This window comes from Colias croceus, chromosome 16, assembly GCF_905220415.1.
Source record: "Colias croceus chromosome 16, ilColCroc2.1".
In the NCBI taxonomy this organism is placed as follows: Eukaryota; Metazoa; Arthropoda; class Insecta; order Lepidoptera; family Pieridae; genus Colias; species Colias croceus.
The window spans coordinates 4,990,159-5,134,337 of NC_059552.1; the positions used below are offsets into that span (position 1 = coordinate 4,990,159).

Consider the following 144,179-nt stretch of genomic DNA (forward strand, 5'->3'; position numbering starts at 1 on the left):
CGAAATTAAATCGTGAAAGTAAGTTCATGTTTATTTATTTACTTCAATGTTTTAATTAGGTTGATGTAAGAAAAAATGGAGAAAATAGATAACATAAGCAAACACTTGAATGAAGTGAAATCCAAATAGTTTGACCAAACTTTTCAAATTTTATTATAGCCATGTCAGGTCATTTTATGCGATGAACGTATGTAGAATCATTGTTCTTTGAACTTAAGTATCACTAAAACCGAAGAGCCCAACAGTTTTCCTCAACAACCGATTACTAGTCGCCTCCAGGGAAGATGCGGAATACTTATCCAAGAATAGTGTCCAACGCCGACTCAAACAATGTAATGTATTTCATTCATGTACACACACTGCTACGTCACTACGCTGTGTGAGTGTAGCACCCAAAATCGCATGCGCGCAGCATCTGTGCTTCTTCCCCTATCTCTGGCCTACAGTTGTGAAACGACGTAAGCGCCAACTTTAGTAGTCGACTTACAAGCGTTCACAACAGAGTTGTAAGTCGTGTAATGCTCCTAGTTGAAGCTTTAACATGAAACGGCATGGCAATAAGCTTCCAGGACTCAGATTTTTTAGATCTCTCTGGTTCGCGCGGTAGCGGAGACGTATCTTCGCGCGCTTGTTTGTTGTTACGTGACGAAAACTAAAACTGTTTGACGGCGGCTGAATTTTAGAAGTGTTGACGGAAATATCGAAATTAGCGTGTGTTAAGTTTTGTGTTTAGTGAGTGAACATTGGTTTGAACGATTTGGAAAGTGATTTTAAAACAAGTAAGTTTACCCATTATTTAAACAAAGAAAGTTGCTCGAAATATAATTAATGAAGTTAAAAAAATCTCTGTTTCTAAGCACGTTACTATTTAAATCTACACACTTGCTTTTCGTTTAAATGAGATGTTACCTAACGTGTAAAAGAATATTATGTACGTATAATATGTATTCAAAATAATCTATTCCACAGCATCAATCTCCAATATATCTAGTAATAAAATAAAATAAAAATATTCTATTAATAAAATGAAAATAACAACATGAATAATTTGTCAAACATTTGGATTATGAGTATATAAATATATTTACAGCGTTTTTGGGAAAGTAATAAAACATTAAAGAAAGTTCATAGCTCTTTTATTATTAACGGATACTATAAAGTTTTAACAACTTTATTCTGTGTTCATAACTTGAATAATGTTTATTAATTTCTTGATAATAAAGATGTTTTATAATTAATGAAACAGACGATTTTTCTTAGCCCGAAACATTTATGAAGATATTGTTATGTACGCTCTACGTTGATAAGTAATGAATTAAGTTTTGTATGCTTTTTAATTATAATTGGGCTTGCATTTTCTATCTATCGTATTTGATCAAAGGCATGTAGTATACTAAATATTAATATGAAGTGTTCATTGGTAGAGACAATTTTAGGGGATCTTTCTTTAGATTGCAATTATTCTTATTTAAGTGTAAAGTGTTTGTTTAATTTGGTAATAACTATTAATATAAAAGTTATCTATATGAAGAACATAATCAATAAACACTGGTGAGGGGATCTGTCTATCTGTGTCTGTTATATTACGATGAACTCTACAACAACATACTTTTATTATTTAGACTGAACTAAGTACTTTCTAGGTATTCTTACTGGTAGTTGGAATTCCTGAAAAGTTCCTTTACGTTGTAAAAATAATTTGTTTATTAATTAACATAGTATGTAGGTAAGTATATAATAAATGTAGATACTTCAATTCCGCCTTTTTATATTCATACTTTTTTATTCTTTTCTGTTATATTACTGAACGTCTGAACTGGTAATTTGGGCTTGGGTTAATTTTCATAAATTATTGAAAAATAACATTTTTATTCGGAGAATGAGGATTTTTTATCAAAAGCACGTGCATATGTCACAAGAAAAAACGTTAAAGAAAAATGAATTCAGAGAAAATTCTATCCTACTAATACTATAAAAGCATCTAGGTATGGACTATGGATGCATCTACGGATTTACGTTTGTTACTCTTTCACGAAAAAATAGCTAATGGGATGTGTCTAAAATTTGGTGCGGATATACTTATATAATATTGTCTTGTTTAGTATATAGGCTAATTATTATCTGGGTTCCAGTTAGTAGGTAGGTATTATACCGGTTTAATAGTTTATGGATGTGTTCTGCTAAGCTTATCTGTCAGTTAAAATGAATGATAATGTATGGAAAGATAATAAAATAGGATATCACAAAGTGGGTTTATCACGCGACAATGTGAAATTCGTGCGAGTAAAACTTTTGATGGAATACCAGTATTACCCTAGTGTAGTGAAATAGTCTTTCCTTAGGTGATCACTTTTATTGCTTACAGTTGTAATAGTTTATCCATATAGATAAAATGTATAATGTACTTATGTGTATCCGTAAAACTTTTATTTTCACCCTTTACGGATAGTATATCCAATAGTCACCCAATGTTTGAATGTTTTTTTTAAGCAGAAATAAGTGCATATAAAACCAACATTGTTACATAATTCCATGTTCCAAGAATGCAAGCCTGGCAAGTGGTATTACAATTTGAGTCCAGATTTTTTTACACGTAATGCACATTGACGAAATCACTCTTTACTAATAGAGAAAAAGAAGTTTATAATGCGTAATCCATACTAATATTATAAATGCGAAAGTTGTCTGTCTGTCTGTTACTCAATCACGCCTAAACTACTGAACCAATTTTCATGAAATTTGGTATGGAGATATTTTGATACTACTTTTTATCCCGGAAAAATGACGCAATCCCGGAAATCCTACGGGATCGGGAAATATGCGGGTTTTTCTTTGACTGCGCGGGCGAAGCCGCGGGCGGAAACCTAGTAGCATATAAATATAATAAAAATAGCATTTTTAATTTTGCCTTGTTACCCCAGAAATAAATACCACGACAAATTGCAACTTGTCATAAAATGCAAGAAAAATTATTTGAACAACATTTAAAAATTATATTATGGAGAAAAGTATGAGAAATTAGTTTTGAAGTTAAAACTTAGAAAAAATAACTGGAACTCTCTGGGAATTTTTCAATGTTCAATTTATGATTTGAATGCTGAAACCGTATTTTTTCATCGGCAATGTGGTTAATATATGGGTCACATGTTATCATTCTTAATTAATACTGCATATTGAAATGAAGTATTATAGTGTTTGGATTTAATTAAATATATTATTTCAGTTTACAATATTATCATTACATATTCAACGTATCCTGTTTCATTGTAATTATAATATTGTTAGACGTAACTTTTGATTTAATATTTTTGTGGATGAATAGTTGTCAACATAGTTGTCATTATTTCAATTCTGAACATGCTTAGCTGTCGAATACTATAAAAAGCCGCTTTCCTTTGTCTCGTGGCGCATTCGTACGAATCGTGCCTAGGGGCTCGGACGTTGTTTATACGACGTTCGACCCAACTACCCACACTTTACTAATAGTCGTTGACTCGCTGCGATTTGTTATCAACTACCTACATCAATTAGGTAGCTGTGTAGAATCGCAGTACATTCTTATTACATTCAAATTAATATTTAACCCGGCCTCGCGTGTTATTTCTTAGATCAGAAGCGGGATAGAATTCAAGCCTACACTTATTTAAATGTGTTTGAGTTTACGTAGTTTTGTAACGGCATACTGGCGTTTGTGTTTTTTCGTGCGTAGTGTAAAGTAAAAGTTTGTTACGTGGATTATTGTAACGGGAATGTAGTTCATCGAAGGAGTTGTGTGTGCTATCCGAACTGCGCCCTGCGGTTCGGGGTAGTTGAGCCTTCATTTGTGTTAAGCGAACGTCGTGCCTATGTCACAAATGAGTAGGTGTTGTTCCCATGATACGCGAACGTAGTGCCTATGTCATGTGGATGTGATTGTTGTTCTGTAAGGTCAGTGTGGCCGAGGCAGGATGATTGTGTAATCCCGAGATGAACTACCGTTGTACTGTAATACGAGAAAAGGCGTACGAGGACGTACGATTGTCAGTATGGCCGTGTTAGACGTAACTTTTGATTTAATATTTTTGTGGATGAATAGTTGTCAACATAGTTGTCATTATTTCAATTCTGAACATGCTTAGCTGTCGAATACTATAAAAAGCCGCTTTCCTTTGTCTCGTGGCGCATTCGTACGAATCGTGCCTAGGGGCTCGGACGTTGTTTATACGACGTTCGACCCAACTACCCACACTTTACTAATAGTCGTTGACTCGCTGCGATTTGTTATCAACTACCTACATCAATTAGGTAGCTGTGTAGAATCGCAGTACATTCTTATTACATTCAAATTAATATTTAACCCGGCCTCGCGTGTTATTTCTTAGAATATGGTTATCGAAAATATTTGATATTCCACAAACCCTTAAGAAGTAAACTCATATTTTTATAACTGCAAATAACTAGATAAATATTTAAGCAGCTGACTTAACGATTTATATTTTGAATCGATACGTGTGAAACTATTTAAATGTTTTACTAAACGCTTATTTTATTTTGTGACATAGCTATAAAAGTATTTATTACCCCAGCCCTATTTAAAAACACGTTAATTCAGGGTTTCTCACTTCAAAGAGATCCTCAAGATTATAAATATAAGTGCCATCTCAAAATTCATTAGGTGCGGGTGCTTACATCTCAAGCGGAGCCCCATTCACTCTACTCTTCCTTACGATGTTTTAATTTAATTTTAATGTATGATAAAACGAATAAAAGATAAGAAACCTATTTAATTTGAAAATTTCTGATTCATTTGAAAAGAAAGACGTTGCGATAGTTTTTTAAAATTAATTTTCTAAAGATCTATTTAAAATGATTATTTTTTGCGGGCAACCCTAATTTGGTGAAATAGGCCGGGGCCAAAGCCATTCATTTTTGTACAATACAAATAGCCTAATTTACACGCCCTATATCAACAGTAATTCAACAGTATTTCATTTTACTTGTAATTCTCGTTTGGCGATTCAGCTAGTTAGGAAATTGGCCGGAAAACATTGAAAAAACAACCAAACCGACAAAGAAATAGCCATTTTATATTTTTTATAGGTATCGAATGATTATTTCATAAAAATTATTAAAAATACTGAAGTCGTTGCAAAAAGACTAAATACGCGTAAAAATGTATCATTTTGAGCTATCGTTAATGTGTAAACACGAAATAAATTTATTATTTTGTTGTTAATGTTTCATTGATGATGAAATTCTATCCTTCATCAATTTACAGAAGGTTAACAGGGTGTATTTAATGCTTGGGGTGTCATTAGAAGTCACTGCACACTCAGTATAATGATCGTATCGTGTAAAGGGAACTAAGTAATTAGTACGATGAATACTATGTTACATTAAAATTAACGTTATGATCAAGGTTATGATGCGCAAGTCTTACAACAAAGTTTCACATAATCTAATATATATTATAAAGGCGAAAGTATGTATGGATGTATGGATGTTTGTTACTCTTTCACGTAAAAACTACAGAACCGATTACAATAAAATTTAGCACACATATAGAGGGTAACTTGGATTAACACATAGGATATTTTTTATCCCGGAAATCCCACGGAAACGGGAACTATGCGGGTTTTCCTTTGCAAACGCGGGCGAAGCCGCGGGCGGAAATCTAGTGTCTATAAAAATTGCACGGAATAAACACGCTTCATTAACAACTGGGAAGATAAACACTAATTTCGTTAAATAATATTTTCAATAATTAATATTAGTATCAAAGTTTTATAACTCGGAAATTGATATTCTAATATTCTTATATCGAGCTGAGAGCTTATGAATTATTGTTTGGATATTTAGTTATACGTCAGTCGAAACTTTTAAACGCGTTATTATTTATAAACCAAATGTAATAGATTGCTCGTGGTATTTAGTAATAACGTTGAGGTATTTATAAAATTTGCTATTTAATAGCAATATTTTCAATTCTAAGGATATAAATTTGTGCTATTTGGTCAAAAATTCACAATTCGTTTTACAGCAACTTGAACATAAAATGAATAATATGCGATAAATGATGATGAATATTTTAACTAAATCCTGTTTGCAATCGATTGAAGCTTATAATATGAAATTTTTACGATAAAATAATGATTACAATTTGAGAGTTGATGATTTTATTTGAAACATCACGTAACAATATAAAATTAAATATACTACATCGTATAAATAATCATAAGAGGAGTAGGTGGACAGTGACAATTATATGTAATAATTCCCTGTTTTGTGCGGCTATAAGGAATCAAAGTCCCTCTTAACAACAAGCACCTTTATAACAAGCTCCCATCCTTTTCGAAATATAAAACATAATAGCATCACATAAATACTTCACCCATGACATTGTGCGATATAAAATAGCACAATTTACGCCTAGCTAGTGGCACGAGTGTTTCAAGAGACCAGTTAACCCTTGTCAGAACTTTTTCAATTACGTTAGCGCGATAACATACGCCTAATACAAACATATTTATTACAACAAAGTTCGTAAGGCAGGGGAAGTTCTGAGAGTGGTTTGCCATCGAGATATTGACGACTCCGAGATGAAAGCTCATTTGAGTTTTGGATGCCTTAACATAATTGTTTGTGTAATTGAATTGTTGTTTACTTTGATGGATCGATGTAAGGGATTTATAAGTTTGGAAGACATAAAAATCTTAATTAATATATTTTTTGGGTTTTTAATGCAAACATTCAATTTTAATCATACAAATAAATGTTTTTGACATACTAATTAAAAGTATATTTTATTCAAGTAGGTAAGCAAGTATGCCAAAGCTATGGGTAATAATTGTTGTTAGCGAATATATTATATTAACCATAACTGTATCTATAGGTAACTACAGCTACTAGTAATCAGTAATGTACCTACTAATAATACTGATGTTTAATTTATGAATTTCTATATAATAGTTTCACAATATAATTATATCCATTATTGAAATGCTTTAAACAAACAATTACTTATATAGACTAATTATAATGATACCCACGGGGCTTTTATTTGAATCCGTGCTTTAATTAAACAGTATTTCTAACACAAATAAATACAAACAAAATATTAAAACAGTTCTGAAAATCGTGAAACGTTTCGAGCAAAATAATCGTAGGTACATAATATATCGTTATATGTGTACTGTAAAGCTTGCCTAACCATTACCGAATTGAATACAGAGTGGAGCATAATTTATGTGTTTTAGTTTTAAAGTTACATTAAATAATCCCTCCAAATGTAACGTTCACTTAATATGGACTACACTCTTGAATGGATTATACGCATTAACGTTTCGAAAGCAGAAGCCTAATGGTAAATAAAGTTTGAGAGCGGAGTAAATTTTCAGTTATTTAAAAGGCCTGATTATCTCAGTTCGTCATAACAGAAAATCGGACCGTCCCACTAATTAACAATCTCATTTCAGATAATTTGACTACCAAATGAATTATTCGTACTTGTAAATAATCAGCGTCAGTTCATTATCGTATTGCATAAGTTAATTTTGCACTTTGGTCCCGTGCGTGTAGTATTTGTGTATTGCTTAATTATAGTAATTGAAATATGATGTTGTTGTGCTACAAATCATAATGATGTCATCTATTTTGAAATAGCTATGTATTTGGATGTATGTATACGAATTGTGAAGCGTTTGGATGTGTGCGTTGGAAAATAAAACGAGAAAAATAACTCTACATTTTTGTTTGATGTTAGTTATTTCTGCGCTATATTTGAATTATGCTTGCAATTATGTTTACAAGGTGGAAGGAGTAATTTTAAGAATGAATTTCCAGAATAAACGTAATTTATTGTGCATAAAGGTACAATAAATTTTATATTTTTATACAGGATGCCTGTATACTGAGCTCAAAGGAGGTTATAGATTTGCATACGCTGAGTACGTAAAAAATACTTATAAAATTCCAGATGCATTCTTTTTCAAATAGATGAATTCTTAAAACTCTATGTGTACACTGTACAACTATTACAAGCAACCCGCCCAACTTTGCCACCAGCACGTGAGCTATCGTTAAAGATTATGTTTTAATAGACGAAATGCTCATATTAGAGAAGCGGTATATGCCGACTGCGCGAAGTTAGAAAAGAAAACATGGATTTTCAGGCAAAATTTAGCAAAAAATATTTGATGTAATTTTGTTGTTTACGTGATCAGTGTATGTAAAACTACAAGTCCCTTCGCGCTTAGTATACCAATAGTGGGATACCCTGTATATTATGTTAACGGAAATGTATGTAATCCATCATTGTAGGTATACAATTTATAATTACATACTTAATTATCAGACTGATTACTTGCCAAATGAAAATTTGATTTTATAAGAATAATTAATATAAGTTGATTTTGTGATACGTTAAAAGTTAATAGATTGTTGATTTTAGAAATGTTATAAACATATTATTTTACGGTATGACTGTAACCCGATTGTCTCAATAAGTGCTATCTACACATATAATAAATCTGTAGAAGGGTAAATTATGTACATTGAAAATATTGAAAATATAAATAGCAAGGGGTGTTACTGGATCGATACCAAGCCCAAAATTAACAACGTGTTTTATTACAGACAGCATTTACTTTATACATTTCCTAATACGATATTGGAATTATATACAATTCCGAGGAAAATTAAACATTTCCTAGGATATCTATTAGATATCCTAGATATAATTCATAAACTTTCTTATGAATAGAAGTAAAACACTGCAGTTAATATAGCCTGTGGAGAAAAATAATCAATAAGGGTTTTTTTGCGTTGAAAATCAAACTATTTCAACTATTTCACGTTGTTATTCAAAAATATCGTTGGTTATTAAGTATAGTGCATTTGGGGGAATTTCGGATGAGGGGTAATTTCAGAAAATTGTGAATACCACTATTAGAGCATCGCTTTATCGTATCGCGAAGGAAGGGCATGAAGATATATATAGGTTTGATATTAAGTATTAGCATACATATTTGCTTAATCTATCGATAGTTACGTATTAATTTAATATATTATATATCTACGTATTTACCCCGTGGCCGGAATTACCCCAATGCATATATTATAAAACTAAAAAAGTTTATTTTTAATGTTTTAAGAAATATAGGTATCGTGACTATACAGTCGTTACTTCGTTAGTGGAACCCAATGTTTAGTTTTAAGGCATTATAATATAACCTTTTTACAAATAGACGAGTAAGCTTACAATAATTGTTCACAATAAAATATCTAAAGATCCCTTCAATTCCACAAAGTTACTAAACAAGCCGACAATACTAAACAAAAGTTAAAAGGTCCAAAACGTTTAAAAAATGACAAAACGCGACCAAACTTCGATGTCCTAAGGATGTTTCCAATTTCGTACAGACCCAAAAGTTTGTTTTGAGTTAGGTTCAAACTAAATAGAAGTTCAAATTCCTTACAAATCCCTTAGAAATACATTCCAAGATAGCTTATATTAATTTTATTAAGGTAGTCGATACACAGGAACTCTAAGCGGTTACAAAAATTATCTTCAAAACATTTTTCTTCAATAAATTGGCCAAATATATATTTCAATTATGGTAATTAGAGGATGAACGTCAACTTAATTTAACTTAAAACCCTTGGAGGCCGCTGTAATATCAACCATTTTCGAAAAATCTGTTCTCATTTATTGACACGTCTCCCACAGGATTCTGAATGAATAATTCATGAATAAAAAGTAAAAACGGAGAAACGAATTCAGGTTTCATCCTATTAAAAAGGATATGGAACACTTGCGTACTAACATTAAATACTACCGGAGTAGTATCTTGAAAGCGCTAGAACAGTTTTAAATTCTCCTGTAAATTTTTATCTTAAATTCGGATAGAATGAAAACGTTAAAGTACATCCTATTTATAATAAAATATATCTTTTATTATTGAAAGTCAGTATTCTGACTTATCATTGTAAGTTATGTAATAGAGATAAACTTAAACATATCGTGATGATACTTACATAGAAATTTGTAATAAACGGCTTTGAATTGATTGTGTTTGAATATTAGGCTTAGAAATTCATTTTCATACATTGACACCATGGAATCGTAATTATACGATTTTGTGAAAAAACGATAATGAATAATATATTAACTTATTTATTAAATTAATTAAATCATACGTCGGTTAATCAGTTCGTTAATTAATTAAATGAGGTCATGTAATTAATAATTAACGTAACATTATAGTAATTACTTTACTAACAGGAAAAATTAAATATTATTTAAAATCATCCGTTTCAAATTAACATAATGTACCTATTCTGCATTCTTGAATGGATGCTAAACTATACGCTTTGGGCATTTTCTTTTCACAGCCATAAAAAAAAGCTTTTTGTTTAATTTCATGAATTTAGTATTTTTGGTGACCATGACCATTCTAGTTGTTATTGCATCTTACTTAATATTATAATGTTCACAAGTTCAATCGTAGCTGGTATGTAGGTACAAAAATACACCTAAGTGTCTACCTATAGATAATTATTAATTATCGCATAGTTATAAATACAAGATACTCTATAGTTCACCGTGTACCCTGACAGTATCACTTCACTGTAAACAGAGCATAAAATTTAATGCATGTTTAATTAAAAATATGTCACAACTCCCTCTCGGATAGCGAAGCCAGATCCCCTCGTATAAAAGATTACGATAGAGACAATAGTCTTCCGTGTCTATTCTCGCATCATTAGCTCGCCAACATCAAAGCCAATTTCAATGGCTTAGGGAGATATTTCTGTGGGTTAGACACTGGAGATATTTTCTAAATATTCCATTTAACTTTCGGGCCGCAGTAAAAGTTGCTCAATGTTGTGTTTTATCATTGGCTATTCTCGGTTACTGCAGTTTGATGTGTGTTCGCTAAAACACAGAAGATAAATTGATAAAGATCTATCTATCATCATAAATAATCATATAAATGGATCGAGTAAGTTTTAAATTATTTGTTTTCGTAATGAAAATGTAATTACATTCATCAATTTGTTGTCATTTTTTTACATTTATATACGATCAGCATAAAAAGTCTGTAAATATTTCTACATCTCTTTTTTTACTTAATCACTTAACTTTATTGGCTTAGGTAATTGGCTAATAAGTACCACCTTCCTACTTACCTACTTCTTTTCAAATACTTCAATGTTAGAAAGTTTATTTATTTATTTATTTATTTATGTACAGGTACCTTACAGCTAATCTTACACTAGATATAACATTAATATTTCAATACGCCAATTAAAAGGTACACCAATAACAATCATAATACTGTGAGTGAGCAAAGTAAAGAAAGATATATTAACAATTACAAACCCTATATTATATCAGCTATAATTATAGCTAAATAAAAAGGTAACAATATATGAGTACAAGTGTGAGTGAAAGTGTGTGTGTGTGAGTGTGTGCGTGTTGTTTATGATTTTCTTTACAATTTTTGGTTAATAAGCTGCAGTATTACTTTTTTAAACTTAGAGCGAGATAATTGAAAGGGATCTGCAAAGGAGAATTTATTATTATAATTATTCGGAATTCTCAGAAAGGGTGAATGTTTGAGATAATTGGTAGAGGTTGCTGGCACACTAAAGAGAGGCGTATGACGAGTACGTTGTGATGGCACACGATATTGTAAGTATTCTAAAGCAACAGGAAAATCAAAGTTATTATTGACAATATCATACAATAACATAAGGTCGATTACGTCTCTACGATCCTCCAAGGTATTGATTTTATAGTAAGAGCAAGCTTGCGAATAGGTTAAATCATATTGTTTATTTTTATATTTCATTCTATTCACAAATAATTTTTGAAGCTTTTCCAATTTAGTTATATGACATTTATAACTTGGACGCCAAATGACGCTGGCGAACTCTAGAATACTACGTACATACGCGTAGTACAAAACTTTCAAACATGCCGAATCATCAAAGGGTTCCGCCTGCCTCAAAACAAATCCTAAATTTTTATAGGCTTTTTGAGATATTAATTCAATGTGCATGCGGTAACTAAGCTTGTCATCGAGGATCACACCTAGGTCCCTTACTGACGTAACGGATGGAATAATTTCGTTGCTAATTTTATATTCAAAACATATAATTTTATTAGCCTTATTTCGAGAAAAAGTTATTTTTTGGCATTTATTTGTGTTTACTGATATTTTGTTTAATTTATAATAATTGGTAAGCCTATTAAGATCGTCCTGAAGCAAGAGGCAGTCCTGAGGGGTTGAGATTTTTCTAAAAATTTTCTTGTCATCTGCATAAAGCAGAAAATTTGAATTTTTAAAACAAGTATCGATATCAAATAAATAAATATTGTACAATAAGGGACCGAGGTGCGAGCCTTGGGGGACTACGGAAGTAACATCAACAAAGTCAGATCTATAGCCTCTCAAGATAACAGACTGACTACGATTTCGAATGTACGACTCTAACCACCTAAGGAGATTCCCTCTGATGCCAACCGCGTATAGCTTGCGAATTAATATATTATAACTGACTCTATCAAACGCCTTCTCAAAATCCGTATAAAGCATGTCCACCTGCACACCTTCATTCATGCTACGATTCACAAATTGTGTTAACTCTAATAAATTCGTTATGACATTACGTGACTTAACAAAACCATGTTGGTTGGAAGGGATGCAATTAATCGTTGAGCTATATAGGTGTTTATGTACAATTTTTTCTAACATTTTCGCAAATATTATAAAGTAACAGTAAAGATATACCTCTATAATTCGTTATTTCATTTTTAGATTCTTTTTTGTGTATAGGTTCATACCTATACACAAAAAAGAATCTCTAATCATTTAGAGCTTCCTTCCAGCATTTAGGAAAGACTCCTTCGTTTAAAGAACGCTGGAAGAGTAAACGTAAGGGTATAACTAAACTAGACTGACATTTTTTGACAAAAATTGCAGGTATTCCATCAGACCCGGCACCCTTCTGACCATCAAGCTCTCTAAATAATGCTTTTATTTCCTTGTCAGTAATCAAGATAGAACATATACAGTCGGCCAGGTTTGACTCAACAATAGGATTCACAAGATCAGAAGAAACGTCTGATCGAAAAACAGATTGAAAGAAATCGCTAAATGCCGAGCACATATCTTTTCCCGAAGTTAACATATGTCCACGATAAGACATACAACATGGATAGCTAGAATTCATACGTTTGTTATTGATATAAGTCCAAAATTCCTTAGGAGAAGATTTAATAGAATTTTGACATCGTAAGAGATAATTTGAGTGTGCTTCTACTTTTAATTCTTTTTTTATTTATTTTAATTTTTAATTCTTTTACTCTAGCTCTGAGTAGTGAAAAGGTAGAATAATCGATAGGATTCTTGTATTTTTTCCATTTAGAGTGAAATTTAAAATTTTCTTTTATGATATTTATCAAAGCCGGAGTGTACCATTTAGGATAACGCCGACGCGAAGAAATACGAACTGAAGGCACATATCTATCTATTAATGAGCTTATAATAGCATAAAAACTACTGGTAGCATCATCAACTGAGCCAGAATTTAAAATTAATTAAGTGATATATTTATGAGAGACTCTCTCATAAATATATCTGAGAGAGGGCATACACTATTTAAAACACAAGAGACAAAGAGAATAGTAAATTGGACAGTGCTTGGAAGCGCTAAAATATAGCGGTAATCTTTTACCTTTCCTTATGATCGGGCTACACGGGGCTAGAAAGCGAGGTATAGCATTTTGTGCAGAAGTTCGTGCATTCGTTAAAATCTTGTATTATTTAGTACGTCGAATGTGCTGTAACTGAAACGCATCATTCACACTAGGATCGTCATTTACGAGTTATCGTGCTGACTGAAATACGATATGAAAGCGGTCGCATGATGCGTCGACGTTCTGTCAGACTGATCGTATGCAATCATTGCTAGATGCCATTTTCAAAATAAGTGACACGTTTAGTATTGTATACGGACTCGACAACGCTACCATGACTGCTCTCAAAAGATTTTCCAACATAGTAACATTTTTCATTGATGCCCCGCTGCGTAAAAATTAAAAGTAAAAGGTCGTACGTGATGTTATATAAAATATCCTTCATAGATATACTTAAATGTACAAATCAAAAACTGTATTTCAACTAAAATAATATACTTAGTACCTGTGATATTTGATAAGCACGTTCAACCATACAAACAAATAAAAGTCTTCGGGTTTATTAGTTATGTCCTTATTACCTTTTGTCGCGTGTGGACGAACTTGAATACGAAAAATACATGTTCAAGGCAAACACCTTTACAATTTTTCATTTTAAATTCTTGGAACAACCTTGAGTAAATGCATTATACTTACCGTGGAAAAAAACCTTAATTATACTCCTTCATTCTTAGTTAATTGTAAGCATGTAATTTGTGCTTTCTTTACACTTTTGTTCCTTGGCAACAATGAGAATAGAATGTTAATTAAGAGCGAAATTTTGTAATATTATTCTTGTGAGTTGTGTTATGTTTCTATATCCTTAATTTCCTTAAAATGTTTCACATGTTTTTATAAGTCTTCTAACGTTTATTTGAAAACAAAGCCGGCGTCGAGACAACTATTTATATTCAAAGAAGTTTGGCAATATAATGTGTATACGTGAAAAGGTTTCACACAATTCTTAACCTCAATAAATACCGTTTAGGGAGGCGCTTTGAACGTATTACCGGGGACATGAATCACTATAGGTGAGCGCGTGTAATAAGGTATATCCCGCATTTCTAGCGGAGTCGGTTGATAAACATGTCCCGAGACATTCGAGAGTTAATTATGTATCTAAAAATATAAACCGCTCGGAAGAAATAGCTCCCTTGGGAATCGCCGGCTGTTCACTCAACCCCTTTTTTATTTTGGAAGTGTTACATGCTAGAGATATGATAGATGTGTCACATTAATGCCGTATGTCAAAAATTACATTTCACAAATTGTTCTATGTTTAACAGATGAGTGATGCACATTAAGACATTCATATGTGTCGCTTTAGATGAAATAAAAATGCGTTGGCCAAAATTTATTACTACAATAAACTTTTTAATGTCTGCGATTATTTTACATTTTGATTTTAGGACGCATTTTGTTATTTAGTACTTGTAGTTATTTCTCCTAGTTTGGTTATTATTAAAACAAATAAAAGTGAATCTTCAAACTGCATATTCATTCAAGCGATAAAGGAAGGAGATTGTGAAACGATGTTAACAATAAACCCGACGAAAAATGTACCTAGTTATCTTGCTATATCGTGGCCATATCGTAGATTTGCTCATTTCATGAAATGGCCAACATAGTTTGATCAGATCGTTAAATCGTCAACGTTTCACGATTTGATCATCGACATTTGGCCAGATCGTATAAAATATAGGTTAGGTTAGGTTAGGTTAGACTTTAATAAACAACGCACGAGCCGAGCGAGCAAAGCGAACGTGCCGCGGCAACGGCCGGCGAGTGCCAGAAGCGAATCGCTTTTTAAAAAAGAAACAAAAATGGTGGCATTTCGTGAAATGTGGATGACCAAATCGTGGAACGTTGACGATTTAACGATCTGGCCAAACTAAATTGGCCATTTCATGAAATGAGAAAATCTACGATATGCCCACGACATATACATAAATAATGAGCACGTACGTAATATTATTCTTGATTAAAATATTTTTTAAACAGTATTTCGGAAAAATTTCATCTCATATTTTAAAAGTTTAAGGAGGAATTACCTGCTTGCATAAAATGCATAATAATTAAGAGATAGGTTATAGATTTTATCTGAATCATATAGGCAATTCCCAGAGAAACTATAGTTATTAGGTACTATTGTTTTAAGACTGTTTTATATTATTTTCCATTAAAAAACAAGTAATTCAGAATAATGCGGAAACTGGAGACTAAATGCGTAATTTAAAAATTATATTACAAACAAAATATTTACCTTTTATTTGACCTATTTTCTGAGAAAAATAAATTCCTCCAGAGCTTTCGTTTAAATTCAAGTGGAAATAACATCATAAAACATTTTTAAACCGTTTGAAAACTGATTATTTCTTTTATAGCAAAAAGTGCTGTCGAAGAGAGTTGTCGTTTTCCCTTGAGAGCGATGCTATCGGAACGGCTGCAGTCGTTACGTCACGTTGCCATGGCAACGATGACGTATGTTATGCTCGTTTTATTATATACGATGGGCTTTGCTTCCGTTTGTGCTTTACGACTTTTTTATTTGTACGTATAGACAGACTAATTGTGTATTCTCTAAGCATATGCAGCAAAAAGTGAAGTTTAAACTGAAGCATTTAGATAATACATCCAAGTTTAACAGACTTGTAGGTATTGATATAATTTCTAAAATAAAAAAATAACAATAGCAAGCAGCAAAACTTTCAAAAGTAGATACGGTAGTGAACATTCTTATGACTTTCACCTAAATACGAGTACCTTTACGTTCGACTGATCTGCATTATAGCACAGATTATAGCAATAATACATAATAATATATTGGATCATCGAGAAAAGATGAAAAAAAAAATCGCTAAAATACGAATGATGCCTCAATGTCGATACTAACAATGGCAATGTTTACCTAGTTACTACATCCGAATGTTCAATGGTTAATTATTTAAGCTTCTAATTACGGTTTAAGTTTGTCTGTGGTTTAAATACGCTACTAAACTTTCTTCAGATATTTTTTTATACATAGAAGTGCATTCTTTGATAACTTTCGAAAAATACAAAGTAATATCATCAAAGTGTTTAATACAAAAAAGGAAGAGAAAAACTAATAACCTGACCAATTCTGAAAATCATTTCTTCTCTACCTGTAAATGTAACAAAGCATTCCAATAATAAATCTTAATCAACACATTTCTTAGAAATATAATCCAATAACATTAACACCAATACACTTCACTTAATAACAAGCAACGAATTATTACCTCCAAGAAAATTTCAGCTATAAAATGTGGTATCATCTTAATAATTTCCAATTACTCGTATAATGAAACAGCCGAAATAGCCTTTTTAGCGTAGTAGATATTTATTTAATACTAGCTTCCGCCCGCGACTCCGTCCGCGCGGATGTCGGTCTTCGCGTGGATGGTTTATATTTTCTCCATTTTGAGTAACTCTGAAAATGATATCTTATAAATATCTATTGGACCCAAATACGGCTAGGCCTATAATAATACGCAACGTGTGTTCGCGGTTCTACGGAACAACGTCTATGGATAAAACTGAAAACTTAAGATTATTTTTTTTTCTACGTATTTTTCCAGGATAAAAAGTATCCTATTTTACGCCCAGGATAATAAGGTATAATTATACCAAGTTTCATCGAAATCGAACCGGTAGTTTTCACGTGATGTCTTCACATACAGACAGACAGACAGACAGACAGACAGACAGACAGACAGACAGACAAAAATTTTTTTAATCACATATTTGGGTTTGGTATCGATCCAGTAACATATTTATTTAATATTTTTTTCAATGTACAGCCCTGCTATTATTTTTTTAATATTTTCAATGTACAGAATTGACCCTTCTACAGATTTATTATATGTATAGATAACGAGGACATAAAATTTGTTATCTCAGCACCTAGAACTTAATAACAAGCAACGAATAACTAAGTACTGCTCTTACAAAGGATATAGATTACCTACCTACGGTCCTACATTCTAAATATATTGTACAGATAAGATTATTCTGCTAAGTAAATACGACTTTTCGAATATATTCTAATTTCTAGGTATGGAATCATAAAAAGTTTATTTGACGCGTTTATTTTAATAATTGCACATACCCAATAAATACTCAAGTTCTTGGTTACAGTCCGTTTGGGGATATATTTCTGACAATATTGTGTTGACCATAATCTTACTATTATGCTCGGTGTGAATGTATGAAATTATTTGATTATTTCATTTATTACCCCGTTACCATTTATTTAAATTAAAAATTTCACGAGGAAATATAAATTGCATATTTATAAAAAAAATATTCATATTTAAATGTATAAAAATCGATTCTCTTCTCATAATCCTATCAAGATAAGTCATAAACCAAAGTCGCTTTCCGGAATCTGCCTATATTGTATGAGTAGATCTATAAAACTTATTATCATATTGCACCCATGCAAAGCCCGGGGTAGTAGTGGCTAGTTTAAAATAAAACAAAAACATCCCCAAACAATTAAACTTACATAGAGTTAAGCTATAAAATAGAATATTCAATTATTTTAACATGCTCTGGACTGGACATTTAAAACTTTTTAAACATTTACCTTTAATATTAAACTTTCGCAACCAACTATTTTATTGCGATTTACCCGACCCGCTTAATTTCAAGGGTCCGCTAACAAGTTTATTACTCTAATTAAGTTCATTTAAACTAAATCCAGTAAACTAAACGGCGCGATCTATTTTAACATGTAAAAACAAATAGGGTATAAAATAAAAGAGCTTCACTTGAGGCTATTCCGGTAATGGAATTCTGCAGGAAGCGACGTCAGAAGCTGAAAATTGTGTAACGCGTTCGCCGGTGTAAGAAAATGTTTTTACGGTTACAATGAGCCTTCTAAAATCTGAATACGGAATCCTTTTAACCTCGTGTCTCTTGGGCCGTTCAATGCGTATAGACATCCTTATACAGTTTCGAAATATATTGTAATATTTTTATTTCGGTGAAATAGATATTTTTCCTGTTATGATATTACGTCAAGGAAATAAAACTAAGAACTATCAAGATTCAATACTTTTGATAAACTAAGAATGAAAATAATCTCTTGTTTTCTTTTATAAAAGCAGGGTTGAAATCAAATTTGTTGGAGGAGCTATCAAAAGCTTTTTGTATTAAATAAGATTATGTCGCGAATATTTTAAATTTATGTTATTTTATCTACGCATAAGTGATTAGCATAGTAAGTATTTGTATACTTAATTATAATTTGATCTAATGTATATTGTATGTGCTTTATTAAATTTTCTTTATTTTAATTCCATTAGTAGCGTTATAGCTCTGGAAACAGATGTTATAAGTTTTAATTTTAAATACTTTCTCAAACAGATGCTCAGATATGAATTTAATATCATTTTATTCATTTATGCATCCTTTACTTTGTGCTGGAAATAACCATTTTTTAATATTTTTCTTGGAGTTAAAAATAAATAGATACCTTTTAAGTTATTGTTCGTAGCTGTTAATAAATAAAAAGCAAATACATATCCAATTTAAAACAATCATACATCAATCTACAATCTAGGTACATCGTTACTTATACTTTATTCTTATATAAATTGTTATTGAAAATACTAATACTTGTTTTTTTTATTGTTTCAGATACGGTCCACGTTTAGAAGTCTCCGTTAAAATAAACAATGATTGCCTCCTCTCTATACATAAAAATAATAAGTTACAATAGATTATCATTATACTAGTATTTGTTGATAAATAATTATATTTAATTTTAAGGAATTAATAAATAGTTAATATTCTCAGTCTATAGATAGGTATTCTGTAATGTTGGTAGCATTAAAATACAAAAACGTAAAAGGCAAAATTGCCAGAAACTTAGTAAGAGATGAGGCGGTTCCGTAAAACAAAGTTTCACTCTCTCGACAAAATGCTGCGGAATTTCTACGTGGCACTTCTTCTCTGGAGAATCGATTGTCTCGTCGAAAGCACTAAAGGTAAAATCAAACTTGATTCTCAATATATATTTCAGGTAATTCAAGAAAATTCTATTGTGTAACTGTGATGAAGAATAAATTATTTTGTTTATAATTGACCAGATACAATACTAATCAAAACAATCCTTTACTCGAATGCTGATTTTGATACCACTATATCATTACTATTTTTACATTTTGTTTTGTTTGTGTTTTTTGTTATTATTTTGTTACTGGTGCAAATAAAGTATTCATTCATTCATTCATTCATTTTCATTCATTCATCCATCCATTCATTCATTCATTCATTCATACTATTTTTACATTAAAGAGATACTAGCTAAGTGTGAATAAATAATGTTGCAAAATTAGGTGTGATACAAAAATAGGTACAATTTTACGAGAAAATATTTTCTAACACAAGAAAAGTTATCTACTGAAATAAACTACAACAAATAAGCAATATGCATTTCCAAATGAAAATAACAATCAACCCGCGAAAAATATAGAGCACTTTAATGGAAAAATAATAATACTATCTTCAATTCTTGAACTTTGAATTTTTTATGACATATTCACGAGTTGAAAATATTGTGACTCTACATTTCAAAGAAAGCAACGATATGTTTGCGTTTCTTGCGACTTGTAATCTGCATAATGCAGAGAAATGTAAACCACTGCAGACCTGAGATCACTGTCTTTTGTTTTTCTTTTCAATACCGCTGCTTATTTTGATCTTTGAATAGTTAATGAAAGAAATGCGTCTTTGCATTAACTTAATTCCTTTTGAAATAAAAGTGTTTTATCAAGATAAGATGTAGATGAATGCGTGTGAATATTTAATATTTGAAGTATATTGACCACTCCTTTATTAGTTTAATTTAAATTGAAGTGTTGATCAGTATTAATAAAATAACGTTTATCATTAGTTAGAAATGTTAACGTATAGCCTTATATAATTCCTTTATTTGATAAAATTAAATTGAAGTGATGATAACTATCTAGTCTAGACATTTCAATGACGTTACATAATGTTTGTCCAATAATAGCAAACCGTTATCATAAATAGCTTTCAGACCACATCGCACATGTTCTTAATCAGCTATCATTTTCATATATCTAGTACATATTGATCTGTACATTGTATGTGTAATAAATACATGTAGAGTCTAAATAAAAATTATTTCAAACACTTAACTAAATAAAAATTAAGAATGAAACGTACCTTTATTCTGTGTTGAGGTAAATACACAAGCAAAACATTAGTTGTTCTTAACACTAGCAATTCCAAAAACGTGCCAGTTTTATGAAGCGGCAGCGTAACTTGTACCTTTACAAAAAGCACCCGGATTCCGGAAAACAATAAAGGTGAGTTTATCGCGAAATGTGTATAAGCACGAGCTATAAACTTTGTTGACTAGTGGTTACAAATCAGAATTGTGACGTGGGTGTAAAAGATTCATGTTGTAGGAGCTTGCTGAGGTGTTCCCCAGAGGGTGACAAAATGTAACGAACCGCGGCCTCATCCTTTATGTCGTTGATACATTTTTCCAACAGCGAGCAAACGAATCTTGTCTTCGTATAGATTATTTATATTGTACCTACTACACCCTTTGTTGCGGGAAGGTATGCTGATTGCTAGTGGCGACCCCTGTCAGACGGAAAAATTGCAATTACAATGAAAAAATGTGGGCTTTACTCGAGATTAATGTTCGACCGGCTCGTATATTTTATTGCAGAGTATATTGTAGTGATTTTTGATTGATTTCTTCGGTTTTTGTATAGGTATATTAAATTAAAGATTAACATTCGACTACTTTTTAGTAGTTCAATAAGCTAAGCTTATGTTATTTACCCTTTACTTTGATTTTGTATCCAATCACAAAATACGAATTTGTGTTCAAATAAAGTTTGACGCTATCGTATTAAGGAAAAGGTCGTAAAGAGAGAAGGTGGGCCGGAAATACGTAGGGCTCAAGAGACTTCAAAGGGCAACACTAACAAAGACCAAATAACATTAACTTTTGTATTTAGACAATACCTTAGAAGTGAGAAAAATCGCCCTTTTGCCGTTATTTATATTTATTGGAATACTTCGAAATAATGAACAAAAAGGCGTATTTAATAAATGTTGTATTATTTAATGCATAATTACTAATGTTTCAGTAACTACCAATAAAAATTTAATTATTTAGTTAAAATGGTAACCGCCTGATTTACCGTCCTAATAACATAGTCAACAAGTTGTTACACAAGTTTTTAATCAACCACGCTGTCCAAAGCAAAATTCAAGTGATATTATATGATGCTTCAGCAAATGCATGCGTCGCTTCCCAGTCGCATCCATACTTAAAGGCTGCTATGTAATTTAGGAAGCCAAATATTGACGTGGTCTGTTTGCAACCCAATCACGTTGTAATAGCAGTACGTACAAGTATTTGTAAATATGCGGAGTATCCGTATGATGTGATTCATCTATCCGATTCGAATTTAGTTTTATTAACGTGTGTATTGAATTTGAGTGTTAAATAAATTTTGTATGTAATTTAGAGTAGCATTTAAAATTCTTCTATAATATATAAGAAACAAAGAAATAACATAATCAACATTTGTTACTCAGGTGAGCATTATATATTATTCTTATGACATTGCAAAGTAGAAACTAGACTCGGGAAACATCTTATGATATTATGTAGATGTAGGTATGTATTGCCTTTCATAATAATATGTCAATAAAAAAATACTCCTGAATATTCAGTAGTGCCATCATTCACCGCTGAAACGTTATGAAAACATTATAAATGATGGGATTTAGTAAAGTGGAAGTCGTTTGTATATTAATCAATAACTACCATTTCTAGATATAAAATATAATAGTGAATATTATATCTAACGCGATGTGAAATATTCCAACAAATTCAATTATTGCAGTCTTACAATCACTTCTATTTTTGGACATAATTCAATTCAACAGGCTTCCAATCTGTTAAATTTACTCATAGTAAAATTACTCTCTTTTGTCAAAATATAGCCAACAAAGCCACCCAATAAAATTATTTTCTGGAAAAATGCCTCCAATAAAATATTACGTATATTTCTTATTACGTTCCGATATTATATTAGATTGCTTTTTTGTGACTAAATTAAATTCAGTCTCGCCACTTTTGAGAATACCTTTGAAGACTCTATTAGAGCAGACGTCTCGATCGCCGTTTTAACGAACTCTAATAAAATCTATCACGTTTTCAATAAAGCCTGGCATTACTTAGAAATTTAAAGGAAGCATTTGTTTACCTTAAAGAGTCTGCGGGAAAAAGCTTCTCACTAATTCTGAATTTAAATGCATGAGATCGAATTGGTTCACGCAGTGTGTAGATCCACAGTTTTTCGATTGGTACTGCTTAGTCTGCATTTAAGGCAAAAAGTGGTATTTTTTCCAATACATACAATACTAGCGTATCTTCGATCTACATACATGATTAAATAATATGGATATCATTTGATGATATTTCATTTTTTGGACAATAACGAAGAAGTTTTAATACGCGTCTAAATTATTTAAAAAATATTTTTTATATTAGGATTTCAATTAGAATTAAAATATTCACTATCTATAATTGTTTATGTTTAACATTAATCTACAATCGTGAACTGTGTTTTTTGATATGATTTATGGTTTATTAGCAGTGTGAAAGTAACAGATGTCTAGTGCACGCGCTATAATAGGTATCGCAGTTTTGAATAGAGGAGAGCTGTCGTTACCATAAAGTGCCATTGTGGAACCCCACGAGGCACACAAAAAAGAGCTCTTTCTAATTGTTTGCACATTTCACGTCTCTCTTGGGCACGGAAACAACCCCTGAGTATAATAGTGCACGGGATGAAGTTTGTTTTGTGTAAATGTTGATCGATGCTGTTCTCATTATGCATAAATTATAATACATATTGATTCGGCAGTGTGTAGAGGATGTGCGTGGCATAATTCACGTGCGCAATTATGAAGATAATTTCAGTACAGGTGTCAGTGATCACGTATAGAGGGATATCAGAAAAATAGTAACGTATTCGTGCTAACCTTGAATAATAATTGAGGAGAAAATGTATTTCTGGAAATATGTTTCTTCTTGGTAGTCCTATCTTGGAACTATAATATGAGAGACTCATACAATTTTATACATTCATACAATTTTACAGCGCTATAGGATGTTCTTATTAATTTATTTTAATAGGTACGTTGCGTATATTCGTTTTTGTAGCGATCCTTTAAAGATTCAAGAATTTCATCGCCTATATTTAGACGGGATTCTGTATGTATATCTATTATGTTCGGAAAGGGGTTAGTATCAATAGTTTATATGGAATATATTGCTCACTACTAAGATGAATGCTCTTATCCTCATTGTTGGAACAAACTATTGTGTTTTCAGATCGTATTGTAGTCCTAAATAGCTGTTTCTGAACCATTTTTTCACCCTCAGTCACTCCCTTTGAGGATTAAGTTGGCAGCGGGGAAGTTACTTTTTAAGAGGCTTGCCCTACCCCATTCCTTTTAATTATAAATGACTGTCCATTTCCCTTGACTTCATTTGGATACAATTTCGTTATATTTTTTTTAGATTGGCTTGGGTGTTGCGTCCCAGCTACACCTTTCTCGACCCGAAATTCCAGCGGGAGCGATCTTCAAATACCAGCTTTTTTTGTTATTATAATATTTATGTTTCGCATAATTCAATTTTATACATTTTACAATACAATGGGCCTGAAATTTGTAATTTGTAACAAATTTACATAAATATTGTAAAATTTTCATTTCAACGCGCCTTTAATTTTATCTGTATTAAAATCAGGGAGGCAACGAGACAATTTAACTATTTTAACAAGGTAATCTCATTGCAATCAGGCTGATACTTTATCGGTTGAAATTTTGTCGAGATTCATTAAGGTATATTGAATGTTAATATAAATTATACTGTAATTCATGTTATGCCAATTTCTAGGATATAAATAACAAAAATACCGCTGCTGTCCCGAATTTCCATATGAAATATTTTACGTAAAAAAGTTTATCTTACTTTCACATTTATTAAACTGAGTAGGTAGCTACAACACAAACAAACATTGAATCGAGTCTATTTCCTACACATCAAAAATATACATTCCGTTATAAAAGAGTTGTTTCGTCGGTAAACATCAGAACACCTTCGACCTTTTCAATCATATCTCCGTCGTTTCATATCGCGATCGCGTAGGGAACTTCAAAACAAAAACTAGACAGTGCAAATAAGGTCACAATCGGTTTAATGTGTAATAAATCAGCAGGTTTCCCCTCAGTATCGAGACTATTACCGGGGGTATTGATGCGTATTCCACATGGACAAGCCCCTTTGGAACACGCAGATGTGCAGGCACAATTTGATTATGTCATTGCGTTCACCCTCTATAACAGGGTGTATTATTTCGTCTGCTTTAAGCTATGATGAAAGTATATGTTGCTTGATTGAAGGTTACGTCATCGTTTTGAATTAATAACTGTAGAGGGGTTGTGAAATAAGAAATTTATACTCATACGTATTATGCCACATATGACATGGAATATATTGTGATCGATGATAAGAATGCATATAACCTACCTATTTTTCAGCAGTAACTCAATTAATTCTTCTTCAATTTAATAAGTTCTTAAATTTTTTTGATAATTTGACCCATCGAAATTTAAAATATTTTATTTTGCTTCATTGCTTCCTAGAAAAGCATAACTAGCTGAGCTGATTGAAGATAAATTCATATTTTCCAACCCGAGTATTAGATTAAATTTAGATACACCCACCCGCATTAGTACTTTTAAAGCACGCATTTCCCGTAACGCGGAGTCTGAAAACATAAAAGAAGCCGTATTTATCACCAGGCCGTACTATTATGTTGATGAGCCTATTACCATCGGATCACGCGTTGTCGTGCCGCTCGCTGATAAATCGCGCTCATTGTCGCGATCTAACAGTACTCCATTTTGGCTAACTGCCGCTTTACTGACCTCACGCGTCCATATAGAAACGTTATCTTAGTGAACGCTAATGCGCGAGGACAATAGGAAACCAAGAGGGTAATAAGATAAAAAGCTAGCTCTCGTGCGTATGTATGGAAACGAGTTTCTTATCGCTCCAGACCGTCTTAGTCGGTATGTTTGTGATACGAAAGGGTTATTATCATAGAATGTCTTATTTTGTGTTAAGATAATACAGATGTGTGACAAGATCAACATTTAGATTTTCCCCTACCTATACTAGAACAAGTTAAGATTATCATTGTTAGACTCGAAATAAAATAAAACACTCTAACAAACGATAAACATATTTTTCTTATTTCTTAGAATCTAAAAATAACTTTGGTAATCCCAAAGACACGGCGCGATAATCCTTTGAAACAAGAACCGTGTTTTTATAAAATAATACGTTGGATATAAGGGAGATTGATTCTTGCTCGGAACTTAAGTTCAATTAGTAGATCAATTAGTTCTGTCTAAAGAGAATCATATTTATTGGAGGGGAAGGTTTAATTACATGTGTATCATATTTTACCAACTTCGCCACCTCTATTTAGTATCTAAATACTGTGAAAAAAATGACAATATTTGAATAATTCAAATTAATTATATTATATGTTCCTACTAGCTTTCCGCCCGCGGCTTGGCCCGCGCAGTCAAAGAAAAACCCGCATAGTTCCCGTTCCCGTGGGATTTCCGAGATTGCGTCATTTTCCCGGGATAAAAAGTAGCCTATGTCCTTTCTCGGGTATCAAAATATCTCCATTCCAAATTTCATGAAAATTGTTTCAGTAGTTTAGGCGTGATTGAGTAACAGACAGACAGACAGAGTTACTTTCGCATTTATAATATTAGTAGATATGGATTAAACAGTGTACATTGCATCTAAATGAGAATTCATTTAAAGATTACGAAGTAAATCGTGTGACATACACGTGTGATAGTTTATCATTAATCCGCGTAAGATGTGAAAACAAGCACTATTTTTCTTTCCAAGAATCGAAGTTTCCCATTCTCTCAAAAACCGTGACAACCGTGCGAGAAAACATGAAAAATGAGAGGACGAAGGAAAAACTTTATTTGTTTTGAAGCTCCCAAGTTTCAAGTATGTTTTTGGACATTCGCGTTGCAAGGATTACAAAGAGCTTGGGCATAAGCCAGCATGTTACCGAGTACTTAGCGTTAAAGTTTATCAAAACTTTACATCGGAATACCGCAGACCTTGACAACGGTATTGTGAAACGTAGCTAACTTTCTTCTTCGTTATTTTGACGTTTTCACGATATTTTCGAGGACGTTCTCGAGATAGTTGAAGCTTTGCATTATTAATGTTATGAAAAAATAATTCTCATGTCTAGTCGTTATTGCAACAGAAAATATAAGGAAACTAAAACGATCAACTAGTATTGATGTGAAATCATGTCATGGACTAAAAATGTTCAATTAATTAACGCGCCAGAGTTCCACGTCAAATTTCTTTTTGATTAAAATATATTTTTAGCCACCGAAAATACACCGCAAAATCCACACAAACTAACAACCAGGGAGTTGATACAGTCGGCATTAACACGGACGAACGTCTAATTTAAAAATTTTAACTAGGCACGGGCACAGTGAACCACGCTCGCAAAGTTCTGTAGTTTGTAATACCTGGGATGCAGGGAATGCGAGTTGCGAATTTAAAAACCTTAGTCTGGTTTGAACAATTGTTTAGAGGTGAAATGCAATCCGAGTGAATAACGACTCGAGCGGCTTTTGTCATAGAATTACATACCATCCACAATCCACATAGCACTTGTAGATTGCACAATATAAAACTCGACGAAGGAACTGCATGAGTGCTATTACTCTTTTTCAGTTTTACTCTATGGTACGTATGAATAAGATTGAGTATGATTCAATGATTATCTAGGTCTTATGCATTTAAATCATCAACAATATATTCATAGTGTGTAATATAGAAGCATGAAATTACCGCTTTGTAGCTCATGACGGAGAAACGATTAATTTGTTCGCGCAATTTTGTCTGCGTTTATAAATCAATTTCGAAATTCATTTTTTTATATGAAAGGTTGCATTTTCCGATTGGTTAAATTATGAAAAAGTGTATAGTTTGATGAAACTCATAAAACTTCATTCAGTAGACGCCTTGTTCAAAAATACCAAAGAAACAAAAAACAACACATGAAATGGGGTAAACAAATTACAAATTATGTTGCTTCAACATATTCTTCATGAAATTAAAGTAAAAATAAATTTCCTAGAAATTTTCTTTCAAATTATTCACTCAGAAATTAATTTGTTATTGTTTAACGTTTTTACCTTAATTGGAACTTCCGAAATTAACGTGTATTTTAATCCTATGTTTATTTTTGAGATCATTTCTATTCGTCGAATTGATTCGCAATCTAGGTATTTCCAACCCTCTAAGATAAATAATAATAATAATAACTTACTCTAATTAACTACAAGTTTCTTAGAAAAAATCTCATTCCTCAAATCCTCTGGCTTTTATTTATTACCTGCCCAGTTTGCCTGCCAATTTTGAAAGCTCAACGCAGATTTTTTTATTAAACTAGACGTTCACCCCGGCTTCATTCGGGTAGACTTTTTTTTAAGTATTAAGAAATAAATACTTTTCTTGTTTCATATTATAAAAAAAGATTTATCCAGTTTGTTCCAGTCGTATGGAAGTTATACGCGGAGATACAAACATTTCGGTAATTCATTTTTAATCGACTTCTTTATTTATAAAGAGATTCTTTAACTTCAAGATTAACGAGATCCAAACCTTGCAATTTATGTAAGCCACTGTGTTATAGAAGAGAATGAGTCAGGACTTTCAACGAATTTAAGCGGTGAACTGAAAATCAGTTACGAGCCAACTCAATAATTGCACCTTGAAAGTTTAATAACTTTAATTTACATTAATTCTCGGTGAATGCGGCGAATTAACTCTGAGGTCGGCAGACAGGACTGCATAATATTCCAATTTCACTAATCGTCTGTGGTTATTTACTCTTTTGGAAATATATGTGAGATATTTAAAGGTACGCTTAATTTTGTATATATTCATTCGAAAATGCATTACATGTGAATAATAATGATTATTATCGAAATTGGACAATTAACAATATTTTAGTCCGTGTTGTGATTTAATGTCGCTGTTGGATAATTTCGGGTCAACGATTGTCTATTCTTACTACAATATCCAAGTATTAAGTTATACCTAATTATTTATCATAATGAAATAATGAAACAGAGAAGTTAATGTAGAGATTTACTCAACTTATTAACAGTCAATTTTTTTTAAGAATGTGCTGCAAATCATCAATGGAAGTAAAAACAATGTGTACAAGATGATATTATATTATTATATCTATGCTCTACTACTGACAATTCGTTTATAAAATATAATAACAATATAACAAGATGACATACTTACATAAATTACGACCTCATTTTTGGCTTCACAAAACTGTACAATGATTACCACAAATACAAAGCAAACAATGTAGCGCCCTATTAATTTACCCCAAGAATTTGTAAATTGAACAAGGCATTCGCGAGTTACCACCGACTCTTCATTACGTCCGATGAAAACGGTGTCACCTCGCTCGTTCGTCGCAAATAATAGCCCATTCTTGCAACTTCCAAATTATTTACCCTGTTCATTAGTGTTCTATATCCTGAATACATTTTACCTGTTGTAATTTCAATACGCTCTTTATCATGCGAAATGCGAGTGCTCCTGACAGCTATTTTATTTCGGCTGTATTGTAAATATTGTGAAATTGAATCTGTCTACGCTTGTTGTGATTGTTTTACGAAAACAATTTGCGTGCAATTTAGTAATTGTTTCAATTTAGGAGTTGTGTGTCGCTGAACTAAATCGGGTTTTGCATTTCCGCTTCTTTTAATTGGATCAAATTAATTTGTTTGTACTGAAAATTTAGTTTCTAATTTGATGTGACATGTGTTTTACTGTCTTATTAATTATTTAACTTAACCAATGTAAGATATGAATGAGAATAAATAAAAAGTAATATAACGTATAAAAAAGTTTTTTATGACAAAAAGCATTTCCATCTTAGTTATAACTTACAAGTTTACGGATCTCAGAATTATAACAGTTATTTTTTACGTAGGCCAAACATATGTGATCAATTATCAATTTCACTAAAAGAACTTGCAATTAAGTAAACATGTCTAATAATTTCCTGACTTCTAAATCTTTCGATAAGACGAAAACATACAATCGATAGTATACAAAAAGCAATTTACCCAAGTACATACAAGCACATAGCATTCTTAATTTTAAAATCGTTTATATTAGATACTAAATACTTGGTAATTAAAAATTAAAATTCGACTTGAATGACCGTCAGAACAGCTTTTGATGTTTGTGTAAACAATTTCAAAAGGTTAAACAATCACTCGGAATTACTTGGAACTCTTAAGTATTAAATTTAAAACAAACACCAAACTTCATTCATTAACAAAGCTTAAAATACCGTTTATAACAATAAATAAAACAATTTCGAGAAGAGGCATATAACAGGAATGAAAAATTATTAAGATTTTTCAGTGTAATTTTTGAATGGAATTATATGGAAATTCTTTATTGCGGTAAAAAATGTATTGTATTGGTGTAAATTAAAAATGTATTGGAAAACAATACATTTAAAAATTATGAGCAGCCGGACTTATAGCTAAGTAGCGTTAGGTATTATCTTCTATATAATATAAAAATGAATCCCAAAATGTGTTGGTAAGCGCATAACTTGAGAACGGCTTAACCGATTTCGTTAATCCTTTTTTTATAATATTCCTTGAAGTTCGAGGATGGTTCTTATGTAGAGAAAACGTGAAGAAACACGGGCGAAGCCGGGGCGGACCGCTAGTTAGATATAATTATAATATGTATAAGGAGATATTTCCAAATCAATGTCGCCTAGTCCTAAACTTAGAGTACGAATAATCAAAAACTACTAAATAGTTGTTGGTATTGGCTTGGATAACATTTTAAACCATTTTGAAATTGGCTTGGAACTCGAACTGAGATCAAGCCAATTTCTAATTTAAGGCATTATGAAAAAAACAATTTTATCATTTTTAATCTTGGTTTATAGGATAACTATAATATCTTACATATAATAATAATATTATGTAGTGAAATCAGGAGCTAATGTTCGCAGTGCCTTGAGCGATGGCAGGCTATGTAGCCAACAGTAACTAATGTAGGTAAAGCTCGCACTAAAACCAATTTATGCTCGTACTCAAACTACATTGTATATTATCTTAGGTGTGTAATAAACTACGCATAAATCTAGGACCTATGTATATTGCACAAATATGCGCTTAATTATACATTTAACGATACGTTCATTTAAGCCTAATATGAATATGTTTGAGAAGATAATGTTTTTAACACAGAGAGCTACAAAATATTTTACTCTCCAAAAATGGAATGAAATAACAAATAATCTTCTTCTCACAAAAATAATATCACATTTGCCTGGAAGAAGCATATAAGTAATTTTTTATTTTATTTTTCTAACCAACAATATTATCCACAGTTTGGATATACATATACATTTTTATACGTGCAACAAATGCGAATAAGAAAAAATAAATATAAATGTGCACTTAGCCATGGCAATAAAAATAAAATAAATCAAAAATTAGAGATAAAGGTAGAGGGACGCAAAATAAGATACCTAGGTTATTGCATGTTTAAGAGCAGATCAACTAAACTTCTTCGAAACTTAAATTTTGAATTCGAAAAAATTTCAATGTCAGAATTTTTTTTATTAAAATTGTCAACAACATGACGTAAAGGGGAGCGCAAGCCAGCATTCGAACGACATGCCTCAGTAGCGAATAGATGATAAGTGCGCAGCTTTCGCCGGTATGCAGTTCGTGGCACCACAATTGACAGATATGTACTACGTACATAAAATAATTTACTCACAAGATACTGACAGTCAAATTTGTTATTACAAATAAAAGTCCGTACACGAACATGGTCTGAAGGAGCAAATTAATTATCAATGCAATAATATGTGCAATTTTTTATTCGTAGTAAAAAAGTAACAAAAATAGTTAATATTATTTGATAGAAACATTTTAGGCGTAATATGTTCACTACGCTCAAATGGCCAGCTCCAAAATAACAAAAATTTATGGTAGGGCAGTTCATAAAAAGTTGATCACCTACTTACCCTTAATGATCTGTAAAAAGGTTCCTCAAGGTAATGGGAAAATTCCTCATACATTGACCATAGTGTATAAAATGTACCTACAGTCTGTCGATAAGTCGTCTACTGAAGAAAAGGAAAGTTTAACGATTAGGGTGCTTTTCCACCACAAATGTGCGAGGATTCTGGAATGAATGACTTTGTAAAGAACCAATAGTAACGCTTCCACCAGAGCTGTGCTGACCAATGCGAAGTAAATAGAGGATTGGTTCTTTAAAAACACATCACTACGCATCCTCGCACATCTTTGGTGAAAACGCAGCCTTAGTCAGATTTATCCAGTTACATTCCCTACACCAATGGGTAGAGTTCCCACGGTAGAGGTGTTTATTTGACAAACACACAGAATTCGCTATTGTCTAAGGGTATCCATTACACGTGTTTATTTACTAAACTGATGAAAGGAAGTACGCTCAGGTTTTAACACCCACGAAATATAATTCTCTGTTTTACTTCTATTATCGTAATTTTCCGCGAATTTTTAAACAAAGATATTTTTGCGGCTAGATACGTTTTTAATAAGAAATATTGGCTATTTATAGTATTTTTTAGTAAAAGTATTACTTACTGTAAAAATATTTTGCAATATTAATAATTAATAAAATGAAACATAATATTAAGTTCCTAGAAATATGTAAGCTGTACTCTGAATGAAACATTACACCTTTAAAAATAATATGTACCTATATCATAAAATTTAAAAATAACCTACGTCCAATGTTTTCAGAGTGTACTAAAAAACGCCTTCCCCCATTTCCATTCATCCATTAAAATTGTTATGCCTCCATTTCTATAGGATTTAGACCCTGCTAAAAAGCAGATAAAAATATAGCCCTTTTGTATGGATTTACGAGTTGTCTTAAAATTTTGTGAGGCGAGCCGTTCCTGATATAATAATAAGCATAAATTTTAGAATATGATAGAGTGTTACCAAAATGTTTATCCCTGTCTTGTTTTTGCTTATAATGCTATGCTTTGTTTTAATTCAATCTAACCACGCCACGCCCACGTGGTAATATTAAAATGTGCTCATTTATTAGAAAACTAGCTTTCCGCCCGCGGCTTCACCCGCGTTTTGAAAGAAAAACCCGCATAGTTCCCGTTCCCGTGGGATTTCCGGGATTGCGTCCTTTTTCCGGGATAAAATAAAAAGTAGCCTATGTCCTTTCTCGGGTATCAAAATATCTCCATACCAAATTTCATGAAAATTGGTTCAGTAGTTTAGGCGTGATTGAGTAACAGACAGACAGAGTTACCTACTTTCGCATTTTTAATATTAGTATGGATGTAAACACAAAATGGTTTCATTTTGACCATACTTGGTAAACCTTAAACGAAACTATATCATAATTTTTTTTAAAGTGAAACTTTTATTACATCGTCTCAAACTTGTTGGTCTGTGTAGCGCATGTCGCGTGACGCACGATACGTACGATAATTATCGTACAAATACGATAATTTTTACCGTGGTTTCATAAAACCACACAACATTTATTTGTATATATAGAAAATATAACTATTTGAGATTTTAATGCAATTTGAAATCTTTTTAATAGACTTTTAATTCTTTAAAATATTTGTGACACAAAATACGTATGAACAAAGCCGAAGCAAACCGTAAAAAATATTTATCTACTAAAACCTAAATCGCCTAATTGTTAAAACCAAAGGAACAAATCGGAATTTTTTCTGTCAAATATTTTAGTTCAGGATACATCGCCCATTTTTGCAAGTGACTACTATCAAGCTAATTTTCCGTTTGTAGCTTTATTTTGATGAGACGCCCAATAATTTCGTGTACGAAAGTCTCGATTGTGGTAGCTAACAGAGATAACAAGGATAAAAATTTTTGATTTGATGGTTCTCAAATATTTATTACTAACGATTACTAACAAGCTGATTTTTTTGTTTTCACTTAGTTAATGTTTATATAATTCAACAGACATATTGTCCTACAAATTGTGTAATAAATATTTGAGAACCATCAAATCAAAAAATTTTATCCTTGTTATCTCTGTTAGCTACCACAATCGAGAGTTTCGTACACGAAATTATTCGGTGTCTCATCAAAATAAAGCTACAAACGGAAAATCAGCTTGATAGTAGTCACTTGCAAAAATGGGCGATGTATCCTGTACTATTTGTTGAAGTCCGTAGAAGGTTCTTCTTGAAGGGCAGAATTCACATTTGTAGAAAAAACATTGAAAACTCCTTTTGTGCTTCTGACGTTACTTAAGGACGTTACGGAGTAGTTTAACTTGATAGGTACTTTAAGTTAAATACAATGCAAGATCTTACATTATTAATACCCACATCTATTACAGACTAATATTTACATACCTTCATAATATATAATTTATCACGGTAAATAGCAAACGTAAGCTTATAGAATGAGGTTAAAGTTTGTAAATGCCCTATTTTCTGACGTGTAAGCCGTTTTCAGTGTTCGGCTCAGGTCTGATAGTGGGAAAATTCGCTGAATCATTGACTTTCCAATCACCTATTCAACATTACGTTGGATTTTTCGTCTACTGTAAGGACGCGTTTGCTAAAAACCCATCCCAAACTATACTCTATTATGAAGTACTCTAGTATAATCGAAAACGGGAAGTTTTTCAGTTTTTATAGAGAGCATATCATTAAATTATAACCCCAAGGTAAGCGATAAATATACTGTTTATTGCAAAATGATTCAAGTTAGAGTGTGTACAGATCTTCATATGATAAATTATATCACTGAAAATATAATACACTTATAAGCTAGAAAATATTAAGAACATAATTGCTGAAATAATCACAAAAGTATACATTTGTTCGGGTTCGATGACAGCGAGATAACTTAAAGGTACTTTTACGACTTTTACAATTAAGACCAGTCTCGCAATTAAGGCTTATCACGTATTTTGGGAATCTTTATCTCTCTCGACTACATACTTCATGATTATGGCCCTAGTCTAGGCTATAAGCATCTGAATTGCTGTCTTATTAATACTGTATTTCATTTATCTCATTAAACTAGATAAGAAATAAGTATTTCTTTAGTTAGTCGACAAAATATAGGGCAACAAAGAAATATTTATGAGTTCTTACGTGTCTTGTAATGTGACCTATATAATTGTGTGTTGGTGTAGATTCGATACCTGTAATCGGATAATCGTTTCTTTGTTCCTTTTGTAGCACTAAAAGTATCTATAAAACGTGAATAGTAACAAAATATAGGTGACAGGCACATATTGTAATAAATAAAAATAATATATCTGCACGTTAAATACAATAAATCTGAAGTAACATTGAGAATGAACTATACAATGAACACATTCCACTAACAATACTTTGAACTAAAAACATTCATATTATTTCGTGGACTTTTAAAACATTAAAACTCCGAATAATCTCTCCAGTGAAAATAATTGAACGTTAATTTTCCCTAGAAACAAAATCCTCTTAGCCAATACGTAATTAATACATTTGCATGCAACATCATATTTGTGTTTCCGACCTCAAATGGGATTGACAACATCAGCTTTGTTGGATCAGACAAAGGGTTGAAATATAAGCAGCTAACGCTATTATTGCTTGAGATAAACGAGTTATAAATAACTATTTACAAAATAGGGATAGAGGAAAGTTGATTATCAGGAAATATTAATAAAAGTAATAGGACCGACCGCCTCCTTAGCATGATGGTCCCAGGGATGCTTTAGCTAGGCGCTTCGTACAATTGGTTAAATCATATTTAACCATTTTTCCTAGGGGTGTAACTAAATAGCATTTTACTTTATTAGAAATAATCAGTATGAGATGAAGTTATCTAAACCATCATCATCATCTGGCCACATACTTTTCCCCTGCTGGGACATGGACCTCGTATCAGGGTATCGGCCATAATCCACCAATATCCACCATAATCCGGCCAAGTGCCGGTTGGCAGATATCACAATATCGTCGAACTTCTAATACATATTTAAAATAATTATTTTTTTCCTTTTGTTCCAGTTGTAAAAAGCAACATGAGGTACCAAACAACATCGCCGCTAAGCCGGGTTGGCCCCACGGCCTCTCTTCGGGACGCAGAGCCGAACTTTGTGGGGCCAATCGAAAACGTGACCGTGGCCCTTGGTAGAGAAGCTGTTCTTACTTGTTCCGTGTCTGATATAGGTGATTATAAGGTAATTGTAAACATATCACATTCTTCACAATAATAATTCGATTATAATTTTTTTTTAATATAATACTCATATACGTTAAATATTATATTATCTGTTTGTATATTCGCGTATTACCATACTTTGTACAAAATTGTCGATATTATCTAAATATGTATAATATAAAAATTCGAACGTTTATTATTCTTAAATATAAAATGTGAATGCTTTGTGTTGAAATGAAATAAAAAAAATTGTAGGTATTAAATAACCTCCTCCTTTTTTAAGTCTGTTAATTAATTAAGAGTTAACTTATTAAAAAAACGAGATAATTTACGATACCCTTTTACAAAGAAAATCTTGTTAGATTTTCTTTATTCGTTGTAATCGTTTCAATCCTAATTTAGAAAGGACTAACGAAATTCAAGATGTAGGTAAAGCAGAATAGTTCCCAACAGAATTGAATTAAGCCTCGCTACGTTTCATGGAAATAATAAATTGCAACATAAAATATTTCAATGTGTAAAAGATGTGTTAATATTTCGTATCTACTAACAACGGCGTTTTCCCGCTAATAAGATAATATAAGAGTATGTAAATAAAATTGTTCCTGTCTTTATATTTATGGTCAACTCTAGCTAATTGAGCTATTGTTATTTAATATATATTATTACACATTTAAATATAATATTTATTTCTTGGTACAAGAAAACCAGATTATAATATTCATCCTCAACATCGGTATTCTGAATTAGATCCAAAGGAATTTGGAAACAACATTATTAAAGAAATACGTTATGAGTTACCGAATAACAAGTTAGCGTATACATAATGATCGCAATTTTGAGAATAATATGTTCCCGCTCCTGTAAACTTCCTCGTATATTGAAATACCGTAAATAACAAACAACTTCGCGGCTGCGAACGGAAGGCGCAGGAGGCTCTTGGTAACGAATATTAAAGCATGGATGAAGAATGGAGGTAACCGGCAAGATGATATAGCACCTAGAATCAAATTCTTAATTAAGACGGAGTGAAGTTTCAAATTGGCTGCACAGTATTAAAATGTATAGGGATTCGATTGAGGCGATTGATGATAAATCACAGTTATTCAATGGGACTATTCACGTAGTGAGTCGATAGGTAGATTAGGCAGAGCTTCAAGGGACAATTGCTATGAATTGGCCCCGATATAGGATTATTTCATAGGCCTTTGATTGATTGATAAGTAACAAGAGCTGTTTGAATTGGAATTAACAGAATCTAAAGAGACAGAATAATATAATTTTTATAAAACATATCAACAATTATAATTTGGTATTATATTGTGTTGTACCAAATTATAATACCAAATTATAATCAACAATTATAACACACAAAATAGTTCATATTATTGAAATAGAAGAGTAAGAAAGGTAATCAAAATTGTATAAATGGCAAACCTGGTATGGATCAGTCATACTTTTTATCCAATCTCCATAATGGGCTTTAACTTACATTATTTCGCTCCCAGAAAATTGAATCCGACGGTGCCGTTTCAAATCTAACTCGAAACAAACTGGATTAGAAAAAGTCCTATTCCGAGTTTACACGCGTCCCATAACTTGAACAAACTCGTTAAACTATTGAACCTGACTCTACACCTACTCCTTATACATTTTATATCTGCAGAGGTTATAGGACGCTTAAGAGCCTCTTAGAGTAGTTTGTCTTTCTTACAAGTACGACTCGGAGACTTTATCAAGCGCAACTTGGCAACTGGAACGACTCATAAAACGTTCAACTTTAAGGTCACCGATTATGTAGTTTTAAGCGGTTAGGTAATGCTTAAATAACTTTTGCTTAAAACTTTTGTAAAATATGTTCGTGTGCTCGCGCTCGTAATTCCGCTAAGATTAAATTTTAATTTAATTACACGCTCTTAGATGTATGACGTAGCCTTGAATTAAGCATGTTACGCGAACTTGTGTTAGAAGTTTGAAATGGAGCAAGCAGAGTAAATTAATTTACATTTCTATTATGGCTTTATTTAATAGAGTTGTGATGCTCAGACTCCTCGTTACAAAGTCAAGAAATAAAAGTCTATTTATCATTAACGTTCAGAAACAGTTGCACTAAGGCGTTCTGATGAGATTCGCGAAAAGCGGCGACGCGGCCGGCGAACAAAATAAAATTAATGATCTTTCAATGCGAAACTCCTGCAAACATTTTATCTACTGGATTCATTCACTTCACGTGTTTTTTGCTGGAAGTGGTCCGTAAATAACCGCCATTTATGGAGGATCCATTTAGTGTCCTTCTCCATGACAAACGAGCTGCCCTTCTTTAAGAAACGATCGATCACGTTAATGATATTTAAGCAGTGTTTCACCAATGATCCCGATGACTTGCAAATAACATATAATCCCGTGGTTTTCGCTTTGAAAAGGACTTATCTATCTTTATTACGGAAAAGGTATAATGATGACGACGTTGTTTATAATTTAGCTTTTATTTCTACAGGGACATAAAGGATTTTCATAATACAAAGCAAGAAGAAATAGGGTGGATGTGATCTGTCAAAGTAGGATTAAGGAAGATGACAAGCAGTAGCGATTTCTTTTGGGATATTGTATTTTTCCTATGAGAAATGGAATGTTTTTGCGTCGCCGGTGATGTAACATTTCCTTGTAGATCTCGTTGCTTTTTAATCTCAATAATTTTAGCTGACGTTTATAATATATAGCTCGCATTTCGCTCCTTATTCAAGAACCCACGTTTATTACGGAAGTTGGATAAAAAATGAAACGTAAACATTAATAAAATGTCCACTTAGATTTATTTCAAATGTTTGTATTCCTTGGACACCTTTGAATACCTAATAATTTCCCTTTGTTTTTGTTTAATGGTAATGTCAGTTTGCTTAAATTAAAATATCATTTTCATGACAAATTAGCCGTATTTTCCCAGACTTTAATTAATTACTTATTTTTCAAACAAAGTATAAAAGAATAATTTTTCCAATTTGGTGCAGTGCATGAAGATTTTTGTATAAACTACACAAAAATATAAATTTCATATTAATACATCATAATATAATTCATATCGTATCCGATTCATTAAAAATTCTCGCATTCTGAATCCGAAAACTGCTTTAGCCAGGAAAAATTTCGTGGAATTTCGTATAAAAAATTAGAAATTACCGCAATCGTAATATTTTTCACGGTCTGAGCGCAGCGATGAATCAAATGCATCTTATTAAGCCGGGATAAAAGGAAAAGCAAACATTGTAAGACGAAGTGCTTAAACTGCAAACTATCAGGAGGAATTTTATTTGGTTTTTGGTGAAGTTTTTGCGCATACCGTAAGTAGGTTAGTAGGTATTCTGGCTTATTATGTGGAAACTGTTTGATAGCAGTATTATAGAGTGAACGGAATTGTTTTAAGATTTTCTTATTTTAAATTTATAGTTGTTTTTAAATGCTTTGTTAGAGCATAGCTTTCGAGTATGTTTTTACAGTAAAGTATCAATTTAATAGTGAAGGTGGAATTGCTCGTAACAAGAAAATATGAAGTTAAATTATTTTCTTTTTAACCTGATATTTTGTATAATGAATGATGATACATCAAACACGGCCAGGGTTACATAAATGAAATATTTCAAACAAGTTAATATAAATAGTTTTTATTGAATGCAATTAAATCAAGCTAGACGTAGCGATTCGACCGTCTGATCTGGCAGATTTAGAGTTTTTAATTGTCTTCGAATCGAATCGTGGCATACCGTTGTTATACTTAAGTATTTAGGGGAATAAAGGAAGTCTAAGTAAAAACGAAGATATAATATAATCCATGAAATAAAGCAAATATAACTTCGTTTCATGGCGGCCTTCCCAAATATAATATGAACTTATTGGACCTTTTAGCTTCTGATCCAATATTTCTGAGAATTTATTACTTTTTAACTTTGTGAGTTACATGAATTATGTCAGAACTTTGAAAACTTTCTTTGCATTATTATATCACCTTTTGAATTACAATTCTAATAATAATTACTTATGAGTCCGATATTTTGAATATTGTTTGTAATGTTAAATTAATTTGGACTCTTTTAATACTGTTATGTCTTTTTTTAAGAATATTTCAAAGGTTAGGTAGATTCTCCGTATATATTATACAATCTTCATATTATATTATGATTGTGTTTTTGTTTAATGTGTGTGTGTAAGTGTAAAGGTATGTCTAAGAACACAGATTCTAGTTTCACAATGGTAAAGCATGTATACAAGTACATTTTAGGTAAATAAAGTTTGATTACGGAAAATATCAAGGTAACTATATGATTATACATTCAATTTAAAACGTATTTACTGAAAACTAATATCAAAAACTATGTATCTCTAGCAGATAAATACCGTTGTGTAAGCGTTAAAAAAACACTTATTCTCTCGACATTTTATAAAACATAAGGAAAATTACAAGCAAAGATTATAAATACAAACAGAAATAATAAAAGAAATGGACTAACAAATAATCAATTACCGCTGAAAGCGAATAGCCGTAATACAAAACAAGGGAATGTTCTTTTGTAGCATCAAAGAGGCGATTAATTCATTCATTTGAATAGAAACAGGAAATATTAGCACGCGTTGAATTTATGGCGTAAAAGAACTTGAAGTGTTTATACATAGACGTTCATATTGAGCTTCGCTATTGTCGTTGATTCTATTTTGATGTTTTTATGGATAAGACTTTTATGAGCTTGTATTATTTATGTATTCTAATATTTCTACAATGAAGAGATTAATTCATAATATGAATTTAAAATTGTATAATGTAACAAATCATCATCGTGATGCATTTCTTTACTTTGACATTAATTTGTGTATTAAATCTTTTACTTTGACAAAGAATACAGTGTATCTGCCATCTAGATATAAGCGAGAACTTGCTATGTTAATAGCATATAATATTAACCAGTCTGGTACATGTTTGTTATCAGACCCTGGATCTACTATAATTTTATGTAGTAGTAATAATAATTATATACACCAACCTTGTGTTGACAGAAAATCTAGCCCTAAGCTAGATTTAAACTAGTATATAAGACAACAGCTAAGCAGACTTTTTCTATTGTACATCAAAACATTCAAGGCTTGGCTAGCAAATTATTAGAAATATAATTATTTTTAAATCATAATAGAATTAAGGTTTTTTGTGTAACAGAACATTGGCTTAAACAATGTCAGTTGGTAATAAATATTGATAATTATACATTAAAAAGTATATACTTCAGGACATATGCTATTCATGGAGGTTCTCTTATTTTTGTACACAATAGTGTAAAATGTAAAGAACGAACTGACATTGTTAGTCTTTCTGTAGAACGGACCATTGAACTGTCCTGTGTTGAACTGGAGCGTTACATTATTGTTTGCGTTTATAGACCCCCTTCCAGTGACTATAATATGTTTGAGACAGTCATGGAAGAAATATTAAAGCGTTTAAGTAGGAGTAAGAAAAAAGTTATAGTATGTGGTGATTTTAATATTGATATACTTTTACAAACACAAACGGCTACACGAATTGTTAATTTGTTTCAGTCATTTAATCTGTATAAACTTTTTAATGAACCCACACGAATTACACCTACTTCTGCAACCTGTATTGATAATATATACTGCGACTGCTTCTGTTTAGAGAAAAATATTCTCAATACACTCACTTCGGATCACTGTGGCCAGAAAGTAGTTTTTGAATGGGATTGCTTACCTGAATTTAAAAGAATTAATGTTAGGCCTATAAGTAAAAAAGGCATTAATAAATTTAGAGATAATATTAATAAAAACCTGCCCGTACTGAATGATCAATCCTGTAATAATAATCCTTGTGAAATGTTTAAAAATCTTTTCAATTTAGTTCATAATGAATTTGAAAAAATATTTAAAGTTAAATCTTTAAATATTACCAAGGATTTACCATTTAGTAAATGGGCGACACCTAGCATACATAGGTGTAGGATCGTTCTTTATGAGTTATATGGTATGAAGCAATATAATAAAGACCCATCTTTTCTTAGTTATGTTAGAAATTACTCAAAAACTTTTAAAATTGTTTGTTTTACTGCGAAGCGATTGTATATAAGAGATAAAATACGCGAATCGGATAATAAAGTTAAAACAGTTTGGTCTATTATTAATGGTGAAATGGGTAAAAGCAAATCAAGTAATACTATAAAACTTGTAAATAATGACAGGGTTATTGACAAAAGTGCTGATGTTGCGCTTGCTTTTGAAGAATTCTTCAGTAGTGTCCCTGTTACTATTACTAATAGTTTAAATTCGTCTTCAGCACTTGCAGAAACCTCTTTGAGGGACCATGTTGCGGGGTGCAGTACATTATTTGAATTACGACACGTAACTGCTAGTGATATTGTTACTGCCTTTAAGACGCTTAATCTAAAAAATACTTGTGATCTTTGGGGAATGTCCGTAAATTTAGTTAATAATATCATAGAAAATATTGCGAAAAATTTAGCTTTTATATTTAATAAGTGTTGTGACTATGGTACATTTCCTAATTTACTAAAGCTTAGTAAAGTTATACCTCTATTTAAGAAGGGCGATCAAGAAGACTGTAACAATTATAGACCTATCTCTATTTTACCAACATTAAGTAAGGTATTCGAGAAGTTAATATTAAACCAACTGAGTAGTCATTTTGCATCTAATGATTTACTGCACACCAAACAGTTTGGTTTCACAAAGGGGCGCTCAACCACAGATGCTGGGGTTGCACTTCTAACACATATATATAAAGCATGGGAAAACTCAAAAAATGCTCTGGGGATATTTTGTGACCTCTCCAAGGCATTTGACTGCGTTGAACATTGTACTTTGTTACGTAAACTTAATCACTATGGAATTAAAGGAAAAGCACAGAACCTCATAGCGTCATACCTGCATGATAGGATACAGACTGTAGTTGTTAATGGAGAACGTTCTAGCGGTGCGTCAATTAACATTGGTGTTCCACAGGGGTCAATTTTAGGTCCCTTCTTGTTCTTGGTATATATCAATGATCTTCCCTATTATTTGCAGGATAGGTGTGAAATAGTTCTGTTTGCAGATGATACCTCATTAATTTTTAATGTGGATAGGCATGACCCAAATGTTGACGAAGTGAACAGTGCTCTTTTACACATATCTGAATGGTTTAATGCCAATAATTTATTATTAAATGCCAAAAAAACCACTTGTGTTGAATTTTTACTTCCTAACGTAAAAAAGTTGAACAGAGATATTACCTTGAACGGGGAGGTATTGCATCCTACTGAGTCTACTGTATTTCTAGGGTTAACATTGGACGAGAAACTACAGTGGGGAGCCCATGTCAACACCGCTGCAGGTAAGCTCAGTTCAGCTGCATATGCAGTCCGAAAAATAAGGCAACTCACCGATGAAGATACGGCTAGACTGGTTTATTTCAGCTACTTTCATAGCATTATGTCCTATGGAATTCTACTGTGGGGCAGGGCTGCAGATATAGAAACTATATTTATCTTACAGAAAAGAGCCATTCGCTCTATATACAATTTACGTGCTCGGGATTCACTAAGAGATCATTTTAAGAATACTGGTATCCTTACTGTACCATCACAGTATATATTTAATAATATTTTGCATGTACACAAAAGCTCCGACTTACACAAAAGAGTAGGAGATAGACACGATTATGGCACAAGGAACAGGAATAGAATTGAAATGCCATTTTTCCGATTAGCTAAAGTTAAAAATTCATTTATGGGTCAAGGTATACGCTTTTACAATAGAATTCCTCACAATATTAAAGAGTTTAGTAGTTCTAAATTTAAAACTTATATAAAAAATGTATTAGTTCAGAGAGCGTACTACAATATTCAGGAATATATGGACGATAAAAACCCATGGAGGGTTGTCGCGTAAAAACCACAAGACAGTTCATTGGCATATTATGATATATTATGTAGTTAGATATAAGTTTCATATATTGTAATATTTACATGATTTTAAAAGAGCAACTATGGAGTTTCTTGCCGATTCTTCTCCATAGATCACTGCTTTCCGAATCGGTGGTAAATGTTAAAATAATTATGTAATGACGATTCGAAAGTGCTACTAAATAGTAGTCTAATTGAATAAATGAATGTTTGAGTTTGAGTTTGTTTGAGTTTGAAGTTATCAAAAATGATACTTTCATTTGAGTTATTTCTTCGGAATTCCATTTAATAGTAAGAAAGGTATGTAAATTATGAATGTTTAACTTAGACAAGAAACTAATTGCAGGTTGTCAGCAAAGTCTCGGGCATCCGAGATTTTGCTGACAACCCACAATTATGTTAAGGACACCAAGAAGTGATTATTACACGGTTATACTCGTGTAGTAATTCCAGGCAAAGAAAGGAAAATTCCCGTCTAAATTTTTCCATCCCTCTATCTTGATTTAGAAAAATAATTGTGGTTTGTCAGCAAAATCTCGGGCATCTGCTAATTATATTACATACATACCTTTTTTTTAAGTGGGGAAATCTTGCATAGATACCCACGGCCTCCGGGGAAAGGGCCGTGGGTTATATCGGATTCCTACCCACCAAAACCCCACTGTGTTCCGTCAAGCCACATCAACGACGGGGCCACGGGTATAAGTAGAATTCGTCCGTGACCCCATCAGCAGCTGCCCGTCTCCAGGCCAACACCAACTATGAGCCCGCCAGCTCTGACCTCATGGGGCGGCGTGAGCGGAACACGTCTCGCGCCGCCTCATCTCACCGGACGATGGACTAAATCCCCGCTCCATCGCCCGGATATTACATACATACCTAAAGCTAATAAATAATACCTTCCTTTCTTCCCCTTCAAAGTAGGTCCAATGTACCTACATACATGTGTAATAATGTCCTATAATATTTATTTATTTATTTATATTTATTTATACAGTTAAAATTCAAATTCGCTATAAATTTGTTTCCAATTTTACGGAAATCGTTGTCCGGCCAACCATCTAATCCATTTGCATTTCATCGGGATGTTGTCTCATTAAACGGGGGTTCCTTTCTCTCATTAGTCTCTGTCGTTAGGTACATTTTCAGAGGGATAGTTTTATACATATTTCTTAAAAGTGTTATTTATTCTTTTGCTTGAAGTACCATCCGTGAACGTTGCTCACTTAATGAAATAGGTATGTTTGCAGAACGAGTAAAATTTAACTTTTTCCCATACCTAGTAAAAATTGTCTTATCATCATAATATCGTAATATGCATGTGTTTAAATTTAGTATTTCAAAACACTCTGTCATTATTCTACTATTATATTATGGGTAAAGTTTAATTAATAATATGATATTCAAGAACGGTTAAAATATCTAATAATTGCATTTGAGAGAAAATAATATTTCCGTTTTAGTTTGATTTTATCTTAAGAAGAACAAATTGGCACAAGTATAAAATTTCTCGAATATCCTAAATGTGTATGGAAGTAAAATAATAACAGACTTTTTGACTATTGGTATGGTTTTCATTCATCTTTACATATTACAGCCTTTCTTATAAGTTATAATGAAACAGAATTATTATTTAAGATAACATCTGTTCTCCTAAAACGCGGATTCAATTGAACTGTTTCGAAACGTAATAGAATAAGCAATTTTCCTTTTCTCCGGCTTCTTTTTTTATGTCTACAAAGATTAATATAATGCGATTTCACTTGATTTCTGACCTGTCGTGGAACAAAAATCGGATTGTACAGATAGTCTCAGAAGACTGTGACAAAAATATTTTATGTGCTTAATATATATCTAAGTATAAAATATTCTTGACCGCTTTCCTTATAAGAATCTGAATCGAAAGGGAGGAAGTAATCCCATTTATTCAATACCCGTCAAAATCAGTTCAGCATTTTATAGACTTATCCCAATCAAGAACATTTTCTATTATTGGCTTTTTTTAATACGTCATTTTGAGCATATTTATCACATACATTTATTATAGGTTTTAATTAATATTTTTATAAAAAAGTATGAAACTAAAAACACGATTTTAACTCATTTAATTGTATAATTCGATGGAATATTTTATTTTTATTGAACAACTCATAGAAGATTACTAATTACGACAACATCACCCATTTTTAATATAAAGATAATTTAATATCTGAAATTTAATTAAGATTCGGTTATTATACATTAGATAGATTGTAAAGTGAAGAAAGTAAATGTAGTTTAAAAAATTATTAAAATCCTTTTTCGAAAAGGTTAAAATTTTCGAATAAATCTTTAAAAACTCTCGTTTGGTTCGTTTAAAAACTGCCCCGAGCCTTTCCGAACCTATTTGGACTTTTCTCTATAGGCGTAAAAAGTAAAATACTTTCTGAACTATTTTACTGACGTAAATTTTTATAATTTGAAGTTCTTTTAGTTTCGTATATTTTGTTCTGTTATAAAATAAAATTCACATTCCCAATATACAAATGCCACAGCCACTTTTGCCGTTTGAGATTCAAAACATTCATGATGTCATTTAATTCAATATTTTTTTAAACGAATTTTTTTTTTAACTGAAGTACATATTACGATTTACATTTGAATAATAATATTAGAACCAATGGAACCTTTGATTTTAAAATTTAATATAGAAAATAGGCGTCAATCAAATTGGAGCCAATTCTGTAGAATTTGTAAATGTCAGGTTTTTTACAATTCCAAATTACATTGTTTCGTGTTATGCTAAAAATATCATTCTTATCAATAATCATATTATTTTTCTCATGACAAGGATATTTCTTCGTAAGATAAAGAAAGAATGAAAGAAGATTATTTTAGTGCAATCGTTGATTTTTTCAATTTATTCATTTTAAACTTCCTTTGACATCGCCACGGAGAATTTTTCGGTGTGATTTTTGTAACTGCAGATAGGTGGCTAGAGACAGTAGAGGGTAATAGGTTACTGATTTCCGACGGTGAAACATCTCATTTTCATCTGAATTACATGTAAAAACATAGTCGCGGGCGGAAAATGCTACCTATGTCCGCACTATGAGGCCGCTGACATTTCATTTGTTAACTCAAACTTAACTAGCTTAATTAATGACCTATCAGCTCATGATGTTGTAAATACAACAATTTTAAAATTAAAAGCATGAGCCTGTAAGTTAACTGTACCTATTATTTAAAAGCATCGCATTGTTCACAGGTAGCATGGATCAGAGCTGATGACCAAACCATTCTGACTCTTCATACGCGTCTGGTGACCCACAGTTCCCGATATGCTGTCACCAACGACTCTCCTGGCTCTTGGCAACTTCATATACGACCTCTGAAGGTGGAAGACAGGGGCTGCTATATGTGCCAGATAAACACTAGCACTATGAAGAAGAAAATTGGCTGTGTAGATGTTTTGGGTAAGATTAATGTATCATAATAATTAGGTCTAAATTTCACGCTAACAATCAAACGTTCAACATATTTGTACGGGCTGTTGTATAATTTCTACTACATTTGATGTTAAAGCGTATAGTACCTATAATGTTGAATATAAACTTTATGATATTATGCCATAAAGATAATAGATTATAATTTTTCACTCCAATCGCTTTATGCACAGCTTTATGCGACACAGGACTGCGTTCGAATTACCTTTTGAATAACTCTTTAAAATAATAATTGATAATTAAAAAATCGCATATATTATATTTCATATACCGACCTATTCGTACAGTTACATGGAAAATTCTTCAAAAATTCAAACCTCAGTTAAAAATCTAGTTCCTATTTAATTTTACACTTGCAACATGTTCAAAAAGGCTCTAATCTATTTTATGCTAAAATCAAATTTGTCCAGAATATTGCGCTCAAAATATCTGCAACGTACGAATTCCACACAAATCGCCACTAAAATAAATTACTTGATTTTCGATCGATACAGTTCAGTGTAGCGTATGAAACTTTTAGAGATTGATATAGAAGATTGCTTTTAAACGCCTCGTAAATTAATCACCGCTCTAGTAGAAGCTCAAGCTCAGGTAAGATTCATATGGCCAAAGGTTATGAGATTTTGTTGGACCACCCGAATTCTTTGTAAAATAACTCACTTTGACGGAAATTCTTAATAAAATATTTATGAAAAGTTGTTTAGAATAATAATAGAGCTCAAAAGAATTTTTGAAGTTTACCCTCTCTTACTCATTTGGTCTTGAACAAGTCCGTAATCCACAAAATTCAAGCAGAAAGCAACATTTCCATTAACATTACTAACAGAGATTATACTAGTTAGTAGGTTAAACTACGTTATTATGAAGTAAATGGAATAGTAGGTACACATAATTCCAGTAGCACTATTTGAGAGCCAATTAGAAGGAAATCAGTCCATTTACAGCTAATATGCAAGTTTTAGTCTAAACCACACAGCGGACGATTTGTTCAGACCTCATGATTTATTACTTTAACTCAAGCGTGTACCTACGTAATAAGCTCGTATCTATTTAGAAATTAGCTCGTGTTCTATCAAAAGCTGTTTCTATTCATTAAAATGGCCGTTACGCATCTATATATTTAGTATGATATGTTATGTTTAATAGCAGGACGGTGAAATCACGGAAGTTCTTATGTAGGATGCAAATTTGAAAACATAATAATATGATGATGAATCCCTATTACCTTCGATTAAAGAGATGTTTGCGGATTGACTTTCATTTTTTACGTTATTTAAAGCTAACTTTAGTCAGAAAATTGTGGCTAACCCTGTATAGTGCGTACGTGGCTACGTACGCGCTATACAGGGTTAGTTTTCAATGACCGGCCAAATTTTCAGAAATGGTTCAGAATCGATAACATTTTAGATCTAATGAAAAAAAAAGTTTTTCTTTAATTAAATTTCATTCCTGTCCGCCACTAAAAAGCGAACGTGTGGACATTACACAAGCACAATTCAGTTCAACAACCTAGATAGGTAGGTAGAACTTAGAAGTAGTCGAAGGTAGGTAGAAGTAGTAGTACACATAAATTTGGCAATGCGCGCACGCACACAAGTGCATTGATTCTGGCGGTGTTTACGATTTAGGAAATTTTTAAGACATTTTCAAATGAATGCTATTATTTTTATTTTATTTTATTCGACAATAATGTTTCAAAAAATGTACCTTTGGTTTAATATATAATTCTTAATTTTAAATTTTGGCTGGTCATTGAAATCTAACCCTGTAGATAGTTATTTTATTTAAACGCCTTTTCATATTTCCATTTTTAACGAAACCAACTAACTAAAAAAATCCTTTCAATCCTAACATAAAAATACAGGGCCATAAATATTTCAAGATCGATAACTCAGATTTATACGATTATAATTCCGTCGAATGAACGTAGGGTTGAAATGAATAAAAAACGCCGTAAAAATTTATTCCTTTAACCGAGAATAACTCATGATATATAAATTACTGGTGTTCACGTCGGTTCCCATTGTTTTTCATAATACCCACAGTTCCAATGGTAATAACCCAAAGCTACCAAGTATTCAGCCGTGAAATGCGAGAGCATTCGGCTAGGTACACTCTGATTTATTATCTGGTAATATTGTATAGATTGAATTTGTCAGTATTCAGAGATTTACGACTCCAACTTAATTAAGAATAGCGTTAGTTTTCCAAGTTATCGTAGTTTTATAGTGATCTTGAATTTCTATAAAGAAAGAAGAACTGATTTATTTAGCAAAAGTAGGGCTTGTCAGTATGGACTGTTGTTTATATAGCCGTTTAGATATACTTAGATGTTTATTCAAACATGCTGCTATGACCGAAGCATTCACACATTCACAAACAAATCTCATATAGCGCTACGTGAATAAAATATAATATCAGCGAGTAACTCGTAGTTTTCTTCTGCACAGATGCCATACAACTTCTATTTTATAGACTAGCTAATATTAACACTTCCTGGAAGTTGTGTCATGAAACGAAACCTCTCATATACTTAAGTAAACGATTCACCTCTACGTCGTTTAATTCGGCTTGTTGAGTCGGGCTCTTTATCCACATCTACATTTCCATACCACGGCACTAAAAGCTCTTTAGAGATGAAATTTATTACGCAATAATACATACATTCATACGTAATATTTGCTTCAATGAATTATTTACTGTTTATTGAACGCTGATTGAAATTTGAAGCAAATTTTAAAACAGCCTTCACAATTTTGTTTGTTTCCACATTTATTTAAATTATGTTATTTATGAGCGGTTCGAATAATCACAATCAGGCTGTGTAGCGTACAATTAATACTTGTTTTGGCTATTAGTAATATCGGGTAAAATATTATAAATCTTTTATTTATTAATATGTAAGTTTTTGAATGGTATCGTGTAAATTTATAATTATAAATTTATAAAGAATAGAAAAAATTCGATCACGAGGCGGGACTTGAACCCGCATCCTTCGCGCCATTCCGGGGCGGATGCCTAACCAACTCAGCCACTCGTGACCCGCCTGAGCAATCGAATTTATTCTATTCTTTCAGTTTTATGTGTCTTAAGGGACACACCGCGCGCCATCTATTGAGATGATTTAACAACCATTTCAACCAATATGAAGCACTTTTCAGTGAATACAATATTGTAACGATGGAACACGACCTTTTCTTGAATTTATATTTTTTTGGTTTTTATGGTATCGTGTATTTAATAATTGTATAAATTTTTGTAGATTTGGATTTGAACTCGATTAAAATACATCATGTTTTACACTAATATACCTAGATTGTAGTGGGAAAAAATGAGTGTGTGATATCTGTTAGTTGTATTGTTTCCATTGAACAAATACAGTAGTTATGAGACTGGGATTAGATGGTATTGAGAAATATGTTGGGAATATTTATGTTTCCTTTATTTCTATGCAAAATATCTTTCACATTATCCTAAATAAATCTCACTAAGCTCATATTTCAAATGGAAAGAGCCGTGTCACGATATCGCTTTCGAGTATATAGAAAAGCTAGTCTAAAAGTTAACACGCTCGATAAAACATGGATTTCTATGAGCCCACTTACATATTATGAAGCGTTCTAAGCCCTACATTTACGCTTTTTATATGAAACGTATTATACGACAATAAGGTAACTCGTTGAATTTTATATGCAGTTTCAGTTTTCAGATACATAAATATTTTTATGAGTAAATGAATTAAGTCGTAAAATTCTAGTACCTATTTAATTCATAGGCAACCAATCCGATGATATTGATACGTTTAATTCTAATGTGTTGTAAGATCAGAAATAATTCTAAATCATGGAATAGATAGTGTGAATGCTTCTCGATTCTTGTCCAGTTGGCTGGTAAAACCATTAATATATGTTGAGTAAAGGTTGAGTAATTGTAAATATTCTCTACAGTTCCTCCAAACATAGTGGACGAAGGCACAAGTGGAGACCTCGTGGCTCGAGAGGGAACAAACGTCAGTATAACATGCAAGGCTGATGGCAGACCCCTGCCACGGATACTCTGGAGGAGAGAAGATGGCACCAACATTCTACTGAGGAACGAAACTGGAGACTTACATAAAGGTACTATACAATTCAGTTATATTTTTGTGAATAAGTAATTTTGTTTATATATATTGCTCATAGCATTCCATCAAATATTTTACTAATACATAGAGGTATAGATAAGAAATTTAGGTAATTTGTCAACGTGAAAATATACTTATTAATGTTTTACAATACACTGTTGGCGGGGGTTGGGGTTAATTATAAGATATGAGATTGAGATAAAGAGATATTTATTATTAATTCACTATAATGGGATGAGATGAGATGATCTAGGATGGAGCTCCGCCCGGTGCGGGATCCGAATGTGAACTAACATTTTGTGGTAAAATAATAATTAATACATTATAATAAAATATGCAACATCGACGCATTGCATTCCGGGAACATGTATTGTCTGTACGATTAGGTAATCGTACATGTTCCCGGGGGAGAAAAGGGTGAAGGTTAGTAACTTGATGAAAGATGAACTTAAAACTAACAAGGTGATATTACAATTTAGTGTCTATTTACTAAATGATTTGGTTAGTTATGATTACAAGATGAAGATACAATAAGTATAAGATTTGTTCTTTACAATAGGGTTACAAGATTAAGTTAGTTACAATTGTATTTTATAATAGCGTTACAGAGATTCACTTAAGTTTGGAAGCGAAAACACTCGAAAAATTGGCGACGAGGCTTGGTCATGTTTATTTACGCGCACATCACACTCACTAACACTTATCACACAATCACTTGTCACCGGGGTTGGAGGTGGCCGGGCGGGGACCGCGACGTTGGTCGCAGCCTCCACCGCCGGCTCTGCTGAAGCTCGTCGACGACGCAGCTGTCTCCAATACGTTATTATTGCCACAACAACCAGAATTCCAATTAACACATATATTATGAAGTAATGATGAATGTCGTGATACGACAACTTCGTGTCCAATGGTTCACTCAGTTTTAGGAGGTCAATTTTTCTTTTTATTTCGTCAAATTGCTTAATATCTTCCGAACTGTTTGTATTGAGATCCTGATCTGTTAATTTGGAGATCGATATGTTTATAAGATGATTTATTGGAGCAATTTCTATTGCTACAAACTCGGAAGTGGTATTTATATTGCTCGACAGCTTTTTATGAGAAAATACTTGAAAATCTTTAGTTTTAATAGTACAACCCTCCATAACGCTTAACAAACCCGCTTTTGTTACCTTTGTAGAGGTTATTTTATCAGCACAGATAAATTTTATGTTGCATTCATTACAACAAAAATAATAATATACATTAGAGGTCGATAATTCTTGCCAACGATTCGTACAAGGTAATAAATAATGTTGTTTGACAAATTCTCGTATTAGGAATTCTCTTACATAAATCATGACAAAACATAGTAGTAGGATTCTGGCTCAAACATGATTTAAAATCGCTTTCCGAGATCGTTATATAAGAGTCCTTTTGTATGTTGATAGCCGCTAAATTAAAGGTCGGTATCACGTTCACCATGCTGCCGTTTGATATACGTGGGATAGAAGTGAGATTAAAATATATTCCATACATATTTCTTTCCACCAAACCTCTGGTCCAAATAAACTATTAGCATTGTAGTCTACTCTGTCGATTAAACCACGACGCGGGCGCTTAGCTCCCATAACAAATGAATCACTCATAAATAAAATGTTATTATAATGAATGAATGAATGAATGAAAATACTTTATTTGCACCAACACAAGGAGACAATATGAAAAAAACACATGCAAACAAACACGTACAAAAAGGCGGCCTTATCGCTAAAGCAGCGATCTCTTCCAGGCAACCTTTAGTCGAGGATCATGAGAATTACGTTTTATGATGAGGTTGATGGTGCAGAACACAAAAATCATTAAATAAATAAGTATAAGACTACATATATTATACATATACATACATACGGATATTATAAAGATAAATAGTAAATATTTAGCTGCTTTTTAAACTCATTTAATGTCCCTGCCCTTCTGATTTTGTCGGGCAAACTGTTCCACAGCCTGATAGCACGGACCGTAAAGGAACAGTCATAGAAATTAGATCTGTGAATAGGAACATGTAATAATAATATTCCAATTCGCCGAACTCGTGCTCAAGCTGTAACATTATAGCGTCGCATTGTGTTTAAATGTTTTAATGTAAACAGTGATAGCTTAAAAATAGATTATAGCGTTTCATTGTAAGGTAATTATAATCATCACATTATTTTATTATGTAATCTCAGCTTGTAAAGGGATCAAAGATTTTCGATATTTCGGACAAAAATTGTCGCTTTGTAGGATTTGAGATCAATTCCGCCGTGAACCCGTACTTAAATTGGCGCCATCTAAAAATTAGGATTTGAAGGTCATGTTGCAGATAAGGCACTTTAAACATAAGATCATTAAGGGTTAATTCATTTAAAGTTTTCGAGGATGCGTCGAACACAACTCGCAAGGCTGTAGTTGATGACTCTGCGCGTAAGGTGCGCGGTAGGTGGCCACTGGGCCTTAAGTCGGCGTGCGACACACAGGGTATCATATGTCTGAGTTCTTTGTATTCTGATATGAATAGCTTATTATCGCGTGCTAATTGACGTTGTTTTATTAATTTGTTTTCTAATTGCATAAATTAGGCGATACATTTAAGATTTTGACGCACCTAATTTTTCTTCGAAATTTTCTTTAAAGGTCTTCCTGAGATAGATTTAAAGTAAGATTTAGAGTAAGGTCATTTCCCATAACTACTGGATATTGCTATTTAAATTAAGATTACATTGATATATTCATTTTTACGGGGTATTTTTTAAAGTTGAGATTTGTGAGCCCTGATCTAGAAGCGCTCTCGTGTTAAGGTGAGATCCATCTGCTGCTTGAACCTTGATAATTGCAGTAGCTAGTAATAGGTATTTCCCTGGGGTCACCTGGAGTGGATACTAATGTGTTCATATTTTCTTGTTGTGGGCGTAAAGGTTTCGAACGAGGCACGTGGAACCTCGAACGTGACGCTTCCGGTGTCATATTTTGTGACGTGAAACATTCATGTAAAAGGGTATTATGATGTTTATTACATTGCTTACACAATATCCGTGAAAAGCATTTCATTCCTTCATGGTAATGTAGGCAGTTGAGGCAAAGTTTCATGTTTTCGACCGTTTTTCTTCGCTCATAAGGATGCATTTGTAATAACGTCGGACATGTATAAAGGCGATGTTCACTAGAATTGCACATCGGACACCGCTTGCGTTTTACATTTGTTGTAACATTACTGGAATACGTTCGTTGCGAAATAGCATGATTTGTAGAATATGGATTATTGAAACTCTGTTTAAATTTATAATTATAACTTTTAGAAAAGGATGATTGATTATTATAGTTTCTTAAATGTGTATGCTGATTGGATGGTTGATCAAATGCTTTTATTGTGTAGCTTTCATGCTTTTTTCGTGAGGTCTCTAGCGTCATAAACTTAGTTTCTAAATACCGTAAAAAGTCTTGCAATACAGGTATCTCTCTGGGCGACTTTAAGGATTGCATATAATCATTGTATGTCTCTGGGTCTAACTTCTGGGATAATATACAAACAAGAAAAGGGTCCCAAGATGACACGTTAATTCCAAGGTTTTCAATTGCATTAATGCTCTCATATGTAATATCATGAATCTGTTTAATATGTTGATACGACTGATATTGAAGATTAGGGATATTTAAGAGGTTATTAAGATGAGATGTAAAGATTAATCGTTTATTATCATAACGATGACTGAGAATATTCCAAGATATGAGATAATTGTCGGAGCTAATTTGGAGATGTTGAATCATTTTTTCAGGCTCGCCCTTAACTTTACTCTTGAGAAACTGTAACTTTTGTGCATTCGACAGTGACGGATTATTGTGGATAGTTTCTGTAAATAGATCTTTAAACGAAACCCATTGCATGTAATTTCCTTCGAATGTAGGCAGCTCTACTTTTGGGGTTGATTTCTCTATATGAGATAGAGAATACATCTTTTTATTGATATCTGTTTTTAACTTATAGTAATGTTTTTCATAATTAGTAAATTGTTCTTCATATTCAGCGTTCGTTCCGCTCAATTCATTTTCTAATTCCCAATGCAAGGTATCAATTACCGACCAGCGGATTTGCAAGGACTTTAGGATATCCTCAAATTCCCACTTTTCCGATATAAGATCAAGATTTATGTTTGAAACAGTTCGCAGAAAAGCCTTAAAATTAGTTGTTTGTTTTTTCATAAGCTCTTCCGTTTTATTTATATTGGAGATATTGTTAGGAGGTTTTTCTTGATATTCATTAGAGATTGACGGGGTTTGAAAGGTTGGAGGTTGTAATTCAGGGTTTTCTAAAGATTTATAATTCTGTAAGGCTGTCTTTATATTATTGTATTTTTTCTTAATTTGATCATATCTATTGAATGCAAAATACTCATGAGAGTGATCGTTGAAAGATAGAAGTATCATATGGTTGTTGTGGAAGTCTACAAAATATTGTTCTAACGTTTCTAATCGTCGTCGTATATAATCGGGAGTCTTTCGCTCCGCTCCATCTTTTTTAAAGTTTATATGTAGCTTATCCAATGCATCTATTAATTGCTCTTGGGTAGCTAAAATATCCTCCATCGACATGTTTGAAAATAAGAGATAAAATATAAGAAACCTTACTTGGTTAGCTTCAAGTTACGCTTACGCCGCGCCGAGATGTGAATTATTCCGTCGATGTGTAGAGATGCGATGCCTTTCCAGGGCACCAAGGTTGAGATATGAAGATGTGTGGTGCCTTCCTAAAGCACCGAGGTTGAGGTGTGGTGTCCCCCCAAGACACCAGGGTAGAGATGTGAAGATATGTGTGGTGCCTTTCCAAAGCACCGAGGTCGCGATGTGATCACGGAAACCAGAACCACGCACACAAACACAGCACAAACTTTATGCACACTTTTTGTCCCGGTCCCGCAATTCACCGTTTGCTCGAAGGACCAATGTTGGCGGGGGTTGGGGTTAATTATAAGATATGAGATTGAGATAAAGAGATATTTATTATTAATTCACTATAATGGGATGAGATGAGATGATCTAGGATGGAGCTCCGCCCGGTGCGGGATCCGAATGTGAACTAACATTTTGTGGTAAAATAATAATTAATACATTATAATAAAATATGCAACATCGACGCATTGCATTCCGGGAACATGTATTGTCTGTACGATTAGGTAATCGTACATACACTATCTTCTGTCTGAAAACCATTCTAATTACTAAGTGTAGAATTGAATTCCTTAATCCGATAAGATATAGCCGCATTTAGATATCCCAACTTAAGTGCAATTAATTTAATCACAGGAATAATTATTATATGTTACGATAATACTATATTGTAATTGGTATCGCTTGTGTATTTAATATAAAAGTAGGTACTTGCTAAATATTTCCTACGAAATAAAGTCTATAATGCTCATCTAATCGACACACAGTAAGTTTGATATATAGATCATACACAAAGAGGATTCGGGAGTTAATTACAAAATTATACATGGAAACTCATGCGTGCCGTTTCTATGAAAATGCCATTAATATTTTATTATTCGCTAATGAAATACGAGTATCGTTCTAATGAATTTAAGTGTTAATAGAAGCTCTTTGGTATAAGTATACGATACGAGTGATGTTCAACAATTATCGCATGTTTCCCTATAATTGCCTTTCAGAGTTCTTGATTTACGAGCGTAATTGATTTTCCTTTGAACAAAGAAATAAATTAGATTCCAAATATACATTTAATATAAAATAGCTTAGTATTTTGATATATTAAAAACAATGTACGTAGGTATACTTTGTCATGTAGGAGTAGGTTTTGGGACAAGTGTTGGCGTTATTTTTGGAATTTATTTAGACTCGTTTCTCAAAAATCACTGTGTCATGTATAATTTGTTTATTAGTTATTTTTTTAAGCTATTGCATAGCTTCTATCGCGGGCCTTGAGCGCGGGGACAGAATCGAGAAATTCCGTAACGAAAAAACCTCACGTTCTCCACTCCGACGGGCGGAGCTGTGGCTTGAAGGCATAGCATGCAATTGCTTTACCGCGGCAGTCCCCGAGTGCCACACGTAGTTTTTTTTGTTTCCGTCTGCGTTATTGATCATATGATACGTATATTTAATGAAGTATAAAAATAAGTTTCGGCTACAATATTCATAAATAGTAGATAAATATCATGAACGTAAAAATTTGTAGAATAGCAGTTGAAGAAGACTGAAATAGTCTTTTAGCATCGTGCAAATGAAACTGTGACTGTTGAGGAAAATGTTGGTGATGCATAAAATAAAAACACTTTATTCGTACAAGATTTATATTACACATAAATCATACCAAGATATATTAATATTGTAACATTAGGCAGCTTAGCCGTTTTATAGTATTTCCTCAATGATTTATCGACGTATTAGCAGATGGGTATGACAGCATTTTATACAACACAAGTTTCTCATAAGGCTTTAAAATCATGTGACTCCGCTTTGTCATATTACAGCCATAGAAGTAATCTTAAAACTAAAGATTTTTATTTATTTATTTTATTTATAAGATATTTTTTTTCCAATTGCTTAAAAGTATAATGGTGTTCGCGGTCGAAAAATAATATTACAATGAATAAATTATAGTTGTAATCCGTGTTGTGTAATGATTTTATGGAAGATAATGCCGTGATTTTATTTCCACTTATTTATAATTTAGAGGCACTTAGGACTTTTACAACTCACATCATAATGTAATATTTCAATCAGAATCGCTATGTTACACTTTATGACGTTAAAGAGAGATTCTTTTCATAATAAAGCATTAAATGACTTAAATATTATCATGACGCAAAAGATTTATGATGCCGTGTAGATTCTCGATTCTGGAGCACTACGGTACTAGACTGTCGCATAATTTATTATTTTTTTGCAGCTACTATAAATGTAAGAAGCATTTTATACACTCGTACCTTTTTCTAGTTTTCTGTGGTTAAGCCATGAGCGGCTATTTATTTCTAGAACTTGATAAAAATACACGTTTTAAATTACATTTAATATCTTACATAGAGTATAAGAGAAAAAAAAAATAGATTATAATATAATCTTATTTTTTATTAGCCCCGTTTATATTAGCTTCACCTGTATGTTTAATTAAGGACCAATTTTTCAATCCTTAGTTAAAATTTATTCGTCCAATAAAGTATTACACGAACATTTTAAAATGTCACCTGTAAACTGTCATATACTGACAATTATAATACATTTTGAAATGGTAGTTTAATACGTTATTTGATGAATAAGTTTTAACCAAGGATTGAAAAATCAGCCCTTAGTATGTTCGAATGTAACTGACTCTGTTAGAATCGATTTTGACCCACCATAAACGGACAGATTTAATAGTAGCAAAGATTAGTGATTGTACAATTATATATATATTTTTAGATGTATAATAATTATTTAATTAAAATATAAATATTTTTTATATTTGGCTTATTTTTCGTTGTTTCGTTTCGTATGAATCCCACCAAGATTTGTCTCATTACGAAGCTTAGCAAGTAGTAGGCAGGTATTAAATAACGAACTCCGTAGTTAGAAAAATAGAAACGAAACAAGTATAAATTTTATGTAAAAACTATACAGGTAGACTAGCTTTCCGCCCGCGGCTTCGCCCGCGTTTTAAAACAAAAACCCGCATAGTTCCCGTTCCCGAGGGATTTCCGGGATAAAACCTATCCTATCTCTCAAGTTGGATCGAACTGCACATGGTGTGCGAATTTTATTATAATCGGTTAAGTGGTTTAGGAGTCCATTGAGGACAAACATTGTGACACGAGATTTATATATATTAAGACACGAGATTTATATATATTAAGATATTAGCTCTATATCTCTAATTCTCTACCTCTAACTCTAATAATTTATCTCATTCAAAATGGATTCAAAGTGTAAATAATTTTTACCGCTTAAATAAAATTAAAATTATACAGAGCAAGAGATCAACCAAACTCTTTAACATTTAAAAAGTATTAAAAGGCAAAGCATACTTAACTAAACTTTAAATATTTTTCTAAAAGTGTGTTTCAACAATTCTTTGTTCCTCAAAGAGCGTCTGTCTTTCTATTTCCATTAAATATACCCAAGAATTTAATTACAGCTGTTGAGTATTTACCTAATTTTTTTAATTTCTTTCTCTACAATCTCCTAAGTGTGAAGCTTAACAAGATGTAAAAGCCTCTACTTAAATTAATTAAAGTTTTCAAACATCAACATTCAACTTGCACAAAAAAGACTTTTTTATTTTTTATTAGAATACATTTTTAAAAGATTTATCAAATCGAAAGTATTTAATTAAGCTGTTATTAGAGCTCTTATTATTGGAAATATAAAAAGTAAAAGTTTCAGATAAACATTAAGTTCATTTTATGTTTAGAAACATTTAGATTCTCTATACCTACATATTGTTTTCAATTTTACAATTATGTATTTTTCAAAGTCCCGGTTGTATACATTATTAATATTTCTGTATTATAAACAAGCTTGAATTAATTAATACACACAAATTAATACTGTTTTGTCTGTCCCCCAGGACAATGAATTATAGGGTCAAACTTCAAATTACGCGATTAGAATCATAAATTAATGAACCGGGTATCACAGCGGTCGTAAACAGGAGCTTGGACATATTTTAATTGACTGAATTTGTTCCTTAATTCCTGTACTATTTCGAGTGCAGATATAACTTTGATAGCAATTATAGTATTTTCTCATGTTAGATAGAATTTAAACTAGTGGAGTAATAGTGCCTATATTCGAGGCAAGCGGTGCAAAAATCCAATATTTTATATATTATATATATTTCTAGTTAGGACTAATGATTTATGATGTTACGCCTTTACCAAATTTATAATTTTATTCGGTATATAATTATGTATATTTCATTCATGATCGAATTTATAATCCGACTCGCACTTGAATTTCAATTGCTTGTGACCACATTCTTTTACGATTTGATCTGCACTTCATCGTGAGTGACGACTTAATCTCTCAAGTATAATATACAAAGAGATATTTCCTTTATAATAATATGATGTATTCTGCCACAGTTGATATGTACACGGGGCCGTCTTTGAACCTCACCAAGGTGGAGCGAAGACAGATGGGTGCTTATCTCTGTATAGCTTCCAATGACGTGCCGCCATCTGTTAGTAAGAGAATTATGTTAAGCGTTAATTGTAAGTATAAACATTATATTTTCTACTAGATTTATTAGTAAATATTCGTTAAAAGATAAGAATAAAGCCTCATGTTAACCTATAATAGAGCTTTCTCTATTCATATTTTTATTATTTGCTAATCCAATACTCAGTTCAGAATTTATAAAGATATTTTAGTATTTTATGAATAAAAAAAATGTTAAATAAATCAGTCTATTTGCATAAGTAAAGTGTACCTAATATTTTTCCATAAATTCGAGTTTTCTGAGACAGAATCCTATTTCTCGTGTAGGTTATATGACTTGCATTTTCGTGGATTTTACGATCGCTTTTATACTGGTAGAAAGTTTCGAGGGTTGGTAAAGAGCAAATAATTTTCTGAGAAGGTATCGTGACAAAACTTTAAAACATTTATTCTGTCCTTTACGACTCTTTTTCTTTGGGTTTTTATTTACGCAACTCTTGAAAAACTAAATTCAAATATCATTAGGTTCTTTTAACACGACTTAACAGAATTTCGAAAGAATGCTTAGATAAAAGTAGGAGAATATTTTCAATGGACGGAAATAATTCGTTCGTGTCAGCCGTGGGACGTCCACTGCTGGACAAAGGCCTCCCTCAGGGTTTTCCACCACGCCCGGTCACCGGCGGCCTGAATCCAGCGGCTCCCTGCCACTCGGACGAGGTCGTCTGTCCATCTTGTGGGTGGTCGTCCCACGCTTCGTCGTCCAGTACGTGGCCTCCATTCGAGAACCTTTCTGCCCCAACGGCCATCGGTTCTGCGGGCTATGTGCCCAGCCCATTGCCACTTCAGCGTGCTAATCCGGCGAGCTATGTCGGTGACACCGGTTCTCCTACGGATCTCCTCATTTCTGATTCGATCTCGTAGGGAAACTCCGAGCATAGCCCTTTCCATAGCACGTTGAGCGACGCTGAGTTTGTGCACAAGGCCCAGGGTTAGAGACCACGTTTCTGTACCGTATGTCATCACCGGCAACACACATTGCTCGAAGACTTTTGTCTTCAGGCACTGAGGGATTTTGGATGAAAAGATGTTATGTAACTTCCCGAACGCTGCCCATCCGAGTCGGATTCGACGAGTGACCTCTTTCTCGAAGTTGGACCTGCCTAATTGGACGGTTTGTCCGAGGTAGACATATTCGTCAACAACTTCGAGAATAGAGTTTCCAACAGAGACCGGAGTGGGCACTACATGGACATTTGACATGATTTTCGTCTTGTCCATGTTCATGCTAAGGCCCACTTGTTGTGAAACTCTGTAGAGGTCATCGAGCATTGCATTAAGGTCTTCCAGGGATTCTGCCATGACTACGATGTCGTCGGCAAATCGAAGATGAGAGATGTACTCGCCATTGATATTGATGCCAAGTCCTTTCCATTCTAGGAGTTTAAAGGCATCTTCCAGTGCAGCGGTAAAAAGTTTTGGTGATATCACGTCTCCTTGTCTGACACCGCGCTGCAAAGGAATCGCCCCTGTACACTGTTCTTGTACTCGGACTGACATGGTGGCGTGTTCGTACAAATTTCTCAATACTTCGATATACCGATAGTCAATGCGGCACCGCTGAAGAGACCTTAATACGGCCCAGGTCTCGATCGAATCGAAGGCTTTTTCATAGTCCACAAACGCTAAGCATAATGGCAAATTATACTCCTCGGTTTTCTGTATAATTTGCCGCAGCGTATGGATGTGGTCTATGGTGCTAAAGCCTTTACGGAAACCGGCTTGTTCGGGAGGCTGGAAGTCATCTAACCTGCGTTCGAGACGATTCGTGATAACCCTTGAAAACAGCTTATAAACATGACTCAGAAGTGATATCGGTCTGTAGTTCTTCAGTAGGGTCTTGTCTCCCTTCTTGAAGAATAGAACGACCACACTCCTGCTCCATGCTTCAGGCGTTGTGCCCTCGAGTAGGACGGAATTAAATAGCCTCTGGAGCATTCTGAGGATTGGTTTTCCACCCGCTCTCAGAAGCTCAGAGGTGATTCCATCCTCACCCGGCGCCTTGTTGTTCTTAAGCTGTTTCAGAGCCATCCTAATCTCGTACAGGCTGATGTCCGGGATATCTTCGGTGAAATGTCGGGTTAGTCGGGCTCTTGGGTCTTTCGCCGGACTAGAAACAGGCTTGGCAACTGAGGTGTAAAGCTGCCGGTAGAATCTCTCGACCTCTCCCAATACCTCTGACTTGGCCGACACCACTACACCACGGTCTGTTTTCAGCTTTGTCAGCTGGCTCTGCCCAATAGACATATCTCTTGCAAACACTTTCGAGCCTTGGTTTCGCTTAATCGCTTCCTCAATACTTGCAGTATTAAAGGAGCGTATGTCGTGTCGCAGAGATTTCGATATCTGTCTATTGAGCTGCCTATATGACTTAGCATCTTCAGATGTGTGCAGTGGCATAGAGCGCCGGTCTGCCATAAGTTTGAGAGTTTGGTCTGAGAGTTTTTGCGGTCTTATTTTACGCTGAGTCTTAAAGTGTGACCCAACCGCGCGGATAGTATCTACCAGCCTGTTATTTAGTTCGTCCACAGAAACGCTACTGTCGAGGCAAGCGAAGCGATTTTGGAGTTCGAGTTGAAAGCTCTCGGGGTTTTGGATTTGCGCATGAGAAGGACGGAGCGTAGACTTCATCAGACGTGATCTTTCACGTTTGACATTAATATTCAAGATGCCTCGTACCATTCGGTGATCGCTTCCGGTTTTCACTCTATGGATCACGGAGACATCTTTAAATATTTGTCTTTTCGTGGTCATAATGAAGTCTATCTCATTTTTTGTCTTCCCGTCGGGGCTGAGCCAGGTCCACTTCCTGTGGGTCGGTTTCTGGAAGAAGGAGTTCATCATAAAAAGGCCTTCCTTCTCCAGAAAGTCAGCTAGTCTCTGGCCCCTCGGGTTGCGCTGTCCAAATCCAAATTGCCCCACTCTCAACTCATCATCGCCTCTCTTACCCAACTTTGCGTTGAAATCTCCCATCACAACATTGAAGTGGGTTTTCGAGGTATGTATGGCTCTACTTACGTCCTCATACATAACTTCCACTTCTTCATCGGAGTGAGAAGAGGTCGGTGCGTAAACCTGTATGACCTTCAACGAATATTTTTTAGATATTCTGAGTATAAGGCACGCTACCCTGCTCGACACACTCTCGATGCTTACGATGTTGTTGACGAGAGATTTGTGAACGATAAACCCGATTCCACCTTGAGACTGTTGGTCGCCCTCCCGGTAGAAGAACAAATTTCCGGACGTCAAGGTTACCGTGTCCTCCCCCTGTCTTCGGACTTCAGATAACCCTATGACATCCCATCGTAATTTGCTCAATTCCTCTTCCAGCTCAACAATCTTTTCATCCGTCCTCAAAGTGCGTGCATTATATGTTACCAGGGCCAGGGGTCGTCGGGAGTGGTAGCCGGATCTCATCCGGTGATTCTTAGCACCCCTTGCCCCGCCGTTACCATGGCCGCTACCGTAGCCAGGAATAGCGGGGCTGCCGGGTACTAGGGGCCTGGTTGAGGGTGTACTCATCATGAGGGGTATGATGCCATACTCGCCACGCTTGGCAGGCGGGTTGGCGAGCGCAGTGGATGTTAATGTCGAGTTAAGTCTCGGAACGCTGCTGCCCGTCCCGGTTAGGTATCCCTTAGTCGCCTCTTACGACACCCACGGGAAGAGATGGGGAGGTGCTATTCTTAAACCGGCACCACACGGCACTTAAACCGGCACCACACGGCACTTAAACCGGCACCACACGGCACGTGGAAATAATTATGATCACTTAAAATGTTCGTTATTTACCTATTTTTCTTTTATTAATAATAAAATTTCGTTCACAGTCGAGCCATCAATAGCAATTTCCACAAAGGTCATGGGAGTACCTACGGGTTCGCAAGCCAAGCTAGAATGTATTGTCGAAGCGTACCCACATGCAATAAACTATTGGCTCAAGAGTGGAAAAGAGATGATTTTATCGGGGTAAGTGCTAATGGTCCGTATTTTATACGAATTTGTAGGTCATAAGCTCCGTATAACTTATTTACTGGCAATGTCTTGTTTATTATGAAGGATAAAAATGATGTGAATTTTGTAGGTGAACGTCATACCGAATTACGATTTTTTTATCAATATTCCAAGTAAAAATATGTAAAAATAATAAATGTTTTGACTGATCCGACTTACTACCTATGCTTGGAAACACTAAACCTAATTTCACTAATATACTTTTATACAAATATAAGATTATTTTCTATCTATAAAACACTAATGTCGAAAAATGTATTAGGAAATGCTAGAAGAAAGCGCAAGAACATAAGTTTCGACCGCACCATAATCGCGTCCACTAACTGGGAAACTACAAATTCGAGCAAAGAATCAGTTGACCAACGACCATTAAGAATGTACGATCGTTACACACCGGATTTTATTTTACACTTTGGAAACTTGTCGAAGCTGAATTTTCCGGCGTTTTACTGTGAAATACAAGTGGAGATTGACAGCCGTTCCGAACGCTATTTGCTGAACGTACTCCAAATCTACAATCACAACTAACGATAAGTCACTGAAAATCTCTTCCGCTATCGGTTACTTGCTACTGTGAAAGAGCATTTTATTTCCGATATCTTTGTTTGTAGGAAACATTCAACGCTGATAGGGAGGAAATTCTTGAAAATGAGATTGAGTTTCGCCCGGAGAGATTTATTATTAGGTGGTTTTATAAATCTTAGTGAGGTTATTTAGGAGAGTGGTTTTACTATAACACGTAGTACCTACGTTTGTCAATCGCACTGAATACGAGATTGGAATTTATCGATTCCCGTTTTATGTATTCGAAATGGTTATTTGTTTGAATCAATTCTTTCCGCGCCGCGGCCGATTCCGATTTCGTATTTTCATGTTAAACATGCGTAGCACTTTCGTTCCAATATGTTAAAGGATGCTAACACAGTCAAAGTATGTGTAATCGAGTGACAGCGTGAAAACGGAAACTTATACATGTGAATGAATCTTCTTAACTCAAGAGTACAAGCGCATTGTGAAATGATGTCTTTTTATATTTCTTTTCACGTTTGAGGATAAAAATACTATCACATTTGCATCATAAATCTTTCACGGATGGTTGACCTTCTAAATGTATTTATTAACGGTTCAGATACAACTCTACACATATCTAATAATTCTTCATAAATTGACCCCATTTAATTAACTTTTAACCAGTAGAATATTGCACGCCTCATAAGCGAAGCGTTGAGGTGGGTACTACTGTCACTTCGCGCAAAACATCTGATTTTTCAAACTTAAAATGTCTTTATGTATCATACATTGCACTTGTAAGATAATACATACACACACATATTAAGAAAAAACACTATTTTTAACATTCATGATATTTTTGATGTCATTTTTGTTAATTAAACTAGTTAAAAAACAGTTTAAAAAAGTTCTGTCTTGGACGTCCGTGTGTCGGTATGTGCGGAGGATTTTCTTGTTAACACGATAGCGACCGAAATACTTTACTAATCGAGTCTTTTTTTTCTCTTACGCTTGAGTATGCTCAGGAATAGAACCCTTTCATTTTTCAGGGTCTGATTCGATGTGGTTTAATTGTTATTAAATAAACAAAAAAAAATATCGACTGTTCTCTATAATTTTAGTATATCTATATATATTCTTTATTTTTTTTTTATATTTATAGTGTACTCAAAATTCACCATTATAAACTCGATTATTTATACTATAAGCCAAGGTTTAAAAAAATAAGTTGGTAGTCAGTCCCTTAAACCTGCGCAGTTTCACATCTAGGTGGGGCCACAAGAAAAATAGCTCAATTATTACGGTACCGCTTTCTTTACTTTTCCAACTGTTTTATTTTATTTCTTTTTTATATTTATAGTGTACTCTTTATAAATAATCAATTTTATTGTAAAGGATGACATTATGAGGCGTGCACTTTTGGATTTTCCAAACTATTTTTCTTATTTTGTGATAACATATATTATTTTTATAGAGGTAAACATGAAATCAACGAAATAAGAATGTCGACGTATCAAGTGAAGACAATATTGACAATCGCAAACTTCTATACAGAAGATACGGGTACATATACTTGTGTTTCAACGAATACGATTGGAAAAGCAGATGGGACTCTGAGACTTTATGGTAAGTGACTACACCTAGAACTGATTGTGTAAGCTGGAATTTTATTTAAACTGTCGCGTGTATTGTAATTTGTAAAAAGGCTAGATTCGTATAAATCAAAGAAATGTATTTTGTGAACAATTGTCAAAATTATCATATAATATTATGATGTTTAAAGATTTGTAAAAAGATTTTAAATGACTAAATAAAATATTTTTATAACGATTATGAAAACGAACCATGTCTAGGTTGGTATTAAAATGTAAAATTTCACATAAGAGAGTAAAATAAAAGTCTTTTAAGAAAAAAAATATATTTTACTGTTTTCTTTATAATAATAATTAGATCTGATTAAACAGTAACTTATCTTCAGAATCTACACACTTTATACCATTCTATATTATCGTATTATTCCATTCCAAGCCCATCAATTATGGCTCTTCAAAATGTCATCATATTAACAAAGGCTATAATTTTAATCATATGTTTTAGAAATAAAAATCACCACCACAACGACGACGACAACGACGACAACAACCACTACAACCACCACTACTACTCCGCCCCCGACAACAACTGAGTTGACAACTCAACCACGTAAGTGCATTTACTTTATTTCATGGAGGAACTCAGTTTCAATTTTAGCTGGTTTCCCTTCACCTCCCTCTCTCACGCAAAATAGGCGCTTGACGTCGAGTTGCGGAGAAATGTCCCGTATATAATTATTTTACATTTACTTCAGGCGTCATACTAGCCATTATCCTATTTCTTATCTAGTCCTTTCCTTTATTCCCTATCATAAAATCCTTTTTTTATCCCATACCTTATGAAATCGATCCATTTGCAGAGGCGAAAGGCAAAATCAGCAAATGTATGCACCCATGCGGGTGTTAGCAGCGCTAACCATCAGGCGACCCGCCAGCTCATTTGCCGACTGTGATATAAAAAATATAATATAAGAAATTCCTCCTCACAATAAAACCGAAAAACTCAGCAATCGATTTTGCCACGATACAGCAAAAAACGCGGCTTCAAATCCAGCCAAGTGATCGTTTTTTTTTCTATTATTTGAAAATGTCTTATTTATTCTGTTTATATATTATGCTATAAAAGTATAAATTAAAAATAATTTATTCAATAATCTAATCATTTTTATGGGTCTACACAAGGTCTACGCCACAGTCTACGCAATGAGAAACAATGACACTCGTAGGTTTTTTTTTATTATTTTGTTCACAGTAATTCACCGTTACTGTATAGTCTTCTCTATATCTTGGCTCAATATTGTATATAAACATAATATATAATTATAAATAACTGTAATCCTCTTTCAATTAAAATAAAATGTTAGCAAATAGCACATATCAAGGCAGTAACTTTTAATCGTAAAAATATTAAATCGAGCAAGTAGCTAGAATTAATATTTTATTTTTACATGTAAATTCTCAACCTTGACCTGTAACGACCCTAGAGCGAATCTCAAAATTAAAAAAAAAATCAGTTTTAAGTTTTAAATATGTAAAACTACGTGTAACATTTTTACATTCAGGTCATATTTAATTAATTAATCAGGCAGTTTTTACATATGTATATATTATTCTTATATGAAGACAACTTTGCATACTTATATGGTCGCCTACTTATGGGTACATACAATGTAATTTGTCACTGATATTATTCCCAAGATAAACAACGTGGATTGAAAACTACCAATCTTAATCCATAACATGAAATTGTGAACAGCACTATTAGTACTGTCTATATTATAACCCCATATAAAATACTTCAAATACCCTTTCGAGAACAAAATCATATTTCGAAACATATGTTGCCCCCAGGCATGACGTCACAAACGCGTATTTACACAACTGTTCGTATTTACACAGAAACATTCGCAAAGAGATCCTCGCACCGATCGTTCTTTGCAGAAATCTTATCTTTTATACAGTATACGTCTTAGCTGGAACATTTTATAAGGCTGGACGTGATCTCATATTCGTGTTTCAAAAAACTTTATATTTCCACATTAATAATTAATTTTACAAACATTAATCCTTGATAATTGGACTAGGTACTCGTGATTATCTAAAACAGAGATCGGTGCTTAAATTATTGTAGGTCAAACTATTTCATACAAAATTTAGAAACTAAGTTGAAAATCAAGTTGTAATACAACTTGTTGTAATATAAATAACTGTTGTTGTTTTGAATTGTTTAACCAACTTATATTATTAGACGAGATAGAGGCTTTTAATTTACTAAATACCTAAACATTTTTATACCTATTTGAATAGAGTAATTAGTCGGCAGAGAAACAGATGCTGCGAATGTTACATACATTCTATTGTATAAATTCACTACACAACAATTCACGAGAAGCTAATTCAATAGGACAACTTAGTCTGAACTTCAGTTTAGCGAACATCATACAGTTTCTCACAACGCTCATTGCTCATCGAACATGGTAGTTTCATCGACATTCTTAGATAATTGAATTCTCTAAGCCAGTATAACCTTTGTTACTATAAAATACAATCACCGATTGTTAATGTAAATCAAATATTATAATACTACACCTAAATCTCGAATATAAACACTAGATATGCTCGGAATTCTTTATCCGTAAAACTCTTCTATAAGACGTTGAAATTATTATTCGAGACACGTGTCTTTCTTAATACTGAGCGCAGAATCCTGGAAGTTGAATGCATTTTAATGCACACAAATTATGTGGAAGCCACTAAAAGTTAAGCGTCTAAAAGACATTTAACTGAAATGAATAACGAAATTTATGTATCTATAAGAAAGTAATATTGAAATCCCTTAATTTTATTTTTTAGTATATTACTCTTCATTTCTTATAGGACATAAAAATATCGTAAAAGCTTTAATATTTTGTTATGCAATTAAATTAAAAACCAACTTTCTGAAATACACACATTCCTTTGAACATTAAAATTTGATCCAACTTTAATAACTGCATTTCTTTTTAGATTACGTGGTAGCTTTACAACCCGCTGAGCAAAAGTTTTATACGCCAGATGTTACTACTTATGGTAAGTGATTGTAGTTTTATTTAATCTTGTATGAGTATTTAATACTTGGTTATAAAGTAAAAGCCTTTCCTTTCTCTATACATCGTTTCATGTACATTCTTGATGCAAACGTAACATTTTAAATATGGCAATTTTTATGGTTGTAGTATGGGCAATAAATATTTTTGTATCGTTGAAATAAAACAATTTGTTCACGGTTTTCAATTTTATTTATTATTTTAAATTACATTTATTTTTATAGATACGATGCAAAACGTAATAGAGCAGTCCGTCCGTGACAACAACTGGCTACCGACTGTCGAATCGCGTGGTGCCCCCGCCGTTCAAGCCTCGCTTTCCATCCTTATACTACCCACTTTAATACATATTTTAAATAATTTTAGCCCACTAGTACTTCATAAACATTATATCCAAGATTCAAGATGATAAGTTTAGTCGAGTAGTTAATTCTATGTCAATTTAATGTGTACATTGTTAATTTGCGACAATAGTAAATTGTGTTTAATTTTGTACATTATGTAGTTCATTAAACTACCCTCTATAATGGATACTGAAATAATAAATAACCAAATTTCTCACAACTTTTTCTTACATTGATTTTAATCTAAGAAACTCAACCCCATTTAAGCTTACTTAATTAATTTAACGACGTCAGCCACTCTACTGAATAAACGATGACTTAACTGAAATTCGATTGAGCTATATTGTGCCAAAGAAAGAACATTTCTAACAATGCTTAAATTTTCGTTAATTATAGGAAGACCATTTTGTTATTTAAGGGTAAGTACACGTTACATTTCAGACCAGTCGTTTATAACGCGCTAAATAATGAAAACTGATTTCTAACTTCCACGTGGCCTATTATCCCGTACCGTGTGCACTTACCCTTAAAAATTAAAGTTTTTATAAAAGCACTCAATCGTATTTACCTGCCAATTATCATATTACATAAAAAATTATTGTATTTATAAAAAAATCGAATTCTACAATAAGATATGATAAGTACCTACAATCAATACAATTTTATCTGTAGATTATGACGAGTATCCATACGTACAAAACATCGTGTAATCTTAACAAAGCATATCAATAATTTGTATAAAATAATAATTGTAAATAATAGTTATAAACAGCTGTATTATTGTGTATGTATTTAATTTCCTGAATCAAATTATAATTTCAATACATACGTCCGAATCTTATAATTATTGAGAAATGTACACATGATGCACGTATTTTATAATACAAACATTTAAAGGCTTTTCTGATACAGCATTCGATTTTCAAACAAAATACATAAAATACAAACCACATGTACACATTGGAACATGAAAATTTATTAACCCTACTAACGTAACGCCAAACTACGCGCTTAACGAGAATGTTGCCACTAAAATAAATTCACACGACATGTGAATTCAACTGCTAAATCTATTGAGTATTATAAATAATTATTAGTCGTGTTTGATTGAGACCGTTCGAAATTAATACAGTTAAAATATGTTTTATCCCTCACTTTTGTGTGCTTTAATTAATGTGTTGCTTTAGTTAATTATTGTATATAATTCAAATTAATACTAAGATTTTAGTTTGTTTAGACCTTCCACTTATACTCCGTAGATTATAAAAAATTATTTTCTATATTAACTAATTAGTTTAAAATTATTTTTATTAGTGACAGCCAAAAAAGTATTAGTTGTTGTCGACAAGAAGTACAATATTATGTGTCTTTTATGTATGTTCTTATGGAAATGACATCTAGCAGAACACTATGCTCACTGTGTACCTATTATATTTTCCAGATACCATTCAATGAAATAATGTGAACCTATCAATAGTTTACTGCGCCTAAATTCGTTTAAATTAAGCGTTATTTAGTTATAGAGAATGTTATGTACATAATGAAGGTGAAATTTATAACTAAGCAATTTTATTACCCTGTTCTTTGTAGAATTAGTGTAAGTACTAGTCAAACAGAATGTAAATAATAATGATATCAATAAAATTGTTTAATAATAACCGTCTTTCAATTTCCTTGAAACAAACTGTGGGCATTAATTTAAATTCTATTTTTTTTTGACATAAAGAAGTGTAATATTATTTTATTTTATGAGTTTTCGTAACATAATTTACAAATACTATACTTACATATTGTTAGTAAGTATCCATACTAATATTATAATTAATGCGAAAGTAACTCTGTCTGTCTGTCTGTTACTCAATCACGCCTAAACTACTGAACAAATTTACATGAAATTTGGTATGGAGATATGTTGATACCCGAGAAAGGGAAAATGACGCAATCCCGGAAATCCCACGGGATCGGAAACTATGCGGGTTTTTTCTTTGATAGCGCGGGCGAAGCAGTGGGCGGAAACCTAGTACATTATAAAATATACATTTTTTCTTTTCATACCATTACCATTTCATATTATAGTACATAGTCACTACCTACAGGACAAAGAATGTTATAATAGAAAGTATGGTGAGTTACTATTGAATATTCGGCCAATTGAAGCCGTGGACATTGCTCATCTATACATATAATAAATCTGTAGAAGGGTCAATTCTGTACATTGAAAATATTGAAAAAATAAATAACAGGGGGTGTTACTGGATCGATACTAAACCCAAATATGTGATTAAAAAATTTTTTGTCTGTCTGTCTGTCTGTCTGTCTGTATGTGAAGGCATCACGTGAAAACTACCGGTTCGATTTCGATGAAACTTGGTATAATTATTATACCTTATTATCCTGGGCGTAAAATAGGATACTTTTTAACCTGGAAAAATACGTAGAAAAAAATTAATCTTAATTTTTCAGTTATCCATAGACGTTGTTCTGTAGAACCGCGAACACACGTTGCGTATTATTATAGGTCTAGCCGTATTTGGGTCCAATAGATATTTATAAGTTGTCAGTGTTACTCAAAATGGAGAAATAAACCATCCACGCGAAGACCGACATCCACGCGGACGGAGTCGCGGGCGGAAGCTAGTATAACATATAAATAAGTTCTACTTCGCCCTACAACAGATTTACAGAAAGTAGTAATGATTACCAACGATGAAACGTCGAATTACTAAGAAAATATCAAACCTCTAAATCTGTTTTGCGTTATTGTAACTCTTTGACTTCTACTTTCACCTCTAGATACTATTTAACCGACGTTCCAAGAACTACGTATACAGTATGTCTATCTCATATTAAGCTAACGTCAATAGAGCTTTCTTAATATTTAATAATTCTTCAAAAAATACACGTTTACCAATCGTTATCTTGTTACAAGTAAAACATGAACCGGCCAAGTGCGCGTCGGACTCGCGCACGAAGAGTTCCGTATTATCTATAATATAAAATCATTTATTGATTGTCTTAATATTTTTTAAATTTTAGTACATATTTGTTGTTAAAGCCGCAACAAAAATACATTATTTGTGAAAATTTCAGCTTGCTAGCTATCACGGTTTATGAGGTATCTACATCCTGGAGACAGACAGACAGACAGTGGAGGCTTAATAATAGGGTTCCGTTTTACCCTTTGGGTACGGAACCCTAAAAACAATGTAATCTCCCTAACAATAACATCATTAGAAAAATCATGTATCATTATTTCCATCGGAGCCCAAAATACAACCATTGCTACACGAATCACGTTATTTTAATATACATCGAGACCGTAATAAACAGTAAAAACAAATCCCATTAACGATTGTTTTTGTGCGCGCAACGGTATTTTCTGATTATATCAATTTAATTTGTACATTATCCGAACGAAAATCGGTTCAATTATTCTATTTGTATGAGTAGGTAGGTACTTACAGATATTGCTTGCGACGATACGTATTGTTATTTCTGACTGAGTTTACTTGATACCTGAACAAATTATTTTGTGATTGCTCTGTCTGGTAACGCTTAAATAAGTATATGGAGGAAAAAAAATGGTAATTAAAGTGTTTAGTGTTGAAATTTTAAGTTTTCTGAAGTAATTATAAACATAGTTATGAAAAACTATTTGGTTTTTAAGGTTTTTAAGGTATTTAGTTTTTAAGGCATTGTTTTCATTATATTTTCAATTTAATTGTAGAATCCTTTTTTGTATAAAACAAACATTTTCCCATAGTGATTGCTAATTACGTAAAAATTATCAACATTATAAATGAACCATTTAGCAATTACCAATTTAACTATTAAATACTAATTAAATCGGAATAAGAGTTTCATAGGTATTTATTATATAGTAAAAATATATTTTTGTGTTCTTGGTATTTATCATCAATTGGATATTGGAATAGAAGCCGCAAAATACAAAATTTGTATCCTATAAAATCAATAGTCTAGGTTTGAACGTCGGTTTGCGGCCGTCAATGTCGAGTCCAGCATGTCAGTTTGATGAATTAGACAACGAATTAAAATATCCATTTTAATTCGTTGTCTAATTCATAATACATTCAGCTAAGGTAACGAATTTAACCTGAAACGATAAAAAAATTCACAACAGAATCCATACTAATATTATAAATGCGAAAGTAACTCTGTCTGTCTGTCTGTTACTCAATCACGCCTAAACTACTGAACCAATTTTCATGAATTTTGGTATGGTGATATTTTGATACCCGAGAAAGGACATAGGCTACTTTTTATCCCGGGAAAATGACGCAATCCCGGAAATCCCTCGGGAACGGGAACTATGCGGGTTTTTCTTTGACTGCGCGGGCGAAGCCGCGGGCGGAAACCTAGAAGTTTATAATAACCTTTGATAATTATTACAATGATTATAAAATTAATTTTAAACTTATTAATTAACATTGTAATTATTAGTTCTAACTATGTGTATTTCATTGCAAATAAATTAAAATGCGTATGTTATTATTTAATCTAATATATTTCCATTTTACCTTTACATTTGATAAATATTTCAATTATATTGAGAGGACCAACTTAGATGATTTGATGAGTTATATCACAAAGAGTAAACCTATCTATTAACTAGTTGTCCAAAGGTATTGCGCACCGTTATTCAATTGAACCTAATAGCTAGCCTGCATTCACAGTAAACAGCAATTGCGTTAACAATACAAATCAAACACGAGTCTGTAAATTGAGTCTAATTATTTTCCAAGCTAATGTACTGTTAATATTTGGTATAAAGGCCACAGCAAAGCCCATATCAAACATCACGTCAAAGCTTATCAAGCGACCGTATGTAGGTTTGTAAATTCTATTTAAACTATGTCACGACCGCTGTCAGCTCTAGTATTAGTTTATGGTTAATCTTAATATATATAAATCTCGTGTCACAATGTTTGTCCTCAATGGACTCCTAAACCACTTAACCGATTATAATAAAATTCGCACACCATGTGCAGTTCGATACAATTTGAGAGATAGGGTAGTTTCAATCTCAAATCGTTTAAGAGAAAGCGGGCGAAGCCGCAGGCGGTAAGCTAGTTATACTATAAATTACGGACGCATTACAATGATAATTCTGTTTTAATTTTTAATGTAAAGCAAATATACCGTGACATGAATTTTAATTAGTTTGGTGTTAACGAATAGAAGAGCTTTCGCGGGAATTACGATATATTCAATATATAATACCTATGTAATGACAAAATATTTGAGTATTTAATGTAATATTCGAATTATTTATTTATTTTTAATTATAAGCTTCTATAAAGCTATTGATAATTAGATATTTAATTTCCATGTAACTATAATATATTAAATATTTATATATTTAAAAAAAAAACAGAATGTTATAGTAGTCGGTGATCAATGAATAGGCTTCAGCTCTTTCAAGTCCGTTCATCACTTAAATTATGAGCATAGGTAAATAAAAGGTATGTTTCTTAAACAAAGAGATAATACACACACCAGCACAATTAGCGGAACAGAAACCTATACGCGAGAACATCGTCTGGGATTTGAACGAATGGCAGCAGGTTCTCTTTACTGATGAGTGCAGAGTTCTTTTAAAACAGCAGTGCATAATCTGTAGCAAGCCCAGACGAATGGAAACCGTAATCAGAGCAAGAGGGGGAAACACTCGTTATTAATTTTACTTTAATTTTATTGTCAAATCATTTAATGTTTACTTTTTTTTATTTTTTTGTGATGGTTCATAATCATCTAAAAATTTCGCTTATTTCAAATTTCTTTATTTTTCAATAAAAAATAACGAAGACTTTTCAAAGTCGTTGTCAAAAGATGTTAATCCACTTGTTATTTTGTGTCTAATTACATTTTCGTCAAATATATGCGTTATTATCTCATAGTCTCACTTTTTTTTCTGTTCCGGTGTGTATATTATAATCAATTCAATTTACTTCGTCATTATTTAAAAATTCAACAGGTCAATAAAACGGGTTATTGTAAAGATAATAAAGCGATTCATTTCATAAAATATCCTCAATCTGTTATCAAATTGAAAATTTGCGAAATCTACATAATGCTCAACAAAAGTTTAATAGAAAACTAAAGTAATTAGAATCAGTTACTTATATAAATGTAAATTTGAGATGTGGGTTTAAGAAGGTGACCCCACGCCTCCTTATTTATTGTCCAGCCCATGCCAATGACACACTCTTTGTAATGCAAATACACGGACAAAACAATTTAAATGTTAATTTATTTACCATGCCCGAAATTGGGCGTTTTCCCTATTTATTTACCCATGTAAATGGATAATTTTAAATCTCTGTCCACTTTACTTTCGCAGCCATTATAATAAACAGAATTTATTTCAAATATTATCGCTGTGTTCCGCGCTATTGGCATATAATATAAGTTACTTTTCTGCATAACTATGTATGTATTGATCAATTTGTAAATCATGAAAATCATCATCATCAATCATCAAAACAAAGTAACATTTGAAGACAAAAGGCTCTGTAAGCAATTTTACTCTACCGGGGCTTGAAATATAAAAAAAATTGCCTCTTTCAGCCCGGATTTGGAGGATTCGGGCTGTAGATTGAACAATCAGTAGCTTTTTTATTTGCATTCATGTAATCAATAATGTATTAGTAAGTAAATAGAACTCTAATAATAAAGTAACGGTGAATAAAAATACAGATTTTAATACATCGCGGGGCTAACATAATTATAAAAAGCAACATTCAAATAACTGTGACCGGTTAAAATCTTAACACAGCAAGCACGGAGCTACGGCAGTTTACGTTTTCCACTTGTTTACCAAGCCAAGTTTATTTTCGTGGTCCGCCATTATTGTAGACTTCAGCCCGCATCAAAACTACGAAACATTTAGAAGTCCTTGCATCAATATTTATAAATAGAACGAATATAGTAAAGTAAAGGAACTACTGTAGTCATGCTTTCAGACGTATCCCACAAGACCTGTTTTTTATTGCTGACACAATAAAAAGTATACACGTGTCAAAATTCACGTTGTTATTTTTTGGGAATCAGCCACCGAAATACTATTTACGTTTTTCAATTGCTATTCAAATAGTACAATATATAATAAAGTCCTAAATATTATTTTGGGACATAAGGTAGATTATACAGCTCATTTTCTTATCCAGCTGTAATCGACCTCACGGATCTACATTTCCACGTTGTTATAGTAGGCAGTAAATAATTGGACGAGTACGAAAATAACGCTTAAGTATCTTTTAATTGTATTCTCCTTGAATGTAAACAAATACCGACGCTAAACAAAAGGTTGCAGAGTTGAATCGGTAAATACAGCGATTATCTAAATTTAAGCGAGCTCGGTACACAAATTGCTTACAGCGGTTAACTAATTTACAATTACGTGGTTCAAACAATTCCTGAATGAATTTATAAAGAAAAATCGATGTTAGTATAATTAAGTAGTTTTGTTCTCGTTAACTACGTGACATGGAACCAGAAGCTTAGATAACAAATGTGTCTAATTTCAGGCCACTACTGTACTGGGGCCTTAGCCAAACGGCAAAACGCCAAGGAATAGAATACGCTATCGATAGAAATTGACATAAGCGGATGATGTTTTGCATAAGGATTCGGTCACCCTACCAACGACAACGACGACCACGAACAAAATTTTCATCCAGTCGCAATTAAATAAAATTGTGCAAAACACAATTAAAAATGAAATTTAAGAATTTCCTGTCGTATTGGTGTTTGGAAAAAAAAATTTTGAGATCAATGGATAAACAAACAGGTTTTTCATAGAAACGGTGGCTCCTAGAAAAAAATGTATTTAACCTTTTTTATAGATAATTAGATTATATACAATTTTGGTTCAGGTGATTGTATGATAAACTTACCGTCTCGGCGAAAATCGCAAAAAACCCTATTTCTTTTTATTAATTGACCTCGAATTTTTTTATTCCTGAGTACCAGAATGACGGGAGATTTTAATATTGATTTTGAACAAATTTCGGCAAGATTGGAACTTTGGTCGTGGTCGTCTGCGTCGTTGGTAGTGTGATCGAACCATTACCAAAATGTCATGAGCTTATGTCAATAATTAGCGTTAGCAGTTTCTATTCCATGGCGTTACGTACGTTTGTCTAAGGCCCCTGGGCAATTACTAGCCCAAGCATTCTTTCTGAACTATGTACATAACATTTTACTTTTCTTTACTTTTTACTGTATGGTTAATTGGTTAGCTATATATTACATTGATTGATTTTTAGTACTTATAAAACAATAAGAACATTACTATAGAATTAACGAGGATAAACGAATAAATAAAAAATGTACTTTACACTTTCTCATAAATGCCTTATTTAGAAAAACAAATAATTTGAATTAGAAAGATATTACATAATATATACTATTTATTACGGATACATACGACTGGGTAATTGTGTCCTAACATTATAATTACATTAAAATAACTACTGCTTCTTGTTATATTCTAAACCAGTATTCTAAACTAAAACTAAATTCACGTAGCAAAAACAGCAAAAACACTGTTTTCAACGTTCACGTATTTCTAGGAAAACATACATTTATTTGTATTGATGTTATTCGAAGTTTTTTTGCCTTTTTTATAACTGTTAATAGATAATAATTAAGGTTTGTTTTAGCTATCATTGAAGAAATAGTAATGAGTGTATGAAATGCTTTTCACGTCAATACTGTTTCCTCAATCACTTACAGGTATTATTTGCTCATAATATACATGGAAAATATTTAAGATATTATAAAATGTTTACAATTTAATTCCATACTTCTAGGAAGAACGCGCGAGTTTTAAGTAAACATTTCAATTAATATTTGATTGCAATTTCTACGAAATAGTGTCGAAAAAAGCTTCAAAGCCTAGCCAACTAGATAACTCTTTATAACTATTTTGATTTTACAACATTTTTTTATTACACAAATATTTGTATTTCAATCATTTATAAACTTCTGTAACAACTTCCGCACACTTCCTTATCAACGTTAGAACGGTTCGAAAGGAGTAATATAAAAGCAATCAGTTCAGTGGGTTACAGCATTATTATGTAAATATGTAGATAAGATATTGTCTTCATTTCACGTGTTACCGCCGTGATATATGAGAGAAGATAAAATCTCTACTAGATAGGGAGGCGAAGAGGGGAATTTTCTGCAATACTCGAGCGTGGCAGTTTAAGATATGAGAGATACCTTAGACCTAATAGAACAACCTTGTTAACTATTTAGCTCTTTAAGTAGTGACGCGCGCCCAGGATAGACGATCAGATTAGTAAAAAAAAATCGATAGTCTGAAATACTCGAGCGCGTCAGATTAAGATATTGGGGGTTGATTTTAGTGTTTTAAGACTAAATTTAACTAATCTGACGATAAGTCCTTGACGCCGCCAAGTTATAGGGTCGCGAACTTGTAAAAAAAAAACGTTAATCCGGCATTCTCTAGCGCGATTGTTTTTATTTTTATTTTGAAGAATATAATCTAAAACTTACTAAAAATACAAAATCTGCCGGTTTCCGCGTGACCGGAAGTCTGGAGGAGCCATTTCGTCTTCCGAAAAACGCGTTGCAGTATATAAGTCGCGAACGATACATTTTACAAAAAAAAAGTTTGAATAAACAAAAAAGGTAATTTTATTTTACACAAAAAAGGTCTCTTTACATTTTTGTCCAAAGTTAAAACTTTTTGACTTGAAGCATCATAAAAACTCAAACTCCCGGTTTTTTGAGTATATCTCGAAAACTGAGGGTGTTATGAAAAATTGATATGAAATAACGATGATTAAAAAAAAGAAACTCTCAAACCTTTTTCGGTCAGATTAAGAGAACCCACCAACATTTTTGTCAGATTAAGAAAATATGCTTTCAGGAGACCGAGATAAACCTCCCCTATGAAAATCTGACGCGCTCGAGTATTTCAAAAGGACTTTTTTTTTCTGCATTTTCAAAAATTCATCGTAACTTATCTTATTATTCATCGTAATTCATTATAACTTTATTTTACATAGTTTTATAACGATATGCCATTTATATTTGTGTTTTCAGAAAGAAAAACTCATCGGAAACAATGTATTAAGGATACAAAAAACATATAAAATACCGTGCATAACTTATATTATGTTGTTTGGGTATGAAAATATATGAATATCAAATAACATGCGTGGACTTTCCCCGACATTTCAGAAGTATTTTTACTCCTGCAAACATATCGCACTCATCAATTCAGGGCTCACTCCATTCAGATTAAAAATGAATACAAGTAAAATCCTGCTGCGTTAAGTCAAATACATTTGTATGTACTTTTTAGAGAGCACTTCATACTATATTCATGGACGCTCCCGATCGACTGGAATGCGAAATGAAATGGTATACTTGACTGACAGTTTGGGCTAAAATACTGTCGAGCCTGATCCCAGCAGAGTGCGGACCTATGCTCACCTTTTTACGTCAATAATAAATACAAGTCCACCGCGAAGGGTTGCATAATTGTTCTATTTGTAGGCCCCTTTTGATAAGGGTCGATACCTGGTCACTGTTGTGTTTATTCGCGGTAACTGGGTTAAAATTGACGACTAATCGAACTCGTTGATTCTGTTGTTACCAGTGTTACAAGCGTTGTGACTTCTTCTTGTTATGTCAATCAATCATCTTATTTTACAATATCCCAATACCCCCCAAGAGAAACATAACTTTTAGTAATCTTTAAGAATCTTTGAAGCGTTTGAACATTGAGAGGATTGTAGTCGACCTAGAATTCATTAATCATCAATTAAAATATCTTATTGAAATTTGTATTGATACTTTGAAAATCTGACGGGAACACGACAGGATATTTTTATTATTTAAGCTTAAAACAAGTCGTTTAATTTCATTAATATATACGTTCTGTAATATATACATATTAGAGTCCAACTTTATACATATTTGGGAGACCGGATTCCATAACTATAAGCGTAGGTAAGAAAGTAACAAATATCTATGTTTATATACTTTTTTATTTATTTTTTATGAATATTAAAACTTACATATTTAATACTAGCTGCTCCGCGCTGTTTTACCCGTGTGGCTCCACTCCCGTGGGTCGTAGCGTGATGATACATAGCCCATAACCTTAATCGATAAATGGGCTATCTAATACCGAAAGAATTTTTGAAATTGGACCGGTAGTTCCCGAGATTAGCGCGTTCAAACAAACTCCTCAGCTATATAATATTTAATATGAGTACTTACAAGAAAACAGAGCTAAATTTGTATTAAAAATACCTATTAATTAAATTGTATGCTAAATTGTGAGATGTACAGAGGCTATTGCTACACAAATTTCGTGTACGCTAGCCTTACAAGGGCCCTCACAGAGTGTTGTCTAAGATGCTTCTGCCAAGCTAAACACGTGCCAAGTGCTCACTTTATTACTTCATTAGTAAATGCAAGCTATAAGAACATTAGTAGAAAATTGTATTACAAGCTTAAAATCACTTTTTTGCAACCATTGGCTGAAATGAGAACGTCTCTGTTCATGTTTTGCTATATTCAAAAGACTCAGTTCTAGCACAGTGGTTAAAAGTATCAGAATATACGCTATATAAGAATATATGCATTTTGAAAAAAGAAAACAATAAGAAGTTTCGTTCCTTCGTTATTCATATAAAGGATCCATCATCAAATTTAAATTGAAAATGAAACTTTACATAATAAAAATTACCTTAAGTATTTCCATTAAAATATTGAACTGACAATTTAACACGACTCAGGATTTCGTGAGAATTTCATCAACTGTAACACCTTGCTCCGATTATACGGTTAACGCTCTTTGGTGCTCCAATACCTACATGAAGCCGTGTAACATGTGGTCAATATATATAGGATTGTGTGTGAATCGACTGTTAAACTTCCATTTATCTCACAACTATTTGTGACGCACAAGCATTACTTTTACAACACATTACAAAACCCATTCACTAGTCAAGGCTTCAAGATTTACGCTCGGAACTCTTAGAAAAAACATTCCCCTTTTAATGTACTTGAAATAGCCTACATTTCTTACCCGAAATAGTTTATTTAAGAGACCCATTTTAAGTTTAATTGAAAGTGAAATTAGGGCACCTTGAAATCTCTTTTAATTAATTTGCCTGTTTTTTTTCCACTTAAAAAGCGTAGTCAAAACAATGAGAAAGCAAATTATACGAATGTTTTTGGGCGTACATATTTTTACTTTGATGTCGAGATTTACTGGTAAATATTTGCCAGTTACCGGATGTTTAACAACAAATAAGTCTTATAAATCTTTGGGACAGGTACATATTCATAATTTACTCAAATTCCATAGAAAAATGCAAATAGTATGGAAACAAAAAGAAATGAATCACGTCAAACCGTGCATAATTTCTTCATTTAACCATCTACACCTAAAACAATTGAAATTTTAAATACCTGCTACGCATATTCCGCTGTCTAGGTAAGTTTGGTAACGATTTTACATTTACAAACAAAGTTTAACAAGTTATCCATTAAAATATTTTGGTAAATTTGGAACAACAATATTTTCGGAAAACAATAACTAATAAATTGGAACATTGTTTAATTAACTCCCGAAACTAATCAAGAGACGGAAATTAATAGACTAACTGTTTGTATAATTTCCCTGTCAAAGTATAGATTACAGGGATTAGTGCGGTATACATACACAGTATTTGCTCTAAAATCATTTTCCAATACCCTTTAACCTAATAGCGTTTGGCGTACGTGACTTGCCTAAATATAACCTGATGTTAGAGACATTTCATACAACAGCAAGCCATTCACTAAGATATCTGATGACAAATTTGCATGTTTGATCGATTAACCACATTAGTATTTTTAGAAATTAAAGACTTTTTAACGGATTTTAAACGCGATTTAATCATTATATTATTTTCCCGACGTTTCGAACACTTTACAGCGAGCGTGGTCACGGGGATAATATAATAATTAAATCGTATAATTAAAAATTATACGATTTAAAATACGCGATTTAATCATTATATTATGTAATAAATTAATATTATTTAATAATGATTAAATCGCGTTTAAAATCCGTTAAAAAGTCTTTAATTTCTAAATGTATAATACTCGCGTAAAATCAAACCCTAGAAAATACCACATTAGTATTTTTGCAATGTAATTTTTGATAATTTTAAAATGCATTTAACTTTTTCATGCAAAAACACATCAGATTCAAAAAAACGTAAAAATCCACCAACGATAGGTGACAGCGTAAGCCATACAAATAAATAAACGTATTGTATTAATTCGGACGAATCATTGTAATTAAAACAAATCTTATTGAAACTGTAGAGCGGAATGTGATACTGGTTAATTTATATCCGCGATACGTGCGCGCTCACTGGCCACCGTTCATTTATCTTATTCGTTTTATACAAGAGCGTAAACTCGGCCCCGTTTACGTTTTAATTTGACGGGTTTAATATGTCAGGTAATTTACGCGCTGATGGAATGCTGATTAAATGCAGGAAGAAGCAATATCAACTTATCTCTTGTTTTTGAAAATACTGAGGCAATTAATTGTATTTGGATATGTGATGGCGTATGACTTTTAAACGATAAATGTTACGTAATTTAAATTAATGTTTTGCTAATATAGATTTATGTTGCCACTATTATAGAATATATGACATTATAAATAACTAGCTCTCTATATTTTATAAAAAAATTATCTGAATAAGATAATTTTTGCATTAGAAAAAGCATAAGCTATGCTAGGCTAGGCTTATAAGTCGGGTGTTTAGCGATTTAATCTCCATACAATAGCTAGTAAATATGCTTTGTAGAATATAGGTTAAAAATTATTATAAATAGTCTCGCCTCCAGCCTACCTCGCGGGTAACGCAAGGTGCGGATTCACTCATGTGAAAATATGCTTTTAAATTTATCTAGTTTCCTTTCAACTTAACATTACATATTGCAGCGATAGAATATTTATAGCTCTTTGTATTTATTTGTTTAGTAAACTAACAAATCATTATGTATTTCTAAAGCAAAAACCATACCGAATGTTCCTATACTTAAATTCTGAATTACATTTATGTAAATTAAGGTTATGATTGGATTATCGATATGCAAGCATTTTTTTCATATCTCACTAAAAGAACCTTCTGTAGTTGTGATTTATAACTTGATTTGTTAACTATTTAATTTTATAGTATTCAAATGCTTTATAAATTGATTTTTTTTACGAATTGAAAGAAAGAATAAAACGTGGGTTCGAATCCCAGTTTTCTAATATGTACTTACATCACATTTTAATTTCATACCCTCGGGCGGAAAATACATTTAATTAATTACACGAGCATCAGTTTTCTTCATATCTATTTCATTTGTAAATATGAAATATACGCGTTTTTGTTTGCTCAACTTTTCTTCAATTATGAATATTGTATTATAAATGTTAAATGCGTCACAATATGAAGTAATTGTATATGATGTATATATTAATGCAATAAAAAAATATAAAATTAAATTATAAAAACACAGGGTAGGTACGACAGCACAATTTCTCTCGCTAATTTAATAAAAAAATATTATAAATCAGTAAATCGTAAATTATATAAGAAATCCATTTATAGTTTATAAGTAAAAACGAAATAAACGCTGTAAAATGTCATATTTAAGGTAGCCAAAATTAATAGTCTCCTTTTCAATATCTATTAAATATCAATGCAAAGTCCAAATGCTGAGTCACTAACAATCACCGTCCAGCATTAATCTGGAAGATTATAACGCTCTAGCTCGACATATTATTTCGATTCCAATATATCCTATAATAAAACTCCATTAAAATCCAATCTAACTCTAAATCAATTTGAAAATGCATCTTTGGAGATGCATTAATCAATAACTCGTTAATTAAAAACTACACTGAGTTAAATTCGCCCGTGATGCAAGCGAACTTTCCGAGACTTTACCGTCTTGCAACAGTTCCGGGTTAATTTCACGTTAGCCTTAAGCGGTTTAGTAGAGGGTTACGGTGCAGGTTGTATTTATAGCCTTGCTCGTTTAATGATGCCAGTATTGCCTAAAGTACCTTGAGAGTTTTCTCGTTTACAGAATAAACAGAATCGATTAAAAAAATACAGCTTTAACGAGTCTATTGATGAAAAGACAGTGGGGCTATAATATATAGATTGTTTATGATGTGGTAAGCTTTGTTCCCGTGTTGATGTTAATAAAAGTAATCCCTCACTTTGGTCAGACGGTATCAGCAAAAGTTAGTTATTGGGCGTTGTGTGCAGTTTCATGGTTTATTTATTCATCACCATTATGTATTCTACTTTTATTTATTAATATATTACCATGTGTGTAAGTAGCATGAGATACAATAAGAATTCTTTGGCAACAAAAACAAAATACTCATAGCGTTATTATTATACAAACAGATATTTTTCTAAGCATACATTTTCCACGTCGACATTATGAAAAAGTTCGTAACTGAACTAAGAAGACTATAATTTATGCAAGGATTTACTTTCATCTTCCTTCCTTTCGCGCAAAAACTAGCGCGATTTATGTCTCAATAAGATAACCTTAATGGCTTAGCGAAACGTATTAAGTTTTATTGAAAATGTATAAATAAATGCACTTTTAAATAAGTTAAACAACATAGATTTTAGGAAGTAAATTTCTTGAAAGGATCCTGTAATGTGGATTTTCCATTTTAACAATTTGTAATTTTAAGTTGTACAACACTTTGACGGTATGAATTTTAGATAAAATCATTATAAAAAGGGAATATATTATCATGATAATGAAATTCGACAAAATTAAAAATGTAAGCTGTAATTCTCAATTGAAACTTCTCAGCAACTCATAAAAAGTTATTAATTAATTGATACTTTGTACCGAACCAAAATAATTACTATCTGCGTTGAAACCGCATTGCGTACGGGCAATAAAGAATCTTGTAAGGGTTCCGTAGCCAAATGAAAGATACCTATGTAATTACATATTGTACGATTCACAACAGCTTATAGTAGGCACATAAAAAACAGTGTGTACACACACGTAATTTAAAGTCATCTTTCACTATAGAAGATGGTGAAAACGTATTTACGCTAAGGCAAACATGGTACTGTTATAATAATTACAATAAAAAAATGAAACCATTGTTTCATTTACGGAACCCTTTCCTCAGCATAATTTTATACGTACCCGGTTAATTAATTTTTCAATTATACAGACAACAAACTTTTCTCTTCATTAAATAGAATTTTAATTACAAAATGCTGAGTGTTTTCATTGGATCACTCTTGCATTGTAACATCCTGATATTGATGTGTCTGGCCTATTGTTAATGTTTTAATTGATTGAAACCATCCTTAAAATTTACATATTAAACAGGACGGAAGAGCGTGGACCTTTTGTTTCATGCATTTCATTGCACATCAATTATTCATGCGTCATTTTTTGAGCCAAATTTTATTTTTACTGGGTTTGATTTTGCTTTTATTGACTGTCTATTTCTTTGAACATATAATTTAAAATTATGCTTTATGGCTTGAATCCTTGATGACATCTGACAGATTTTAGGCAATAGATACAGGAAAATTATACAATCAATGGCCCTGCTATTTTAATGAAATGGTTTTTTTTTCTGTTCAAAGACATGAATAATTCTCGTAGAATCATAGGTAGACAAGACAGATTTTTTAAACGTGACTAAATATATTTCCTACTTTAACGAAGAAGTTTGAATTTCGAATGAGAAAGTCTAGAATATTAAAGTGAAATAATATTTTTAGTTTTTATAAAAGCTTAGTTAATCCCAATGCTTAAGCACTTGCAAGCAATTCAGTTTACAAGTGTGTAAACCTGGAGTTATCTTTTAAACGCTTTGCTTATTAAACTTTAGTGAAATTTCTTGTCATATTAAAATTACTCAGATAAGAGTGGACACCGTCTTGAGTACTCTGAGCTCGTTCCATTAGGACACCCTCTTTCATACCTTTAAGAGTGCTTGATGCTTCAGAAGGCCGGATTTTCACGGGTAGTGAGTTTCTATACAGAGACCCGAATACTTGCACACTTATTGAATTTTAGGGTCTCAGAACTTGAAGACATTCTTAGTGGATAAGTCTCGTTAGGGTAGTTCGCTGATAATTACTGCAACAGTGCTGTAAAACTTTTGCGTCATATTTTAAGTGATATAAATAGGTTTTTGAAACTGTTTTGTAAATTATTACAAATCAATAACTTAGTTTTATTGCGTGCATATTGAAGAGAAAGGTGCATTAATAAGACCATCGGTTATCTTATCTTGGATTTGGCAGTGGAAATAATTTACCAAAGTTATGATTTTGTAGATACATTTACTTACACGTGTCTGTGGAATTAAGCTTGGATTTCATATGAATTGAGCCGTACCTTATCCTCGTATTTATAATTGCACGTGGTTGACTATTATTTATAGAAAGGGTCTAATAGTGATCAATCGCCACCCTATTTTGACCCAAATTTATGATCGATCGTCATATAATAACCAATCGATAAACCTCTGTCCCAAAAATGTGCATGTCAAGATACACAAGTGACTTGCGCCATAGGCGATACGACAGTCATAGCAAAAAGGCATCAAAGAATTGAATTGGAGTTGGAAACTGTCAGTTGTCAGTTTCTACACGCGATCTACATCCACCAAAATACACCGGCTCAGTTTGATTCTTTGATTTACCTGTGTTGCTGTATTCCGTATCGTATTTAGTAAAGTAATGTGTTAGTCTCAGTTAATTCAGTTCTCTCTCGGTTATTCTAGCTTCATAAATCTCTATTCAACATTGCGTGCAACACTCTCAATGTGATCCAAATTAAAACAACATACTTATTACTTTTTTTAGGTTTGCAGCTCACAAAAACGAACGTCATTCAGTTTAAATAAAATACGATTGCGAACATAACTTAGTCAACCAGCTAGTCGTATTCATAAAAATTTAACGGAAGGCTTATAAAAGTCAAGATATAACGTCTGCAAAAAAACGTTTATAACTCCTTTGATGTTAACAGAAATACGAAAATATTTCCTTATATTTCTTCAATATTTAATGATCATCGACATAACTCCTTCCAAAGAAAGATTATTCAAATAACAGAAATTACTATGTAAACGAGAAATATAAGCAATAAGTACCTAAAAGAATTTTCCGCACGATTAATATACTTATAATGCTTGACTTTCATTTTGGTCTCATATGGCATCAAAATTCTTCTCTATTTTGAAACTACTTTGAAAGAAGAATCTGTTGTTACCAATTGGAATTTAATATATTATGATATGAAAAAGAACTCATAAATTACTTAGCCCTTAATTTAAACTCTATCATGTTATTTACAGCCTTTACTCCAAAGCGCCTAAGGCTTATAACAATATGTATAATTGTAGAGCATTAATTAATTAGTATTCAACTAGTTATAGCATTGCTCACGAATGTGTGAATTAACAGGATGCGTATAGGCATAAGGCATATCTCTATTAAATGATAAATCATTAAATTAAAGCAACAAACATAGTAGGTACTCGCCTAATCTATTGTTATCAAATCTCGCTCGAGGGACTCACTTCTTTCTAATTAATGCTTTAAATAGCTATTATGAATAGTTAGCATGTTATAACATTGAGGAAGGATCGTTTTCGCTTGCTTTCGAGATTTTTATTAAAAGTGCGAAATATCTTCGTAATATATTGAATTATTCTTCCTGCATTCTATACTGTAAATCAATCGTATATTAATTATATATAGCATAATTCATTGGAATTTAAAAATAAACGTTTGCTGTATCTATTACTGCAAGAATGTTGTTTTGCAACGCAATAAAAATAAATAAAAGTAAAGTAATATCGCCATGATTAGGGCCGAGGCGCACTGCGTTGGGCATGGGGCCAATTCTTGGAGTTTCTCCACACTGTTATTTGCGTGCAAAATCGTACTCTCTTCGTTTAATAGTTTTTACTAGAACAGCTGTTTCATATTTCCACTTGAATGCGTTTCGTTTCCTTCAAACACGAAGTTTTTTTTTAATTTCCTGAAAAAAAATCCATTGTTATGACCAGCGATCTAGAAAATATTATATACCAAAAATTTGTAACATGTACCCGATTTTACTAGACGATAATAAATTAAAAATAGGATCTGTAAAGAGTAAATTAAAAAAATACATTTTGTCAAATATCTAGTACTAGCTTTCCGCCCGCGGCTTCGCCTGCGTTGGCTGAAACTTAACATAATATAGATTATTTATACTGAAACCTTCATCTTGAATCACTCTAACAGTTGAAGAAAAACAAAACTGCATCAAAATCCGTTGCTTAGTTTTATAGATTTAAGTATACATAGGTACAGAGAAATGTGACTTTGTTTTATACTATGTAGACTTTGTTTTATACTATGTATGTCATTTATAGCGGTATTTAAGTGTTTGTTTATCAACTAATTTGGCACTATAACCCAGGGTAATCTATAATAAGTAGGAGCGCATCGCCAACAAACTGTTTTACAGTTTGGCGAAAATTTGTTAAGGTTATATAGTGTTAAAATATAGTGTAAATTAATAAAATAATAATAATAAAATTAAAAAAATTGAGTAAAATACGCATCCTATCGAAAATGACCATTGTATGTCGTTTATTCCTTAGCACAAAAGTTCTCATTTTCATTCTTATAATATAATATTATGATTTATGATACATAATTATATTAACTCTACAAACTCTACAGACAAACTAAATAAAAGTCCGTGTTAGTTCCCTATGATTATATCACATTTCTATACAGGGTGTCCCACCCTTGGTATACTAAGCTCAAAGGAGGTTATAGTTTTGCATGCGCTGAGTACGTAAAAAATACTTAACCCTTATTTCGAATTTGTCCGTACCACCGGACAAGTACTTTAAAAAAATCCACCGCCCCGTCTATTTCTATTTTTGCAACAAAAAAACTACTAAGCTATTGGGAGGTCGATCAAATTTTAGTAGAAAAATAAATTTTGCGTATGACAACCCAGAGTTTGATAGTTGGCGAAAAAATGTCGGCGAAACTGCGCACTAAGAAAGTCTTTTAGGTAATTTATTAAAAAATATTATTTTTTGCTTATGTTGCGTAGATTTTTTATTTGTGTTTTGTGAATTTAGTCTACTAACGTTCAAATAATACGATTTCACAGCTTTTGCTTACGTTATTCATAATAATTATCGAGTTTTTTACTTGTCCGCCACACCGGACTGCGTCGAAAATCCTGTATTTATTGTGTCTTACAGCTTGTCCGTCACGGCGGACCTTGTCGAAATATGGTATGAAAAGTAAAAGATTTGAGTTGTCGGTATTACCAAAACATTACAACTATTCTCAGTACCTATCACCTTGTTAGATACTTCTTATCTACCTAACCTTTACATAAAACTAAAATGCTAAAAACTAATTACTAAAAGTTAGTCTACCTACTTACTTGACCTACCTACTTACGTGAAAAGAACCCTATACCTATTCTCAACAGGTACTCACTGGTGTATATTATATACCTACTACTTATCTGCTTAGCCTTTACGTTACACTCACATGCTCAAAATTAAGTACCTAACTACTAACTTTTATTCCTAAAGAACTACTTACTTTTGTAAGAACTGGTTACTCACTGTCTAATTTACAAAACTAATATTGACTCTATAATGTACACCACGAGTCTCTGTATTGCCTGTGTGCCCTCTTACTTACCCCATTACTTTTTCGTATTAACTATTTTTTTTATTGGTGGTGGTGTTTGCTTAGCACGTATTTCTTTTATTTTGCTTCAGTCTTCCCTGCATGCACGCTCGAAAAAAGTATTGGCTCTCGTTCCTGCAGAACGTTCACCGTCTATTGCATCTTCGCTAGAGCGCTTGAATATCGCAGACAGCCCTGATGAAAACCCTTCTGAAACAAGTTTTGAACTCAACAACGACTTTCCGACGCCTTTGACTCCAATTATAGAGCAAGTTTTCCCAAACCAGTCGCAGGAACCCAATTTTGCAAACTTACCTTCTATATCGTCTTTACCCTCGTTGCCAACACCTGTGCATAGAAAAAGAAGACTCAGAGAACCATCAGTTGTGACAAAAAAGAGACCCAAGACAATTCAAAAGTTTTCCCTCTCGTACAAATAGAAACAGAGTACTTTTTTGTATAGAGCCCAGATAGAAGATACTGCAGTAGTTGAAGATCCTCCCGTAGTACGTTCACCTTTAGATTACTTTTTGACGTTTTTTTCTGAAGATGTGATTGCTAATGTTGTACAAGAAACAAATGCATATTCCGTGCTAAAAACAGGCCGCTCTATAAATTTGATAAGATGAGTTTCGCGACTTTCTTGCTACCCTTATTTTGATGGGCATTGTGTCGCTACCATCGTATTTAGATTACTGGTCCAAAAAATATCGGTACGACAAAATTTCATGTTAAATAATACAGGCCCTTACAGTTTCTTTGTACTTTTATAAAAAAATAAAGGCTCTTTTACTATTATATTCTTTTACTTTATACTATGCAACTTCTTTCACGTATTCGATTAAGTCCGCTAGGACGGACAAGTCATTTTAATACTTTTTTTACTAAGATTCGATAATGTCCGGTGTGGCGGACATCGCTTTTCTCCATAAGGGTGGGGGGTAGATTTTTTTTTTCTTTTTTTGGAGGTTTAGAAACACCATGGAAACTAGGTTATACAATAAAATTTCAATAAGTTTACTATCACCTTCTCTGTCGAAATAAGGGTTAAAAAAATCCATTCGCATTATTTTTTTTCAAATAGATGAATTCTTAAAACTCTATGTGTAGCCACCTAACAAGCAACCCGCCCAACTTTGCCACCCGCACGTGAGTTTAAGATTATGTTTTCATTGATAAAATGCTCACATTAGCGAAGCGGTATACTTATGCCGGCTACGCGAAGTTGAAGAAAACATGGATTTTAAGGAAAAATTTAGCAAAAATTTTTTTATGTATTTTTTTATTTAAGTATTTTTTACGTGATCAGTGTATGCAAAACTACAAGTCCCTTCGCGCTTAGTAATACCAATAGTGGGACACCTGTATATAGATCTAGATAATATTGTTATGATCTATTGTAACTAGAATTTGAATTTCTGTGACATAAATATTATGCGGGAAGTAGCCTTAGTGAATGAATACAATAGTACACTTTATTAAAAATATCTTGGAGACCCGTCTTCACGTTCGTTGTAGCAAAATATTTAACCATTTTCGGTTGCAACGAATATGTATATTTAGAAACTAGAGTTTATTTTGAAATAATAAATACAAACATTTTGTACATCTTTATTATATCTTGAAGAATGTGAAAGTTTTGTTAAATAATAAAATACTTTAAATACGTGAATGATTCGGTATGCACGGTTAAGTCTAATATCTACTGCTATGTTTAAATCTGACTTCATTGTAACCCAGACGAAAATAAGCTTATGGAAGAATTATTGAAATACCAATACTCTTCTGCGTGACTTTCATACTTGACAAATTATAAGACAAAGATAGGTTATAATTAAATTGGTATATTAAATTCCTTGAAAACATCAGATTTTTTTTATCGATACCAAAAAAAAATTGTAAGTAAATAAAATTTATATCTTAACAGGTTGCAACTTGACCACCTTTGCTACTAGTGTTTGTACGAAGGTATCTACTTAAGATGAAAGTCATATTAAAAATCGTACACAGTTTTGGTGGCCTCGCGAATCATCTTCCGCGCGAGGCTGCAAGCTCTGTGTGGACGTGGCTCGGTCGAGGAAAGCACGTGCGCCGCCTATTCTCGAACCAACCTGAAGACGCAGACACAAGAGTGTATGTTCAAATTATTTCTTCATTTCATAGTGCAATAACACAGACAATCTGACGTGATCATCCGAAAGGTCATAGATCAGGTGCTGAATCGACAACTTTATGTGCATTCTGAAACAGGAAATTATCCCAGCGACGCTATCAAGAACAAGAATATTGTTACTGATATAGCTTAAACAAATATGTAGACTAAAAATTCCACCTGTAACCATTAAATTGTTATTTATATGTGTATTGAAGCAAATAAGCACACGTGTCTACTATAATTGATATCGTAGAGAACTTAATTATCTGGTGATGTTATAGGGTATAATAAAATATGTTTCTGGTAAACAAACATCATTATTTATCCAACAAATATAAATCAGCCTGCTGTAATTTGAATAACTTTCCTCGAGTAGATTATTATGAGATGGGCTGCTCGAATTAAGTTCATTATTTAGAAACAGATTAATCGCGGGCATAACAGGTTATCAGGCAATATATTGTTGCTTTTATCAAGGCTTTGCATTGAGTTTTTGAATGTGCCATGAAAAATAATTTTTTATTCAAGTAAACGTTTTATACTCTACATGTACTTGTCTTTAAATTGAAGTAATATTGTGCTAATTAACCGTAAGATGAGTAAAATTAAATCTTCAAAACGTTCAATTGCTAAGCAGCAATTTTTTTAATATTTTTTAATAAATAAAAAAATTGCTGAACATATACATAAAAAATATTTTTTTTCTCCTTGTAATTTTCCGTTATTGTTAAGTGACATAAGATCTTCGCAGCCGTTTTTTTTTTATGAGAGAGGAGGCAACAGAGCAGACGCAACGCCTGATGGTAAGCGGTCAGCGTCGCCCATGAGCACCCACAACGCCGGGGACATTGTGAGTGTGTTGCCGGCCCGTTTAAACGAAGCATGGAATCAAAATTTACCTTACACTATTTGACAATATTATTATATTCCCTATTTCGGAATAATAAAGGCAAAATTATATTATTCATGTCTATAAACCGCTACTAATACGCTTCATTGATCACATGTTTTCAGTAAAGATTAGAGAGAAAACGTTCATAAAACCCACCTTGGGCATAAAAAGATTGCTACGGCCGTAAAATTTGATTTACAACACGATTCATGGAAACAAAATTACTTCAATAACTTTTCTCATTAAGTGAATAAGGCATGTATTATTTTTATCGCTTTTTATTTCAGTCCATTTTATTCGACGGCGTTAATCATTTACGGCTATTTGCAAATGTTAATGGTTGTCAAAATAATGGTACGTTTTGTAGAATTGTCATAAATAAAAAATCAATGTTTTCTTTAATATTTAAATTCGTATGTGTTTCTACCCATGGGGATTTTTTTTTCTTTTAGAGTTTTTTTTTTCTTGATTATAAAATCCAAGCTTTTGTATCATATTATATTACTTAGCGTTAGCATTGTGTCATAGAAGTGTGGTTACAACTTAAAACGGATTCATGGTCGAAAAGAAGAAAAAGGGTATAATTTCCCTGAAGGTTAAATCATTTTCAGAGAAATGGATTTAATCCCGCTTCAGAAAATTTTGTTAATTATCATAGAATAGCATATAATATCTGTTATGTTGATAATAAGCCTTTCTATTTCAGCTTTTTTTACAAGATCAGGGCTTTTGCTCCACTATGGAAGATATAATTACCTTACAGTTGACAGATCGTTTTTATTACATTCACCTACTTAAACGTGTAGTAAAAAAAATACATGGTAAATGTTTAAAAACATTCCAGAAACTGACGAGAACCTTCCTGCAATTTGGCCTTGCGAGTGGAACGATGGTATAATAGCGTATACATTTAATTACTATTCATTAAGTAAGTGCAAACATTATTATAATAGCTGGCTTTTATTTTCTTACATCCAGCCCGTGGGCTAGAACTCTAGGGGCGCAATTTTAAACGTAAATGTTATAAAGATAATATCAAAACATAGTTCATGTTTTCTTTACAAATAAACGACTACGGAAGCGCTTGTTGCATGAATATTTTGTAGAAAACCCTGGGACCTACATGTTTAAACTATCCTATCTCTCAAGTTGGATCAAACTGCACATGGTTTGCAAATTTTATTATAATCGGTTTAGTGATTTAGGAGTCCATTGAGGACAAACATTGTGACACGAGATTTCTATATATTTAGATAAATTATTTGTAAATGAACCGGAGTCATTAACCTTATCTCTTCTTTTTCAACTTTTCTTCTTTCCCTGCTGCATGTAACGCGGAACCGTTCACGTTATGTTGTTACTAGATTTTCACCCGCGGCTTCGCCCGCGTTTGCAAAGGAAAACCCGCATAGTTCCCGTTCCGGTGGGATTTCTGTGATAAAAACTATCCTATGTGTTAATCCAAGTTACCCTCTATATGTGTGCTAAATTTCATTGTAATCGGTTCAGTAGTTTTTACGTGAAAGAGTAACAAACATCCATACATCCATACATCCATACTTACAAACTTTCGCCTTTATAATATATATTAAGATGTATATGTATATTAAATACTAGCTTTCCACCCGCAGCTTCGCCCGCGCAGTCAAAGAAAAACCCGTATAGTTCCGATTCTCTTGAGATTTCCGGGATAAAACCTATCCTATTTCCCGGGGTAAAAAGTAGCCTACGTCCTTTCTCGGGTATCAAAATATCTCTATACCAAATTTCATGCAAATTGGTTACGGAACTACGGAGTTAAGGCGTGATTGAGTAACAGACAGACAGACAGAGTTACTTTCGCATTTATAATATTGTAGTTTAAATATATTTCTATAAATCATATAAATATTAAATAACCAATATATAGTCACCTTTGTTTAAATCTCTTCTATGCGATTGAATGCATTCATCGGTGCTAAAACGTAATTATCAACGTATGCCGGTGAAGTGAAACACAATAGCCTAATTTATGCGGCCATTTCAGTCGCAAATTATCCTACACGTGTAAACATTCAGAACATTATAAAATCCTTTGAATATTCTGGATAGATTTTTATATGCAACAAACTGCATACTATATATTTGATAGAGATGTTCTTACAGTATTGAATATGCTATTGAAATTTTAAAAGAACTTCTTTAACTTTAAAACGTTCGTGTTTACTTCTAGTCAATTTATCAACCGCTATTAAAAGTTCAAATATTGTGTTGTGTTTAATTTTCATTGTTAAGGAAATCTATCTCATAAAATATCATATTACTTCCCTAATAAAATACAAAAGTTGAAGCAGCACACATTCTAAAATAATCTACTTCGCTTTTAATTCCCTATAATTGGCCCTCTACTCAATGGGCAGCGCTGGGCCAATAAATGACCGCCGATGTTTGCCGCTATTACGGTGATTATGAATAAACATATAGATGTTACAATGATGGCTGATCATAGACATTTAGGCCCTCTACACTATCGTGATTGCCTCTACTTGCCCAACGCTACCCATTGTAGCACAAGAGGGGTAAATGTTTTAATAAACTCCATTAGTGAAATAAATATTTAGCAAATAAATTACAATTTATTTAAATCCGACTTAACCGAGAAAAGTACTGTAAATAACTAACAATACAAGCTTAATCTATGAAAATTATGATAGTTCCAAGATTTAATCCATAAAATGTATTCATGAATATACAATTTACGTATAAATCTAACAGCGGAGTTTTAATAATTCAAATCCATTGTTTATATTCCGACTAATATTTATTTTAATAGTAATAATAATAACCTATACCTATATAACAAAGAATTATAGAAATACAAAAATTGAACATTCTCAGATCTATCTTAATCACTTAATCTGTATGTTGGATCATATCATATGTTTTTAGGATTGATTGAATTTTGATTCGTAGGGGAAATGCTTGAAGCTATTTGTGTTTTTTTTATATTTTAACACCGTGAAAAGCTTTTTGTTAAATATTTTCAATGGATTTCCGAAGAAGTACAGCACATTCTGTCAAGTATAAAATGATTAGGTATAATATCAATTTTCAGGTCCAAGACGTTTAATAAGCATCGTGAAAAAGGGTCTAGATTTTATCGAAGAACGTTCCTGCCTTAAATTCATAGAACGTGACCCAATCGAGCTTACTAAAAAAACAAATTTCACTTACCTTTTCTACAGCTACTCGGATGTTCTGGAAAGTTGCTGTTTGCAATTCTTTACCAACCCATACGGAAGGAGGGTGAGTTTCAAATCATATAACTTAATTATATAACTGACCTTTACTAAATAACAATAATATACTACTACAATGTAGACCTATAATGACCCAAATGTTGAGAAATACGTTTTTTCCCATTATTTATTCAAATTTACGTGATGCTAGGTAAATATTAAATGTATGTAAGTTCATATAATACTACAAAATGTAATTTCCAGCAAGTGTTGATCACACCAATATGTTCGCTGCCCGCTGAGGTCGCCCACACGACGCTCCACGCGCTCGGGCTGAAGCACGCGAAATATGACCGCTTCCCCACGCACCTCGCCAGAGCCGCCTTGTTCCCTACCGCATGTGATAATATGAAAAAGAAACAAAATATAGTGGTGTAAAACCTTAATTGGATGTGTGTGTTTTTTTGTATTACCTACATTTTAGATTTTATTTACTACAAAATGTCATGTCCAGCATGTGTTGATCACGCCAATATGCTCGCTGCCCGCTGAGGTCGCCCACACGACGCTCCACGCGCTCGGGCTGAAGCATGCGAAGTACGACCGCTTCCCCACGCACCTCGCCAGAGCCGCTTTGTTCCCTACCGCATGTGATAATATGAAAAATAAACAAAATATAGTGTTGTAAAACCTTTTTCAATGTGTTATGTACAAAAGTTTGATATGTGTTTGTTTTGTCATAAAATTGAGCATATAATTTTGATATGGCAATATCAAACTATCGTTGTTTACAAAGATAATGCTATACGCCCGTCTATAGGTAACCTAAATATAGAGGTAGATTAAAAAAAACGAATAAAAGCAAAGGTATATTAACAGTTTTAAATAAACACCCATTTAACTAACAATAAACCAGCTATTTAAAAAATACTACCATCTACAATAAAAGGCAATTAAAATTCGTAAGTGGGTGCATGGATTCGAAAACATCCAACAAACAATACAAATAAGAGACATCAGCGCTATAATTAATTCACGAATAATACTTATGAAACCGCTGTAATTTTTACAAAACTTGTTGAAGTTGAATGTAAACAGAAGCCAATTGAAATTGAATTTCAAAGGCTTGTTTGTATGACAACGGCAAACAATATCGAGAACAATTTATTGATTCCTACCGCTTTACTTTATCTCAGGCACTGGCTAGGTCGCTAATGTAACAACCCTTTATGAAATATTATCGAGTTATGGCTTCCACGAGCTTTTAAAACTTGTCCTTGCAAAATTGCTTTGGTTATCAATTACTTTTGTACACACACGCATTTTTAATGATTTCATTTATGCGGTAACTGGTAGTGGTACACATATTAAGAAAGCATGAATAAAAATATGTAACAAACATATTTGACTCATAATTCATCACATCATGTTACATAATTGGTTTAACTCCTACGGTGATCAAAGAACATGGAATTGAAAGATGTAGAACATAAAATTATTTGTCACAAGATTAGCTTCCTGAATCTTAATTCTGTAATAAATTCCTGTGAAACTTCATCACTTTGAAGTCCCTGATTTAAAGACAAACAACTCGGTCAAAGCTCGTGACATGATTTTGGAATAAATTCAACAGAATAGGTACTGAAGTATGATATTTTATGATAAAATCAAAAATGGCTCCTATATTTACACATTTATGAGGATTAATAGATACGCGTTTCCTTTACCATGTAATTGTGATACCAATTTCGCCGATATGACCTTTAAATGTAAAATATTTTAACTTTTTAATAAAAATAGGTAATAATTATTCTTGCAATATCATAAGACGGTAACAAAATAAAAAAAAAAACCTTGCGCGCACAACACAGTTTGCAACTTAAGAAATTTTTGCATAATATTATCTTTAGAATATTCGTATATTATACAAATTGTTGGTTTTACTCGAAGGTCGCGACTGCAGCGGGGAGATAGCGCTGCACAAACAATCTTCAAATGCTAAGTCTAAATAGAACTATAATTCGTTTACATGTTATCGTCACGAGGTTTAATAATTTTTATTACTGAATTGTCTCGTCACAAACTCCTTGGGCATTTTTGTTCTTTATACATCTTCTTCTTCTTTCTTTTTCAGCCTGGTTTAACCCAAAGTTGGGTATAGGCCTCTTCATGTGCACGCCATTCCTTCCTGTTCGTTGCCGCTCGCATCCACTTCCTTCCTAAGATCTTCACTATGTCGTCAGCCCATCTAGTAGGCTGACGGCCAACTTTTCTTTGTCCGGTCCAAGGACGCCATTCTAGGATTTTGTTGGTCCACCTGTTGTCACTTAATCTGCAGATATGTCCCGCCCACCTCCATTTCTGCCGAGACACTTTGAGTGCTATGTCTATAACTCCAGTTTTCTTCCTTATTGTCGTATTTGGAACTCTGTCCATCAATGAAATCCCGAGGATAGCGCGTTCCATCGACCTTTGCGCTACTTGGAGTTTATTCACTAGGTGTTTGGTTAGTGTCCAGGTTTCAGAGGCGTACGTCATTACTGGAAGAATACATTGCTCAAACGTTCGCCTCTTCAGGAAGGTTGGTATTTGTTTGTCTTTGAATACATCTGATAGTTTGCCAAACGCTGCCCAGCCAAGTTGAATGCGGCGGTCTACTTCCCTCGTTTGTGCATTCCTATCCAGCGTAACCATTTGACCTAAATAAACATACTCTTCTACTCTGTCGATGTTCTGACCATGTATTGTGATCGCAGGTGTAATGTTTTTGCTGTTACACATAAATTTAGTTTTGAGCATGTTCATTCTTAATCCAATAGCTAGTGAGGCATCATGTAGTTCTTCGAGCATAACTTTTATATCGTCCGGGGTTTTAGCAAACAGAACGAGGTCGTCAGCAAATCTCAAATGCGACAACATTGACCCGTTGATGCTAACGCCTTTCTCAGACCACTCCAATAGTTTAAAAACGTCTTCTAGAGCAGCTGTAAATAGCTTGGGAGAAATTGTATCGCCTTGTCTTACACCGCGACCAACTGGTATTCGGCGAGATACTTCGTGCAGCTTTACTTGGAGGGTTGCACCTTTATAAATCTCCTTGAGAACTTCCACATATCTTGTGTCTACCATGCATCTTTGTAGTGAATGAAACACAGCCCAGTGTTCTACAGTGTCGAACGCTTTTTCATAATCTACGAAAGCAACACATAGATCCTGATTGTACTCCACACACTTTTCAATCAACTGCCGCACTACAAATATGTGGTCGATAGTGGAGAAACCACGACGGAAACCTGCCTGTTCTATTGGCTGTGCAGTATCAAGTTTGTTGGCTAGACGGTTCGTCAGAACTTTAGTAAATAGCTTGTAGGTATGGAGCAATATGGATATTGGCCTATAATTATTGAGTTGGGTTTTTTCCCCTTTCTTATATATAAGCGTAACCAATGCGTTTTTCCAAGGTTTCGGTGTAATACCTTCCATTAAAACCTGATTGAAAAGCCTTTGAAGTTCCAGCAAAGCCGTTTTGCCTCCTAACTTTAAAAGTTCCACAGGTACACCATCTTCACCTGGAGCTTTTTCATTTTTCATACTTTTAAGCGCCGATTTAATCTCATACAAGCTTATGTCTAGTAGATCTTCTGTAAAGTGACGTATCAGTTTAGCGCGTGGGCATTGAAGCTTCAGTGGCTCCACTATTCTGGAGGTGTACAGTTTTTCGTAGAATTGTTCTACCACATGCATAATTTCATCGAGGTCATTTGTTTCTCTTCCGTTAGCATCTTTGATTCTGTGTATTTGTTTATTACCCTCTACCAATTTCTTCCGAAAAACCTTTGGGCCTCTATACTTTTCAATAGTATTGACAATAGTTTTGTACCGATGCTGCCTTACATCACGCCTTACCGCTTGCTTTGCTTGCTTATTAATATCAGAAAGCACTATATTACTTGCTTCCGGTTTGCTATGAAGAGCACGTCTCGTTTCGAGCAGAACTTTTGTTCGGTCCGACAAAATAGTTTTATTTTGACGTGTTGTCTTGCCAAATTCCTCGGCTGCCTTTTTTATGCTCTGCGTGAGTCGTTCATTCACAGCATCCACAGTAGCAGGTATTTGGCTTGTGGTCAGAAGCTCATTGATGCGTTGCTCGTAATGCTCTTTCTTAACTTCAATAGCTGCATAATCCAGTTTGGCGTTATGTTTCCGAATTAACCTCATTCGTTCTGTTTTGGCGTTTATTCTGAACGTTGCACGTACTATCCTATGGTCGCTTCCGATGTTTATACAATTTAAGACACTAACGTCACTAACAACTTGTTTCTTATTGCTCAGTATGTAGTCGATTTGGTTTTTCGTTGAACCATTTGGGCTTTTCCAGGTCCACTTGCGTTGGTCTTTCTTTTGGTAAAAGGTGTTCATAGCATAGAGATTGTGTTTTGCTAAAAAGTTGACAAGAATCTGGCCTCTCTCATTTCTTGTGCCTAAACCGTGTGTTCCTATATATTCTTCATTAGTACCAGGAAATCTTTGGCCAATTTTCGCATTAAAATCCCCAATTACAGTGGTATAAAAGCATGGATTTTCTTTAAGGGCTCGCTCAACATCGGCATAGAAGTTATTTAATTCATCTTCACTGCTTGCGCTAGTTGGAGCATATACCTGAACCACTTTCATCGTTAACCGCTTATTTATATTAAAGGTAGCATACAGCACTCTTTATACATATAACACATTTAATATTAACACGGTAAATGCTGGAAGAGGAAGACCCGTGATAAAACATAGTACCTATGTAATTAACTTCACAATTCCCATAAATTAGTTACGACAAAACTTCAAGGTAGAAACAGGAAGGAGGCAACGTTTATCGCTACATCAGCAATTAATCCGCTCGATCGTAAAGAAAATTAGTATCTTTATAATAATTTAGGGTTCCATGACAAGATGGGGAAAAATTAACCTTTTATGTCCAATAGCCGATAAAACAGGACTTCTTATGAGATATTAAACCTAATTATGATATATGATAAGAAATATAATTAATAAAATTTCGTTAGGTACTAACTAAACCTTCCTCCACAAAAGTCATGATTCATAAAGGTCTTAAGTTATAATTAAGTACAAAAATTTAATTATTATGATTACAATTCATTCCATTTTTCATTGTTAAAAATCTGTGTACGATTTAATATCGTTACGACATACCGTGAACGAATCAAAGAATAAGTCAGAAAGGTCGCTCAGACAAGAGCGAGTAGGCATAGCAATGTTTCGGCTATAAACGCTAATTTCTGACTCTGCCATGTAATTAACTTAGCGAAAGTTTCAGACTTATTCTCGACTGCTAATGAACAAACTCGTTGCAAGTGCAGGGTTAAGTTAAGACGTGTTTAAAATTACAAGCAATCTCGTTTTCGTGTAACGCCGTTTACATCACCCTTTAATTAAGAGAGGTTTTTAGCGCAATACCATAGCTATTTGTTTTTTTATGACATACCTACCTTTCCGGCCTAATTTTGTAACTACTTCCTCTTATATATTAAGGACTTTCTTGAAATTGTTATAAATCGATTAAGATCAATTAGGACGAAGTTTTGTCTTGGAAGTGTTCAGTTTAAAAAAAAATATATTGAACACATTATACTTTCGGATGCTATTTAATTTATGCCAATGACTTGTATCTAACACGGAACTGACCAGGTTAATACAGACATAATATAATTACGTTAATGTTTTGTGCAAACATAAAAGTCAACGACTCGACCCTGCTATATGAGCTCCGGAACCGTTTTATTTTATTGTTATTAGACTTTTATTATATTTCTGGTGATATAACACTATATGACTTAAATATAATTTGGAACATGCTGTTTTAGTGCCGAATGAAAATTTCGTTTAAGAAATTAATATCTATTTCATAAAATAAAGGTCATTAGTTCTCATTTCTAATATGATAAACTTTAACATTATCCATCACGTCTTTAGTATTTTTGTATAATAACAGTTAGAAGTAGTTTCACAATTTTTTTTTTTTTTTATACATAGAAGGCGGACGTTTGACCCCAGTCCCACCTGATGGAAAGTGGTGACGAGATCTAAGGTGGTAAGTCACGCCCGCCTAGAAAGTGCCTGTTAATTCGTCTCTTGAAAATTCCCATGTTATACTTCTCTGGAAAGACGGACGCCGGCAGAGAATCCACTCTTTGGCAGCTCGCATTAAGAAGGAGGACGCAAAGCGTGCTGAAAAAAAAAATTCAAATTCAAATTGCTATATTATTTTTATGCATTCAAAAAACGCAAAGATTCGAAAGGCCCAACTTATTACTAGAATGTATTCGATTTTTCCCTCCAATAACTTTTTGCTTGCATAAAGAAATACAAATCGAATGAGGTGGGTGAAATTGGATTCATTATCGATTCAAAAGGTCAACCCGATGTTCGATGAAACGGCATTTACCTTCCGATCCAATAACATCGATATTTCCTTAGTGACGCATTTTAGGGCACCTTAAAGTAATTGATATTTTGCTTTGATCTCCACTAGACCCTGGATAACCATTTAACTGAATAATCCTAAAATATTTATTAATTGCCATGTAGTTTTTTTTTTTTTTTTTTTAATAAAATCGTAAAAATCTGAGTTTAAAAATGAAAACGTTGACACGAATTAAATTATGTATTAAAAAAAGGTTTACTAAAAAAATGAGATAAATATAAACAAGTAAGTACAAAAAGTTTAAAAATATTTTCTTAAGCTCTCGAGTGGGTAACTGCTTCATAACTAAAAAACCGGTGAAATATTATTTACACTAAGAATCAATAATATCTATTATTTACCAAGATTGTTTATTATCTATGGTAAAATTTTCAAGCTTCCAACTTATCTTAGAAGACCAGGAAGGTTCAAGCTTCAAACCGTATAAAGCAATACTGTAAAATTAAGAATTTATTACAACCTTTCAACTCAGCACTATTCATAGCATTTTCCACTCACTGATTAAAATGCATATTTTATGTCCATGTTATATTTGAAAAACAATTATACTTTTATAATACGTGTATGTTCATCCACAAAGCGCTACATAAAAACATAAATACAAATATAATATTCTCAACATCAAATCGCCACTATCCTAATAGACGAGCTAGCTATCTTGCCCTCCCGAAGATCCGAACGAATTATGGAAGGCGAACGGCAACATACGAGGGAGCACGTTTCTATAACGGATTGCCAAGCAAATTAAAAAGTGTAAACTCATTCATTGTATTCAAAAAACAATTAGCGAAACACATCCTGGAAGACCACACGCTCAAACTTTGAATGCAATGAATGTGTACCTAACCCAAACTTATGTTTATAGTATGTAACTTACTCTAAATTTTTAACTAACGAATGATATCTATACATATAATAAAATCGTAGGAAAGTCAAAACTGTACAATGAATATTTTTTTAAAAGAATACTTGGGCCGTGATCTATAATCGATATAGAAGCCAAAAACATAGTTTTTAGAATTTTTGTCTGTTTGTCTGTTTGTCTGTTTGTCTGTATGTTTGTCTGGGCTAATCTCGAAAAGTACTGCATAGATTGACTTCAAATTTTGCATGAATATTACTAACAGGTCGGGTGAGGCTATAGGCTACATATTATCAAGCTATCACCTACGGGGGAGGAGCTGTGAACCTTTATTTTTCTTATATATTCCGTGTACTACGACAGCGTACAATCTAAAGACTCATGTTTAAATGTTGTTTTTGAGTAAGCCATGCTATTATCTACCTTTACACTATAAAAACTACGTCATTTATGTAATTTTGGCAGAGAAACAGTTAAATGAATCTTAGCAGTATAAAGACAAATTTGAAACAGCGCCATCTATAGCCAGTGTTATAAAAATCAAACACACATTAACTATTGGAAATTAATAATTAAATGACGCATATATAAATGTTGTTTGACAATATCTAGATTGAAACTATAAAAATTATGCCATTTAAGTAACTTGGGAAGAGAAACATAGTTTAAAGAATGTAAGTTGTATAATGTTAATTTTGTAACAGCGCCATCTATGAGATTTCGTAAAAATCAAATCAATTTACATGTTAACACTACTGAATACACTGTTGAAAATTAATAATTTAAATATAATCATGTTATTTATTTAACTCTTTAACCCATATCTTCCCTTCCCTATAAGGTATATTTCGTGTAAATAATAAATATACTACATTTTTTTAAAGTGAGGGTAGATGTTTATTATTTTAAGTAAAACTAGACACCATTATCTACAGTAATTAATCTAATATTGATTGTGTTCATTAGTTACAATTTTAAAAATCTTCGTGTTTTATAAATTTACTAGCTTACCGCCAGAGGCTTCGCCCGCTTTGTCTAAAACCTAATAAATTATATATCTACCTTGCTCTTGAATTAGTCTATTTATTTAAAAAACCGCATCAAAATCCGTTGCGTAGTTTTAAAGATTTAAGCATACAAAGGGACATAGGGACAGAGAAATCGACTTTTGACTATTGAATGCCATAAAACCAAAAATATCAAATGCAATCTTAGTGTTTTGTGAATTTACACCATCATGCGTTCCCACTAAAGGTAAGTTGTTACATACAGGTATTTATTTTTTTATAATGATAGCAATTCACGTGTTTTGTTGGTATTATATTATTACACTTTTTGAATGAAATAATAAAATGATGAATTGATGAATTCTTTTATATATGACTTTTACAAGATTTTGAGGTGCATTGGGAACAGTAGTTTTTGATAAAATTTTATTTGTAAGTAGCTTTTTTTATAGATTTTTTTATTTACAGATTCAATGCTCATAAAATTATATCGCCTTTGGAAGACGATTTCTGCTGACAATTTTACAACACCACTTGAAAATTGATGATTTGATGATAAAGATAGTGGCAGCGAGGATTATGTGGAAATTAGTAATCATCCGCTTCGTTAATTTTTGACTGAAGTTAATGTCCAACGTCCAATGGTTCAATCATTGATCAATATCAATAATAGTGTTAATCATAATGGTTCAATCATTGGAAGTATCTCGGGAAATTTTGGAGGATATTTTTCAGGAAGGAGAGGAGGGGCAGCCAGCCACATATCAAACTACTACGTTTTAGTACCGAAAAAATGTTATTGCCAAATGAAACGTAAATTTTGCACTCACAACTGTACAAGTAATGTTTTTATTTTGACTTTGCGGTTATCTGATTATAATATTTATCGTTATGGCTATCGAGGTACCGACCGTACCGGGATCAGAGTACATGATATACAGTTCATCATCCAGGATTGCTAAGAGCATTTTCACACTGAAAAAGATGTTTTCTTTGAATCGTAGTTGCTTCATTTATTTATTTTTAATCATTTTACATAACTAATATGTTTTATATTTTATAAATATATAATTTTCATTATTTATAAATAAAATGGATCCAACATAACTTTGTTGTGTATCATTTCTCTATTAATAACCCATAGGCATATTTTCCGAGCGCCCCATTTAAGTTGCGGTCCTGAAATTATAAAAAAATTATGTATACTTTTGCCAAATATGTATAAGCTCATTGCTCAAGCTCATTTTTACATAAAAATAACAAAAACTAAACTACTAAATAAAATAAATTTTATAAGAAAACACAGTATATTTATTAGGAGACGGTGATCTCTTCCAGGCAAAAGATATTCATCAGCTCAATAAAATTGAATAGTATGTTGTTAGTTATTCTTTAGATTCACAATTGTAATGAGCATTTCCGCATGCAAGTTATTTCAAGTAGTATCGTAGTTTAGATATATCATAGTTTTGACACATTAAAGTTCCAACAAAACCCTCAAATTTTTGAGCAGAGTTGAGCAAGATAATTTGAAAAATGTGTCGTGTTAAGTATTATAGAAAAGGTTAGTTCGTTGGTAATTATTATTTCTTCTTCATTTACATGTTGTTAGTAAAAATAAACTTTGACTAACAGTCAAAGTATATTTTAACTAATACTACTTAATACTAACTATTATACTTATGTTCAGTATTTATCTGTATTATTATTGCTTGGTAATTAATATATTTTCATGTCGTATACCTAATTATAAACATAAGTTTGATGTGTTATTAGCTGGATTTATTGAAGTGAAAACTTTTTTAGCGGCGTTGGGTATAAAATCTTAAACTCGCGTCAGGACACGTGACCATCGAAAAAGCGTAAGACGGATGTTAGTTTTTTTAGCCCTTATATTCCATGCGTAAGACAGATACCTACCATTCCAAAATATCAAACATGCTGAACGTTAATAATCAAGTTTTCACTTCTGCCGGCACTCCCGGAGTGCAACCCGTCTTTTTTTTTACACACTCACAGACTTATAATATTTTATGTTAAAATAGTGTTAATCATATTAATATTTTTTCACAATTAAAAATATTTCCTTTTTTCTGATGGTGATGTTATGAGGACCATATTCGGTCATCATTAAAAATCTGTGCGAAAACTATAAACACTTATGAGGCCCTCACGGCAGTCACGGATGAATTCTACACATACCCGTGGCCCTGTCGTTGATGCGGCTCGACGGAACACAGTGGGGTTTTGGTCGGTAGGAATCCGACATAACCCACGGCCTCTTCCCCGGAGGCCGTGGGTATCTATGCAAGATTTCCCCACTAAAAAAAAAAGGCCCTCACGGCAGATCGGGGCGGTCTGACGCGAAGTGGGGACAGCGTTGTCACTGTATCGCTTTTGCCACGCTTTTCAACAGACTTATTCGATAGTTCAGTTTTGTGTTAAGACCGCTGTGACAACCAACCCGTGAGACAAACAAACCCGGTTTCCCCTATTATCCCGTTAGACCGAAACCCTCACTGAGATCGAATTACGTCTCACTACTGATCACGACAGTCATATTTTATCTCGAGAATCTGAAACTTTACTCAATATGAAGACCGTTTGACAAATGATAGGGTGTATCATAATATTATTCGATCTCTTGAAGATGAACATGAGCATAAGCAATGACTAGAGTAGGGACGCGAATATTACAATTATTTGAGACAAGAACGATTAATATTTGTTTAATGAAAGATTAAGAATTGAAATTATTCAGTCTCTGAAAACGGACGAATAGCGAGAGGCCCGTCTTACTGCAGACGATTTCGTCATAGTCTTGATGACTTAGAGGTAAACAATCTACGAATTCGGTGGTGTGGTCCGACAAATATAAAAGTGGGTTTGCTTATATCCTCACAATTTATTACAGATCATCTTCTGTATAGGCGATATTAACGTAGTATGTTCTTTGCATGTTTTACATGCTTTAAAGTGGAGTAAGGAGACGGCTTTCGTTTGAAGATACACCGGAACCTTTGAAATCACTACTTTTAGAGGAACATACTGTGCAACTGTTATTAGACAATATTCGCTCTTATAGTAGTGCGTTTCAAATGATCCTTTGGTGCTCAATAATTATCAGAAGGTCCTTTCATGCTTACTTTTAAGATACAAGGTCAAGTTTACCATTTGATAGGATCCCTTTTGCCTGAAGGCCAACCTAAGTTTGTTTAAATATATTTTGTATTCGACTACAACGAATAGTGGAATACAAGAAATCAATATTTCTCAAATTTAAAACTGAACTCATTTCACAATTATTTTAGAACAGGTTAATTCGTATGTATGCAGTTTTAAATCGACATTAGAAGCTTTTCCTCAAGATGGTGATATCGGCACTCAGGAACTCCCTGGACGTGTTATAACGCCCAGGCCACAGTATTACAATTTTTCCTACAGTAGAGCAACGAATGTATTTTCGCATAGCAACGGAGGGGAACTCGCGGGGGGTCAAGTGACGCGGGCCACGTACCACAAACATGCTTAGTTTGTGGTACCGAGCGCGAAAGAAAGTCATCGTGTTTTTAGTAAAGTTACTATGTATACTGACGTAATTTAATACTTAGGTACATATTCTATAATGGTGCGCTCAAACTGTTAATCTACATTTAATTTAGATTATTATTTGAAATACTAAGTAATGTAGAATTTAAATCACATTCATTCATGTTGTCTTTAGATTTTAAGATTTTCTTATCAGTGTTCAATTTTAATGTAGTTAAATTTTATAAGAGACAATAATTAAGAACATTCAAAAATAAAGTGTCACGTATTTTTTTTTAAACGACGAATGACGAAAAACGACGTAATTGCGGACGAAGTCGCGGGCAACAGCTAGTTTTTTATAAATACCTATGTTTAAAATTTAAGTTTCTCATGTAAGTGACTTAATGTCTTAATGGGAATAAATGTCTTTAAACCTTTATTTGAACAATTGTTTTAATTATTGACAAAAGGTCCAATGGCTTCGGTCTGCTTGTAATTTGTATCAACAATTAAAAACACGAAATATTCATTTAAGCGCATTCAGTTCGCAGCTGAATATTGGCCAACTAAAATTTATTTCCATTGAAAAGAAAATATGATTATTCCCTGATAGCGCATCTATCGCACTCCACGTGTAAAATATGAATACAATATTTTATTTCAACTCTGCTAATGATTTTCAGTACTGCATAGCAATGAAAGCTTACAAAGCATTTATAGTATTTAGCATAATGTATTCAAATCAAGGGTATAGTGAATGGAGTCACCAAAATACCAGCTTTAATCTTTATCAATCTTATTGTAAGTTTCTTTTTTTATTAAATACTATAGCTATTGGCCTCACCCGGTTGTTAATTCATTTATTATTTTTTAGATTTTTTGTTCAAAACTCTATCAGTTATTATTATGAGCAAATTTTGTTCGCTATGTTGCAGGTCGATGTGTTTGTTTTATTTATAACACTCATTGCGATTAAACTTAACTATAACTTTTTCTAATAGTGTACTCAAACTGTAATTGAAACTGTTATCTTATGGAAAAATAAAGCTTTATTTATTTATTTCATTGCGATTTATATTTTACTAATATCATTGAGGTGACATTATTAAAATATAGGTAATTTGTAAGATTTGCATTTAAAATATTAATAGCTAATAGCTTTATTTCGCAGAATAAAACTGCAAAAAGTAAAAGTAAAACTCACGTATTTTCAACTCGAAAAAGAAACCAGAATATTCATAATGAAATTATGTTTGAATATTTGGAAATAAATGCTACTCGCTTACTTTAAAATAAAATTGCTGGGTTACCGTTTTTGGTGAATGCCATCCAATTACTACTGCAATTTGAAGTCAACAGTTTTTAATTAAAAGTAAATAGAGACGACATCATTCATATTCAAAGGGTTTTAATACTTAGTTGAGACTTTAACGAATCGGTGTTATCTCTTTTCGCGATTGCTTTACTGTGACAAAGATTTAAAGCTTCTTATATTTGCAGATGAAAATACTTTAAACAATAAACAAACAAAAACAAAGGTAAACTTTCAAAACAAATTTTGATGAAATGTCTTTGCCCGTACTGACCTTCTAGTTATTTTATTTTACAGGTAAAGTAATAATATACAAAGAGATACTACTAAAAGAAAACCTTGACAATATTAGAGAATTGAATTTGTTTTTAATTTTTTGTGAATTGATATATTTTGTAGGTATTATTTAATAGATATTGAAAAAGTTACATTGATTGACTTACTAATTCTAAGGTAATTTATATTTTACTCTTGAGGTATATTTCTTTTAATGTTATTTTTAAGTTTGTTAAGTAGTTAGTATCGCAATATATTTTATATGTTTGATATTCTGACCAGCCTGAAAGATAGATAAGAGGAAGTTGGGATAAAATATAATCTCTGTACGCTGGTGTTCATGGTCCTTATGCAACTATCTCTTTCTCAATGGATTTATAGTGAAGTATTCTTCTGCAGTAACATCCAGTATTAACTAGTTTCCTTGGCTTAACATTAACAAACTGCAGCACACATCACGAGTAGATAAATCGTACAAATCCTCCAACTTCAAGCAGATTAATTTAGGATCCTTCGAAAACGCTATACATCTTATTCCTGCCCACATTAAAGAAAGCTGAATCGTTAGCCAAGTTTCTAGTACCATAAATTGGTAGTGAAATACAAAGAACTGTTAAATTTACTGGTGTCGTGTTCCCGGCCCGCTCTTAAGTCTTCCCGTCACTTTGGGACCGCCAGCGCAATTGGGTCAAGACATTCTGTAATCCTTCAGCTTATAGAAGGATATTTTGCCAACTTTGTTACAGTTTGCAAACGAAAATTCGGTATGACAATTGCTTCTTATTAATACTTGTGATAACGCTTTCGAGAGTCTTTGAGTGGTTGCCCTTTAATATTATTGGTAATTAATTAATGAATAGACCGCTACGATGTTTTACTTTTATTGTGATTGCGATTCATTAAATAATATTAATAATAATATACATTGAAAAGCATTTTTGTTAGCAGCAATTTCCAAAAGTAAATTGCAACTATACAGAAGATATTGAAGGCCTCCCAGGCACTTTTAATATCTGCAGTGTTTACAAAAAAGTAATATTGTTCAAAAAGTGTGCTTTTTATAGGCATTTCATAATAGTTGAAGCACGGTAGGTATACGGTACTATAATATATTAATTAATTATATACCTCATGAATATCTAAACAATGATACATTGACTAGATAATTTATGATGTTGCATTAAACTACAGTGCGCTGTATACCTACTCGTTTTACTTTATGAAAAATTAAAATCAAAACCTTATTAATCAAAATAGAGAAAAGCATAGCTTTAGTACATATATACTTTTAGTAATAATACATTCAGCTCTCATTTACTTTTATTTTCAGTTTAATTGTATATACATATAGTATAGTATAAAGATGTAACAGGACAAGGCAAATAAAAAGGTGTGCAAAGAGAGAAATTATTGTAAGTATCCAGGCCCCACAATTCAAGCCTTTCTCGAAATTCATCATAAAAAGACACAACACACTATCTTCCGATCCGGAAATTGAGGAGCATCATAATATGAGTACAAGATTTTCTCGTATAAACGACGTTACATAGCTATCTTAATTAGTTTTGATATAGCGCCTCGACGATCCCGAATGCAGTACGATCCCGACTGCAGTACGATCCCGACTGCAGAAACTTAACAATGCCAATAATTAAAAAAAAATATTGGGGATTTATAAAACTTTTGTTATCGTAATTTTGTACAGCAACGAATAAGTAATACTATTTATAACATAACCTCTAGACAATATCACAGACACCAGACAACGGTGAACCAAATATTATTGCCAGTACAAATTATAATTTTCTAAATAAATAATAAGTACACTACACGCATGTATGTGAACAGCTATTGAGGCGTAGTCAATCCAAGAGAAACGTCTAGTCTATATAATCAAATGATATCAATATAACTAGTAGTAACAAGCTTGTTGTTTCCACTATCTAGGACTGCATAATGTAATTACGGAAAGGGCAGTGTTCACATAATTTGCAAATGTGTTATGTGTATTGATAATTAATTGATTTTTGTATTCAGTAACCTCTGTCTTTGGAGTAAGTGACGTAATTAACATTAACATTTTTATTTTATCGAAACTTTTCACATTAGAAATCATTTGAATATAATTGCTTTTAAATTCTATATAAAAGCATTATTAACAAGCCATATTAAGTGCTACTGTAATACGCTTAACTACATCCGATAAATTGTAAATTAACGATATTTGCCACGATGCTGTTCAATAATAATGATGTCCCTCTAAACTACGTTGTAATGCACTAGCACAACAGAACAACAGACGATTACACGATTAACCCACTAAATTATGAATATATAAAGTTTAGGACCAAATACGTTACCAGGGATCAGTATCTATTAACACGGCCATATATTTCCACGTATTATGCAAATTAGCAATCACGTTATAGGCATTACTGGCTGAAACAAAGTATGACGCTGCGACAACGGCAATTTGCCACGAAATACATTGCTCCATTTATAGGAGTCAAATTCTTCGACTTTATAGTGAACATAAGGCCACAGGCAATGTATTGCATATTGAATTATGATCGAAATAAGTTCACTTTTCTTGTATGAAGGCATGAGTGTGGACGGATACTCATTTGTCATGATAATACAGGAAGTTAGTTCTATTCAATTTGCATAGAGGAGCTTGTATTAAAGGGTAACAAATAATCGACACTTTGACTTGATAGTCAAAATCTTACAAACATACTGATACTGCTTTTACTTCCAAGATTTAATATTGCAAAGATAAACCAAAACATTATTTATATATATATGTTTTCCTGAATACATGGTTAATTATATTATAAAACAAATAAAATGATGCAATATAAAAGAGCATTGTTCATCCCAAGTGATCATACCGGAACGAATAGGTATGTACGCTAATAACTAAATATCATTTAATTGATTTATGTGGACCTACCTTTGCGTAAAAATTACATTTTTTCCTTTTCTAAATTATTACAAAAAACGTTTAAAAATAAAAGGACTTTTTTCTAAGAAATCAAAAAGGTCTGCTTAAATAAAACTTTCCATACATTTTTTATACAAAGAGTAGTATTTATGGCTACTTATTATTATTTGATATTTGTACGATGAACATGCCCAACAGGCTGATAATCTAATAATAAAATATGTAGAAATTATTTTTCGCCACATTGTTTTTTCTTATTGGCCAGTACTTTATTTCAACATTTCATAAAGTATTTCTTTCATTTTTAAGTATAGTATGCCACCCACTCTTGATGATATCCTGCAATTGACAGGAAGAGACTGGATGAAGGCAGCTGGCAACAGGAAGAAATGGGGACAGTTGGAGGAGGCCTATACCCAAAAGGGGCCAGGACATTTATCAGAATTACACTATTAATATTATCTGCTTAAGTGTACTTTATTGTAATTTGTGTTGAAATGTCATGGAATAATAAGGGCTAAATAAATAAATAAATAAATAAATGCCACCCACTTTGTTGATCTATAATAACCTAACCTAACCTTTTATATTACCTATGACGAATTTGGCAAATTGATCGTAGGTACCTTAGATACAGAAACATATTTTATTCCGCTTATCCATACTAACAACAACGAATGATTTGTAACTTATGGTGAGAAAAATACGGCTGTCCTGTGGCGCTAAGATTATTAATCAAATGCGTTTGATGTAAGAAAAATATAATTTTTCGTCCGGAATATCGTCCGAAAATAAATAATGGTTTACTTCAACAGCTATGTAAATTCATTCCTTTACATTTTACACTTTCATTAATTTATTCATTTAGGATGCTTGTATAGTTAGATCAATACTACTGTTAATTTGAAATAAGTCAATACTTGTTGTTATATCTATAACTGAAGAGAAACTCTATTTCTTATGTCTCAATAAATAGCATTAAAAAGAAGGAAATAAAATGTGAATGAAATATAAAATTGAAGAATTTTCGAGGCGAATTTTCATAACTAAATAAATAAAACTATTAAATAACTCATGATAAAATAATTATTTTAACACGTTAGCTGCGAAACAGGGCTTGAAACACCCTGTCCGTGTCTCGTCGCTATAGCGGTAGGAAAAAAATTAAACTTCTCTGTCGTGCGGGAGGCATAACTTCCATCTGGTTCAGTGTAGGAAAGTGATATCTATATATCTGAGATGTGCTATTGATTCCTAGCTCAATGGTATACCGACCTTAATACCGGGTTTCTTAGACCTCGTGCCGCACTGAACAAATAAAAATTCTAACACAGTGCGGAACGAGGTTGCGAACACCTCGTACCACCACGCACCTCGTACCGCACCCTAAGCTAGCTTCACGCGGTTAGTGTTGTGTAACGCATTCGAGACTATTTATGGAACAACTTATTGAAGCTTTTACAAAGAAGGACTTGAATGTGGATACAGGTAATTTTCAAACATCCTAATTACTCGTTATAATAAATATCGTTAATAGAATCGTGAATGTGACATGTTGAGTAACTTTCTTCAAATAGGTTGATAATCATGATTACTATTAGTGTGTTTGTTCATTGAATCAACTATTATTGTTTGGCCTGTTTTAATAAAAAACATCCATAAGTTTGATAAATAAATACAATTAAATAAAATCGATATTTCTTTTCCCATCACTAAATTATATGAAAAACTGCTATTGTTCAGTGCGGTATGGGGTACATCAGACCCCACATTTTATTTTACCCCTAGAATCTAAACTAACTAATCTAACCACGGGCGACGGTAGATTTAGGTTAAGGAACTCATTGTTAATAATAATCACGGCAAAAGCCGCACACTTTGTCTTATTTGGCGCCAAAAAAACGATTTTGGTCTCCTACGGGCGGTGGGGTTTAATATGCCTCGTGCCGCCACAATCTCTGGTATAGGACAAGGTTTAAAACGACCCGTAACGCAGTAATGGAAAGTACAGATATTTCTGTGCCGCAGTGAACGTGTTAAGACATTACTTGCACATTTTTTACTGAATACAGCTGATTAAATAACTAAATGGTTGTAGACCTATAAGAAAATTATTTAGATTTTATTCAACTAGGTATATCATAAGACAAAAAGCACCCAGTCCTTCATCAAACTCCAATACAATTTTCAATCGAAGCTCGTCACATAAAGCCTGAACACGAACTTTATCGAATCACTGAATAGTCGATGAATGTTCATTCGTGCATCGCAAATATCTTCTCTGTACATACATGCGTGGTTATGAGGATTGTGACCGCAGGTACGCGGTTATTCGATCACTGGATTATAAATATGTTTGACTATGATTGTTTACAGTTGTTACTGAACTTGACTGATTATTTCGGTGTAAGGGGGTTACCATGCGTCTTATGAAGTCAGGCAAAGTGTTGCCAGACGACGCTACACCACGTAGCGCTGTCATTTTTTACACTATAAATAATACTGACACTAAATCATCAGTCAGTTTTTTAAGAGTAAAGAAACAATGTAATAATTGTATAAAATATATATAATAACTCGATAACTCGATTTCAGCACGCGGTTTCGCCCACGTTTTCAAAGAAAAACCCGCATAGATCCCGTTCCCGTGGGATTTCCGGCATAAAACCTTTACTATGTGTTTATCCAAGTTACTATTACGATGAAATTTAGTACACATATAGAGAGTATATGTGTGCTAAATTTCATAGTAATCGGTTCAGTAGTATTTGCGTGAAAGAGTAACTAACACACACACATCCATCCTCACAAACTTTCGCATTTATAATATTAATAGCATAGGATAGGATATTGAGGATGGCACTATGTATTTTCAGAAATTACTTGTGTGAATACTAAGATGGGTTAAATGGAAATGAGTAATACGTAGAGTGGGTAATAGATAAGATTATTTAAATACTAGATTTCCGCCCGCGGCTTCGCCCGCGTTTGCAAAGGAAAACCCGCATAGTTCCCGTTCCCGTAGGATTTCCGGGATAAAAACTATCCTATGTGTTAATCCAAGTTACCCTCTAAATGTGTGCTAAATTTTATTGTAATCGGTTCAGTAGTTTTTACGTGAAAGAGTAACAAACATCCAGACAAACTTTCGCCTTTATAATATATATTAGAAGAATATTTATTACACATCTCTATTTCTAGATAATACCGATTTCCTCTCTCCTTTATAAACCTAATTATTGCCAGAACACATAATTTTTATAACACCAAAAAAAGGAAAGGAAAAGTTTAAAGATTTATGATCTTTAAGCTGTAAACTTTTTACAAAGTTGGTGATATAATTTGACTCATAAAATTTCTTTGATCGGCAAGACTTGTGTTTAATTATTATCTCCGCTGAATATTAAAACCATTTTTCTGAAAACTCTAAATTAAATAAAAAAAAACAACAAATTGGTTGAAATATGTGTGGCTAAGTGTGTAGGTATGATTTTAATAATCATGTAGTTAGAGATAAAGTCAACATTAAATAAATTTGAAAGGCATAATAAATATAAAGGTAACGTTAATAATTTTTTTATAGAATTTAGTTAATGCTAAAAAATCCAAATATTGCCAACCAACAGATAGTGTAACTTCCTATTCTAATTACTTAAAACTTTTGATACAAACGAGTTTTGGCAATGATCCCTAAAATATGACAAAACCCATACCGGCCTCAATGAGCAAAAACGGGAGTAAAAAGATCTGTTTAACTTGGAAATGGAATTCTGCGGTAACCAAGTGAAGTTTTTATCTCGTTCCATCTTGATGTATTTTGCGCATAATCTGGAGAAAATAGCTTTGCCGTGAATCAATACGTCTTTCGAACCTTTGGAAAGATAAACAGCGAAAATTCCTCGCCAGCCGGAATTAAACTTCTTCAAAACACCTTTAGTAAATCCACAAGGTTGACGGTGTGATTTCTTTTGAATACAAATACTGTGTCGTAATAAGCTTTTTAGCTTCAGTTAAAAAAAAATGTGTGTGTGTACTAGTGTACACACGTAAGAAGTGAAACTTCTTTATGACCTGATTTTTCAAAAAATAATTTATTATATGCAACTTTATAGAAATACGTCGAATATACGTGGTAGGGATAAGAAAAAGATGGCGCGTAACGGAAAAATGTCACGCATAACGAAAAAATGTTACACTTAAGTATTTTTTTCCAACCCCGATAAAGATGTTTCACTTCAATAAATTATGTAAGTAACAAATGAAAGCGGTTCTATTTTGAAGTTAACGTCATAATGCGATAATACTTATACATAGGTAAAACCCAGCTTTAAATGTAACCGAAATCCGAATGTGACTATTATTTGCGTTAAATAGCCCAACCGAACCAAAGAGAACATTTGTCATACAGCCTCCCCACAGTTCTCCGTCCACTTTTTAATTTTTCTTACTTTTATTTATCGCTCAGAGCTCATTTTAAGATTTTCGCCTCCAAGATAAGAGTGCTTTATTACGCAAACCATAAATTTTTCCTTGGTCTACATAAAAGATGTTCGCAAGGTGTATTTTTAAATAAAAAATAATCGCTAATGTTTTCATTAAAACAGGGAAACGCTTAAGGAATACATCTACATCATATTTAAATTTTATTATAAAGTAATCTGTAGTTTGAATGACAATACGTGACTATACATAAAATGTGTTATGCCATTTTGGGGGAAATAATGAACGAATATTCATAAATGTAGTAGCCTACCTAACAACGAAATTGACCTATTTCTTATGTCAATTTTCTTGCTCATGCGTCTTGACAGTCGGCGCTTTAGAAAAGTATGTTAATAAAGAGTTTCCTTATAATCTCATGACGCTAAAGTCGAAGGGGAAATAAATTAGCTATCAGCAGGAAATTGAATCTTGCATTTTGCTAGCTTGTTCCTTATGCCCTGAGGTAGCGTGGGACGATTTAACGGCAACGCGTCGACGCTTCCTCCAAATTATTTAACGAAGTTGCATAGAAGGGATCGTTGTAATTACGAACACATTTTGTTTGTATTACATTAAAATCTGTATTATTACTTCCAAAGCTCCCATTTCAAAGAGATTAATTTGTTGCGGAGACAATTAGCAGTCTACGAAGAAATTATTTCATCGGAAATATGCCTCGCCGCTTTATTAATAGGGAATAATTATTCATTAGTTTACAAAGGTACTAATTATTTATATCAAAACAAAGCCTTCATATTAAATGCCTAAAGAATATACAAATTCTTGTTTAAGAGAGATTATAATACATAATCTATATATGTATATACTAGCGGTCCGCCCCGGTTTCGCCCGTGGTACATGTTTACGTTTTCTCAATATAAGAACCATCCTCATACTTCAAGGAATATAATAAAAAAAGAATTATCGAAATCCGTTCAGCCGTTCTCGAGTTATGCGCTTACCAACACATTTTGCGATTCATTTTTATTTATAAGATATAATAAAAAAATGAAACTCGTTTTGCGTTGTCACGGCATCACGTGTACTGTGAACGGGTGGGCCGATTTCGATAATTCTTTTTTTATTATATTTCTTGAAGTACGAGGATGTTTCTTATGTAGAGAACACATAAATATGTATCACGGGCGAAGCGGGGGTGGACCGCTAGTACATTATACGTTTTGCTGGAACAAGATTGCTTAAACAAAGTTACATTGAAATGGGTATTGAAGGTAAAACTACATTTTCAACTTTAAATACAATTGCGAACTTTAACTATTCTCTATTAAACATGACTGCTTCAGTTCTCATGGAACTGAAAAATCTATAAACCGATTTTTATGGCACAAAGTTAAACACTTGAACAACATTTGTTCAACAACAACAACTCGTTAGCCGGTCCGTTTGACCGAACACTGGTAAAAATCTGGTTTGTTTGGAACTAGTTTTTTTATGGATTTGTTAGAACATACATTTGTGGTAACAAATTATATAAGTTTTATATATTTAATTGAAAATAGTTTAATTAAATTGACATGATTGTGTGTTTCATATCTTTAAAATACAAAAATATAGATTCATATAAGTTCTCAATATAACGTAGTTAATATTTGCCACATTAGTTAAGTCAACATATATAAATGTTATACGGGATATGCGTATTAAAACTTACTAAATTTCGAATAAAATTTGTAACGTAAATTATTATGTTATCTCATAAATTTATGTGATGATGATGATATAAGTTATAACGATCCTTTACTTTGAAATATCATGTTTCAATAACAAAGTGAATCCATTACCGAAAATAAATTTAAAAAAAGTATCAACGCCTATGAAAATCCATTTTTGTCCCGCCATAAACGAAAAAAGTTTTATAATAATTCCATTTAAAGCAAAAGTAAACAATCTAAGTAAAGAAGGCAATCAAAAGTTACGTAAACAACTTTTCGGCGCTTATGTGAAGAGGGTGCCACTTGACTAAAATATCATAATATATTATGTTGAAACTTCCTTCAGTAAACGGTTCCGGTTTGTGAGCATATAAATATTTACGACCCCACGCCATGCGCAACTTATGGAAGAAAAATGATAATTTGTAGCAATCCGGAATCCTTAAAATGTTCCATATTTTATTAAAAGATTATTTATTTTTCTATTCCAACCATCATCAATATTTTTTGGACAATAGAACCTCTGAATGGCTTAAACTGTAATGTAGTTTATGGCAATCACTTATAATAGTTACTCTACGTTTCATCAAGAAATAGCCAAAGATAACAATTTTAATTAATTTTATCTTACACCATTTAATAATAAAACCGAGGAGAATTCTTTAAAATGAAATGTTGTTTTCCGCCGCACAAAATCTTTGTGAAATATGAGAACTCTGATAATAAGCTTTAATTTCTTCACTAACATCAATCTTTAAAATGAAAAGCGGACGAGGACGAGCTGCTTTCGTTAATTATACAATATATTTCAATTTCATTGTTTCCTTTGTAAACGAAATAAAACAAATTGTTTTGATCGAAAGTAGAGAGAACTTAATATTCAAACAGTTAATTTAATTCTCGATAAGATAAATCAGAAGCGGGATTTCTTAATTCAATACCGTTCTATTTTAATTAAGATGGACTTAATATTTGTTTCGTAACAATATTTTTGGAATGATAATTATTTTTAATGATCACGTTATACTTGAGTTTGAGTAATACCACAGATAAATCATTAAACTATACCAGTATTAATATTGTAATATAATATTAATGACAATAAGTTGAAAAAAATATTAATAACAAATTATATAAGTAAATAAGATATTCACAAACATTATTGTAAAGGCTTTTTTTATATTATTAGAAGTATTTTCGTCTCAAAGAAAATGTTATTTATTTATTTTTATTTATATATAGAAAAGCTTTTTTATGTATTGAATAAAATCTATGAGCGTTAATGCAAATATTAAGAATGATATATCGCTTATGAAATTTTCTACATTGACCCTTCGTCGATATAAATCACGAATGGATAGGATTACCTCGGCTGTATTTTATGTCACATCCACGGAAGGGCCCAACCATGTGAAATATGGTTTACTTACTAAAATAGTAAGGTAGCTATCAGCTCTAGGTGGCGCATTGTTACTTTGAATTGACTGCTTGTCGTCTTGTAGTGAGTATGTTCGCACGAACGTGAATAAGTTATTTATAATCAAACAAACATAAACTTTGCTTTGGGAAGTATGGTCAATGTGGTCAAATCATACTATAGTAGGTAGGTATATTCTTCAAAAAATTGGGCAAACGCCCAATTTGTTTGATATTTTTTCGATATAATTTACAAAATAAATAAAAAATACGTATATTGTTTTCGTATTCATATTGTATATATTGAAAATCATCAACGGCTGTTTTGGCCACGATTCGGTTGGAAAACTTAATTGAGAGTGTTTTCAATAAAGACTAAAGTTTCTTGTACAAACGTAATCAAATTGCATAACAAAACATATTGTGCTCTCGTACATTCTTAAGTTATGCTGAAATATATGAAGGGCGTGCCGCTTTACTTTTCAGTCTAAGTAAAGACAGAATGATGAATTATTTATCATTTAATTCTTCAGCACCACGAAGAAATTTAATGGGTTTGTACGCCCATCGCCTGTCAGACGAATTGAGAAAAAGTTTTGTGAAATTCATTTCATATCTATCTCGCTTCGATCAAATAAATTTGATTTAAGTAACATAATAAGTAAGACCGAAATTAAATCTGTCAAGATAAATTGCAGAGACATTTCAGCTAAAAAAAGTTTTGATAAATTTTACCAATTAAATAAAAGGGGCGGGCATATATTATACAGTGTAGGTCCTTTGAAATGTGCTCGCACTTATCTGACCCTTCCGAAATGCCATGTACGTGTCTTCTTCGAATAACATTAGCACTGAATAAATGAAAACATTCAAAATAAATGGGTGCCCACGAATACGCTGATGGATTTGAATAGAGCTTTATGTATGTGTTGGCAAATAGCCTTTACCTTTAGACCCGTACATATCTCCTGATGCATAAATCTAAAACCATGACAAAAATGTGTTTTTAATGGAATACTTTTGTTGCTTTACCAGTAAACCTCTAGTTTTCTAGCAAACAAGTTGTAACTAAAAATTGATAACATCACTGTTTTTTACTTAATTACTGTACTAATTGTACGTTTACTTTTAAGTAAGAAGTTTCAATTTTTATAATATTTATCGGTAAAGAAGTCGTCCAACCAATAAACAAACAAAACATTTCCTTTTCAAATCTTACACTAATTAAAAAGTCGGTAAGCAATTCGATATAATGCACCCGCTTAGCAAATGATAGAAATACATGGAAATCTTTAGAGGAGGCCTTTGTCGATAGACAAGCTGTTCCTTATAAACATCCTGTTGTCGATATCTATATCTATATTTATTATATAAAACTCAAAGGTGACTGATATAGTGATCTATCCACGCACAGCCCAAACCACTGGACGTATCGAGCTGAAATTTGGCATGCAGGTAGATGTCATAACGTAGGCGTCCCCTAAGAAACGATTTCCCGAAATTCTTGCGGGAAAGGGGAAAAACGGGGATGCACGTACAAAGTCGTGAGCGGAAGCTAGTTATAAATAAAAATTAGAATAAGTACATAGAATTAACTTAGTTTTTAAGAAATTGGCATGTAATAATTTTAAGAAAAGTAACAGCAATAAAGGCTAATTTTATTTTATTTTATTTTTTATTTATAAGCAATTCGATACATTATATTCCACCTCATTATTACTGTCACAGAGTAAGTTAAATATAACATGGTTGCCTAATCCTTGCACCGAAACCTTATCCGACTTGGGAACTGTACAAGTCCCCCAAACTAATAAGTAAATGCTATGCAATCCCTTTACATGACTAGTTAGTATGCAGCTATGCGGACAGTTGCGACATTGTTTGAATCCAAAGGGTATCTGACTAACATTTACAAATTATTGTCTATCGTACCGCGTGGCTGTGGTTACAGAGAATGGTGATGATAAATACCTTTTAGAAAAGTGCACCCTCAATCAATGAGTTGCATTGATTGAGGTGATCTCCCTCAATGCACCATTCTAATCAATGGATTACGAAAGAAGCTCAAATGAAATTCAAAATGACTTACTTAAATTGGTTATCGAATTGGATGACGAATGACTTACTTAAATCGGTTTCGAGGATTTGCTAGAAATGTCTCTGTAATACTAACGCTAAAATTATACCATTATTATACTTACGTGTCAATTTTTATAATTATCATACCTGATCCGAACTTTAACATTTTATATTGTTTAACACAAATAAGCTGTCAAACGAGGACGCCGAAAGATCGTTTAAAGTGAACTGTTTTGGGCATTCGTCATTCAGTTAAATATTGTTCGAACGTTCGACGTTTTTTCGATATAATAAAAGAGATCCATTTATGTGAAACCCTTTGTGAACAGGAACACATTTGGTAAACGATATTATTTATTACAGCAACCATTGATATTAAATTACAATTTTATGTAAGTGTAACACAAAATTTTTACAAAGACAATCTTATTATAACAGTCTAACTTTGTTACATCTTGTAGTAATATGAGTCTTCTATTGGAAAGATGGCTAGCGAGGTTCCAAAAAAGTAATTACCATATTTATAATAAACTATCACGCTCCTTACGATCTGTGAAGGATTCGGACCCTTAAGGGTTTGTTTTGAGGACATGAAGAATAATAAACATAAGTTTCTCGTTATTCGTAATTCATACGATCCTTTTCCAATATAGGTACCTATTTCTTGTATGGTATTTAAAAGATGACAAACACGTGTAGAATGTTATTAAATAATAAGAGTATGGTTACTTTCTTTAACCATAAAATACAAATATACCGTAGCAAACGATCATTTAACAGGAACAAATACTTAGTAGCTTGTTTCTAATTAAGTTAAGAGAGGAAAAACATTGTTTGTTTTATAAAGTGCGATGTTTTTAGTGTACAGTTCGTTTTTCGTCCATATTGAAAGTCCTAGAATTCCGTAAAAAGCTTTCCCTAGCCAAATTTTCGACCTATTGAATATTGGCTTGGCAATGTCGTACGTAGTTTGGCTAAAAATCGTGGAAATGGAACGGAAGTGGGTCCTATGTCGCCAATGCAATATATGCTGAATTCAGTGCTGCAAACACTTCAAGCGCACACCAAGTGTATCGACGAATTGAGAATTTCGGCTGTGAAAAATTCATAATATATCACGGGCTTACGTAAACTTTCCGTTCGGTATGATGAAGCGTCTAAGCTTTGTTTATCAATGCAACCAAAGGTTACTCCTGCACTCTAAGATCGAAAATATACTAGTTCAGTTTTCTTAGTAAAACAACTGCAGATTATATTGCTATGAAAAGAGAATTTTCAGAATTGTATTATGTTTTGTTCTGAATAGGCACAGCAGCAGAAGTTTTACATTGTGACTGTAAATGATAAAATCCACCAGTTGCAGACATAACAGGTACATAATAAAAAATGTTTTTGATTCTGTTTGTATTAACCGTAAAATGCTTTTATTAACATAATTGTCCATGTTAATAAATAGGTACATTTCATGTAACTCTTCGGTAAAACTCATTTGGTAATAAAAACAATAACAGCAATTTTGAAACCAACCACTTATTTGTCGCATAAATAAAATTTCCAGAGCGTCCCACGATTCGTGCATATAATATATCACACACTACGTTTTATATGCAAATTTCCAAACCATTGAATAAGCAGCTAATTGAAAAGGCTTTGGTGCTGTTTGAGCGAACTGCGCACATAAAATCAACTCAATAGACTGTATTTTATGATCGCCGAGAAAGTCTTGCTACGTAGCTTATGCTAATAAAACCGGCCTAGTCGCCTGCTATAATTGAAATTTTGCCTGGTCCAAACATTTTCGAGAATAGCTATTCCCCTCATGTTCTGACAAAAGGCGCTGTAACAGGATTCCTGTTTGAATGTAACCAAATCCTCTGAATGGCTTTATGTTCGACATAATATCGAAATGAGTATAGTATTGGGTACTTTTAATATTACCTACATTATATTTTATCATAGATAAAGCTGTTTAAATATCAGATTTTCACCATAGAGGTATTTATTAATATAGGATAGGTACAATATAAAAGGCTCTCTTTAAAATTAAAAACGTTAGCAGTTTCACCTTATTGAAATAAATAAGAAATATTTGATTATAAAAATACTTTAAAATATATGTTCCTTGGGAACTACAAAATAAAACTAAATAAATATTTGTAATGTAATAATCCAACAACAACCGTAATGAATAAATTTACGAAAGGCCACAGTAGTCAGTTTCTCTGGCGAGACTGATACATCTTCTTAGGTCATGGATCTAATACATAGAATAACTTAGTTATTCTTCGTAATAAGGGATAAACTTCAGGCTACCGTAATAAACAGTTTACTTTGAATACGGCCTCGTAAAATAAAGGCAGACCCTTGAGATGTATGCTTCGATCGTGTTTTTTGTTTGGGCTATGGTATTATCGCCTGAATATTAAATTCCTAGGCTCTTATTTATAGTTAATAATACACTCCAGATTTTTATCTCACGTAGCCATTTTATATTACGACGCTTTTCACATTTTTTGGATACACCCGAGTTCAGTTTTCCTCTACTAATATAAGTTTTTTTTTCATCCCTCTGTAATAATATATTCTGCAGCTTGTATTATGTGAACGTTTTAAATATTAAAACATGAGAAGTAGATAGCTGATTCACACACTTCTCTGTGCGTTAAAAATTTTAATGAAATGTCCAATTCATCAAAGTAATCAAGTTAAATTTTAATATGAACGTCCATTTATTATCTGATAATAGGTTTATTCAAATCCCCGCCCCTTCTTTTAAAATTAAGTTACACAAGTTTCCGTCGAGGTTGTTTTCTTAATCTGAAATTTATTATCGAGAAGTGAAAACTTTTTTAATTTCACAACTTCATTTATCAAACAATCAATTTAGGCGTTTAATCATAATAATAATAACGACTTTAGCTCACAAATTATACAATTTATTCGTTTCAAATTTACCTATCAAAGGGTTCCCAACAATAAACAGGGTCCTGAGGTATATCAAACTTGGTTTTGCTTTAGTGTATAAAATAATTACAGTTAAAAATATTTTCTAGAAATGAAATGAAAATTTTGAGATCATTGTGATATTTTGGTCCTATAAAATTATCTGCTTAAAATTGTGTTTTCATATAAAGATTTATTTAATATGTTCAGAACAGTCTCCAACTCGGCATCATCAGGTTCTTATCAATCTGTATAAAAAAGCTACTTGAAAAGTACGATGTAAATCCAGTTGTAAAGACACAACGCTATTTAATTCCAAAAGGCACAACCGCGCAAGTAATCCACACTCATTGCAAGTTCTAGTACTAAGAGAACGAGCTAAAACAAACAGTTAACAGCGCTACCGATTTGTTGTGTTTTAGTTGCACAGTTAAAGCGTGAGATATGTGCTTGCCAAGTAACCTGCTAAGCTCATTAGTAACCAGATGTCTCGAGCTCCCTTAAGGCGAACGAAGCCTTTATATAATTGTGGTTGGATCTGAAAAAAAACAGAATTATACATGTAAGCATTGAGATATACATATGGAGACGACACCGCCTACATCACTTATGTTCCGCTAAACATACGCCATATGGCGTAACTGCACGCTCATTTTTTATTTGTTTTAAAGTGAAACGCATCAAATAAGCCTTCGTGTGTGTTACGATATTGCACAAATAATACGGAAAAGTGCAAAGGAATAACTTTCATCGGTAAGTACCTAACTAGATAATATTTTTTAAAACTTAGTTAGAGCAAAAAAATGGCGCACAGATTTTGTTTGTGGTGTCTCCTCCATACGTAGTATTATTATCTCAATACATGTAAGGCTATTTCTCCTCTTGTCTGTTGAAGATTTAAGTTTTAACATTCACAATAATTTCAAACAGTTCATCAGATTTTCGGCAACCTTGAAAATGTAGAGAATAATAATCAACTTTAATAAGACCCATGTAATTTCTGATTACATTTACGAAATGCTTACATTTGGCTGTTCAACATTCTATAATATAAATAACAGTTGAATATTACATACAAAATGATATGTTAGAGTTTGCTGTAAATAACATTAACACAGTTCCATGCGTTATTTATTCTCATCTGGTAGAGCGTCTTTATATTATCTACTAGCTGCTCCGCGCGGTTTCACCCCCGTGGCTCCACTCCTGTTGCTCGTAGAGTGATGATATATAGCCTATAACCTTCCTCAATAAATGGGCTATTTAACACCGAAAGAATTTTTCAAATCGGACCAGTAGATCCCGAGATTAGCGCGTTCAAACAAACAAACAAACTCTTCAGCTTTATAATATTAGTATAGATTAGTATAGATAAAAGGCAATGTACTAATGTACATTTCAAGAACAATCTTTTGATGCACAAATTGTATCCCTTACTAAGCTACTGCTAACTTTACCACATTTCCTCAATGTATCATATGAAAAATATCTAATAAAAAATAATATGCGAAGAAGCGTGAGCGGGGCAAAATCGTGCCCAAAATCTTAAATAACGTCATGGTGGCCAAAGTTTAAGAATACTCTCGACACATGTCAACCTATATAGGTATATTTACTGACACAAAAATTTTGGGTGAAATTTTCCAAATACCTCCACTAAAAAAATCAACAGTTTTGTTACTTTACCTAAATGTCATCATCGTCATCGTCATAAATTAAAAGGTCTTATTCTTAAAAAAAAAGTTCTAGATATTCTTAGAACAAATATATAAATAAGATTGTTCAATCAAAGATACGAAAAAAACCTTTATTATAGACAATTTTGACCACCAACACACGTATACAAAAATTTCAATCTCAATTTTAATAAATCTCTTCAGAAAGATACTGTAATCTTAATCTTATTCTTTATTATCCGGGCTCATTATTGGCCTTAATGAGATCACTCGCCTTATATTTCATGAAACCCTTGGAAGTTTCCTAATTGCGGCAAACATTACAGCGCCTGGGTATAGATTGCTTATTAGGAAGAGCGATGAGCAATGTACTAGCTTATTAGTAGTAGCTTATTATCAGTATTATACGTATTGAGATGCAGAGAAATCCTTATTAATTTAACTAATTGGCGTCACTTGCACATTGATATTATGTTTAATACGATATGGAGCTATTCATAAAATAATTGTAATGGTCTGCTAATAGTTATTCTAACTTTCGGCCAGCTATTTCTTTTAAAAGCTATACATTTAAATACTAATACTCTGTGTAAACATTCAACAACAAACAACAACAACATCAATTCCGGATCAGTAAAAAATCCACACGTCACACATCCTTTTACACGGAACTTATATTTTCTAAATACTCGATAAAATCAACTCCAATTATTATCCTCTATATACCAATATAACAATTTATGTTCTGGCTATTTGCCAAGTATTATCTACTTTATTAGCTAACAATCCGCTGCAATTTTCTTCTTTGACTCTAATATCTACAGTTTCGACTTTGCGATGATGCTCTAAAATATATAGTTGTACAAAAAATTCAATTTTCATGAAAAAATTTAAAAGTTAGTAAGATAAGTTGATTCGGAAAAGGCAGAATTATAAGACTACTAGTGGTCCGCCCCGGCTTCGCCCGTGGTACCTACATGTTTAAACTATCCTATCTCTCAAGTTGGATCGAACTGCACATGGTGTGCGAATTTTATTATAATCGGTTGAGTGGTTTAGGAGTCCATTGAGGACAAACATTGTGACACGAGATTTATATATATTAACTAGCTTTCCGCCCGCGGCTTCGCCCGCGTTTTCAAAGAAAAACCCGCATAGTTCCCGTTCCCGATGGATTTCCGGGATAAAACCTATCCTATCTCTCAAGTTGAAACGAACTGCACATGGTGTGCGAATTTTATTATAATCGGTTAAGTGGTTTACGAGTCCATTGAGGACAAACATTGTGACACGAGATTTATATACATATATTAAGATAAAAGATATAATTATAGGTATGTACCAAAATGGCCAAAATACGATCAATAACAAAAGAAAATTATGATAAAGCTCATGAAACATTGACAGTTTCGTTTCAATCATGAAATTCACTAAACAATTCGTCTGTAGAGAAATGTGAACTATCAAACAAAATTATTCAAAATTAAAACTTACTTACAGATTAACATATAAATTTTTCGCATTAGGTAACGTGGCCTTTCCATGACTAGCGATTACGGATTGAGATGGATCTCTGATTTCACACTAATTAACCCCTTAATTCAACTACTTAATATTTCATTTCGCTGAAAATAAATTGATTAGCCAAACGTTTTAATGCCTGACGGTTTTTGATTGAAAAGATTAAGCGAATTTTTTATGAAGCGCTTAAAATGGAATCGTAATGCTTCGTGGATTTAAATTTTGTTGGATGTTTTAAAGTAGGCTCATAAATTTTATTTTACTGATTCTTTAAAACGTCTTTTGAAGGTCCATGTCTACTTATTACTTATTTATTTTGAGTGCCAACATCAAGTATAATGATATTTTATCTACATAAATGACTGAAAATCAAACAAAAAATAAATTAAATGGAAAGATAATACACGTAACGAAATAGGATTTCAATTTGACAGATATCCTAAATTCCCTTTTTTGTATGTACTGTCCATTATAGGAACTCTATATATGTTTATTTGTGTTGAATAATCAAAGAGTTTCAAACAAATACAAATCTCTATTGGATTGGAATCGAAATCTGAGTTATTTCACGTCTCAATAGATACTAATTTGTTTAATTACAAAGCGTAACGATCAAAGTCCTTTTGATACAATTTAGGTTTGGTGATTTTAACATATTTGTACGAATTGACTAATAGAATGAAAGAGGTACAAACATACGAAAAAAAGGTTTATTCTTCTTTTATGCTTAATTACGTCATGGATCAATGAAAAAGTATATTGCATACATTGTTTTTTAATCTAATTGATTTATTTTAATAAAGTTGAATTGTATTTCTATAAATAATTATTCATTTTGTCGTTTCAAGACTTTTGACGTGTTATTCTAAGCTACTCATTACCGTAGTTATAAGCACTCTGGCGTAAAGAGCTTCTTATCTCGGATATAATAATATTATTTTTATCTTCTTCACTTCCTTATAACAGCCACTTATTTCATAATTTTTTAGTGTTCTTTTCATTAATATTGCAGGGAAGATTTAAGTATAAAATGTATGAAATATTAAAATAGCTAGTAAATATTATATAAAGGAATTAAAAACTGAACGCGCTGAAATGTTTTTCAATGCTAGCGTTATTCGTGAAAAAACGACAGCGTCGCTTGCTACCCAGGGGAACCGATACTCATTCCAACCAAAAAATATCATTAAAACGTTCATTTTATGCCCATTACATTTTTGAGTTATAGCTGCGTAAATTCTTGTTTATTTTGCATATATTCTTATATTTTTTAGAATTGCTTTACAGTATTTACATTTTGATTAAATTAACGTGCGGCTTAGTTGAGTATACTCAGATACAATTCAAGGCTTACAGATTCAAAATTTAGTTATCAAATAGATTTTGTAAATATCCCTTAACCAAATTCAAACCTTTTTAAAGGCCAAGAGGAAGTTCACCAACCATTTGTCTTATTAGTTTAGTACAATAGGACTTCCCAATACATAATATTATTATATAGTTATATAATACGATGTGTATGGACGTTTACTCAGAAATAATTTTATACGAAATGAATGAACTTATTTCAAAAGGTTTAATTACCGATAACTGTTCGCGGAACACCGGGTTGTGGCCCCAATCGTGGTGATGACGTATATTGTATGTGATCATTGATTTTGGCCAATGGGCAAATCACGGCGCGGAAAGTTATACTTTGTAATAAACAGGCTCTTAAGCACAAGATAATTGTACGTTTTGTAATCACAATTCAAGCAAGTCTTAAAGTGGTATTTCTAAACGTAGAAAAAAAAGTAAAATGAAAAATATTAAGCCAAAAATTACAAAGGGTAACTTCTAAAAATAAACCCAGATTTTTGAACTAAGTCGAATTAAAGATACTCAGGATGAAGCGTTGTTAGACTTTACTTAATAAAGATTGTCCAAACACACCTTTTACTCAGAAGCTCAAACTAAATTATAAGTTCTTAAACGGATTTTCTATTAAGTAATTACCATGTACGTATTCATTAGGTGATAAATAGTTGTAGAAAAAAAAAATACTGCTTAAACAAAAGGCAGCCTTAAATTTAAACTATTGTTTTGTTCAATTTCTAGTACCTACATGATTCACAAAGTGTCTACTTTTCTTTTAATATTCATATAATCAGGTGAAACATAATACAAATGCTACTTCCCTATGTACATTATAATATACATAATAATATTACAAGCCTCAACTCTAAAGGCAAGCCAAAGTAATTGGTCCGAAAGTAATTCGCTGGAAAACATTATCCTTTATACTTACACTTTTAACAGAAACCGTCCAATCAATAAACAGGCGTTTGGTGTTGTGACAGCCACTCTTTGATCCGCCTATAAATCACAGTGAACCCTCAAAGGTGTATTTTCATGTCGCGCCATGAACCTCCAAATAAAATACGACCCGTGAAATCAAATACAACGAAACAATATTTTCTCATTTACATTGTAAAGCGTTAAAGAATAAATATATATTTAACGTTACATTGGATGGTTTATAAATAGCTGTATACACATTTATTCCCATTCAGTTATAACATATTTTAAAACAATACGGTTTGGAAAAGGTTATTTCTTTTGAATTCAATTTATGTAATCGTTGATACAAAAAAAAATTGGTGTATTTCATATTGAAATATGTTATCATAACAAAATTTTTAGCATGTAAGAATTATATTTTCTGTAAAAAATTACAATGTTAATACATTCCATATGGTTAAAAGCGCTTCTTCCAGATATTTTATAGAATTTTAACTCTTATATAAATATAACCATAATATTATGGCATCCGTGGTTATTAAGTTTAATAAGCACTTTAGTCATCGAAATGAATCCAATTGTACAAAATGAATATAATTAGGCTCAGTGGCTTTAATTCGTTAGTGATAAAATAAGTCAGTCAGAATTTACATTCTTTATAGATTCTTATTCTGTATTCGAAGGAAATTCGGGTGTTGTTGGATATCAATACATTCCTAGAAGTGCTGTTAACGGGTAGCATTAGAGAACACGTTTTATATTATTACATTCTACCAAAAAACGTATTTTATTGTAATGTTTTACTGTTATATTCACTGAATTTTTTCAGTTACTCAATCACGAGAACTCATCTAGATGCCTGGAACAAGTGGAATACCATAGCATATTTTTTATTCGAGTTTAAGCCGCAAGCGGGAACTTGTAACAAAATCGCTGATATTCTTACAATCATTATTATCATCATCATCAATCATCATCAATCATCATCATCATCAATCATCATCAATCATCATCATCAATATCATCATCATCAATACATATAATAAAATTCTAGAAAAGTCGTGTCTGTACAATCAAAATATATAAAAAAAAATTAGCAGGTGCTATTATTAAATCGATCCCAAACCCAAAACTGTAGTTAAAAAAATTTTTGTCTGTTTGTCTGTTTGTCTGTTTGTCTGTTTGTCTGTTTGTCTGTTTGTCTGTTTGTCTGTTTGTCTGTTTGTATGTTTGTCTGTATGTTCGTGCACGCTAATCTCAGAAACGGCTTATCCGATTAAGATGCGGTTTTCACTAATATATTGTGGTAATCTTCATTTAACATTTAGTGTTTATTTCATGTCAATCGGTTCGTAAATAAAAAAGTTATGACCATTTAAGTATTCACGGCGAACATTTGCTAAGGCATTCTATACACTGTACGATAAAACGCAAGTTATCTGTTACAATTATTATTCCTGTAAATGTCCAAGTGATCATATCGAAAGTGCCCAAGGGTGGGGGGGGGGTTGGTCAAATTAGAATTATTCTTACTTCTAGGTAAATTTTATACATAAAATGTCCTTTAAATTATGTCGTATTATATTTTTAACCCCCGACGCAAAAAGATGGGTGATAAGTGTTTGACCGCTATGTGTGTCTGTGTGTGTGTGTGTGTCTGTTTGTGCCACCGTAGCTCGCTAACAGGTAATCCGAATTAGATGCGGTTTTTTTAGTTAGGCAGCATATTTTCCGACGCTGGTTCTTAGATAAAGTGTATCAAAATCGGTTCATCCATTTATTATACCTAGGTATATTATTATAGGGGTAAATGTGGGAATGAAAAAAACGAAAGTTGTCAAATATAAGTACCTAAGTGATATATTAAATGAAAATGAACGACCTATCAGTAACAAATCGGTTCATCCATTTATTTAATGTAGGTATAAAAGTGGTAATAAAAAAATGAATTTGTCAAAAATATACTTAAGTGCATATCATATGAAAGGGCATGACGTGTAAAGTTTAATTAGACATGTTTTATCAAAATCGGTTCATCCATTTATTATACCTTTTTATGGGTAAAAGTGGGAATGAAAAAAAAAACGAATGTTGTCAAATATACCCAAGTGACATATCAAATAAAAGTGCATAACGGGTGAAGTACACGTAGCTATATTTTTAATCCAATTCGGTTTATCCGGTTAATTAATTATTAGATTACAGCGGTAAAAGTGGGAATGAATAATGTGGTCAAATAATATACTCAAGCGGCATATCAAAATATGAAAGGGCAACGTGTGAATTACAATTAGTCATATTTTATCGAAATCGGTTCATCCGTTTATTACATTTAGGGCTTTTTAGGGGTGACAGTGGGGATAAATAAACCAAATGGAGCATCAAACTACAGGATATGACGTGTACATATAGGCAGGCGCGGTCCCAGGGGGGTGGTCACGGGGGACATGACCCCCCCCAAAATCGTACTCGATAAAATAGAAAAAAATTCTTATACTGTACAATATATAAAAAACTGGTGCAAATCGGAGTCACTCGCACATATAAAGTTCTGTTTAAACCTGTTTTTAATCCCTTGCAAATGTTGAAATTTGCGAAAATTTGCAGCTAACGGCTTCCGACTCGCACTTGGCCGGTTTTTTTATAATATATTGTACAGTATAAGAATTTTTTTCTATTTTATCGAGTACGATTTTCTCAAGTTTTTGCTTATCACTTCTTCTTCACTTGAATACGATATTTGGCGAGTACGGTTGGGGGGGGGGGGGATTCCATACCTTTCCAGCTGCGTGTCCCCCCCCCAAAATGTCAGGCTGGGACCGCGCCTGCATATAGGTACAATTAGATATGGTTTACATCAAAATCGGTTCTGCCATTTACTAGGGACGGAAAGGGAAGGGTTGAAAGTCTGTGAAAGAAGAGGGGATATGGGAGCGAGAGGATAGCCACACCCTGGAAATTTTGAACTCTACTCAAAGCTACATAGGCCTGGCCCTTGGCAATATTTTTTCCTAAGTATACCACTTCTTTTGCCACTGTGGTCCATTACAATTTGTGCACGGTTACGGCCCAACTTAAAAGATGTCAAGGAGCAACAAACTTATAGATATCAATATGATGTAGGAATGTAATATGGAGGTAGAGGTAGGTCTCGCTCACTTGAAAATATTACATGAAAATAAGAAACCGAAAGGAATAAATAATTATTTTACAAACTTCCCGACGATCTTTAAAATTGAGTACCATATATTATGTATTTTGATAATGAGGTATATTATGATGAGGTTGGCATGGCAGCCCCGATGACTTTGTTTTTTTTATAAATATTTAAAATGGTATTTATTTTTAAAAATCTTCGGGAAGTTTGTGAAATTATTTATTCCTTTTTCTATGTATGCACTTTTCTTCGTAGCGCTGTTTTTTTTTTATTTAATTTTTATTGCACGGTCTAAACGGTTTAGTTACTACCTACAGGCGTGAGACAGGATTCAGGAAAGATCTGATTTGGATTTGATAAAAACTGAGTATCGATTAAGCTGATCAGTTGCTGCACGATACATAGTTAAAAACATCCATACAAGGAAGGAAGGAAAAGTGCTCCCCTCTCCCTTGGTGCCTAAAAATAATATGAAATAATTTAAAAGAAATTTTACGTAGAAGATTAATAAGGCATTTTTTTTGTATTGTTTAGCTCAGTTTAGTAATAAATTTTACTTACAGTTCTTTTAATTATTTATGGTAGTCTGTGTTTACTCAATAATTTAAGATAAGTAGTAACTACTATGCAGTCACTATTCCACGCGGACGAAGTCGCGGGCACAGCTAGTACAACAATATACTCACTAGGAATAAAAATAACCTAAACCCCAGAGAACGTCGCTCCCTTCATTCATTGCATATCAATACCCCAGAACACAAATATATTGTGAAGTGTGGAACAATACAAAAAGCTTTTGTTTCTACCACAATCGTGTTGGAACTCGTAAATATCGCGCGGTGAAAATTCTTTTACGACTTATTTGCATATTGTATTTAAAATTCCATCACGTGCCAACTAAATGTATACACGTATTACTTTTTTTAATTTCTCGCCAATTTTAGAATCTAATCATTAACGAGTATTTTAATTATTAGAAATAAAAATTGGTTTGTCGTACTCGTACTATACTTGTCTTATGAGACGATTGATATTTGTATCAATCCATCCATGTACTAATTTTTGTATTTACTAGTTAATAAAAATCAAATTTTCGTCTTTTTTTATAAACTTAAAAGTTCCCTGTAACAAGAGTTACATGAAAAGTTATCAGATTCCCTATAAATTGTGATATTTCATACATGCACGGCTTAAGATAGCGGTCTGCCAAGACAATGTTGGCACAAGTTTGTGATCGCGTACATGCTGTGGCTAACCTTCAATTAAAAGTGTTATACGTGCAATGCGCACTATTGAAAGTCGTTATTTAACTGTACGTAACTGAAAGTTAAGATAAATATCTAGTATAACCTTAATTTTACTGTAAAGAGATTCCCTTGTAGTGCCATGTTACGATAATATAATGTATTAGTATATAATGTATTAGTAAATCATAAATTCTTATATTTTTAAGGCTGCTTATAAATTATGAGGGTTATAGACTTATTAATATCGTATCTTTTGATAGTGTGCATCATATGTGTGTCACGTGTGTATGTCACCGTAAGATTATAAACACCTTTTACTTAAATTTTAAAAATTATTTACGTTCCAAACAATTTACAATTTTACACGTTATATAGTTTATATTCTTAGCACCTGGCAAAAATGAAGAAGACAAAATAAATAATATATATCGAGAGTAATGTTATATTATAGCAGAACGAAATTTCTCTGTTAAATGAAATATAAAAGTTCTCCTTTATACGAGTACGTCGGACTTTAAACTTTCGCCAAGAAAACCAACAAACGTCTACAAAATGTTTAAAGTCATTGTATCGGAGATGTCAAAAAAGATAAAATGCCCACTAGAATGAGGACTATTCTCCTCAGTTAACGCTCATTGTATTGTTGCTTTAGAAAAATCCACTACCGTGGTCATTCTTTGTAATTGAGTTCTTTTGTTAGTGTTCAATGTACGTATCTACTATTTAAAGAAAATGTAATTTTTGTTGTTTTTTGTTCGTCTTAAACCCACAAAGGATAAGGGCCTGATTTGATATGGATTAATACACATTTGTTAAAAATAAGTACCATCTGATATTTTTAAAATGCATAGGAATAATATGTTTCTCAACAATTTTTTAGTGGTTACCTATTTCAAGAATACCAATTCCTCATAAGCAAGCTAAATAAATAAATAAAAAATTGTAGCTTCAATGCGATGCAAAATTAAGTCATACAATTAAATTAGATAAATAATATTTTTATCTATATCGCTTCTTGCAAACGAGTTTCGTTTAACTGCATAACCTGAATGAACGTATACTTTCAACTTTGTAATTAGAAATGTACTATTATATCGTATTATCTTTTATATTTATTTTGATGTAATTTTTAATGGTGCATACTATAAGATCAAATAATTTATCATAGATGACGTATGGTAAATTAATTCAAAAACAATCATTACATTAAATAGTAATATTAAGTTTCTTCAAAAGTAGTTTAAAATGCTATATTCTTACCTGTGAAAAGCGAGCAAATTCTCGACGAAGTTCTTCGTTAAAAGATTAAATTTTCATGTCAAAGCAAATTAAAAATAGATTAAAGCAGGACTCTTTTTAGACTGAGTTCGTTCAGCCTTATTTACTTTACGAATTCACGTTCACACGTATACTTAGACAAATAATCCTTTAAATCGACTTTAACCTAAACCAAAGTATATTCCGGCAGACGCCATGGTCCGTACGTTGGAACTAAATGCATTTTTCATGTCGAGAAGGCAACTTTGTCCGAAGTTTGCTATGAACACTTGCAGTATTGATACACTGCGCCCAAGAGATCCGGTGAATTTTTCTTTTGAGACTGCGAGACGAAATGTTTACGTATTTTAGGACAGTTTGAAATTTATATAATATAGGGATGAGTGCAAATTCCTTTAATAAAGTAATATTATCTAAAGCAAGATCCATAAATATAGTAATTGTGGTATAAATATTGCACTTTGACACGGGGACATTGGTGTTCAATTCCGATAATCCAGGGCTCTTATAATGAATTCAACAACGTATTATTTGTGTTTATTTGTGACGAATATAACCAGCTATGTATTTAATCAGTCCTCCAACATACAAATTAATTTCACGTAACTTATTAATGAACCGTAAATGATACTAATTGAATTGTAATTCGGTTTCATTTTAGTTTGCAACCAATGGTATCTGATGTTTGTTTAAACTGTGTGTTGCCTATTGATAAAGAGCTTATGAAGTGATGAAAGTAAACCTGCATAGTAATGCGACATAAAGCCTGTTGAAAAGTGGACACTATATTTTCAATCAAATTAAAACACGATTGAGTTATTTTTAGAACAATAAATTCCGCAATGAGTACAGTATTATGTATTGTGTCCGTAATATTTATCAATCAACAGGAATTTTTACAAATGGTATTTAATTATCATTCTTAAAATAGGTAAATTCTTGTATAACAATTTTTAAATTAGATGACGAGAGATTATTCTACTTCATTACTTATTTTATTGATGTTTTTTACATACGGCCACATTCACATTATTTATTAATTTCATATACGGTAGGGACGTCGAAATAAATAATCTAAGAGACAAAACATTCATTGCACTGCACCGAGCGGAGAGCAACTGCAACTCAGATCTATTGACGTCAGCACTAACAAAGTCAGCATCTTTGCAGTCTAATCTCATCCAATACGCAGTCACGTCCCAGTTTCATACATTTCGAAGCGAAATCGTGTCGAAAAATATCCGAATACCCCAATATCAACAATTCGAGGAAGAAAATTGTTTTTATGGATTCGATATGCTTCAATTTCAATCGCTGGATGTGTACCGTTTGCAGCGGGGCGAGAGTATGGAATCAATTTGCTTTCGAATGAGGTCCCACAGGCCTCGTGAATAATGCCTCTTATTGAAAGAGAGCCCACATTATGCGTGATGGGAATAACACACGTGACGCGGCTGCGATTGGACATTATCATTCAGAACACTGTGCCTCATTATTTGAGATTTTCCGACGCGATAGAGCGTAATAAGGTGTGCGCGAATTTGCACGATGAATGCGTCAAGAAATCGAAAATCAACAAAAAATTAAATCATCCAAAATGTACAGCTTAATAGACCATGTAACTATCCTACTAATATTATAAATGCGAAAGTAACTCTGTCTGTCTGTCTGTTACTCAATCACGCTTAAACTACTGAACCAATTTGCATGAAATTTAGTATGGAGATATTTTGATACCCGAGAAAGGACATAGGCTTCCATTTATTGAGAAATATATACCACGGGCGAAGCCGGGGCGGACCTCTAGTTTTAAATAAGTGTAATGAATTGCTAGAAGTTTACAATAATGAATAGACCCAAAGCCTCTTAGAATCCATCTGGCATCCGAAATGTGATTAGTAGGCCAAACTAATACGCTACAGAGCGGCTCCAGTTGACCGGGCTCTTGGATCTCGGGTAATGGCGCACCGACTCGAATAATTCGATTGCAAACTCGACCATCGCCTTCCGCGACTAATGAACGTCTTGTACATTATTATGTACCCTAACGTTTCAATCGACTTATAGATCTCTTGAGCAATAACTGGAACGTTAGTAATTTGTGTTATGAAATGTCTGTATATAGAACAGCTTACAAGTACATTTAGCTTTGCTTACAATCTTTCATCTCTCATATTTTAGCGCACTTATTCAATTAATGAATGTTTCATAGAAAAAAGCTTGTTATACTTTGTGAAATCCAAAGATAACTTTCGTTAGTGAAAATTAATGAACGTGCATCTTAAAAAATGTTACTAATAAACATATCAATATAAAACACAAAAAGCTTTAATAAAAATCCGATCCGCTACGATGACTACGCCGTAGCACTTCGTAGCGTTATTATTTGCACTATTCAAGTACAGTTTCAAATAAGTTTGCGCAATGTTTTTTTTTTTTGTTTTTAGTTTTATGTAACATTCAAAATATGATGAATACAAATAAAATGTTTTTAGTTTTAATCAAAGACTCGACTAGCCGGTTTTATAAAAAATAGAGTATTTGAAACAAAATATAGGTTTGATAAACTATGAGGCGTTCTATGTTTATTATAACCTAATACATAATCTGTGGTTCGATACCTATTCTTTGTTATGTTGTTTACTTTCCCTCATATTAATTATAATATGAGCTAAGCACAAGCCTAGCCTAATTAGTATTCTTTTTAATTCTCTTAAATATAGAGCGAACTTTGCCCTACTACCATGCCCTTTGTGAATTAACTTTGAAATTTGTAGAACATTCTTCAACTGGTGAACGTAATTCACGAAATGAGAGATGGCTAGTCCTTAATATTTTTCCATCCAATTTCAGTCATAAGCTCGTGAGCAACAGGCGTGAACAGGATGACGTTTACCGTTTCGTATTTGCCTCCGTTGATTTCATCTAATTGAATGACTGCCCTTATAAAGGAACGCCTGCCAATTTTCAATTTATCCAACGCTCAAATTTTCACAGATTCATCGGAACACGTCTGATAAGGAGAATATACACTGTAAATTTTGGCAGCAATGTATTATAAAAGTTAAAGTTTTTATTGTAGATAATAACTAAATGTCCAGTAGTTCAGCCAAATTCACGTTAACTTTTTTAACTTCAACAGCTGTTTGGTGTCACATAAAATAATTTTAGAATTTATTACTTGAAAGAACAGGTTATAGATGCATTATGTATTGTTTGAGGATAAGACAAAAATTTATATTTTTAGATATCGTAAAGAATTTCCTGTTTTTGTTATGGACGAGATTCTGCTTCAGTTTTTATAATCCGACTCAGTCGGTCCGGATCAGTCGCTCTAATTGCTTTTTTATTTGAATTTATGGAGATGTTCAATTAAAAACAGGTACATATACATACATAAAGCTAAAATATTTGTGAAATGGATAAACTTTTTCTTATGATCGAAGTACATGTTATATAAAAAAAACAAATGAGTCGTGAAGACAATATCTTATATGAGATACAAGATTCCCGTGAAAATAAATCAGCGACAGTCAATTACAAAACACAGAACGTTCATATTATATTTATTGAACACATTAATAAAACACTATTTCACAATTTTTCAAAAAAAAAATTAAAATCTTCAAGTATGAGGTTTTATAGCTAATATGCAAAATGTTGTTTAATTTACATCAAACATTTTTTTTGGCGTACGATGAAATTTAAAAAACATAAAACGATTGACAAATTAACGAGAGCTCAACCCAGATTGTCAGCAATAACTGAAAGCAATGTATTTTTAAATTATTACAGTGATACGTTTCACGTAAAAAGCGAGGTCAACGGGTTGATAATTAATCATTCGTGTTGGACTCATCAATATTTCGTTCATTTATGATACATTTCTTTTTATATATGTCTGTACGTAAATTAATTGTCCAGATGTTGAATCATGTAATTTATGCCGTTTAGAATTCAAAAACAAGGGGTCGCGAGCTTTATACTTAAACAGGTAATTTGTGTGTGTGCTTCAACTCCGTAATTTATCACTTTTAAGCACATTCCCAACATCAAATTAAAAGATCGATATAGCAATTTCGTACTTCATATTAGTTTTTTTTTTTCATTATTATATTACAAATTCCAATCTAGGTACTTACGCCGAGATAATCACTAAAATATTATATTAGATACTTTCCTCAAGGCATATAAATTCAAACACGAAATTTACACTAAAACTTGTATTGTTAAATTACGTTCCACATTTCCAAACAAACTGTTAGTCAAAGGATTAGATATTGTTTTAGGAGTGCTTTATATATTAATTAAAAGTATCCCATCATCATACAAACTAGCGTAAGTAGTAAACAGCCAAGTTAAACAACTTCCAGAAACTTATTATGTTCAGCTTTTAACTTCAAGAAGGAAGTTAAATATTATTTCCTTCTTCTTGTTCATATCCATACTTTATCGTCCTCTCTGGAGGTAATATATGAAATTTAGTATTCAAAGTATCTTATGGACTACAAGCAGCAGACTTTACTCATATATTTTTTTAATAATTTTACCTTGATAGACTGAAGAAGATACCTTGATAGAACTGTCACGAACTTTTATATCGTTAAATTTTATGATTTAAAAAAAGTCAAGTAAAGACTCATAAGACAACATAAATAAATAGAACATGCTAAAAAGACACAATGTAATGAATTTTACAAAACATCTATCCTAGTGGAATATTTGAACGGAGAGGCACGCAACAAGCGCTTAAACCAAATTGTCAGAACCCTTTTAGTGCGTGTAACTAAAAACTGTAATTCGTCAAGGGGTAACTCGGGATTAGGTATAGCGTTTAAATTCAAGTTCTGGTGCTAATGTAATTTCTGGAGGGTCGGGTCCGGGCGGGTCGTCTGAGCGCTCGTCAGTTATCCCACCAATTAAGGTGCCTTCGAGACAGGAAATCCACTCTGTTAGACGTTAATCATGTAGTACGAGCACTCCACATACAAATTACTTTTCCATTTTACGCTATGAGATGGCGGCCGGGGCTCGCCGGGAAGCGATTGTCAATGAATGAAGGGAGATGCGACGCGGACGTTGATTAGTGACGCTAATTTTCCTCAACACGTTGTAAGTGCTTGTTTGAGATGATTAATAACGGTCGAAGGTATCGTAATCGTTGTTTTTTAACTTGTTTTTTTTTTGGATACAGGAAAATACTTTGTTTAAAGAATAATTTATTAAACCACTTTACCTATAGAGTATACAGTATACTATATATTGCACTAGATTATAGTTTTATATTTTATGTTGTTGACATGACCTAATTTTTTCAACATACCATGAAAATTTACACTACAACAATCTTCTAAACTGTAACTTTACGAATATTAAATCAAATTCTTATTAAATCCAAAGCTTATTTAAAAAATTCGTGGCAACAGCTGCGCGTTTATCAAATATATTCACAATCAAGACATCGAAAATGTAAATCCAGCTTGTAATCTTTCTTTGGCACACTCGCAACTTGCTCTCCCAGGCTTTAATGTTTAAAATCTTAGCAATGCGGAAATCAATAGAATTTTAAGAATACTCGTTGTATTTTTGTCTTCTTGCTCAAAAATGTCAATATTTCTATTATACTATACATAACCATGATACATTTACTTAATATTATATTTTTGCATTTTTTTTTTAAGATAGAGTTAATTGAATTAGTGCCTTTATATCTTATTTTTTTATTTAATTACTATTTAGATATTCTAGCGGTGATTCTATACCTAATCTATCTTCATGTATAATACATAAAAAAAACTTACCTGGATACATCATCGTTCGTTCTAATATAGCATCTTAGTAAACAAAAGCAGTAACGACATAAATATGTTGTTACACGGGAAGTGCTGCAAGTCATGAACAATGAACAGCTTTTTTTTATGAATACAACCATCTAAATCTGAAGAAGCTGCGTTGCTGTAAGGCTCCGGCTGAGTGACCACGATGACTAACCTGCGAACTACCCAAACGTTGCGTTTACCTTATTATTATTGTTTTAATTATATACCCTTGTTTTTAATCTTGCTTGTCTCACTACTAGGCAATATATTTTCTTCCAGATTTCAGGACGAGATCCTTCCGTGTAAGGATTGGAGCAAACTTACAATAGTTGCACAAGCACTAAGGAAGAATCTACTTATATTTAAATAACGAATAACTATCAACATTACCATATTGGACCAACTAGATATTATTTGTATAGTCGTATTCATATTCTATGGTCTTTGAAATAACGTTTGAATTTTGACTGTTCTTCGCTATTATTTTCTCTTCGAATATATGCCAATTGTATTCGTATTGTACCTTTATTAAATACACAAAAGCACAAAATTATATGCAGTTAACTTCCAACTCATTTCAGCAATGATAAAGTAGCGCTGTGAAGCGCTTTGCC

At 32.6% G+C, this 144,179-nt stretch overlaps 1 protein-coding gene across 1 annotated transcript; it reads left to right on the forward strand.

The window, feature by feature from the left end:
- The first annotated feature begins 570 nt into the window (after positions 1 to 570).
- Positions 571 to 70,938, forward strand: LOC123698494 (protein amalgam-like). The gene is made up of 11 exons (XM_045645140.1): positions 571 to 779; positions 19,388 to 19,737; positions 36,013 to 36,185; positions 47,366 to 47,573; positions 51,551 to 51,721; positions 60,822 to 60,950; positions 64,791 to 64,929; positions 66,959 to 67,110; positions 67,582 to 67,686; positions 70,083 to 70,145; positions 70,387 to 70,938. The coding sequence occupies exons 2-11, from the start codon at positions 19,629 to 19,631 to the stop codon at positions 70,569 to 70,571; spliced, it is 1,434 nt and encodes a 477-aa protein (XP_045501096.1). The 5' UTR covers positions 571 to 779; positions 19,388 to 19,628; the 3' UTR covers positions 70,572 to 70,938.
- The last annotated feature ends 73,241 nt before the right edge of the window (positions 70,939 to 144,179 follow it).

Bases quoted from the DNA above. Each gene is read 5' to 3' on its own strand.
- LOC123698494 (XM_045645140.1), top strand. From the start codon at position 19,629: ATGAGGCGGTTCCGTAAAACAAAGTTTCACTCTCTCGACAAAATGCTG. The intron at 64,930-66,958 runs GTAAGTGCTAAT...TTATTTTTATAG, and splicing joins AAAGAGATGATTTTATCGGG to AGGTAAACATGAAATCAACG. The intron at 70,146-70,386 runs GTAAGTGATTGT...TTATTTTTATAG, and splicing joins GCCAGATGTTACTACTTATG to ATACGATGCAAAACGTAATA.